Genomic DNA, 120951 nt, shown 5'->3' on the forward strand with positions numbered 1-120951 from the left:
ACAGGAATGCAATACTTCTTGGGGGACAAGAATCTAAAACTGAAACAGTTCACGTATGTTAGGTCCCCGACAATATACATCGTTCATATCGAAAACTGAGTGTTGGAAGGTGAATACTTGGAGAGAGAGAGCATAAGAAGGAGACGAACAGATTTGAATAACATAGATGAATGCAGGTATATATTCTACATGAGAAAAAAAGGTCGTTCCATACCTATATCTCCACTTTAATAACAGTTATGTATGTATGTATGTATGTATGTATGTATGTATGTATGTATGTATGTATGTATGTACATAAGATAAATTTTTTAAAACAAGCTTCTATTTTAGGGGTTTCAGCAATATATTTGTCTCGTTGGCTTCACTGTGTTACAATAAAATACAACTTTGGATCGTGGATCAAAATTCCTCCATGGCCAAGGTTTAGAATCGACGAATTCGAGCCGCATTCTTGCACCGCCATCTGTAGAGAAACGAAAAAATAATGCAAATTACGCACTCAAAATCTATAATAGACGCATTGTTGGATAACGTTTTGTAACGTAAATCAGATACAACATCTTTCTCGCTTTAGATAAAGCCAAACCTTTAACAAAATTGTTAAGTTGGTATTGTTATTACTGTGTATCGTACGTTGAGTTCGTTTCCGTTGTTGACCATTTTCTTGATTATATTGCATCACACTGTATTGTATTGCATCTTTCTTGATTGTTTTGCATCATACTTGATTATATTGCATCATAATTGATTGTATTGCATCATAATTGATTTTATTGCATCATAATTGATTGTATTGCATCATAATTGATTGTACTGTATCATAATTGATTTTATTGCATCATAATTGTTTATATTGCTTTATTCTTGATTGTATTGGATCAAACATGATTGTATTACATCGTTCTTGACTGCATTGCATCATTCTTGATTTATTGCATCATACTTGATTGTATTCCTTGAGTGATTGATTGTATTTTAATGGCACACCAGCACTGTTAGTCTATTTCGCGTCATACAAAATGTTATATGTATACTCATTTAAAAATTATAAAAGTATCATATCGACCAGCGATAGATATGAAAACCAAATAGTCGAAATTAAAACGATACGATGGTAACGGTGAACATTAAAGCTTCCCGATCAACCGAGGATGTAAATGGTGTATGTTAATGAAGACAGATGCAAAGGAATTAAACAAAAGGGACGGTATATATATTACAAAAAAAAAAACTGCTCTATGTGATGGCATAAAATATAGAGTTTAGAGTAAATGTTCACTGCTTTCAAGAATTCTATAATACAAGTGATGTGTATTGTATCAAAAGGTTCCTTCATGTCATGCACATTGTAATACTGATCGCGCGTAGGTTGCAGGACGAAACACTATCATAAAGAGCTTGACAGTGAATGGTTCATTGCAAGAAACGCACTCTGGTGGGTCTTCACCTTTTAGTATGTGGGAGTGGGTTATATAATTATGACCAATTCGAATTCTTGCAATGACTACTTCCTCTCAACGCATGGTTCTGTAGGATGGACTATATTCTCCTAGGGTTGGCTTGATGGCGTGAAGTATATTATTCACTGGATCATTCCATGATGCCTGCCACTTCTTACGCAAAGATTCTTTAATACTGTGTTTAAAATCATGATATGATATCTTAAAATAATTGGTTCTTGAGATAGGGCCAGCCTAGCAGCGCAATCTGCTTTTTCATTACCTTTAATACCAACATGGCTAGGTAACCAGCAGCGTACGATATTGTGGGAGGTACTCGTATTTTTGACGAGAACATTGGTCAACAATGGGTTCTCCAGTTTTCTATCGTGTGGTGACTAAAGTACTGATAGGAAACCGGAGAAGATGATGCCGTTTAAAATATGTTTGTTTTCGATATATTGTGGAAGATGGAAGGGTTTGTCTCGGATTTGTTTTTCCATCGTGTAGCATGAAAAGTACTTTTGGTTGTTTAAGTAGCCATGGTAGTGTTTCGGGTATGGACGTTTTCTGAATTTTAGAAAGATCAATTTTTGTACTGTCAAGGCTGGATGATAATCCGAAGCCACAGGAAAGTATGGCGGTTTTTTTTTTTCGTATAAGGTTTTGTATTTGGGTTGAAAAACAGCCGAAAAAGCAGGTTTAAGATTGATTAATTGATTGATTAATTATATTTTTACGGCGCATCGGCACGATAAGGCTATTTATCGCCAAACAAAAGGTCATTTGTAGGGTTATTTAAAAGTAACAAAAGGTTTCGTATCGACCAGCGATATAAAACCAAGGAGTTGAATGTAACACGACAAGATGGAAAAGGTAATAAATAAAGCTTCCCGATCAACGGGGATTTTAAACGGTGTACCTTAATGATGAGAGATGAAAAGGTGTTGAATATAAAGGACCATTTATACATTACTTAAAACGTCTCAACGTGATGGCATAAAAGTTATAGCTTAGAATAAATATTTGCTTCTTTTAAGAATTCTAGAATACAACTTACGTTTATTGTATAAAAAAAGTTCCTTTATGTCATACATATTGTAGTACTGATCGCGCGTAGGTTGCAGGTCGAAACACTCTGTCATTATGTGCTTGACAGGGAATGGTTCATTGCAAGTAACGCACTCTGGTAGGACTTCACCTTTTGGTATGTGGGGGTGGGTGATATAAGTATGACCAATTCGGATTCTTGCAATGACTACCTCCTCTCTACGGATGATTCTGTAGGAAGGAGTCTAGTCTCCTAGAGTTGGCTTGATTGCATGAACTTTATTATTCACTGCATCATTCCATGATGCCTGCCACTTCTGACGTAAGGACTTTCTGATACAAGGTTTAAAATCAGTATACGGTATTTTAAAATCAGATGGTTCTTGAGTAAGGGCCATTTTAGCAGCGCGATCCGCTTTTTCTTTACCCTTAATACCAATATGGCTGGGTAATCAACATTATGTTATATTGTGGAAGACACTCAGCTCGGTATTTTTGACGAGTGTGTTTGTCAATAATGGATTCTCCAGTTTTCTATTGTGAAATGACTGAAGTACTGATAGTGAGTCGGAGAAGATGATGCGGTTTAAAATACTTTTGTTTTCTATATATTGCAGAGCAAGGTCTATTGCTCTGATTTCGGCTGAAAAAATAGATGTGCTATTTGGTAAGCGAACTTGCGTTGTGTGATTTCCACTAACGAAGGCTGCAGCAGCCTTTTCCTCATCCTTTGATCCGTCAGTATAAATTCTTGTGCAGTTTTTAAATTCGGTGAGGAGTTCATGATAAGAGTTGTGGAAGACGGAATGGTTTGTCTCAGATTTATTTCCTTCGTGTAGCGGAAAAAGTACTTTTGGTTGTTTAAGTAGCCAGGGTGCTGTGTCGGAGATGGACGTTTTCTGAATTTTAGAAAGATCAATTTTTGTACTGTCAAGGATGGATGATATTCTAATGCCAATGGAAGGTATGGCGTTTGTTTTATTTTCGTACAAGGTTTTGTATTTGGGTTGAAAAACAGCCCAAAAAGCAGGGTTCAGAGGGTTTGATTTTAATTTGAGAGCATACTGTGCGGAAAGCATTTCTATACGATGTGATAAAGGTGGTTCGTTCGCTTCAGCTAGACGGCTTTCACATGAGAATGTCTTAAATGAACCCAGTGACAGTCTTATTCCCTGATGATGAGCTGGATCAAGCATTTTCAAATATGACTTTCTGGCTGAATCATACACAACGCAGCCATAGTCCAGTTTGGAGAGAATAAGCGTTCTATATAAACTGAGTATGATTTTTCTATCAGCACCCCAGTCAGTGTGCTCTACTACTTTAAGTAGGTTAAGTGCTTTTAAGCATTTAGCTTTCAGGTTGTTTCGGTGTGGAATAAAAGTCAGTTTTGTGTCGAAGATAATACCTAAAATCTTTGTTTCCTCAAGAATTGGAATATGCGTTTCGTCCAGCGTGAGTTTAGGTTCATCGTGGTGTCTTCGTAACTGACAGAAATGGATACATACCGTTTTTGATTTCGATAATTTGAAACCGTTAGCACTGGCCCAATTTTGAATCATGTTTATATTTTGCTATAGTTGTCTTTCAATTGTATGCATGTGCTTTGATCGATAACATGTTACAAAATCATCAACGTATAGCGAGCAATCCACACCTGGAGACAAACAATTGGTTATGATATTAACTATGATGTTGAAAAGAGCCACTGATAAAATACTCCCCTGTTCCACACCCCTCTCTTGCTCGTGCCGATCCGGGATGGTAGAGTCCACTCGTACCTTGAACTCTCCGTCAGAGAGAAAGTTTGATATGAAAGAGGGCAGACGGCCTTTCAGACCTAGATCGTACAGGTCATTTAATATCCCGCACCTCCATGGCCTGTCATAGGTCTGTTCTAAATCAAAGAAAACTGCTACTAAATGTTCCTTCTTGATAAATGCATCGCGAATAAATGTTTCCAGTCTAACCAGATGATCATTGGTGCTCCGGCCATATCGAAAGCCACTTTGGAAAGGAGATATTAAATTGTTAGTTTCCATGTACCATACAAGCCGAGAATTGATCATTCGTTCCATTGTTTTGCACACACAGCTTGTGAGTGCAATAAGTCGATAGCTGTTAGGATCTGTGCTATCTTTACCTCGTTTGGGAACTGGTATTACTGTTGATTCGTTCCAAACTTTTGTACATTACCAATAATCGATAAATCACTGATTATCTCCACAAGAACTGTTAATGATGGTTCTGGAAGGTGTTTCAAAAACTGGTAATGTATTTTCTCAGGCCAAGTCGATGTGTCGTGGGTCTTATTAAGAGATTCCATCAGCTGAAACAGTGTAAACAGTTGATTATATCTATTCAATGTGAATTTCAACTGTGTCTTTTCTTTTTGAGTTTTCAATCTTCTGAAGGCTTCTGAATAATTAGACGATGACCAAGTTTTAGAGAAGCTATCAGCAAGTATATCAGCTATGTCAAGTTTGGAATTGAGATTCGTGTTGTTTAGCTTGTGATGTCGAAAGGAATTGTGTTTTCTCTTTCCATTTATTTTGCAGATCGTGTTCCAAGCTATCTTTATAGAATAACGAGAATTTAAAGTTGAAACATATTTTTTCAAGATGCTCTTTTACTTTCTTTAATCGTGCGGCGGGCTGTGGCCCGAACATTACTGTATTTAGTTACATTTTTGGGTGTTGGACGATTATTACATTTTTCCAGTGCTTCTCGGCTTTGTCTCATGTCCTCTTTATATTCCTTTGTGAACCACGGTTTTTGGGTTCTTTTACAGTTTGGTGAGGACATGGTGATGGATTCTTCTGCAATTTCAGTTAAAACAGTAATAAAATGTTGAAAAGGGTTATTGTCGTTTAAAACGGTATCCCTGTTAAGCATAGCTGTGCAAAGTGTTTCAAATTTGGCCAAGTAGGCCTTCTTTAAATTCCATTATGGAATCGCTTCGTGAAATGTAGCGTCGGTGTTCTTAATTGAATTTGGAAAGTGATCACTGCTGTGAAGGTCATCAGTGACCTTCCATTCATTGTCCAAAAGCAAGGATGGAGAACAAATTGTCAAATCGATACATGTGTATGTACCCATTCTTGAGTGTACATATGTCGGTGATATGGTGTTATATAGACATAAATCGTGTCTTGAAATGAAGTCTTCTATTGTTTAGCCTCGGTCACTTATGTTGTATGATCCCCATAAACTGTTATGGGCATTGAAATCCCCGAGCAAAACAAACAGTGCTGGAAGTTGTTGAACAAGTTTTTCATAATTATTTGGTACTACATTGGTGTTTGGTGGTAAGTAAACAGAACAAAAGCTAATCACTTGCTGTAGAGTGACGCTTACAGCAATGTCTTGCAGATTTGTGTTTATAGGGATGACGCTATCAGGGGGTCTATTGTACACAACAACAGAAACTCCCCCTGAGGCCCTGTGATCATTTTAGGAATAGGTGTTAAACAGGGAATAGTTTTTATGTGTAATGGTATCCGTATCTTTCAAGAATATTTCCTGAAGGCAAAGTACTGCAGGATAAGGCTCGTTTAAAAAGAGAAAAATATCATTGTAATTTGCTTTATGTCCTCGACAGTTCCATTGTATGTTGGTTTTCTTCATTGTAAATTTCAATTAAAGATTGTGTAGCTAGGTTAGAACTTTCCCAGAGGCAATTTGTTTGGTTATTTCTCTGGAGGATGTACGGGGATGAATTTGTTTTTGTAGGTCTGGATCTACCTTGGGCGCATGGAACAGTTTCTGCTGCATCCATGCTCTCAATGTCTCCAGACATGTTATAGAGTTTGATTGGGTCATCTGACCCCTTTTGTTGTCTGTTTACATGAGATTTGATTTTATTCTTTGGTGATATCGGTGGTGGTGGTGTATTATTAAAGGTTGTCTGAGTAGATGCCGTGTTTTTCTGTGCTTGGTAATGTTTGGTATTAGAGTTTGGTGTTGGATCAGGTAAATCTGCGTTTGAGCGTCCTTCGTTGTTTTGGGGTTGTTCTTCACTGCAGTGGAGAAGGATCGGCTACGATGGGCTGTTTAGGCCTGTACAAGTTTTCTGGCTTCTGGATAGGGAATGTTCACTGTGTATTTTACTCTCTGTATTTCCTTCTCCTGTTTCCAAGTATCACAATCCTTGGATTGATTTGGCGTGGTGCTCCTTTCCACAGTTGACACAATGCGGAGTTGCTCTACAATCAGATTCCTGATGAAAATGGTCTCCGCATCGGGCACATATTTGGCTTTGTGAGCAGCGGTCTTCGTGATGGCCATATTTTTGACACTTACAGCATCGAATGGGGTTGGGAATGTATATCTCAACCTTCACTTGCAAGAAGCCATCTCTGGGTACTGGTGGTTTGTTGGACTGTATTGCATCATACTTGAGTCTATTGCATCATAATTGATTGTATTGCATCATATGTGATTGTATTTGATCATACTTGATTGCATTGCATCATAGGTGATTGTATTTGATCATACTTGATCGTATTGCACCATGCTTGATTGTAATGCATCATATTTGATTGTATTGCATCATACTTGATTGTATTGATTCACTTGATTGTATAGCATCACACTTGATTCTATTGCATAACGATTGATTGTATTGCATCATGATTATTGTATTGGATCATAATTATTTCTATTGCAAGATACTTGATTATATTGCATGATGATTGATTATATTAGATCATACTTGTATTACATCCTACTCGATTCTATTACATCATGATTAAGTGTATTGCGTCATATTTTATTATATTTCAACATACTTGATTGTATTGCATCATGATTGATTGTACTGCATCATGCTTGATTCTACTGTATCAGACTTGATCCTATAACATGATTGATTGTATTGCATCATACTTGATTCTATTGCATGATACGTTCCCGTTTCCCGAGGTATGTGATCAGGAGCTGCTATTTATAAATTATTTAAGTTGTCCAAATCACCAGAGATTCAAACGGGATAGGATCGTGATTAAATATATGATAATTTAAAACCACAAAGGCGCGTTTCCAAATTAAAAGAACTGGGGATTTACCTTGAAGCCATCAGGTAGACAGCCAAGAAATATACCAGAAAGACCTCCATTGCTGCCATATGCCCCGTTGATAAAGGTTGCAATGGGTGTATAGAGCGGAATATTTTGACAGTTGCTCATAACCTGTGGGGAAAAAAGATTATAAAAGTGTTTTTTATCATAGGAGGCAAATGGAAATATTTAAGGCGGATCTTTTGTCACTAAGCATTTCCAAAATTGAGCGTCTCGGCTTGAATTGATTGATAAACATACTGTGTACTTAGTTAAAAGCAGTGATATAAATGCACAAATATTGGACATCTAATACTATTTTGCAAATCATATGGACTGCTTAAAGAATCAACGTGAGAGTCTTTTAAGTTTCTTCCTCAGATAAATTTATAGAAAGCATTTTGTTAAAGGAGACACATGCAAATCTTAAAAGCGGATCCTTTATTACTATGCCTTTGAATTTTCATTTGAATGTGTCTGCATGGGCTCATTGATGTAAATAATTTGTTTGTACACTAAATTATTATATATACTTTGGTACTTTGCTGCCCAATTAAAACATTAATATATTTCATGCATATATATATATATATATATATATATATATATATATATATATATATATATATATATATATAAATATATATATATATATATATATATATATATATATATATATATATATATATATATATATATATATATATATGGGCTGATTAATGTAAATAATTTGTTTGTACACTAAATTATTATATATACTTTGGTTGATTGATTGATTGATTGTTTGTTTTTAACGGCGCATCAGCACTTTTAGGCTATTTAGCGCCAAACAAAGTGTTATTTGTATAATCTTTTAAAACTTATAAAAGGTCCTATATCGACCAGCGATATAAAAGATGAAATGGTTGAAATTAAAAACGGTAAGATGGTAACGGTGCAAAATAAAGCTTCCCGATCAACGGGAGATGTAAAAAAGATGAATAGTTATTAAAATGGGACGGTATATATATTGCATAAAACTGCACAAGGTGATAGCATAAAAGTCAGAGTCTAGAGTAAATATTTACAGCTTTCATGAACTCTATAATACGAGTGATGTTTATATCATCAAAAAGTTCTTTCATGTCATGCACAATGTAATAACGATCGCGTCTAGGTTGTAGGTCAAAGCACTCTATCATAAAGTGCTTGACAGTGAATGGTTCATTGCAAGAAACGCACTCTGGTGGGTCTTCACCTTTTAGTATGTGGGTGTGGGTGATATAAGTATGACAAATTCGGATTCTTGCAATGACTACCTCCTCCCTACGAATGGTTCTGTAGGAAGGAGTCCATTCTCCTAGAGTTGGTTTGATTGCATGAAGTTTGTTATTTACAGCATCATTCCATGATGCCTGCCACTTCTGACGTAAGAACTTTCTGATACAAGTTTTCAAATCAGTATATGGTATTTTAAAATCAGTTGGTTTTTGAGAAAGGGCCATTTTAGCAGCGCGATCTGCTTTTTCGTTACCTATAATACCAATGTGGCTAGGTAACCAACAGTATATTATATTGTGGGAGACACTCAGCTCGGTATTTTTGAAGAGTATGTTTTTCAATAATGGGTTCCCCAGTTTTCTATTGTGTAGTGACTGGAGTACTGATAGCGAGTCGGAGAAGATGATACAGTTTAAAATACGGTTCTTTTCTATATGTTGCAGAGCAAGGTCTATTGCTCTGATTTCGGCTGTAAAAATTGATGCTCCATTTGGTAAGCGAACTTGCGTTGTGTGATTTCTACAAACAAAGGCTGCAGCAGCCTTTTCCTCATCCTTTGATCCATCAGTGTAAATTCTGGTGTAGTTTTTAAATTCGGTGAGGAGTTCATGGTAAGAGTTGTGGAAGATAGAAGGGTTTGTTTCGGATTTTTTTCCATCGTGTAGCGTAAAACGTACTTTTGGTTGTTTAATTAGCCAGGGTGGTGTTTCAGAGATCGATGTTTTCTGAATTTTAGAAAGATCTATATTTGTAGTGTCAAGGCTGGATGATATTCTAATGCCAAAGGAAGGTATGGCGTTTGGTTTATTTTCGTATAAAGTTTTGTATTTGGGTTGAAAAACAGCCGAAAAAGCAGGATTCAGAGGGTTTGATTTTAATTTCAGAGCATACTGTGCGGAAAGCATTTCTCTACGATGCGATAACGGTGGTTCATTCGCCTCAGCTAGAAGGCTTTCACACGGTGATGTTTTAAATGCTCCCAGAGCCAGTCTTATTCCCTGATGATGAATTGGATCAAGCATTTTAAGATACGATTTTCTGGCTGAACCATACACAACGCAACCATAGTCTAGTTTGGAGCGAATAAACGTTCTGTATAAATTTGGGATGACTTTTCTATCAGCACCCCAGTCAGTGTGCGCTACTACTTTAAGTAGGTTAAGTGCTTTTAAGCATTTAGCTTTTAAGTTCTTTAGCTGTGGAATAAAGGTCAGTTTTCTGTCAAAGATTATACCAAAAAATTTGGTGTCCTCAACAACTGGAATAGGTGTTCCATCCAGCTTGAGGTTCGGTTCATCGTGATGTTTTCGTAGTTGACAGAAATGCATGCATACCGTTTTTGATTTCGAGAATTTGAAACCGTTTGCACTGGCCCAATTTTGAATTTTGTTTATATTTTGCTGCAGTTGTCTTTCAATTGTATGCATGTGCTTTGACCGATAACATATTAGAAAATCATCAACGTATAACGAGCAATCCACACCAGGAGTCAAACACTTGGTGATGCTATTAATTTTGATGTTAAAGAGCGTCACAGATAAAATACTGCACTGGGGCACACCCATCTCTTGTTCGTGCAGATCTGAGAGGGTAGAGCCCACTCGTACTTTGAATTCTCTGTCGGAGAGAAAGCTGGATATGAAAGAGGGCAGACGGCCTTTTAGACCTAGATCGTTCAGGTCATTTAGTATCCCGTACTTCCATGTCGTGTCATAGGCCTTTTCTAAATCAAAGAAAACCGCTACTAAATGTTCTTTCTTAATAAATGCATCGCGAATGAATGTTTCTAGTCTAACCAGATGATCATTGGTGCTCCGGCCATATCGAAAGCCACTTTGGAAAGGAGATATTAAATTGTTAGTTTCCAAATACCAGACAAGCCGAGAATTGATCATTCGTTCCATTGTTTTGCACACACAGCTTGTGAGTGCAATTGGTCGATAGCTGTTGGGGTCTTCGCTATCTTTACCGGGTTTGGGGACTGGTATTACAGTTGCTTCTTTCCAGATCTTTGGTACATTACCAGTAATCCATAAATCATTGAAGAGTTTCAAAAGAGATGTTAATGATGATTCTGGAAGGTGTTTCAGAAACTGGTAATGTATCTCGTCAGGCCCAGCGGATGTATCATGGGCCTTATCTAAAGCCTCCCTAAGCTCCGATAGTGAGAACAATTGATTATAACTTTCCGAGTTGTTGGATGTGAATTTTAAACGTGACTTTTCTTTTTGAGTTTTAAGTTTTCGGAAGGCTTCTGAATAATTAGATGATGAGGAATGTTTCGAGAAACTGTCAGCAAGAATATTTGCAATGTCACGTTTTGAACTAAAGTTGTTATTGTTCAGTGTCAGATGTCGGAGAGGGTTTTGCTTTCTCTTTCCGTTTATTTTGCGTATAGTGTCCCAAACTTTTTTAACAGAGGAACGAGAGTTTAAAGAAGAAACATACTTCTTCCATGATGCTCTTTTACTTTCTTTGATTATGCGGCGAGCTTTGGCCCGGGCAATGCGATATATATTTAAGTTTTCGGGCGTCGGTTGATTATTAAATTTCCTTAATGCTTCTCGGCGTAGTTTAATGGCTTCCTTACATTCCTTAGTGACCCAAGGTTTTTGGGTTCTTTTACAATATGGCGAGGACTTGGGAATGGATTCTTCTGCAATCTCTATTAAAATAGATGTAAAATGCTGAATGGTGTCGTCAACATTGAAAACTGTATCCTCATTCAGCCTAGTTTTACAGAGTGTTTCAAACTTGGCCCAGTCGGCCTTCTTTAAATTCCATTGTGGAATTACTTCATCGACTGTAGAGTTAAGATGTACAAGAAAGATTATAGAAGTGATCGCTGCTATGAAGGTCATCAGCGACCTTCCATTCATAGTCCAAAAGCAGAGAAGGAGAACAAATTGTCAAATCGATGCTTGTGTATGTACCCGTGCCTGGGTGTAAATATGTAGGTGTTTTGGTATTATATAGACACAGATCGTGTCTAGAAATAAAGTCTTCAACTTTGTGACCTCTGTCACTTATATGATTTGATCCCCATAAAATGTTATGGGCATTAAAATCCCCGAGTAAAACAAAGGGTGCGGGAAGCTGTTGAACAAGATTGTCGAGTTCGTTTGGTACTAGGTTAGTGTTTGGTGGTAAATAAATAGAGCAAAATGTAATCACTCTATGTAGAGTGACGCTTACAGCAATGGCTTGTAAATTGGTGTTTAAATGAATGAAGCTCTGAGGAGCTCTGTTGTTCACAATAACAGAAACTCCTCCTGATGCCCTATCAACATTATGAGAGTAGTTGTTAAACAGGGAGTAGTTTTTAAGTGTGATGTTATCTGTATCTTTCAAAAATGTTTCCTGAAGACATAGTACTGCAGGATCACGTTCGTTTAAGAGCAAAAGAATATCATTGTAGTTGGTTTTAAGTCCTCTACAGTTCCATTGTATGATGGTGTTCTTCATTACAAGTTAATATTGAAGATTCTGGAGCTAGATTAGTCCTTTCGCGGAGGCAATGTCTTTGGTTATTTATCTGGAGGAAGTACGGGGGTGAATTTTTTGTTGTTAGGTCTGGAGCAACCTTGAGGACATGGAGCATATTCTTCTGCATCCATATCCTCAAAGTCTCCAAACCTATTGTGCAGTTTTATTGGGTCATCAGACCCTTTTTGCTGCCTATTTGCTGTCGAATTTTTCTTACTGTTTGGTGATTTTGATGGTGGAGGATTGTTGAACGTTGTTTGCGTCGATGTTGAGTTTTTGGGTGGTTTGTAATGCGATATGTTTGAGACGGAAGGGGATTCAGGTTGGTATGTTTGGGTTTGGGCGTCTTTCGTTGCTTTTTGATTGCTCTTTACTATGGTTGAGAAGGATGGGCCGGGGAGTGATGTTCTAGTTTGTACAAGCTTCCTGGCCTCTGGATACGGGATGTTGGATGTGTATTTGATCCTTTGGATTTCCTTCTCCTGTTTCCATATATCGCAATCTTTTGAATTTGCATGGTGTTCCTTGCCGCAGTTGACGCAATGCGGAGTGGCTTTGCACTCGGATTCCCGATGAGAAGGGTCTCCACATCGTCCACATACTTGGTTTCTGGAACAGCGGTCTTCATGATGACCGTATTTTTGACATTTGTAGCATCGGAGGGGATTTGGTATGTATACCTCAACCCTAACTTGTAAGAACCCAACTTTGACAACTTTAGGTACCGTTGGTCTGTTGAAGGTGAGTATAATGGTGTTGGTGTCTTGCAGATCGCTGTTTCGTTTGATACGAAACCTACGAACCGCAGTGACACCTTCACTTTTCATCCCCTCTACGATGTCTTTGTCGCTGACTCCAGCCAAGTCACGGCAACGAATGACGCCTTTTGATGAATTTAGAGATGTGTGTGCGAAACAAGTCACTGGGATGTCATGAAATACCTTAATTTTTTGAATGTTCTCAGTGTGTGCTTTACGTTCGCACTCCACAAGCAGACCACCTGATTTAATCTTTTAAACGCTTTTTGGGTTGCCGACTAATCCAAGTATATAAATGGCGATAGTGCGGCTAGGGGTTTGGTTTCATCTTTTGATTTGATGACCATGAAGCGAGGAAACGATTCCACACTACATGGTTCATCATCTGAGTCAGTTCCCGTTTTGGTACGCTTATTTTGATTTTTTTGATTTTCCATTTTGGCTTGAATAAAAATTCAGCACCCGTGCTCCCCACCCACCAAGGAGCCCAACAAGGGGACACTTTTCAAGTGTCAGGGATACACAGATGCCATACTCAGTTGATAAAATTACCTTTGATTGACCCTGAAGTCGCCAATTTCTAAGGTCGGTAAAATTACCCCCCGATTGACCCGTTAAGCCACCGCCTTCTAGGAAGTCTTCTAAGACTTGGAAAAGGGAAAGATAAAGTAAGAGAGTTTAGGGGCAACGGTGGTATCAAGAGAGATACAAGGAGACAGATAAAGAAGGTGAGAGAGTAAATAAAGACCTCCTAGGGCTCGGCGTGACCAGCCGATTTGTCGGAACCGGGCCCATCCCGACCACCCGTCTAAGAGAATATACTTTGGTACTTTGCTGCCCAATTAAAACATTAATATATTGCATATATATATATATATATATATATATATATATATATATATATATATATATATATATATATATATATATATATATATATATATGAGCTGATTAATGTAAATAATTTGTTTGTACACTAAATTATTATATTTACTTTGGTACTTTGCTGCCCTATTAAAACATTAATATATTACATGCATATACATATATATATATATATATATATATATATATATATATATATATATATATATATATATATATATATATATATATATATATATATATATATATATATATATATATATATATTTGAAGTGTTTCAATATTTAATTTGAGAAACCTTTCTTACGAGTGTAACAAAAGCCAAGGTTGCATTTCTTGATCATGTTTATTGTGTAGAGATTTTGATTATTACTAAATTTAAGTATTTTTGATAGATCCTTCATACTTTTGATATCCTTGACGTTTTACATAACACAGTTTTGATATTTTGTAGATCTGAAAAATTCTTATCTTTTATATATAGATTATATTTAATGAAAGTGAATGATTGGTGTTTAAAGAATCGTCATGGCTATGATACGAAGGAGTTGTGTAGACAGAGTTGTCTGCCCCGTCCACTCTTGATATGATTCGAACCTGCAACCCACTGATTCTGAGCCCGGTGTGCTAGTCAATGTACCAATGTCGCTTAGCATATATAAACATAAAATATGAAAGTTTTTTGTGATATAAATAAGATAGGGTGAACACGTACTTGTTTATTTATAACCCATCCTAGAACGGGCAGATCTAGATATGCGTGAACATTGATAGCACTCCATAATTATAACATGAACTTCGTTGTGGACTGCTCTTGATCAGTGTGGTTGTGTATAACGTGCAATCCATTGCGAGGAGATCGAAATGGTACAGATCAATATCAACGTTGTATAAAGTTCCGGTAGAACAGGATCTACAATGTTTTTTCTACTAGTGATTTTAAACAAGCAGCTCATAAGTTCATGATACATATTAATCGCATTATATTTTGTTGTATGTTTCATAAGAATATAATAAAATGTGTCAGTGCAAAAAATGTTTCATCATCACTGTAGCTGTATCGCCTTTTAAACTATTTTATTTTCCTATTTAGGATATATGTCTTTTATTTTTGGCACACTTTTCGTTTGTTTCCTGACCCGGTTGTAATATATTTCTTCATGAAGAGGAAGCGATCTTAAATAGAATATGCCAACACTGTACAATTATGTAACCAGTTTGTATGTGCGATCCAACGAAAATAACAACATACACCAAAGTTAAACAACTAGGTGTTTCACATGAAACGTCCAAACTAACAATGACAGAACGTAGATATGTTTCTATTCATAAACTTGACATAATCCGTTCCTCATAAAATCGGCGTTAAACAGATGCTGAAATCCGTTGGCGAAATTCTCGGTTAAATGAAAACTGGTTATGTGGCAACTTTATATCTTATAAGACACATAAAAATGCTTCAAAACAATGGACGAATCTGAAATGAGTGAATGTGGATTGTAGACTAAACTTAAGTGATTTCGAAAACAGGCTGAAGCGTATGCTGGATTTAAATTTATATTTAACTATCAAACAAAACTGGACGACATAAAATTACAATTAAATGCCAAACTTGCAATATAGGTAAGCAAGATCCAACTTTGGAACTCATAATAATGACAAATGATCACTCCAAAGGCTGTCGGGTCCATCCAATGCGTGGTGAAGATATGACCACCCAGCTATATTCACATTGTCAGTCTGCGCAATAAGTGTTGAAACGAAAAACGAAAATCGTTTCATGCTTTCCTAGATACTGAAATTAAATAGCCAATGACGCAAAATAAAACATTAGATATAGGAAAGATATTTGCGAACAGTTGCTCTCACATAATATTTCAGAAGACTTTTCTTACGGATGTTGAAATAACATTCCTTCATCTATGCTAATAGCTAATGTGGCATAAAAATGAAAACATAACTCATGCAAGACTGGTGTCTTATAAAACACACGATGAAAATAAAATTTTCGTTATCTAAGAGACACAAGGAAATATTTCACTCGTAAGGCGAAATATTTTCTTATTTTCACAGGTGAGGAAGACAATTTGAACATTGCTAACTTCGCTCGTAATATTTCATACAATCTACCCCACAAAACTCAAACACCTTCTCTTTATCACTTGATTAGGGTTTTGTCAAAGATAAAACGCCCTTATCATATACAAAACGTCAATCGAAAATCTTCACTCATCAAATGACTACGTGCGAAATGAAGGAGAATTAGAAAGTATTTCAAAATTCATTACATTTTCGATAATACACATTCGTAAAAGCAAAATTATTTTTATTGGTCAATTGATTAATAAAATGTATTCGAGTTCATTTCAAAACATTCTAGGAAAGTCGCAGAATAATTTTAATCTTTGCTCAACAAGAATAGCAAAAACATACAAACATATTTTCGACTCATATCATCAAGTTTATTTGAATTGACACACTTATAAAACTTTCTATGTACATTTCGTCCATAAAATCGCTTTTCGGAGGTGATTAGTATTCTTCACAAGTAGATGAAGTAATTATATTTACATTTGGTCCCTCCCTCCACTGTGATGTGTCATTGGTGGTCTGGCACAAAGTAAAGACAAGAGCCTCTGATCCGCGGTGGTCGTTTGTTGTGCCGCAGCTGGAGGCAGTGGGATGCTGAAATTGTGTCCCATGCGCCAGTGAAGATATAGTTGCATACTTGTTGCAAGAAGGTATTGCTGTGTGGAAATAATATATATATATATATATATATATATATATATATATATATATATATATATATATATATATATATATATATATATATATATATATATATATATATACGTTCATTCATAATCGTAGTACTATGGTTGTAATACAATCTGTATTGTTTACACAAGAGGTGTTTGAGAGAGGGAAAATTGTGGCCACTGTAGTGGTTATTTGCTTCAAAGGCTTAAATCGTTTAGAAAAATGAGAACTCTAGAATGTTTGTATTCTGCAGAGGCTAGAGTCTTGTTGAGAGTCAGTCCCTGCAGAGTGCAAAGTTTAGAATCTCATCTCGTTAGAAGATAGTTGAACATTAGTAACATGTGCATCGATATTTAGCATACAGTTTCCATCAGAAATAATATCGATTGTTATTACCAAGACCTGATGAGAGAAGTGTCGTTGTAGTCAAGGCTGGGGCAGCAGTAACTGCACTTGGAACTGAAATGTTAAAACATTTTGAAGTAAAAAATATAAAGTTTCGGATCGAAAAATATACATTTTATATTATTCATGAACAAATTGTTAGCGTAATCTTAAGAGTTCTTGATATTATTTAACACCTTTTAAATCAATTACTTTTTATTGCAGTCTCTACTATTATATTATCGCCAATATGCTAATACTATTAAATAATACCTGTTTCCTAATTTATTACTGTTGTTATTTGATTACGTATTCATACATATATGAAATTTCAGTTTTCATAATTTACTATTGTAATTGTCATATTGATTGCCCAACTCGGTACCATTTTGGTATGCTGAAGCCATTAGTAAATTCTATGGATCGTGTTTTCTTATTATGTGCAATGATTAACGTGTATAATCACGACCGTACACGGAACCGTTTATCATACGATATTTCAAGAAAATATATTGATTTATTATATTCGATTGCATTCCAGAATGTATGAAGTTTTGTCTATTTCCTGAAAATAAAGTTTAAAAACAATTATAAAAGAAGTAAACGGTGTTCATCGTTTTGGAAATATATATCTTCGGGTAATACATTATTACCTTTCTTGTCTGCTCTGACATCACACGCCATTGTTAAAAAAAACAATTCTACTTTGCACACAGAAATTACTTCAAACTAAATTAGCGAAATTCAATGGGTTTAAAAGAAAGAAGGAAATAATGTTAATAACTGAGTGGACAATGCGCTTAAAGAGATTATATATATATGTATGAACTATTGAATTATGGTTAAACCCTGTTTACACTGACATTTTATGAAAATTGATGTCAGTACACATTTCTAGTAAGAGTCTAAATCGAGGACTACATCAAGCTTGATGCATGGATACTCATGATATACGTGTGGAACTTTGACGTACGCTTTTCTACAAATATCCGTTGGTTCTCAATACTATAGGCAATTTCTTTGATATTTTGTAATACATCTTTGTTAGGCCTATGACAGTCGTAAAATAGTTTTTAATTTTTTTCTTCTTTCAATCTTTTTTTCTTTCTTCTCATATTTGCAGATTTTCCCTTGTAATTAAACTACGTAAGAAACAAATACTTCTTTTAGTTTTTGTGTTAATATTTATTTGTTGATTCTTCCATAAAAGAATATATTGTTTAGCTCCAAACATGGAAACATGCGTGTGTGTCCGTGTAAAAAACAATATCAGTTATGATCATTATTTGTCTCTTCAAGCACTTTCGCGTCATAATAATATATTATCTTTGGGACATGTTCACGTCAATGTTATGTCAGTTACGTCATCTTTTATGTGGCAAAATATAGACAACTTCTTAACATCGATATTCAACACTTAAAACAACATTTGGAATACTGACGAAGTCTTCAAATATCCTTCGCTGTCCTTGAATGACTATTAAAAATAATTTTTAAAAGTGGAAATTTTAAAGTTTGTTTAAATAACAGATGCTATTTAACAAAATACCTAAATGTGTCAAACGAAAGAGCATCCACGGTGTGGTTTGTGTGGGTGTGATTTGGATTTGGATTTTTAACGTAGCTTTTAACAATTTTTCAGTCATATCGCTACGATGTCTACAGTGTGGCAGTTTATAGTGATGTCTAGAACTGGGGCATCACGCTGCAGACACGTAGCATAATGTCCCACCCAGTCATATTATCCTGACACCAAGCCAACCAGTCCTAACACTGACCTCTTAATGCTGAGCGCCAAGCGAGGCAGCTGTTAGTACGATTTTGTAAGTCTTTGGTATGACTCGGCCGGGGATCGAACTCACGACCTCCCGCTTCCGAGGCGGACGCTCTAACCACTAGGCCACCGGAGCGGTAGCAGCATCCATATATATATACACACACACATACATACATACATATATATATATATATATATATATATATATATATATATATATATATATATATATATATATATATATATATATATATATATATATATATATATATATATATATATATATATATATATATATATTCAGACACCCTACATGTCCCCTTCCACCATTTGCATTCACAACCACAATGACAGGCATCCAAAAATAAGGAACTGACTCCCTCTTAATCATTCCATGGTAAAAATTCGGTCACAATCATCAATACCTCATACTGAATGGTACAACTGAAGACTATATCTAAATTATGATAAGAACTAACTGACCCTCACCAACGGAAGCATTTGGTCCTGTTCTAACCCCACCTCAAGCTGTAAATCACATACCTTTTCTACGAATCTAAATCATGTGATCATGAGTTCTCATGAATTGTGTACATTATCAAGTCTGTTACTAGAGATTGGCTAATGGATCGGGTCAAGAAATATGCCCACACCGTCGAAGTTCCATAATCAAACAGCTAATCAATAAAACCAAAAAAACTATAAACGGAATAGTAAATCTAATGGCACAGACTCGAGATTTAATACAATAAATAAATGAGTGTACGTCTGTGTAGAGACCGCCAGACGGACAGACAGAAAGAGAGATATGTTTTTGTGTTTGAAAAGATAGAGTATGGAGGCAGAGAAATAGAGCTGATTTTGAGTTTAGTTAAATGGCAATAGAAAGGATTGTTATGCTCGTCAGAAAAGAAACAATGTTTAGGATTCCATTATTTATAGTGATCTGCCAATTCACGTAACATTGGTGGAAGGAAGTACGTAGCACGTACCAAAGGGTTTTCTTTGGAGCTAAATATGTATATACTAATAATAATGAATATTACATCATCTTTATGCGTACCCAAGGTGCAGTTGTATCCACTGTTATGTTCATATGCGTCTACAATTAAAAAAAATGGAATGTAGAGATTCTGTGATATAATCAGGAAATTAATAATATTTGTATTATAAGAACAAAAGCATTACATATGCAATTTATACACATTACTGACGTTTTGTTTCATTCCATAAGATTCTATTCATTTGCGGTATCTCGGTGTCTTCCTTACAGTCAGGTCAAATCTGATTTATATTGGGATCTCGAGCAAAACTGCGTTTCTGATAGGTACTGAAAACGATTCATGGAATTATATGCCTATTAAATAAAACATTGCAGTTCGTGTTATAGAGAGCCAGTTTAATCTCGATTTCAAGAGCAGGAGATTACGGCTCAGTTTATGAAGCATCCATTTGATTGGCACATTTTGAACTTGTTGTATCAGCGTCAGTTGATTGAAATTAGAGTGTGTGTGCGATTTGGAAGTTTAACGTAGTTTTAACAATTGTATTGTCATATTGCTATGATGTCAGCATTGTGGCAGGTTACAGAGATGTCTAGCACTTCGGCATCATGCCTAGGATATGTACCATCTTGTCCAACCCAGTCACAGAGAAAGTATAGTTTTCAAAAGATAATCGAACCTTTCCAGAAATGACCGTCATTAAAAAAGTCGTTCGCAATGTTAATACCTTTAACAAACCGTGTTTTGTAATACACTTTTCATCTATCTAACAAATACGGATTAAACCATATTTACTATTTATATCACATGTTCAGCTTTGAAAGTTGGATTTATATACCTAGTTCTAACTTTATTTTATTTACCAGTGATGCATCAAGTGCATACAGGATACACGTATACGAGGAAAGTACATCCCCATGCGTGCATCCTTTTTCTATATCAAACCAATCAGAGACTTGACCGTTAATAATTTCATAAATGTTGAATTTGCGATAGAAAGGTTTTAACAATGTACTATTAACTCTGTCAAATCAAAGAAAAGAGGGAAAAATGGTAGATGTATCATTTAGTGTCCATACAAATGATATACAGGAGGTAGTCAGGGATGCTTATATTTTTTCATTCACGTTGATTTTCTCTACCAAAATTGTTTATATCTGGAATTTGTAGATTTTTAAATTAAAATATGCAGACCGAAATGTTGTTATCCAAAATTGAACATAGAAGTATTTATAAAACATTTGCCCATTTATTACAGCTTTTAAATAAGATATGGCATACGTTTAAAGCTATCTAGTGGTTCGGAATATATATTTCTAACATTTTGGAAAAAATACCATTACTTTGCAAGAAAAGGATCAGTTCTATAGCCTGATTTTAAAGTAAATGAATAAATGTTCTGAACCAAGAGTAAAGAACAGTCAGCACTGTAACGAACTGCAATGGAGTTTTACTGGCTTAAATGTTTTCTCATAGTAAGCCAGAATTTTACAGTTCTGTGCTCTCCCAGTTTTGTACATGCGCAAGAAGTAAGAACGGTCTCTTTCGATCGAAAGCAATGTCAAATATATATATATATATATATATATATATATATATATATATATATATATATATATATATATATATATAACAGAGCTTTAAGAAAGAAATCATTTTTGTAAATGGTACAGATGTGGATATTAATCATATTACATGGAAGAAATGGCTTCTTTAAAGACATCACAACAAGACCTCCTTTTAACAAGAGCTCTGATGGATCTAATGTACAGTATTGGCATTATTCCTGACACTGATCTAGGTCTGAAAAATTTCATATCCAGCAGAAAGAGAAAATATCACAATTTAGGTATGTATACACATTGAGAAGAATAACAAGCATTACGTTAATTTTAATTTTGATACGTATCCAGCATTGCCACATTATCGCTAGTTGATCCAGAACGCGAATCGTTTATGTCACCAAGTTTGAAATATGTATCTTTACATATTTGCTCAACATGAATATTTTCAGACCAGGTATTTGTAGAATGGTTCGTTAGAAAAAGAATGAAACTGCTTAAAAATGTGTGTAATACTCACGGAAGAGTTGAAGTACTAAATGGTCCTGGCAGAGGTGAAGATCCCCTGCATGTTGAACGTTGTGTAGATGGTGCCAAACTGCATTAAAAATAATACCAGTTACCTATAAGATTTGCTTTTATCGCTTTATAGCATCATAGTTTTAAAATGATAGGTCCTGCAGTCTTTGCTTACCGGACTTTCATAACTTGACGTTAGCTGCTTCTTATACAACCATAAACCGAAATGTCTAATCGAAGATTTCCATGTACATATTCAAAGAAAGCTAAAAGCAAATACAACTTTATTGACATTATATTGTAATAATGCGAATTACTTCATGCTTTGCGAAATGAAAAAATAACAACATTTTGACCATTTTGAGTCTTTACTATTCAGAAAGGAAACGAAAAAGAGAAATGGTTATCCCAGGTGTCATCTTAAACGAATGTTGTATACGAAAAATGTTGGAAACACTACAGCATTAAACTATACTTGCTCTAAAATGTTATAGGTTACGCTTTTAGCAGCCATAATTGCAGGGACTCCGTGTAGATTCAGAACAATAAAATGTGTCGAAGTTTAAATTAATAATATTATTAAGTGTAATATAAATGTAGTCATGATGGCAAAATTTCAAATATATACTATTTTCTCAATTACTGTCTTCGCCCCAGTGGATTGATTTTATCTTTGTCATCCGGTGCGATAGGCGAAGATACTATACTCCAAAGGACAACAATATTGTAAGACATTCCTCAGGGGAACGGGCACAAATAGACTTAGATTAGCACATAATGTCATGTGATGTGTGGCAGTAGTGTCGTCTGGAACATATACAGTGGCCTTTGCCAATTATAGCATACCTGAGGTAGAATAAATGCATACTGTCCGGAAATATTTCTGCGTTGCTACTGAAGATGAATTCCAAAAAATAGTGGTAATAAATCGGGCTAACACTGAATATTGTCTGTTGTGTTTTTGTCAATTTGTGCCATCTAATATAATAACTGTTCTTACCTAGGTGGTGCGTTGTGGACACTCCGTGTCCATGATTTTCACCATTCGCTATGTATGTGTTGTAAAGGTCTGGAAAGTAATATGTGCATAAGTTTTTGGAAGGTCCAAGTTACATGTACTATTCACTTTAAAGCCTTCAACCAGTTTTCATCCACTTTATATTTGTTTTGCACAAGTATGTGACCCTCCTCAATATTAATATATTCGCTTTAAAGAAATTTAAGTTGATATTTAACACTCTTATTATTCGAGATGAAAAATATTGATGATATATTGGGCGAACACAATACATGTCTAATTGATAATGGACCTAAACAATGGTCAACTGTACTTTAAGGCTTTGGTAAATATATGGCAGATGCCCTGTTAGATGTTTGCAAACACCAAAGGGATGACATAGCACATATAGTTGAATAGTGCTGACAAATGTCATCTGACGAAATTCATGAAATAGAGACACACTGAAAATATATAACACAATAATTTTCTTCTTTAAGATAGTCCTTGACTATTAGCCGAAAGTATGCCATAGTTAAGTTAGGGTATTATGTCATATATAATATATAACTGAGGTGCATTAGTATAGCATAATACAGGTATTAAAGTGACTCTTTCTACCGTTCAAGAAAGAACGCAAACTGTCAGCTGACAAAGATTACGACTCAGATGACAAATGTGATTACAACATCTCAATATTATAATTCATTTTCAAAATTAGAACAAGCGCCGCAGTTGTTATAGTCGTTAATTAACTAGTTATTTGGTGATGAATGTTAGAGTATCATTCCTTCAACATCATCCGATTTAATCATGCTACAAATAAGGACTATGATCAATACCAACGTGGTAATGGGCATAAGAACAGCAGCTGATAAAGAGATTACAACAATTACTCAAATAGTTTATATACTAGGCAGTATCTGGAATAAAAGAAAATGAATGACGATTTTATGTTACATACAGTCATATCTGCAGCTAATGTCAGCTATTATTTAAAAATGTAAATTTGCAAGCAATAGCAATCGTTATACTTTGTTCTGTGAACATGCATTTCGATTTTTTGTCAAACGGTAAATTTTACTCGGCGTTCTCTTGTGATGGCATCATTTAGAAAAAGGTTTTGTAATTTAATATCTGATCTAGATTTTTTCCTGATGATGTCATTTTTACATCTGCTGTCTCTTTCAAGCAATCAAATTTCTAATTGCATTGATTACAGTTTCGATACATCTGTTTCTGCAGCAGTGTGACATTCTGATTGTCTTTCTTCGTGCAAATGAAATGATTCAGAAGGTTATCATCATCAACTATTTAGTAAAATTTATTAAAGTTTCTGTTTATTTAACATTATCATTTGTGTTAATTAGTTGCATTTCGGGACTTCTTATACGTTGTGTGCTTGTAACATTTGGATTTAGAAGTTTTTCAGTAGTTAGTGGCAAAAGTTGATGGAGCTGCCCATATTTTGGCAGAATTCGATTTATTTTCTTCTGTTCTCAAACTTAATAATTCACTTACATCATTAAATTAATTAATGTTAACTATTCATTTGTAAAACTAATTTATAACAATTTATCCCGTTTATTCTTGAAAGAGTGTTTGCGTATAGCCTGTATGGAATACCAATAGCTACTAACCTCTGGATCGTTCAAAGAATGTATTTACTTTTTGTCTGCATTGAAAAGCACACAAAGTATTATGCAACATCATATCCATAACGCCAGAATTGATTCTTGCCGTTAAATTTAAAAACCACCAATTCAACGTAATTGCGAGTTCCTATTTAAACTCATATGGATATATATGATGCATACCGTATACCAAAATATGGTACGAACTTTTATGGTGTAAACGTTAATTCTTTAGGTCAGCCGCATTCACAGTTTGAACTTATGAATAATCACCACATGAAGAGAGCGAGTTAGTGTGCATGTCCAGTATACAAGGTCTGCCTTTACATACTATATTATATAGGTACCAGTAGGGACCAGCGGACAATATATTATTATTATTATTATTATTACGTTTATGAGTTATCCTCATTTATAAATGATCCAGAAATAAAAGGCCCTTTTCAGGTGCTACTCCGCCTGGCAGGTTGAGATGGTTTTTGTATAATATTATATATTCTGTTTTATTCATTTAATTCTGAATGATGTTTATCCATATTATTATTTTTTTATGAACATGTGTTTTCCAGTCAATATGAATTGTTAATCTGTTTAATATAGTTCTTTACCAAATGAAGTCTCACTTATCTTGTAGTCTGACAAGTGTTGTGAGGTTATATCTACGTGCGAATGAGGTAATCGAGTGACATAATCATCTATATGAAGCAAATAAATGGGTCCAGTGTGGTCAAGTGGTTTAAGGAACTCACCATTAGAGATAAATGAGATCTAACCTATGCGGCATATGTGAAAAATTGCCAGAAACTACTCGTGGGTCTGTGCTTCTCTGGGTTGCACTGATTCTTCAAGTGCCAGTTGTATGGACGCCACTAATAGTGTATCCGTGCTGACAATTTGCTTCAAACGCACATAACAAAGCATATGATGCAAACACATAGATTGTTGATACAATGGGGATCTCAAATGGGTACCGATTTAATATTGAATGTATGAAGCGAATTGAATGACTTCCAGTTTTGGTGAACCATCACGTGAAAAAAATGCTAATTATTCCGTGAGGTTCATACATTTCAGATTAAATCATTCCCAATTAAAGATTCAGTATAAAAGACAGTTTTGAGTTTGGTGGAAAGAGTTTGGATAGAAAGAAGGACATGATTTTGAGCATTTCAATAAATTCTGACACAAATGCTACATCATTCAATCCTAGCGTGTGAAATGAATTATTACATACGTAAGCTTAATCAACGATATACAATTTGATAATCAGTAACATTTAAAAATCGATCTCATTTGCAATTATAAAACAAAGAGCATCTGTCCTTCGAAACAGTTGAACATTTGAAACCATCAGTATAATGTTTGAACTTGGATATCCGGTGGAAATTCCTGTGTGATGAGACATAGTTCATTATTGTTCCGTAAGATTTAATGATGATTTTTATATGATATCTGCCATATATAATTTGTAAGAATACTATGTTTCGATCACACTCTGCATGTGGGAGACTATGAGCTGAATTTTGCTAGAGATGTGAAAATGATATGTGAACATGCTGACATATCCGAAATAATAAACTGCAAAGACAGCATGCATGTACCAACAGTATGATAAATATTAACAAGTAATCATATCCATTAGTTCAAGATCTGTTAAAGTGTCACTTTCTGTTATATTTATTAATACGCGTTAGGCAGATCATTACGAAGCATTCACAAGTATTTTAGTGTCGTTCATTTGAATATATTGCAAACCTTGTCCGCAATTTGCAGTAACATATACAAATATATTTTAAGTTGCTTTTTGGTAGATCATATGAATTAGTACATCAGAAGCAAAATTTAAAATTCCGTCCTGAAGATTTGCTAATATATGTCATCTTCCATGCATTGCGATGTCACGTGTGATTCCTAAATTCAACTATAAACAATCCCGGTAAACAAACAATTATTTATATTAATATTACTAATTGATGTACGTTAGTTTAATTCATCGAAATATGTCTTTGTTTCTTAAATTGTTGATCTTTTTCTATATTCATTGAATGAAACATTTCACATGTTTCTTCCACACTGATCAAGATTTTTCATTATTTCTATTGCGGAATTTCAGCATCAATATCATTGACCTTTTATGCCTTATTATTATCTCTTTTAAAAAATGATTTATATTTGAATCTCTGCCTATGATATCAATGCATTACATATGTTTGTTAGTGATAAGCCAAATATTTAATTCTCTTAATTTCCTACTAAAGACACCTGGACACACCAAATGTCATTTTCTCGTCCATTTGACTGGAATATGTTGTGTTCAATTTCGTAGTATAATATTGAAAATTCCTTGACCATTTGTAAATATGTTTTAAAATTGATTATTTATTAACATCTGCGCATAAAAGAGCAACAAACTGCTTCATGAAAGCAGTAATTCAGCGAACAGTGACGAAACATAATTGTGGTACAATTGAAATATAAACCAATACTTCAGCAAGTGTCTCAGAGACCTTACTGACCATACCACTGTAATTGCTACCCCAGTTCAGGCACTACTCGTTACCAAAAAGATGCGAATATGAAAATTTATGAACGTCTTACCAGTAAAGTAATCACTTAAACAGAGAGTGAAGGAAACTATCGAAGTTAGAGTAAGAAACCGCCACTACAAACAACCTGAAGTCATATAATATTAGAAACAAGGGATTGAGGGTAAACTCGTTTAGGATTGTCACAAGAAACAGACGGTAGCTCAATATATCAAGACGAAATTCCTGCGGGCTTAGACAACTAGGCCTACCACAGGAGGTGAGATATACAACTGGTAGAGAAGAGGAGGAACCATACACATTTTGTAGGATCACCTCGACAAAGGAAGGAAACCAAAACAAACACTTTTTTTCTTTTTTAAACTGTGCACATTATTAGGTCTGTTGACTCATGTCAACCAATGTGAGCTGAATGCTAATATGTTTCATGATAGGACGCAAAATTGTGTCTTTGGAACAGGTAATAAGCCGACACATACCTTTTAAAATCCGCAACAAGTTTTCAAACAATTGATTTTCCTGGTTTTCTTCTAAAAGTCATGTCTTGCGTTTCCAAACATATTTATAGTTCACAACATTTAACCAATATTCAATAATATAATATAATTTCTTTTACGTGGTCTAAACATTTACTGCTAACACCACACCGAAATGACCACGTCATATTTAGCATTTTCCGTTTGTTTCTTATTGCTAGATGTGTCCTTGTGTGACTGAATATTAAGCAGCCATAATATTACGAATTTTCTAAACCATTGTCAGGAATTACAAAAACTAAATTAACTCAGGCCTGTACTAGGTCAAAGGTAGACTCCTTTTTATAACCTTTGTAACTTATATACCCTTTACATAAAGCCCAGCTCTCTTTGATGTGTCATCTCCAAGACAATGTAAAATCTCAATTTAAGAGAACGTTGTAACCTTTTAAACAAAACGATTTGTATTGCTGTTGGTGTTATTTATGGATTTGTCTTTGCTCTGTCTAAAACCTATGAATGCTTATACTTACGTCTGTACTCATTATCATTGTTCATGCATTTATCATGTTCATGTTGTTCATGATCTGTAAAATAAAACAAGACAATACTGAAGTTACTAAAACTCAATTTACTCAAACTGCTTTAACACCACCACTATTACTACTTGGTCGAATGGACCTCTCCACCTTATATTCGTCTTTACATAAATCCGCTACTGGTATTACTAGTACCACTGCTGCTACAACCATTACTGCTGATGTTACTACAAACATTACTACAATTAAAACTAAAACAATTGTTGAATTAAAATGTGTTACATCCACAATGCCTACTATTGCTCTTTTCCAACGACAACTTCTTATAGTATGTTTACCTTTTACTGCTGCTGTTATCCTCATACTTAAGAAAGAGAGCATAGAAAAACAAGAGTGCAAATACTACTGCTACAACTGGTAAAATTACTCAATACAATATGTCTACTACTATTCCGAATGCACTTACAACATCGTCTGATACAACAGTTAATTTCTATTTAGAGAGCCATTATAAATAGATCCACAGATTCAGAAACAATTAAATCATACTATTAATGTTGATACAATTTCTGCAACAACTACAATCATTTATATCATTGATAATAATTACAAAATTAATAAGTCCTATATTGGTTAAATAAATGAAGCTTCTCGAGTGACACCTTTTAAAAAATTGCAACATTAGGGGTGCAGATTTATATCTCATACAGTTACATGTATTCAAAATATAAATCCTGAAATAGTTATTGTATGTATGGCATTCGATTTGCAACAGAAAACATAATCTTAAATGTATTAAATCAAAATCTATTCAGGATGACTATCGACAGGAAATGAAAAGGAAAAGAAAGGATAAAAGGAACTTTCTCACATGCATAAATAGGCACATATAAAGTAAAGAAATAATATAACCGAACCAAAGTCTTTGAAGAATATATATATATATATATATATATATATATATATATATATATATATATATATATATATATATATATACATATACTTACCTTCCTTTATTTATATATTCTTTACTTATATGAATTAATACATATACTGTCCATATTATATTCGTTCTAGTGAAGAACCTACCACCATGCGTGGGGAAATGTGGAAGGCTGATTCCCTGGTCGCAATGGCAATAACTGGGGTTGCTTAAAACTTGTCCGAAATGATCTGTTGATAAAATGTTACATGCATATAGATAATTACGTAAATTCGTTTCTTTTCCAAAACTTGTAAGTATTAAAACAGCTCTGTGGTATTTTTAATTATGTAGTAATGTTTACTGAATACTACATTATTGTAACATGTGGTTGGAGGCTCGAACACGAGACAATACAATCTTGGCATGTACAGTAAGAAATAATACTAATGACGGTTAAACAATCAGAAGAAATATTGGAAAGAAAATGGACCGCCGCTTTTGGTGTTCTAGTGGTAAGAGCGTCCGCCTCGGATGCGGGAGGTCGCGCGGTTGAACATCAGTCGAGTCATAATAAACACTTATAAAATTGGTACTAGTATCTGCCTCGTTTGGCGCTCAGCATTTACAGCGTTTTCAGAGCCTGAATCCTACTGGAATACCAGCACATGAATTATAGTAGGAAGAAATCAAACCGTTCCTCCTTGTCATTTTAATACATTTTTGTTTTATTTGCCTTTTTTTAAAGTCTGCGTCACATATATGTTTATCTTTAACTTTGGTGTGAATTTCATCAGGTTTCATCGATACACTGCTGTAGTTCTATTGTCTGTTTCACGTCTACTATGCTTGATTCAAAAGAAGCTGGTCATTCACGTTGTCATAATATGCATTGATATTATTTTCACCCTCTTCATCATCATCCAGTTCTGAAACAGTTTATCATTTTTCGTGACTGTGACCAACGTAGTACGGGATGGAGTTGACCTTTCTCTTTTTGACGTAGATGTTTCATAGATCATGCCTCTATTGTCGAGCTTTCAAACGCAGTACCGAATTGTTTATGAGGCTGCTATAATCAATGCGCTATGTTTTTAGGAATGTTTGTAATGATTGTGTAAATGAATACACATGTTGGCACATAACATGTCTATGTATATAATTTTGTAGGGTAGCATAATTCATCGAAAGGTAGATTGCTGATGAGGGATATATGTTTGCCTCTTATTTCCATGTCAACTTTCATTGGTTCTGTTTCTATGTTAACAGGTACCAAATGTAGATCACATACTCTATATTGTTGGTTTGCAGTTAAATTACACAACAAGAATGTGCTTCAAGGACAGTAATATATAATAAAATGGAGTGGTCTAGTACTGTCCTAAAAGAGTACTCATAAGTCGTCTTTTACTGACCGCTCCGGTTTCCTAAATGTCTAGAGCATCCGCCTCTGATGCGGGAGTTCGTTGGTTCGATCCACAGTCGAGTCATACTAAAGACTTATACAAATGGTACTAGTAGCTGCCTCGTCTTTTACTGAGGAACATGTGGTACAATAGGCTAGATAAGTTGACTTATATCCATTGTTAAACAATGTTCACCACACTACAAATATCCTAGCATATTAAGGCGGAAAATAACTCATTACATCATTAAATATTGATAAAACAAGCAATATACAAGTTAAAGAAGCACGACAACAGAGTTTGAACTATTCCGACTCGACTTTACCGGAATAAGCAAAACTAGGCAGATCTGTTGCGTTGAGCTGTCGTAAAGTTGAAATATTTGACAATCGACTTGCTCACATGTCATATTGCCACATTTATACTGAGTTGTTCAGTTCTAGCGTGGGTATCTCGTATTAAAGCACAAATTAAATTATTTATATTAATTATTGATTGATTGATTGTCTTACTATGGATCTTAGTCAATAGAAAGAAATGTCATGACCGCAAAAATTGCATTAGAAATATAAATTAGCGAAACCTTTATCAAAACTTGTCCACATTTACTTTGTTTAAATCGAAACTTCCTGTCCTAATTCAAGCACAATTTATGACAGTACATCCAGCGTCATTCTAATTAAAAGAATGATTATTTTAAATAGAAACATAATTAAAGTGATTTTATTAAAGAAGGACATATTTTCTTTGTATTAAAAATATATATTAGTAGTTGCCTTTACATTCTTTAAATTAACGATATAAAGTTATATATATATATATATATATATATATATATATATATATATATATATATATATATATATATATATATATATATATATATATATATATATATATATATAGTACCTGAGAGTATTCTGACGATGTGAAATCTGCATTCTGGACTTAGATGAAATAGCTTTTCCCATGCTGAAATAAAACCAAGCAATGTGTGTGTTATGGCTTTGATATACAAATAGACCATTGCTATGCTAATACTATTGGTATATAATATTATGATATGCCCAGACGTGGAAATATGCATATAATTGTGGTTCTTGCAGTAGACTTGATACATCTATATTCTTTTGATTAGATATGACTTTCTATGTAGTATTAAACAATGAAATAAGAAAATAGCGCGACAAAGTAATCATAATCGTTTTTATCGAAATGAAAGAAACATATTACTCCCGTTAGCCTCTCTCTCTCTCTCTGTTTCTGTCTCTTTCTCTCTCTCTCTCTCTCTCTCTCTCTCTTTCTCTCTCTCTCTCTCTCTCTCTCTCTCTCTCTCTCTCTCTCTCTCTCTCTCTCTCTCTCTGTTTCTCTCTCCATGCCAGTAGCCACACCTACACGGAAATCTTTTGGAGTTAGAGTGAAAATACTTTGACCTGGATTAAAACTTTGAAGTTGAAATTGCACCAAGTTGACTGCAAGAACCTGATTCGTTATAGAGATAATTGCAATTTTTCTACAGCATACTAAATATATCAATAACATACGGAGAGCAGATATACATAATCTAATCATTTTAATTAATAAGCATGTTACACAATTGTATTAAAATTCGTTCAGTATGCGCTAATTTGCTTATACGGCATAGGCTTTTTGAAATGACAGGGAATATTTTAACGCCCATTTGGGAATAATGAAGTCTATTTTCGGTTAGAACGAATTCGTTTGTTTAAAGGTGGAATGGAATTAGGTTTCTAAGTGTGGTCGGTTGTATAATTGGGTCTAAATATGAATACGATAAAAATGGCAATGTTCAGTCTTATTTCTATAGTATCAGATAACTCAAACTTACACTGCATATTCACCAGTCACACACATACATTTCGAAAGCTTTTTACTCTGTATAAACGCTTGTAGTAAGTACACTGATTATCACTCACATTAATTCATTTTAATCTTAGAAACGTATTCAAATTGATATGCTTTTAAATTTGGCACTGTTTTCCACATTGCATGCGTACATTCATATAAAGCACAAGTGTACATAAAGACCAAAACTAGCTAATTCAATATTCCTACTGACCGCAGTGATAATATTTCGCAAAATTAATCTCCTTTGGTCATTTGACAGGCCGAATATAATATGCATGATCTATACATTAGTACACGTTTAAAAAGATAACAATGGTTGGCTGCTTGGTTCATTTTTGAGACAAATTACCACTTACTTTTCCACATTTAAAATCGGTCCAAGAAACGTCTCGTTTAGCACATGGATGCATCCGTCCATTAACAGCGATAAAGAGAGAATGGCTTCAGTTCAAGCTTACTATTTTTCTATTTTACTGTAACTACGTTCAGCATATCAACGGTCATCGTTCTCTAAAAGACGATATTTAATAATCCAAACATTTGAAGGTTGGTTAGGTGCCTTGTAAATTAATGAGTTGTATGTAAAGTCAAGGGATAATATTTTTCAATCTCATTTCATATAGTCATTGATATTTTCTACACAAAAATGCAACGCGTTTAGGTCCTCATATGTCTTGCACACATATTTGAAAATTATATTTCGATCAAATTGAATATCTTCAAAAATAATATTTCAATTTACAAGAGGTGCGCCTTTGCGTATGCTAAAGACCATTGATTGTTCCTAAAGGTCGGTCGCTTATATGATGTCTATTTGCTCCAGATATTTGTGGCAACTAGCTTAAGAAAACTATAAAACCGAAATCGCATAGATTACTTCACGACCAGTAATTGTATATTACTCTCCAAACAATGACGGAGACGAAACTACGACTGATGACATTCGTAGTAAGCTTTATCTATTTTTTTGTTGCATGTCCTATAGGTGAGAATTATCTAAAATGTTTTTGTATAACTCTGGCCAAATGCAAAAATTAAACTAACAAAATCTCCGAATTATATCATGCCTGCCGCTAAAAATTGTTAAAGCCAATAAGAAATATAAATATTCTCAATTGACGTGAGCATGTTCGAATTTATCATGAAAGCAATATTAAACCAGACAACACACACGTCACTATTTATTGATTGCACAATTTGAGATCTGTATGCTTAACAACACAAATAGTGATTACATTGAACTGGTTCCTGAGTAATATTTGTTTTAAAATTCTTTGCTCACAAACTAAACACTGTACGTTAAATTCGCCTACTGCCATGGTTATATGGCTTCTCGGGTGTTTTGTGGTGACTGATAATATCAGTTCTAAGCTATACGTACCTGTTACTGCCGGTAGGCATGATCGCATTTGAGTCAGTTGTAATAGGTCTGAAAAAAGAAATGTTGCAAGGATGAAAACACATAGGTACATTTATTTGGTTTGTTTAGGATCCATGTCTTTCAAAATCTCATTCGTTCAATTGCTATCTGAAATATGTAGCTTTATCAAAAGGTTTAAACAATTTGACCAGACCCAACGAATAAAGGAATGTTTTCCATTTGTTCAATTTTCAAGCATTTGCGATTTAAAAAATTCAACATGTCAAATTTTGTAAAATTATTTACCTCGGTAGTTTGAATTATTTTATTTCCTAAATCGCCGAGATACGAATCTTTCGCAGTTCTTCAATGAGCATCAAATCCAGTGAAAACAAAACCGCGCAGACATTTAAAATGATGCAGTGCGTCATAACATGAAACCTTGTGTTTTAAAAAGGACCTTAAATGTTTTACTTGGCTGGCTGCATTAGTAAGTTATGTTGAATCAAACGCATAATTTGTTACATATTGGATTTTGTCTATTTGTTTTTCCTTATAACTCACGTGCATTTTTCAGTTGGAAATCATTGTCTTCATTTCTGAGAGATTTTTTTCAACAACAATGGTTGATTGATTGATTCAATTTTAACGGCTCATCAGCACTGCTAGGCTATTTAGCGCCAAACAAAATGTTATATGTATAATCTTTTGAAAATTATAAAACGTCTCATATCGACCAGTGAGATCAAAACCAAATAGTTGAAATTAAAACGATAACATGGTAACGGTGAAAAAAGCTTCCCGATCAACGGGGGATGTAAATGGTGTATGTTAATGAAGAGTGATGAAAAGGTATTAAAATGGAAGGGTATATATATGGCGTAAAACTGCACTAGGGGATAGCATAAAAGTTAGAGATTAGAATAAATGTTCACTTTCAGGAACGCTATAATACAAGTGATGTTTATTGTATGAAAAAGTTCCTTCATGTCATGCATATTATAATACTGATAGCGCGTAGGTTGCAAGTCAAAACACTATATCATTAAGCGCTTAACAGTAAATGGTTCATTGCAAGAAACGCACTCTGGTGGGTTATATAAGTATGTCCAATTCGAATTTTGCAATTACTACCTCCTCTCTAAGGATGATTCTGTAGAAATGAGTCCATTCTTCTAGAGTTGGCTTGATTGCATTAAGTTTGTTATTCACTGCATTATTCCATGATGTCTGCCATTTCTGACGCAAGGACTTTCTGATACTAGATTTAAAACCAGTATACGTTATTTTAAAATCAGATGATTCTTGAGTAAGGGCCATTTTAGCAGCGCGATCCGCATTGTCGTTACCTTCGATACCGATATGGCTGGGTAACCAACAGTATATTATATTGTGGGAGACACTCAGCTCGGTATTTTTGATGATTAAGTTTTTTAATAATGGATTCTCCAATTTTCTGTTGTGTAAGGACTAAAGTACTGATAAAGCACTTACCATTTGGTAAGCGAACTTGCATTGTGTGATGTCCACAAACGAAGGCTGCAGCAACCTTTTCCTCATCCTTTGATCCATCTGTGTAAATTTTTATGTAGTTTTAAAATTCGGTGAATAGGTCATGGTAAGAACCGTGGAATATGGAAGAGTTTGTCTCGAATTTTTTTCCATCGTGTAGCGTAAACAGCATCCCCGGCCGCCCAAGCAGCCAGGGCGGCGCCTCGGAGACGGACGCCCTCCGAACCATAAAAAGATGTATCCCTGCACCGTCAAGGCTGGACGACACTCTAATGCCAAAGGGGGTGTGGCGTTTTTTTTTTTTCGTACAAGGCTCCTCATTTGGGTTGAAAAACAGGGTTCAGAGGGGTTGATTTTAATTTGAGAGAATACTGTGCAAAAAGCATACCTCTACGATGTGATAATGGTGGTTCGCTCGCTTCAGCTAGAAGGCTTTCACACGGGGATGTCTTAAATGCTCCCAGAGCGAGTCTTATTCCCTGATGATGAATTGGATCAAGCATTTTCTGATATGACTTTCTAGCTAAACCATACACAACGTAACCATTGTTCAGTTTGGAGCGAATAAACGTTCTATATAAATTGAGCATGACTTTTCTGTCAGCACCCCAGTCAGTTTGCGCTACTACTTTAAGTAGATGTAGAGATTTTAAGCATTTATCTTTCTCGTTGTTTAGGTGTTGAATAAAATACAGTTTTCTGTCGAAGATAATACCTAAAATATTTGTTTCCTCAAGAACTGGAATAGGTGTTCCGTCCAGCGTGAGTTTAGGTTCATCGTGATGTCTTCGTAACTGACAGAAATGCGTACATACCGTTTTTGATTTCGAAAATTTGAATCCATTAGTATTGGCCCAATCTTTAATCTTGTTTATATTTTGCTGTAGTTGTCGTTCAATTGTATGAATGTGCTTTGATCGATAACATATTAGAAAATCATCGACATATAACGAGCAGTCCCTACCAGGAGCTAAACATTTGGTAATGCTATTAATTTTGATATTCAAAGGTGTCACAGATACAATACTGCCCTGGGGCACACCCAACTCTTGCTCGTGGAGATCTGAAAGGGTAGAACCCTTTCGTATCTTGAATTCTCAGTCTGATAGAAATTTTGATATGAAAGAGGGCAGACGGCCTTTTAGACCCAGACCGTGCAGGTCATTTGGTATCCCGTACTTCCATGTCGTGTCATAGGCCTTTTCTAAATCAAAGAAAACCGAAAATAAGCGTTCCTTCTTGATAAGTGCATATCGAATAAATGATTCTAGACTAACAAATTGTCATTGGTGCTCCGGCCATATCGAAAGCCACTGTGGAAAGGAGATAATAAATTGTTGGTTTCCAGGTACCATACAAGCCGATAATTGATAATTCGTACCATCGTTTTGCACACACAATTTGTGAGTGCAATAGGTCGGTAGTTAGCATGATCTGCGCTATCTTTACCTGGTTTGGGAAGTAGTATAACTGTTGCTTCTTTCCAAATCTTAGGTACATTACCAGTAATCCATAAATCATTGAATAGTTTCAAAAGAGATGTTAATGATATTTCTGGAAGGTGTTTCAAAAACTGGTATTGTATTTCGTCAGGCCCAGCGGATGTATCATGGGCCTTGTTTAAAGCCTTCATAAGCTTCAATAGGTGGTTAAAGGTGTCTGAGGTGTTGGATGTGAATTTTAAACGCGACGTTTGTTTTTGAGTTTTGAATCTTGGGAAGGCTTCTGACTAATTAGATGATGATGAATAGTTAGAGAATATTTGCTATACCTCGGTTTGAACTAAAAACGTGTTATTGTTAAGCTGCAGATGTCGGAGAGAACTGTGTTTTTCTTTTCCGTTTATTTTACGAATAGTGTCCAAAACCTTCTTAATAGAGGAACGAGAGTTTAAAAAAGAAATATATTTCTTCCATGATGCTCTATTACTTTCTTTTATTGTGCGGCGAGCTTTGGCCCCGCTACTACTATATGAACTTAAGTTTTCGGGCGTCGGGCGATTGTTAAATGTTTTCAAAGCTTCTCGCCGTTGTCTAATGGCTTCCTTACATTCCTTAGTGACGCCAGGTTTTAGGGTGTTTTTACAGTTCGGGGAGGACTGAAAAATGGATTTCTCTGGAATCTTGGTTAAAAGTAAAATGCTGAATAGGATTATTAGCATTGAAAACTGTATTCAGCCTAGTTTTACAGAGTGTTTCAAACTTAGCCCAGTAGGCCTTCTTTAAACTCCATTGTGGAATTGCGTCATCAGTTGTAGAGTTAATTTTTACAAGGGAGATTGGGAAGTGATCACTGTTGTGAAGGTGATCAGCGACCTTGCGTTCATAGTCCAAACACAGCGAAGGAGAACAAACTCTCAGATCAACGCACCAGTATGTACTCGTTCCTGGGTGTAAATATGTTGGTGATTTGGTGTTACATAGACACAGATCGTGTCTAGAAATAAAGTCTTCAACTTTGTGACCTCTGTTACTTATATGATTTGATCCCTATAAAATGTTATGGGCATTCAAATCCCCGAGTAAAACAAATGGCACGGGACGCTGGTGAACAAGATTGTCTAATGCATTTGGTACTAGGTTAATGTTTGGTGGTAAGTAACTATAGCAAAATGTAATCACTGATGTAGAGTGATGCTTACAGCAATGGCTTTTTACATTTCATTTGTGGTTGAAGGATGACGCTATGAGGGGCTCTGTTGTTTACAATAACAGAAACTCCTCCTGAGTCCGTGTCAACATTTTGGGAGTAGGTGTTAAATAGGGAGTAGTTTTTAACTGTGATGTGATCTGTATCTTTGAAGAAAGTTTCCTGAAGGCATAGTACAGCAGGATTATGTTCTTTTGAAAGCAGAAGAATATCATGGCACTTGGCTTTAGATCCTCTACAGTTCCATTGTATGATGGTATTCTTCATTATATGTTTAGTTTGAAGATTGTGGAGCTAGGTTAGACCTTTCGCGGAGGCAATTTGTGTGGTTATTTTTCTGATGGAAGTACGGAGTGAATCATTTGTTTGTAGGTCTGGACCTAAATTGAGCGCATGGAGCAATGTCTTCTGCATCCATGTTCTCAATGTCTTCAAACCTGTGATAGAGTTTGATGGGGTCTTCTTACTCCTGTTGTTGCCTGTTTCCATGAGATTTGTTTTTATTCTTTGGTGATTTCGGTGGTTGGTTATCATTGAAACTAGTTTGAGTAGATGCCGTGTTTTTCTGTGCTTGACGATGGGGGTGTTAGAACTTTATATTGAGTCGGGTAGATCTGTCTTTGTTTGAGTGTCCTTCGTTGTTTTAGGATTGTTCTTCACTATATTGGAGAAGGATGGACCAGGATGGGCTCTTTTGGACTGTAGAAGGTTTCGGGCCTCTGGATAGGATATGTTAGATGTATATTTTACCCTATGTATTTCCTTCTTCTGTTTCCAAGTATCACAATCCGTGGAACTGGCGAGATGCTCCTTTCCAAAGTTGACACAATGCGGAGTTGCTCTTCAATCAGATTCCTGATGAGAATGGTTTTCGCAGCGGCCACATATTTGGCTTTTTGAGTAGCGGTCTTCGTGATGGTCATATGTGTGACACTTATAGCAGCGAAGGAGGTTTGGAATGTATATCTCAACATTCACTTGCAAGAAGCCAACTTTGACTACTATGGATACTGTTAGATTGTTGAATGTGAGTACAGTGGTGTTGGTGTCCTGCAGGTTGTTATTAATTTTAATACGTATTCTACGTACTGCAGTGACACCTGCGTTTTTCATCCCTTCAATGATATCTGTGTCGCTGAATCCAGCCAAGTCGCGACAACGAATCACGCCTTATGATGCATTGAGTGTGGTGTGCGAGAATAAGGTCACCCGAATATCGAATAACGTTTTCATTTTCTTGATATTTTCCGTCCGACCTCGTCGCTCACACTCAACAAGAAAGCAACCAGATTTCATTTTAGTGACGCTTTTTGGTGTGCCAATCGATCCTGTGATTGTTTTCTTGATCAAAATCGGAGAATGTGAGGCAAACGGTTTTGTGGCATCTTTAGACTGTCTGACCATGAAGCGTGGAAATGACTCCACAATACATGGTTCATCATCCGATTCAGATCCAGTTTTGGTACGCTTATTTTTGTTTTTATTTTTGAATTTCCACGTTGGTGCATTGACAATTCAGCACGCGTGCTCCCGCCCACCATGGAAACCAACAAGGGGACACTTTTCAAGTGCCATGGATACACAGATGCCATTACTCAGTTGATACAATTACCTATGTTTGACGCGTGAAATCACCACCTTCTAGGGTCGGTAAAATTACCTCCTCTTTGACCCGTTACGCCACCGCCTTCTAAGACTTGGGAAATGGAAAGCTAAAGGAATAGACTATAGGGGCAACGGCTGAATCAAGAGAGATACAAGGAGAAAGACAAAGAAGTTGAGGGAGTAAATAAAGACTTCCTGGAGCTCGGCTTGACCAGCCGATTTGTCGAGACCGGGCCCATCACGACCACCCGTCTAGAAGAAGTAGAGGCCAAAGTAGTGTATTGCATCGGAAAGCCTCTGCTAAACTACCAGGATCATTTCCTTCCCCGACACGGGACGCACGCTACGTCAAGCAGGTTGCCTCTACTTAATCACCTCTTACGACACGTAGTGAGGCACGTAGGACCAATTCTACAATCCCGGACCTTCATGGGGGTCAACAACCATCAAATGTGCGAAATAGTTGAATTACTGCGTGATATGATTATACAAATATGAACAAGAAAGATTGAGCGTCTTCAGCGAAATTCGTGAGCATCGCTGTTTGAATGTGAAATTAGGAGGGTTTTATTTGAACTAATGTCTTACGTTTCCAAATTTGAAAATCAATTGTCCCTGTAAATGTGTATTGTACCCATTAACAAATAATATTGTTTAATGTATGACCCTCACAAGACCTACCGCATGTATTACTGGTTCCTGATTTGCATACCCATAGTGACGATTCTCTAGAACAAAAATCAAGAACAAAACGAGGTAATAACAGTAGGAAATGCTCTTCATACTAGTTTAAATTTTTACACAGTTTTATTGGTAGATCCTCGGTTTCTCCGTCTCTTTTCCTTTGGAAACTGAGAGAAAGAAAACGATGGTTCCAATTCTGACTTTCTGGTAGAATGTGTGAAGCAGCGGGGGGGGGGGGGGGGGCGAATCGGACATTTTGTCCAAACGTCATTTGGCTTAATTAATACCTTCTGCACTCAGCGGATCCAGTGTCGTCAGCGCCTGGTAAAAAAAAAACGACGTCGTCGTCGTTGTCATCGTCGAGGGGCCAAATCGACAATTGTCCGGACGTCATTTGGTTTAATTAATACCTTCTGCGCGCCGATCCCCAGCGTCGTCAGCGTCCGGTAAGCACAGCGACGACCGCGTCGATGTCATCGCCCCCCCTGCTGCTATGATTTAACCGAATATTTGGTCAAGTCCGATACGATATCGTGTCCGAGGATCATGTAAATTTATCGTTACAAATCCATGTGGGGTCGACTGAGCATGACTAAAAAAGTTTCGAAAAACATTAAAGTCCATGTCACCGCCGCACCATGTCTGCCAAGTATTTCGTAGCGTGTGTGTATCAACGCCGTTGAATACAGCAAGAATATTACAGTTGTCTCTGATTACTTTTGGAATCTGAGTATACCGTTGAGTGACATATATCACGTCAGTGTTTTTATGCCTGCCTCTGGAAAATATCCTAGCTGGGTTTTTTTGATTGTCTAACATAACATCATCGTACACGACTAGATTGTTAACGTCGCCATCAATATCATCGATACCTGTTGCATCATTGATATCTGTAATAAACTCGATGACATTTTTTTTAGCGATCGCTGATGCATTCTCGTTGAAATCTTTCAACACCTCGTAGCATCGTTGATCATCTACGCTAGGAGCAACCAAATACAACTTATCCCACTTCATCCATCTCATTATTAAATTAAGTAACAATTGCGTCTTGCCGGATCCAGATGGTCCGATGATAATCATCCGGATCGAGTTTGGTAGCGCTGCAACATGCTTAACTGGTTCTCTTGTTTTAGTCGCTGAAAAGTCAATTATATTCATGTCTCTATACATAAATTATGGATCTATATTGTGTAAAGTGTAGAGTGCGTACTGGCACAAATGATATGACAACCGTTACAACAAGAAATAACAGATCGGCGCTTACTGGCAAGTGTGCACAATGCGGTACAAAGAAATTTAGATTTATTTCTATTAAACCCGGGGATGTTTTAAAAAAAAGCGAGGAGGTGACATCGCAGCCGGGTTATCAAAACTCCCCGGAACCCCGTGGGCAAAGTATCCAGGAGAAAAGCACCTCCCAGGATATAGCTACTGTGGCCCCGGAACACGATTAGATATCAGACTCGATGATCAAAATCAGCCCAAACCCGGTGAGTACCCAATAAACGCTATCGATAAGGCGTGTCATGCTCATGATGTTGCTTACAAAAGTAGCGATCTGCAACAGCGTCATATCGCGGACGTAAAATTAATTCACGCGCTAAATGCTATTCCTGATAAATCCTTCAAGGAAAAATTGGCCTCATGGTTGGTAAAATCGGCTATGAAAGGTAAATTAATGATTGGAAGCGGAGCTTCTCGCGCTGGTAATTGAAAACGCTAGCGTTTATAATAACAACATGGAATCCATCTATTATTCTCCGAGGGGATACTGGAAAGGGAAGGCCGCAATTGGTAAGCTTGCAAGCGCTGCAAAAGTAACGAGGGCCACTGCGGCTAATTGGTTATCCAAACAGGCTATATGGCAAATCTATCTACCACCGCCTAAACAAATCAACTTCTCGCGCTTTGATGTCAGCGTACCTAATGAAGTTCATCAGGCTGATATACTATTTCTGCCGCATGACAACGGTTACAAATACGCGCTAACCGTAGTTGATGTTGCGAGTCGATACAAACAAGCGGAGCCGTTGAAAACAAAGTCAGCAACTGAAGTAGCCGCTGCGTTTGAAAGAATTTATCGAAGAGGTCCTCTGCGCTGGCCAAATCTATTACAAGTTGATCCTGGTAGTGAATTTCGCGGCGCTGTTTTATCAACGCTGAAACATCATAGCGTCGCGGTACGACGAGGTCATACTGCGCTACATCGTGATCAGACAATTGTTGAACGATTCAATCGGACTCTTGCTGAACGGTTATTTGGATATCAATACGCGAAGGAATTCATCCAAGAAAAACGATCTCGTGAATGGGTGAAAAGGTTGCCAGGCGTAATTGCAGCGTTAAATAACGAGATTACCCGAGCAATCAACATGAAGCCCAGCGACGCGATTAAATACGAGTATATACCCGGAAGATCAAAAATAGATAGCGTTTCCAAGCCGATTCTCGGCGATGTCACCGTGAGATATCTGTATGAACCAGGAGAGCTTGAAGGCGGTAAAAAAAGAGCTACTGATCCTATCTGGAGTGTTACCACGCATAACATATCAACGACAACACGATCAACTAATAGACCACCGATCTATGGACTGGATTCAACTGCTCCTCAGCGCGGATTTACACGCGAGCAACTACAAGTGATACCTGACGATACTCAATTACCCCCGCGTGGTCTTAACTAGCGCCGTTGCGTCTATTGCACTCAAGACAGGTCAACCTCACATTGTTTTTGACATGACCGAGACTGTTATCGATTCTGTCCACGGTAAATTGGCGAGCGTCTTTATCCGAATAACGCCAGCGCATTACACAATTACAACTCGCGCAGTGATTATTCTGTTGTTGTCGTAACTCAATTATTAATTCGGCATCAATATCAAAACGCCGCTGTTTTTTTATCCTGTTGATGGTAACCCGAGAGTTTTCTATCAATGATGCTTGCATCGATGATGTCGTTGTCGTTGGTGACTTCGTCAGTGACTCCGTCAATAACAATTCTTCGAAGCTGATTTATCCTCCGTACTCTGGACACTGCAAGATAGACTAGATTTGAGCATTCGATGCGATTATCAACTATCCAAACAATTGTATCCGTGATAGTCAGTCCCTGCGAGGAATGTATTGTCGTTGCGTATCCTAGCGTCCACGGGGATTTATCAGCACGTAGCGCGTCCTCGACGACGCTGATATCAACGAGCACAATATCATTCAGCACGAGAATTTGTTTTTTTGTCCCTGACGCTGTCGGGGCCGGGATTTCAACTTCAATGTTCTGCCGCCGTGTATCCGCGGGTCTATAACATAACGGCACTGGACGCGTTGGAAACTTTTCCTTATGCAACGCAAACAACTTCCGCTGAAGTGTGTCTCTGACTATCTTTCTACTCGCTACAAACAAATCGTTTGGTCTCCATGTTTCCCAGAATTCATTTAACGGCGTTTTCGGAATTACCTCGCGGATTATTTCACACTGAACTCTGTCCGGCTGTAATCTGATTAATTTTTTAACCTCGCGCAGTTGTTCATCAAGTGCCCGGTAATCAGTATCGGTTTCTTCATAATAGTCCACAAAACCCTTTAACCAATCATGTGGGCCCTCGCCGACAAATGGTGGTGGTTGACCATGGTCGCCACACATGATCACCGCTGTATTCGCGAGCAGCAACCAATCAAGAAACATTTGTAAAACATCTAACGAAACAGTACATATCTCATCCCAGATGATAACCTCAGGAATAAATTTTTCCCCCATTCGATCAGGAGTCCACTCACCGCCGCTGTATCGAAAAAAGCTGTGATAAGTAACGGCGTCAACATTTCGTTGTTTTATTTCTCGCGCTAGTCTATGGGTCGGTGTAAGCACGATTATACTTGCCCGCGTTCGAAATAATTCAATTGCCCGAGTCGTCTTTCCTGACCCGCCACAGCCGCCTAAATAAACTGTTTTATGTCTACAAATTGGATCAGAACACGGTGGTGCAATAGACCATTCTGATAAATTATCACCGCGTAGGTAATTGTTTTCAACGGTGACATCTGCTGACGGGGAATAATCGCGTCGTATTTCATTTTTAATTCTCCATGTACCCCAACTCTCGTCCGGACTAGTAAACCCGGCTACGTTTTCCTTGTACTTTACGTCAACATAAAACGAATCAACGGCTACTCTAACCGCGGTGTCGGGAAATTTATTTATCATCGAGAATAAATTTATGCAAGCATAACCCAGCATAGACGCCCTCAAATGCGGGTATGCCGGGCTGTCTCCATCGCTGTAGGTAACAACTGTATCCAACCTTGTTCCATTGGACAAGAAAGCTGTTTCGCAGTTCACGTATCTATTTTTCGCCACTGCGTCCTTGATTACGAAATCATATTCTGCGTCATCTATAATTAGCCGTGAGCAATATCGTTTGTAGTCGCAGTTTTTTCCACCTTGTGTAAACTTACCGATTATTCTTCTACCGAGATCTTTTGCCTCGCGGTTTCGTTGGTTGAATATCCTCCTGGACCATTCGATGATATATTCCTCGTCGGCATCGATGTGTTTTCTGGACTCGTCAATTATGCTATCTAGACGCTCCGGTTCTGGTAACCAGACTTCAGTCTGCGCTCGGTATGATATAATCGCGTCACTGACAATCAACGATACAAGCATGCTATAATCAATCATATACCGTAGCAGCGCTATTGGCAACCACTTTTTTTCAGCCATGTGCCTACCGATCCAAATATAGCAACAGCGATGAAGTCCTGCCGCAAACTCAAATGATACTACGCGAGCGAATCCGGTTAAATCAAAATCATGCAGTGGTCCATTAATAGCAACACGAGTCATTTCATGTCTGGGGTGTCCAAATCGTTTGAAATACTCAGCGGCGGATCCATACCCGAGAAAACTCGCTGGATAACAGGCAACCATATCAACGGAAATCATAGCGTCGCGGCTGTATTCAGTGTTCCATAGTCCACCGTGATAATATTCCAAACAACTGGATTGTACATCCGGTAGAAATTCCTTGCGCGTTGGGCTCCACGCATTTTTCCTTGCTGCGACATGAGCCGCAACCGATGGAATCGTAAAACAATTTGTTAGCAGTTGTTCATCATGCTCTTCAAATTCCATGGCGGTTTTTTTCATCTTATTGTGAAACGCTTCAGTGCGATATAATTCACCGTTTGGTCTTACAAACTGATCAAAGGTATACGCATCGTTTTCAGCGCTGCGAAGTAACCACACTGATACAGGGTCGTTTTTACACAAACAAGCAATAGCATCAAATAGTTTCCTCTCCGCGAGAAAACCATCTTGTATAAATTCCCCCGGGATATACTTTACTGTTCTATCCCGTGGAAACACTGTGATCGCGGGCGTCCACGCGTGTTCGTTATGATTAATAATTTTGATTGGGGCTCCCTTTGATTTATACTTTGATTCGTGTAATACTTCACCGGTTATCGTTGTAACGGTTATTGGAAATCTCAGCGATGTTTCTAATCTCGCTATGTCGCTGATGGTTGCTCCTCGCTCGCGCACTGTCTCCTCCCACCGGTTGATTTTGCTACGTCGTAAATCAGTCAATTTGTTTCCTCGACATGCATTTGTAAAATGCTCTATTATTCGTTCTGCTACACAATTTATCCCCGTTGACTGTTTCATCGGCGCTAGTTTTCCGATATCAGGTTTCTTATTTAACGGGTATATTCCATAAACAACTGCTGTTTCAGGATACGCTCGTTCATAGTATGGTTTGTCAATTCCGGTTAACAGCCCCGGCTTGGAGTCGCGGCTAACAATGACTGTTTTCTTGTCGCAGAGAACCGGTTCAAATTTATCACGTATGATCCAATTACCTGATTCCACCCGGACAATAAATTTTACTCTGAAGAAATACTTTTTACCGTCAAGTTGTGATATTATCGTTGCTGCGCGTTTGTCGTTCATGGTAGCATCAACAACGCCATCAATTCGAAATGTTGACCAACTATGAGATGCACCATCACGCTTGAATTCATTAATACAATCACGTATTTTATTTAACAGGGTTCTATCGTTTATTAACGCTTTTGGTGCGCCCTTGAGGGCTCTATCGAGATTAAACTTAATATTTTTCCAGGGCTTAATTGCTGATAATCTCTCGAACTCCTCCTCCATATAATTAAAACAAGTATTTAAATGAAAGAATTATCATATAATGAATCACTGCAAATGGTTGATGATTGGGTCGGTAACCCCGTGCAATAAATCATGTAGAGGTGAATTCTGTGGGTATCATTTACAAAGCGTTCGCAACGGGTCCCTTGGCCCTCTTCCGTGCTTGGTTTGCCGCGTTGGTGTAAGAGGAAAATCGCAGTTGTGTATCAGCTGCGGTGGAAAACGATACAGAGAGTTAAAACGTTATTACGATAAACGAATTATAAACGCCATCATTGACCCCAACAACGACAGGATTATAAAAAACCCTCAAGACTATATTGAAAGGTTTATAATTAAAGCAAATAATGAATTAGACAAATAGTATTATTATACAAATGAATCAGGACTTTAGACCTCACCCCGTGCTTGTTAATTACGAGGCATCTCGCGACGGTGTTGTTAGAAATTGTAGACTGAAGAAGCCGGTTGGATGGAAAAACAATCACGGGTATTTAATGTTTACTGCTGGAGGGAAAAAATATCTCTGTCACAGAATCATCTATGAATGTTTCCACGGATTGATCAAAGATAGTCTCGTTATTGATCACATTGATTCTAATTATCAAAATAACAGACTGTGTAATCTGCAAGCTATCTCTCAGAGTGAAAATATTAAAAAAGGCCAGACTGGTAAGTACTTAAAAGCAGCAAGGGGCGTCAAATCATTTGATACATCAACGCACGAGGAAAAAATATTTCAGTCAATGAATGAGGCAGGAAAATATTTTGACATTTGTAGCGCCTCAGTACGATTTGTTGCAGAACGAGTATATCAAACAGCTTTCTCAAGTAAAAACGGACATAGAATTCGATTTTCATATCTGAAGGGGGATAACTCGTGAGGGTATGACGAAGTCGCCATGATAGAGTTATGCTGTCACGTGATTGCAAATAGTCGTCTGTTTCAATGTAAATGAGTTACCTATGCGCGTTCACCTGGAACGCACTACGTGCTTATATTTTTTAAAAACTCGTTATTTGTTAGGTGCGTCCGTAGTCCGATGCAAACATGTTTGACCATGAAACTCGAGTCAACAATTTACGGGTTCGCGCCTCGCAGCGGGCAATTGCCTGGCGGGAAACGGTTAGATGTTTTTTTTCTATATAATTGGGGGGGGGGATAAAGCCCCCTTCGTTGAAGTTCAAAACGAACCAAAACGCAACCCATAAAAATCAATCATAGTGTGCGCGGTTGGTTTTTTCCAACTACGCAACCATGATTGATTTTTATGGGTTGCGTTTTGGTTCGGTTGAGTGCAAACCACGCCCCCGTCATTGTTTGTACTGTCCATAATTAAGTATATGTATGCCTGTAATCTGCCACAACACTCGAGTGGAGATTTACGGCATTGTACTGTCCATAATTAAGTATATGTATACCTGTAATCTGCCACAACACTCGAGTGGAGATTTACGGCATTGTACTGTCCATACAAAAAACGGGGTCAAAAATGACCCCCAATAATTTTATTAAAATTTTTGATATTAGAAATAAGATGTTTATAAGAATATGGATCCCCAAGACGTCAATAATATATTAACTGAGATTTCAAAATTAAAAAATCAAGGAATTGTATTATCTGATAGGCTCAACAGCGAGGAAATATTATCCGATTGTGAGGTTATAAACGAGCAATCGAAGCGGGGGCGTTTTACGCTATCCCGCGAGTATTCTTTTATAAAACGATTACAACATACAATTAATGAGAACCTGTATGGCAATGACGTAAGCGTATTCATTGGGTTATTCACTGCCGTTGAAACAATACGAAAAAAACTCGGGCAGCTTTATGAAAAACGCCGCGAGATCTCTAGTAAGATTAAAAACATTAGGAGGATTATAGACGAAACCCCTGTGGGGAGCCTCAGCTTGAAGTTACCTGTGCCCACGTCGCGTGACGAAGTCGGCAATACCAATGTAACATTATATACATGTGATGTGAAAAAGTAATGGTTTATTTTTTTTTCGATAAAGTCGTACTATAACGTTTTTAATTACCTATCCATATACACACAATGACACAACTTTTGCTTTGATATATTTCTGCCACCATGGAAAGACTCGGCGGAAAATTAGAAAATTTTATTTGAAATTGCGGATCAATTTACAATAATGGTAGGTGAATCACTTACTACTCGGCTAGCCAGAGAGCGGCTAGCAGCGCTTAGAAAGTTTATACCGTTACGAGACAGAGTGAGAGAGAAACTTCAAACGCGACAACAAATGCAAACTGATTTTGCTGTTGGAAGTGAACAGTTATTTGCCCCGGTAACTAAAGCGACTAAGGATGTTACAGCGGCAACAGAACGAGCAATATATGGAGATATTCCTAAGGAGGGCGAACGGAAAGAGGCGCCTCTTCTTCCTGTACTTGAAAAGATAGCAGCAGAGACAGAACAAACACAGCAACAGATAAAACAACTTTCCAGTGATATAAAAACCCAACGAGAGTATGAACGATTAGCTGATATTGATGATTCTGAACAGGGTGATGTTGGTGAACTTCAAAAAATTTCCACTCAAAGAGGGGTTCCCTTTATAGATAAACTCACTGAAGAGGCTATAACACAAATAAAACGACCTCAATTACTGAAATCCGACGATTATAGGATTTTTGGTAATTTTGCCGCTCAAAGCTATTATTCAAGAAATGACTTTTTAAAAGACGAGTATAAAAACAGTAATATAAAACGAGATGACTGGGTTAATTGGTTGTATAAAACGAATAAAGGGGTTGATCGCTTGCATACAAAAGACTTGGGATATAAAGAATTTAGAAAAGGAATTGATGATTATGATATACAACAACAACAACAAGAAATACTACAACAGCAAAAAGGAAAAGTCCGAGAAAAACGTCAAAAAAAAGCTGGTTCTAAAAAAACAAGCGGAGAGGGGTATCCAAGTGGTAGTGGTCTAGTTGAAAACGCTAGTGTTACCTGTCCTGGTAGTGTTCTCAGTGATATATCACGGCTGGAAGTACTAATCGGAGGAAAACGAGCCGGAAATAACTCTCCGGAAATAATCAATGAGGCCGCTGATATTTGCAAGCGTTTATTTGCGGGCGGTATTATGGACATTAATGCATATCGAACGCTCATAGACGAGTTAGTGGATGATTAATTGGAAAACTGGTGTTTTTAATAAGGATGATCATACACTACAACCATGATAAACCAGTACTCGTCTACGTGGTAAACTCGCGATTGCCTGTTTACCGCGCGTACTATGGAGATGGTCTCGGTAGCACCATTGCGGGGTTATTTACAAGAATGGCTCCAAAAGTAGCGCCGTTAGCCAAACAATTAGGAATGAAGGCTATTGATGTTATTCGTGATAAGGGTATTAGTGCCATTGGAGATGTTGCCGGAAAGGCGCTTTCAGCCGCGAGGGATAAACTAATGTCATTGGTGAGAAAAAGAAAACAGAAACCACCGGTGATGCCATCAACGACAGTGATGCCTGCAAATGTCAGTAAAGTAATAAATAACGCCGTGGAAGAAAAACTAGAGTCGTTGGCGGCTCAGTCATCCACCAACGCGCCCATGAACGCAATAGCGGGGGAGTGGTCTTAAACAGAATTCAAAGAATTTACGACGAAAAAATCGCAATTGAAAACATCAACATGATAAATAATAAAATGTTTGCGCGAACCGCTGATCCCGCGTTTGATATAGATGCCCCAGTGCGCAGGGATGATTCTGTCCGCGATTATCAATATTATTCTTATTATGCAGCGCAACCTGGAAAGAGATACCGCAGTTGCTAATCAAGCTGAAGCAGCCAATCCAGACCGCAGGGCAAGACCGGGCGCTGAGTTCAATATTATGAAAAGTATTAACGATAATTACAATATGGGATTCGCAGCACGAATATTGATGCTAAAAAGACCACGCCGACAGTTTTCATGCGCGATTCCACTCCATCACATATTTGGATTCTGCAGAAATGTTAGAAAAGTTATCTATGGGGCTAAGCATACAATCGCGCTGACGCGAAGGGGCGATGATAACAATGCAATATGGCGTGCTGCTGGCGTCGCTGCCGGTAAAGTCATTTTAACTAAAATGGCATTGTGGATGCCGGTGCTGACTCCATCAGTTACCACGGAAGCACGATTGTTATCATTTATGGAACAGGGAGGGAAATCGTTGTTGAGTTGGCTAGCGGTAACAACTGATGCTAAAGAGGATAACGTCGCCGATACGTTTACATGGCACTTGGCGTCAAAACAGGGTGTTTCGGCCCCGCGTCATATTTTTATAGCGCTACAGAATAGGGAACGATTGGGCAGTCAAGAACGCAGCCATATGATATTTGATCAATTAGGAGTCAGGGATGTTTCGCTGAGAATAAACGGACAACAGGAACCATCCGAGGATATACAGCTTAATTACGGCGACAACCATATCGCACGTGTGTATCATCGATTGCTGTCATATATGGGCCGTGATCAAAACGTCGACACTGGTTTGCAAATATCACAATTTGATTTTAAAAACCTGTATCCAATTTATTATTTTTCATTGGAACATCTTGATTTAACGAGACAATCCGTCGTTGATATACACTTTAGAGCTCGTATAGCCCCGGGTGGTGTTAATTATAGAGCGGTTGCTGTCATTCTCAGCGATAAATCAATGCTGCTAGAAGGCGTTGGTGGACGAATGAGAATCGTTGATGCGCCAGTGGAAAACATGTAATTGAAAGCACAAACACGTTTACAATAAAATGTCGTATAGTGTCGTCAGTGTAGAGTTGACTGATGGTCAAGTCAAGAAATTACGATCAAAGTCGGCTAAGCAATGCGGGACCACAATAACGCTGTAACCGTCGCAGATGGCGGGTGGTAATCATAAGATATCGTTGACGGCGCGTCAAATAAAACATTTCAATGATGCGATGAAGAATAAAAAGGGTGTTCAAATAGATTTTTCAGCCGCAGCGATCAAAGACATGGAAAAGACCGGTGGGATATTTCCGTTGTTAGCCGCGATTCCGGCATTGATTGCCGCGGCCGCACCAGCAGTGGCTAAGGCGGCGGCGTTAGGAGCCGTTGGTACCGCGGCGGGAATGGCACTGAAAAAGGCAACCGGGAAAGGCTACAAAAAAAACGACCCGTGGCCGGAAAGGGTCTAAGACTACCGGGAACTCCGTATTCATGGTACTCGGGAAAGGGTCTAAGACTACCGGGAACCGTTTATTAACGCAAGAGTCTATGACCCCCATGTCTAATTTTGATTTAATAGACGCCGCAAACGCGCTAGCGATAAAAAACTTCAGAGGTGTTTTTATGAGGGATCAATTACCGGCGGCACCAAGGAATATTGAAACCGGCATAATTAACCTCGATGGGTCCTCCGGAGCGGGAACTCATTGGGTTGCGTACGCGATTGATCCGCGTGCGATCGTCTATTTTGATTCATACGGGTTAGCCCCGCCGAACGAGTTCATGCGGTATATCCGGGCGTGTTCGGCCCGGGTTTTTTATTCCACGCTGCCAACACAGCGATTAAGTGACCCACCGATATGTGGCCGTGAGGTATTGAACGTACTCGCGGCGATTTCATCATCGCGAAAACCACCTCATGTGGTTGTAAACGAATACACTAGTGGGGTCGTAGAGGCCCGGCGGGTTAATTAGAAACGCCGTTTTTTTTTACAATAACGACGATTGATCTCTGGGGACGACCGGTTTCGGCGCCGAAAGAGTCCACAAAAACGCTCGCCACCGATGACATAAAAAAACTAATCGAGGATGAAATCGCTGATACGTTGAATCTAACAAGTGTTGACCCAGGTGAAATAGTCGTATTTCAAGACCGCCAGGGTAAATTGAAATCCAGTAATGTGTCGCTGGGTGACGTTTTAATACGACAGCGTGACGCCGCCGAGGACACTATCGCGTTGTATACCGGCGACGGACGACTCAAACCGGGTGAACATCGGCGGTAAGATTAGCCCAGAACGGTTTTATAAGGTTGGATGAATCAGTGACCGAACTTGACGCGCGGGTGAAAAAATCTGCCACCGAGGTGAAAAAATCTATCACCGATATACAACTCACTACCGCTAGTTTTTTCGGGACCCCGACGGTAACCGAACCGAATCTTGCAACAATAAAAAATACTATTTTGGAGTTTACAACGCTGTCGGGCCAATTTTACACGTTACGAAAAAATTTTAACAGGGTTGATAGCGCCGTTGATAAATTCCTTGGTAAAAAAAATGTCAAACCGGATGAGATTACAATAACTATAAATGATATCACTGCGTATGGACAGGAAATAAAAACAATCAAACTTGATGTTGAAACGAACAGAAATGGTGTAGACGTGCATGAACGGGAAATAGAAATAATCGGCGCTAATGTTGCAACGATCATAAATAATGTAGACTCGCATGGACGGAAAATAGAAACAATTAAAACTGATGTTACAACGATCATAAATAATGTAGACGCGCATACACAGGACATAATGACAATCAGAGCTGATATTGAAGCGAACAAAAGGGGTGTAGACGCGCATACACAGGAAATAGGAACAATCAAAACTGATGTTGAAGCGAACAAAGGGAATATAGACGCGTATTGGCGGGGAATAGGAATAATCAAAACTGATGTTGCAGCGAACAAAAAAGGTATAGACGTGCATACATATGAAATAGGAACAATCAAACTTGATGTTGCAGCGAACAAAAAAAGTATAACCGAGAATACACGGGAAATAGAAACAATCAAAACTAATGTTGCAGCGAACAAGAATAATATAGACGCGAATTGGCGGAGAATAGAAATAATCGGAACTGATGTTGAAGCGATTAAAGACGGACTACCGAGAGTAGCAGAGCAATTCGAAAAAATAAAAATCCCTCTTGAGAACACCATCAACACAGTATACACAATTCGGCATGGATCATTCGATTGGACTCCTACACAGAATACAGTAAATATCACCGCAACTGTTAAGGGCATTTATCGATTGACACTGGTTTCAATGATGCAGTTTAATATATTATCGTCGAGTTCATCCGGGTTTAACAATACAATATCAACAATTATAGACAGGAACGCAACTGAACAGTTTACAATTTATGCCGTTGATGGAAATCTAGCCGGGGCAAACATCACATGGTATGTGGAATTTGTAGCGAATCTAAGTAATTAAAAACACTAGCTCTTTTAAAATAAAAATGACCACCAGGGTAATTGAATCAGAGGTATCACCGACGTCACATCAATATCGATTCGATACCGCAAAAGAGTTCTCCGCGAACTTGAAAACGCTTTCCGAACAATACCGTGCAAAAATAAAAAAATACCGCCGAAAAATAACCGCCATCGACGCGGTCGTGTACTCGGTGTCGGGTATAGTAGCCGGTACCGGTGTTATTTTATCCACGGTGACCACGATAGCCCCGATCGCTGTTCCAATCGCTATCTCCGCGATGACAACAATTGCTGAAGTCGCCAACGCAATCACTAAAAAGATATCATCGTGTTTTCAGAAAAAACTCGACGAGTATACAGTAAAACATCAAATAGTATCCGACGTGTACTCGAAATTATCCGGGTTGATCTCGTTATCGATTGATAATTTGTTCATATCCGATGTTGAATTCTCCACGATGGTCTAGTTGTATAGCTCCGCGATGTCAAAAATCGAGGATTTTTAACTGGAAGCCGGAACCACCTGGTTGTTGAAATTAGACACTAAAAACAACGAATAATAATAATGTCGCTGAACCCCGAAGGGTTTCAGTTGCTTCAACGGATCGCGGAGAACACCACTCCGGTACAAACAAGTATGATATCGATAACGTCAACGAAACCCGAATTCAGTGTGAACTTCCCATCGCCGGTTCCAGTGAAGGAAATAGCGCTGGCAAAATTGCGAATATATCGCAGTTGGCCTAATATTCGAGCGGACGCATTTAACGGACAACAACCTAATAACTCGCTGGTTTTTGCATGGACAAATAAACCCGATGGGACCCCAGACTGGGAGGAGGTTACAATACCAACTGGGTCATACCAAATAGAACAAATCAATAAAGAATTTCAACGCAGGATAAAATCGATCACAGGAAAAGAATCAAAAATCGCTATTACGGTTCATGAACCGACGTTATCGTCGACGATTGAAATAAGCACACCGGGGTATATGGTTGATATTTACAACAGTTCAATAAGAACCATACTAGGATGGCCTGAGAATCCACCTCATGAAATCCCGGCGGACACGCAGTCGTATCATGAGATTAATCCCAGTTATCGAGATAAATTATCTGTTATGAAAAACGCGGTATTACCCAGTATATTTGCATTTCAAGACAGGAATAACATGCAATGGTATTTTCAGTATGGGGAAACTCCTGAATTGCGCACCACATTCGCAATTAGTTTAAGGAATATCACTGATATGTTTGCCGAGATTAATCATTATTACCAATTACAACTAGAACAGCTACGGGAGACAAAAGCACAAAAACACGTTGAGGTGTTAAATCAACTTATATCAGACATGGAATATATCAATGAACGAATCGTTAAAGTAATATCCGATAGCAGAACTAATAATAAACAACGATTCCTAACCGAGTATAATATCGCAGAAGCCGATTTACCCGATTTCAAGTTTTCAGGATACAACGCGCCAGAACTAAGAAAGTCTCTTAATGATTTTCCCAGTTCATCAACTCATATCCTCAGATACGATAACGGAGATGATGGTAGGCATATTGCCCCGTACAACGTAAATATCGCATCGGTGATAGCAATTAATCTAGTGTGTGATGCTATCGAAGGGATTTACCAGGTAGATACCAAGCAATCAAATCAGGCTCAACAGGGGTATATCCTTTATTCATTTTCACCAACAGCCCCTCCGGGATTTTTAATCGTTGAGAGTCCAATTAATCCGGTCTATATGCGATGCCATGATCGGTTTTTAACGAGAATTAATTTTAGAATTACCGATCAGTCAAATAACCTAATTGACCTACAAGAGGAGGAGTTGGTGATCACTCTGTTTGTAAGATCATAGCAGCAGGGGGGGCGATGACATCGACGCGGTCGTCGCTGTGCTTACCGGACGCTGACGACGCTGGGGATCGGCGCGCAGAAGGTATTAATTAAACCAAATGACTTCCGGACAATTGTCGATTTGGCCCCTCGACGATGACAACGACGACGACGTCGTTTTTTTTTTACCAGGCGCTGACGACACCGGATCCGCTGAGTGCAGAAGGTATTAATTAAACCAAATGACGTTTGGACAAAATGTCCGATTCGCCCCCCCTGCTGCTTGTGAACGTAAACAATCCTTCATCTGTACTTGCAATAGCAATGTAACTTGTTCCTTAATTGCAAGTAGGCTGGTGCAAATGTGATGGCAAATATGAATCTCGTCTGAGTCAACGGATGAAATGCTTTCGGGAACTTTGTACAGTCTAACGCTTTTTTATGCAAATTGTATGTTTATGTAATATGGATGGAATAATGCTGCAGAAGAAATGAAAATCTACTCTGTATGTTAGTGTTCTGCAAAAAGCACGTATTTTTTAATTTGAAAATGTTGTCAATATTCAAACTTTAGATATAAAATATTTACCTTGGAAATTGTGATCCCTGATGCATGCGTCTAAGTGAAGGTTAGGAATGTGATCATGCTCATGTGCCCCTCGTCTGTTGTATCTTCCTATATATATATATATATATATATATATATATATATATATATATATATATATATATATATATATATGTATATTCATTCAACGTTTGACACATTTGTATCGTGAGGCAGATACAAAGATACAATTTCCGGATGCAGACTAGTAAATCTATATTAAAAAGGACATACCTTATGAGTATCAACCAATATTTTGTACATGCTAATTCTTTCGTTATATTTCAATATATGTGTTTTTTAGGAGTTTTTTATGACTTAGCATTGAATTTGCATAAATAGAAAATATATTGTGATTCTGAAATGCTGTTTAAATTACAAAATCAATTAAATCTGTGCGGCTGTGGTTATACGTCGCGCAATAGCTGGTTATGTCATTGTGTATCATAAATAATAATTCTTTAAAGAGTGCACACGATACGTACCTTGCGCTAACACTCCATCTGGACCCATCCATAGCCCTAAAGTTTAAAAGAGATTAAAATATAGCAATACATCAAGTTCTCTGTGTGACTTCTACACATTTGTTTGCCAGATGTAACAACTGACCCGTTAAAATATGGATATAACACATATTTTTTTATTCTTCTAAATAATTGAATTCTGTAAAATGAACAAGCATTCGTTGAACAGAAGGATGATTTCATGTCCATCACTTAAACGTTGTATCTCAATGATGCTATAACCGGGATAGATTTGTCGTGTATAATGCGAAATAATGATCATTGGCAGCTGTTATGTTTATTATCTGGGATTTGGTTTTGATCCTTCAATGTGTCCTAAAAATGTTATCTGACGCGGCATCTCAGAAACGTTTCTGAGGCCAATTAATTTTTCTTCTCCATCGTGTTTTTTTTTATTAGGATTTTACATTCGAATGCATTATTGCTGAAAGATTTGCTACTCGTTGAAAGTCTTTATTTCTATAGCATCTAATTTCTGGCAGGAAATGGCTCATCCACCTCACCCCCACACCATTCGATACCTAAAACACTAAACAATTTCTTTTGCAAATGTTCTTCAGTTTACTTTGAGTTGTAAGAAAGCGTGACTTAAAGATCTTTCACTGACCATAATCCACAAGCTACTCTTTTCTCCCCTCTCCCGTTTTATGGAATTATGTAGACTCTGTTCGATCTTGAAAGCTTCTCGTTTCTCCCCTCTCCCGTTTTATGGAATTATGTAGACTCTCCCTTTATATGGAATCATGTAGACTCTCCCATTTTATGGAATTATGTAGACTCTCCCGTTTTATGGAATTATGTAGACTCTTTTCGATCTTGAAAGCTTCTCGTTTCTCCCCTCTCCCGTTTTATGGAATTATGTAGACTCTGTTCGATCTTGAAAGCTTCTCGTTTCTCCCCTCTCCCGTTTTATGGAATTATGTAGACTCTCCCGTTTTACGGAATTATGTAGACTCTCCCGTTTTATGGAATTATGTAGACTCTTCCTTTTTATAGAATTATGTAGACTCTCCCATTTTATGGAATTATGTAGACTCTCCAGTTTTATGGAATTATGTAGACTCTTTTCGATCTTGAAAGCTTCTCGTTTCTCCCCTCTCCCGTTTTATGGAATTGCGTAGACTCTCCCGTTTTATGGAATTATGTAGACTCTCCCTTTTTATGGAATTATGTAGACTCTCTCGTTTTATGGAATTATGTAGACTCTTTTCGATCTTGAAAGCTTCTCGTTTCTCCCCTCTCCAGTTTTATGGAATTATGTAGACTCTCCCGTTTTATGGAATTATGTAGACTCTCTCATTTTAATGAATTATGTAGACTCTTTTCGATCTTGAAAGCTTCTCGTTTCTCCCCTCTCCCGTTTTATGGAATTATGCAGACTCTCCCTTTTTATGGAATTATGTAGACTCTCCCACTTTATGGAATTATGTAGACTCTCCCGTTTTATGGCATTATTTAGACTCTTTTCGATCTTGAAAGCTTCTCGTTTCTCCCCTCTCCAGTTTTATGGAATTATGTAGACTCTCCCGTTTTATGGAATTATGTAGACTCTCCCTTTTCATGGAATTATGTAGACTCTCCCATTTTATGGAATTATGTAGACTCTCCCGTTTTATGGAATTATGAATACTCTTTTCGATCTTGAAAGCTTCTCGTTTCTCCCCTCTCTCGTTTTATGGAATTACGTAGACTCTACCATTTCATGGAATTATGTAGACTCTCCCATTTTATGGAATTATGTAGAGTCTTCAATTTTATGGAATTATGTAGACTCTTTTCGATCTTGAAAGCTTCTCGTTTCTCCCCTCTCCCGTTTTACGGAATTATGTAGACTCTCCCTTTTATGGAATTATGTAGACTCTCCCATTTTATGGAATTATGTAGACTCTCCCTTTATATGGAAGTATGTAGACTCTTCCATTTTATGGAATTATGTAGACTCTTTCTTTTTATGGAATTATGTAGATTCTCCCATTTTATGGAATTATGTAGACTCTCCCGTTTTATGGAATTATGTAGACTCTCCCTTTTTATGGAATTATGTAGACTCTCCCATTTTATGGGATTATGTAGACTCTTTTTGATCTTGAAAGCTTCTCGTTTCTCCCCTCTCCCGTTTTATGGAATTATGTAGATTCTGTTCGATCTTGAAAGCTTCTCGTTTCTCCCCTCTCCCATTTATGGAATTATGTAGACTCTCCCGTTTTATGGAATTATGTAGACCCTCCCGTTTTATGGAATTATGTAGACTCTCCCGTTTTATGGAATTATGGAGACTCTCCCGTTTTATCGAATTATGTAGACTATGTTCGATCTTGAAAGCTTCATTTATACTAGTTAAATGAAAGTTATGTGTATGATGATAATTCTGGTCTGCAACGAAAATGACCCCTAAAAATATGGAGTCAAACTTTATTAATTATGGGTCACTGAGACAGAAAATGATGCTTATAAATGTTGATAATTTTAAAGATATGATACTGGGTCAATATATGTTACCCTTGACTTGGGAATGGCGGAAGATCACGAGTTATAAAGGAGAGAACTGTCAATTTAAACAGGAAGTGATTAAAGTACATCTTTGATTGGATCTGTGAATACCACAGTACTTGGTTGTAATGTAAAACAATGAATCATGCAATATGATAATGGCATAGCGCCATAGATGATATAATTTGCATTATGTTATTCCTCGAAGTCACGGATGATGCACTCATAACTAAGCTTATGTCACTCTGCTGAATAAATTACCCTATATCAGCTCTAGAAACCATAAAGTGTAATGGTCTCTAATTTGTTAGTGTTTGAATTTGGATATTGGCACATTTATGTTCAGCTACAGTGAGCAGAGATGCAGCGTACCTGTGTGGACAATGCAGATAACTTGTGCTATATTTTTGATGAAGTGATATTTTGCCTGTCACCTTTATTTTGGCTGCATAATCTGTAATCAGGACAAGAGGTGGGCCCGACACATATGCTGCAACATTTGTGCAAAAAATCTTTGCCAGAGCTTGAACATTAAAAGAAAACATTTCCCTCATGCTGAGCCAAAGATTTGGAGAGAGCAAACATATCAGCGATTGTTAGTTATGCATGGTGCCTCCAATTCGGAAAGGTGTGTCAAAGAAACAAGAGTGGACTGCGCTTTATGCAAATATTCCATCAGCTATGCGCCAATTATCCCACGGAGAAGGACTGCCAGTTCCTGATTACGTGAAACATTCTCACTTGAGTCAGACGCGGAAGAGGAAGAGGATGAAACTTCTAGTCCTGAACTATCAATGTCACATAATCAATATTTTCTCCCATCCTCCTCCTCTGAGCCGCACCTCATAACACAAGGTGAACTGAATAACCTTGCCAGGGATTTGGAACTATCTAAGACTGAAACAGAGCTGATGGGACCAAGACTACATCAGTGGAATTTTGTGGCAGATGATGTTAGGATTTCCATGTTCCGTGACCATCAACAGGGTCTTGCCCAATTCTTATTCATGGACGGTGCACGATATAGGTACCTATCACACAGTTATGAAGTATGAACCAATGGACAGTGTAAAGCAAATGATATGTTGTTTACATATGTTGTATCCAATCATTTTATACTGGGTCACAGGCTGCAATCAGCACAGCTAAATGAATGTTGAAAGATATATATATATATATATATATATATATATATATATATATATATATATATATATATATATATATATATATATATATATATATTTCACACACATGCACACAAACACACACACACACACACACACACATATATATATATATTTCACCTACAGAAAAACACATCTAACAAAACAGTAACGGACCATAGTTGTTCTAAAGATTCAAGCAGCATCCAACAGTCTAGAGCAAATTATTCCAGCTGAAGATTAACACATAATCTCCAGATGATTTTTATTCTGCAGACAACTGTAACCATATATATGTTGCTATCAGACCACCGGAACATCTTTGTATGTATGTATGTATGTATGTGTGTGTGTGTGTGTGTGTGTGTGTGTGTGTGTGTGTGTGTGTGTCTTGTGGAACAAATATATTCAAGGTTTGGTCTGCTAAAGAGAATATATATTTAAAAAAGGTGTAAAGCACAGTTAAGTTATTATTCATAAATCTAGATAGGAAAAATATGATGGTATAATCGCGGGTCTTCTTCATGACGTTTATTCTGTTTCTAGGGAGGATCAATAACAGCTGCACTAACGGTTGAAATTTAGTTAGTGCTTGGCCGGAAAATGCTGATATTGTGGAGGCTTTCATTTGAGTATGACTATCCTATTAGCTGAAATTGAAGACGGTTGAACGACTGACTATATTACGTGATACATATGTAAATGTCTTATTGTAATGCAGTCCATAACGTTATAAAAAGAAATTCAGAACAGGGAAACTAAAAGAAAAAATAATAAAACATACTAGGAGTAATATTAACTATCTGCAACCATCATAGTCACAGTGTATTTGTCTACTTACATGATGCAACCACTGATCAAATGTTGGAAATAGGGAAAAAGCTTGATATTGCTGCTTTGTATGAACCAAGACTTAAAGTGACAGCAATAATCGATAGATGCTTTATCAAGGGTTATCAAAATATATCTGAAGATATGACATGGCCACCAGCCAATTTTTGTTTTATTTGAGAAAGGACAAATATCATCTATTATACAGTATGTTTTGTCATTTATGGCAGCTGAAAAGCCACAAGCAATGATAGCTACCTAAGCTTATTGATGTGTGCGATCCTCCTCCGTAGATATAAGTGATGATGGAGCAAGAGGACGATGGTTAGTGCCACAAAATGTTACCAAGTCGAGTTCGCTAACTCACTGGAAATGCAGATGATATCACTACAATTCTGAATCACCTTGGGTACTCTCAGTCACATTCAGAAACACTCTCTCTGGAGAACGCTATGTGCAACAGCATCAGTTCTAATGATTCACTCTTGCTAGTAATTATTTGCACCGACAACAATTCAGACGTACATTATGGATTGGACAACTTTGACTTAAACAAAGAAATTTCATCTGGCAGTGTCATAAATCATGCAGCACACGTGCAGGAGAAAGCATAAGCAATAGCCACTATTTTTCTGCAAGTACCAGAGTGTCACGAAATAACTATAAATCCCGAAGTATCAGTGCTGAACTGTTTTGCAAAGCAGACGCTGAACTTGTGTTAGAGGTAGGTACAACTTTATCACTAAACTTAGATTTGAATGATGCCGTTTAACTAATCTCTTACGGATGTGCAGCATAAAAACAAGTTTCCAAGATATGCACACTGTCTAGACACGCGTTAGGTTGCTTTGAATAACCCGAGGATATATCGTATCAATTAATTTTTCAATGAATATCAATCACACGATGGAGCAGTTTCTCTAACTGTCCCATATTCCAAGATCGGGTTTCAGAAATGATTATAACATAGTCTAATATTATCTGTCTGTGGTTAGTAATGGTACTGTCTTTTGTGGTATAATGAAATTAAATTCAGTCTTTATTTAGTCTTTGGCATGGCTTGGCTGGGGTTTGAACCTACAACCTCTCGCATCCGAGGCGGACACTTTATATACTAGGCCAACGGAACGGTCGGTATACAGAAGAAGGGTAATGATGATGTTCTGCTTGAGGCAAGGAATTAGTGCGAGTGAGAAGTGGACGAAGAATTGTCTGGTAAACACCACAACCATGCGTTACACACTCACAAACTTGCATCAGACTACGTATGACAGTCTTATCATAATCGAGCAATTAAGTAACCACCAGGCCAAATTCCAAGGTGGTGATATTATTGAAATCACCAGGAACGTTCCTGCATATCATCGGTGGTATGTCACGCCATTACAGAGCAAAACATGATGCGTAAACATTACATTTGACGGATATCACATCAAATGAAGACTTCACAACATAAGGAGATAAGACCATCACATAACAAGACCTGTGAAGCAGAGAAGAGGTTAACTGATAATTTGAAATTTTGACCATCCTTTGTGAAGCTAAAAGGACACATAAGCTGCTTTATTTGTATATTTCTTTGCATCTCGTCCAGGTTGCCGCGTGACTTTATAAAAACATATAACCTTGCAATAGAGGTAATGAATATATTTGTCAAGGACGGGTTGATGCAAAAGAGCTAGCTTTTATAAAGCTGTCAAATAATGAAATTTAAAACATTTGTCTATTTTAGTGTCATTAGAAAATGGAAACCTAAAAAGACCATCTTGTATAGACTAGAGCAGAAAGAAATATATTTAGTCAGCTAACGTTGCCCAGTACCATAAAGTGTGGTAGAGTCAAATCCATGGCCACTTAAATCTTTAAAAGCGTAGCTGTTCCAAAACATGGAACCAAATAATGTTCCGTTAGAAGAAACAAATGAGGAAACAAGCTATTATGGAAAGGAAATGCATTGTTGCGAGCAATAACATATATTCGTGACACATTAAAAAAATATATCGTGTCAAGAGTCAAGAACATGTAGTATTGAATTCGTAACCAGTTCAATCCATTCGTCCTCTATCAAGGTAGTTAAAAGTATATTTTTGTACTGCCTTCACTTATTATCTTTATGCCAATAACAATGTTCGTGAGTGATATATCCAAATACTGACGTACTGGTATTGTTTACCACGAACGCACTATATTTCAAGCACGTAGTGCTCTTCGACACAGGCACAGTTAAAAATATATGTTTCTATGTCAAAGAATTCATCTCTGCCAAAGTTCTTTAAGTGGGTTGAGAGCTTCCAGAGCATCGTCCTTTCGCAAGGTATATAGGTGCTTTTGTTCTATTAAACATTTTTCAAGACGTACCCAACATTTACTGCAGCATTGAATTATTTCATGTGCCAGAAAGTATTGTTAAAGAGATTGAAAGCTATATTTTACAGCATTTACACTAAAGATTGATACACGTGACATTACCAATCGATAAATGGATTAGCGGGCAATACTCATGAAGCTATAATAAATATTGGTGGGATAAAGGTCACATCCTTATTAATGGTGGCACTTTGTTAAATACTGTTTCTCAGGAATTTTACAATCGCTTACAGAGCTTTCTGATTTAAATATGTCAGTATTGTGCTAATATGAATGAGTTTCTATATCTAGACTATACTGAGGCAAACACTTAGGTTTCCTCCGTCAGTCAAGGCGCCATCTGTGTGCCATTGTTGTAAGCATCCCATACAATATATAATTAGTATGTTTCTGTAGTTGTGGGTACAAATGTTATTCTGTTTTAGAGCGCAGTTGTGTTTCGGAACATTGGCAATGATGTGCTATTGGATTTTAACAGTTGCCAATGAAGTGATATTGCATTTTAACAGTTGGATGGCCACGGTGTGCAAAGACAGTCTCATAACCATTAGGAACTGAAACCTCCACAATTATTCACGGTAATGCAAGAAAAGTAAAATACCCAGCAAAGCAACGAGTCTGCTGTGACAAAATGTTCTGAAACTGCACTATCAGAGTCTACCCCTGAGTGGCATGCGTGAAATAACCACATGGCACAAAGTCCGCATTGCAACTTATCCACACCTGTTATTAAGATCCCTCAGAAGTTATTTATAGGTTCATTAGCAATTGTTAAGAAGCTGGATTCGTTAAATCTGTAGTACCTCCTGGTACATATGAGCAAAAGAAATCGGAATGCGTTATCAAACACCTTGGAAGAAGATAAAAGTCTGATGGGTGACCAATATGTGTCCGAGTATGGTCATGAAACTGATGCTTCTAGTGGGATATATTTCATTAAACAGCGTAGAAAACGTACTCAGATCAAACGCATGTTGAAGAGATCCATTCATTTTAGCACGCACTATAACAATAATGATGTGAAGTTAATGTGCGCTTCAAATTCCAATTCATGTTCTTCATCAAATTTAAGTTCTCAAAATAGTTCATCCAAATAGCTATGTTGCTGACTATAATCAGAACAGACAATGAGCGAAATTGCAATTTGTTTACTTTCGAATCAGCTAAGTACTCGTTGGTGACTCACTTACCACAAAATCAGTCAACAAGGAAAATCATGTTACCCAAACAGAGGATGTGACTCCTGAAAATGGTCTGTGACTCTCAAACCAGCAATGGAAATCAAATGCACGTATGGGATCTGGTTGATTTCATATTCTGTATCAAACATATTTTACCTCAAGAAGAAGGAAGATTGTCAAAGAATTGTACACATTTATTGTCCCGAAATCGATTCTGCATTATGTTTACTTTAATAGAAACACCCCAAAAATCCCGATGGCGTGTTGTTTTATATTAGTTTGAATTCAATAAAAATTTCTGATTTATTTGTCTCCGTTTTAGGGGAAAATATTTTAACATTGCACGTGAGTAACACTTCTTAGCATGATTGGAATATGTCTAGAATGGTCCAGTGAAAAGAAATGCGAAATATTGATTTGGTAGTGTTTTAGTTTTCTGGCTGAATTTAATATTCTGATATGTTTATAGACTACGCGCAGGCTTATTGTATTGATTGTTCTACTTCAAGCGACTACCGCTAGCCATTTGTGTAAAAGATGTAAAAATCGCTACTTATATCAATGGTTCTAAATCAATGTAATTAGCTTGTAACCAGCATGGGTATGTATACCACATATACTATGCCAAAATATGGCGTGGTGCTTTTGTGTTACATAATGTAATTCAGTAGGTGCACCAGCTTGATAATGTTTCGTACTGATAGACAGAATATGCACCTGACATAAGAGCCTGAGTTTTAATTAATGTACAGATTCTTTCAACTCAATACATATTAATATTGTGTAAACTCACCAAGGATTAGTATGATCTCCACGACTGCCATCTGCGTATTTGTCACAAGGGTTGTTCTTCTTCATATCTATGAAATTCAAATCCGTACCTGCCTTATCTCAAAATGAACACAGTCACGACTTTGAAAGACAACACACTTTGATTGATAAAATAATGATGGGATTCAATATCGTCGGCATAAATTTGTATTTTGTGGGGTAAAAATGTAGTGGTCAGCTATTACGTTTTACGAATTGTAGACCAAAACATGTTTAGAAGTGATATCCTTGCGTGGGGCAAGTGCCATTCCCCATTTCCCTATAAGACGGAGCTCATTATAAGATTAAATACTGTAAATAACTCACGTCTAAAAATCATTTTAATCATTCGTTTTCTTTAAAATCTAGCTCTAAGCAAAATACGAAACTGTAGGCTGTAAACTATTTTACTTAATTTATCAAAACCTAACCTATATAAATTTCATTCTTATAGACTAAGATGAATATTTAAAGACCATACGCCATATATTCTTGACTTTATTAGGACCTTGTAGTCTGGTATTGTGCCACAGCCACTATGTTCCTAACGTGGTGAAGAAGGCAATGGATCAAACAAATGAAACATGGGTACACAATTAATGTGTTAAGTCTGTGCAGTTGTCCGTACATCACCGTATCAAAACATGGCTATAAAAGCAGTCAAAGGTTTGATCAACCCCATAGACAGGTAGAAAACGGCATAGTTTAGTTACTTCTTCTTTTATGCGTCAGGCCACTAAAATTTGCAAATAATTCCATAAAGGTATTGTAATAATTTTGTTATGGCAACAATTTACAAGGCATACTTCCGAATTTGATTTGACAGTCATGTTTCTTATTTTTCTCATTTATATGCTGTTATCCTCTAATTTGCGGGGGCACCGAGTGGCGGAGTGGTCTAAAGCGCTCTCCGTTACGGATCACTGCCATCTCACCTCTGTCTGCGTGGGTTCGAGTCTCGGATTCAGCCAATGTGGATATGTTAGAAAGCTTGCCAGTAGCTTCTCGTGCGTCGGTGGTTCTTTCGGGGGTTTCCCGGGTTCTTCCTCCACCATTAATACTGGCAGCTAGGTATAGCCTATCGTGTGCTGAAAAATGGTGTTAAACCCTACAACAACAACACAAAACCTAATTTGCGACATGCTTTTCCCGGTGGAAAAAACTCGATGTTTTCAGATTGTCCATATTGTTAAAATACTACTTTTAAAAAAATCGTGTGTTGTAAATCAGATTATGCAGTATGCAGAGAACGATTCTCTTATGATTTAACTTGAGTTACATTTTGTTGTCCTACGCAGAAATAACAAAATTGTTTGAAGAACTACTTCTCCTACCCATTTTTACAATACTAGAGGACTACACTCCACGATATTCAGTGCATCAAATTGCATTAATAAATAGGTCAAAGTCCAAACAAATTTTTTAAATAATACTTGAAGATTATTAGTGTATCTTTACAATTAGGAATATATATTCCTTTTAATGGAGAAACATGTATTATAATAAATACGCGTACAGACAGGCAATGTTCCGGCTACCACAATGAAGATAATATACAAGTGGTATAGGATGATATTTGAAACCTAAACAGGGTCCCTGATAAATAGGATGAAAAGATTGTAGACCTGGAAATTAACATGAGGCCGCCATATTGAAATGTATGTGTAGCAGTAGGTGACGATCTGTAATCGGACGGAAATACCATATTACAGCAAACGTTTCTCATATATGGTGAGTTTGTCTTCTCTTAATAGTGTAGCATGCACTGTGTGCTTGGAGGGAAAGGTGAGTTTGAAGTCCTTCTAAGCCAAATGCCGTAGGAGAGTCCTGTGTTAAACAGGGTAAAACTTATACGGAAAAAAATTAACATTTACTTTAGGCCTCTATCTTGAAAGTGTGTTTTTAACAGTGATTACTGAAGCAACGTTCTGCTGTCGACCTGAAATGCTGTATTACGACATACCTTTCACTTGAAGTGTCTATTTGCAGCATTGGAGGGAAATATTATTATGAGCGCCCTCTAGCAGTCGTATGTATACAGTAGTCAAAATGGCAACCGATTTCAAACGGCAGGAATAGAGCATAGTCTACAGTGAATGACAATCTGGATAAAATTGCACAAAAATAATGTCATCACAGGGATGCAGAAACAAACTAAAAATTCATGAGTACTGCCTTAAGCCTGGAGATATATGATAACATTGCTTATTTTCAAACTCTGAGTACAAGAAGATTATGTATGCAAATAATCTTCTTACAAAAATTAATTTGATAGAGTATGGTTACGTTTACAGGTACTTATGAGTTAAAAAATGTGTCAGTGTATGTTTCAAACTGAGGATTTTCCCACGTTTACATAAACTTCTAAAATGGGTAACATTAACCTCATTTCTCTTTGTCTTATAATATGTATAAAAAACGTCACATAACACTCCATAACATAATAAATCATAATGAGAATAATAATAATTTTATGGTCTGTAGCTTCTTGAGTACGTTTTGTTCCACAGGATTGCACAGGATATACTGAAGCTTGTTTTGGCGTAGAAAATAGGATCGTCGTCTAGTAAATATTATAAAGGGAAGTAACTATTGGCATTATAGAAATACCAAATGTATTTTACTTAATTCGTAAAAGTTATCACATAGTGACGTTCGCGATATCAGCGCTAGGTTTATTTATGAGCTACGTCAATTACATTATATACCGGTTCTTTTACAATGTAATCTGTTTGAATAGCATGATAGGTTCGTTTAAAATAGAAGGTTAGGGACACTGCATAAGGAGATATATATTCTTGTTTTCTTCGCTTATAAGACGGATTATAAAGTTGTAGTGGCACTAAAAAGGATTAGAGAAGATATTTGTATTATTAAGGATTCTTAATTATATTTTATACCTCTCTCGGATCTTACACTGAGTGCATATGATATTTTTTTTATAAAAAACTAAGTGAGATGGGGAAGGTTGGGACATTATAGATGGAGGTATACATTTTTACTCTATAATAGGCATTATTTTTACTCTATAATAGGCATTATTTTTACTCTGTAATAGGCATTATAGGGCTGTAAAGGAGTTAAAGAAGTTATTGATGTGGGATTTTAACTGTATTTTTTACTGAGTCTTTGATTCCAAAATTGTGTGAATGGGATGGTAGTTTTGAAAATGATAGGCGAGATGGTGAGGGTAGAAGTATATAAATGAAGGTGAAGATTTAAACATATTTATGAGGGGGATTATAATCTGCCTGAATATTAGATGACTGAGCATTGGTGGTAGATAATTGGTGCCGGCAGTAGATAACTGGCTGATGGAGAGTTGATATCACTGTGGTAGTAGATAACTGGCTGATGGAGAGTTGATATCAGTGTGGTAGTAGATAACTGGCTGATGGAGAGTTGATATCAGTGTGGTAGTAGATAACTGAGTGTTAGTAGTTAACTGGTTTAGGAATAATTCTGATATTAATCCATAAAATCATGTGAAAGTTTGTAAACTTAACTTTTTCCTTAGTGTGTATTGCTCATCTTGTCTGTTTGGCTTATAAAGTTGCCTTTGACCAAGACTAAGGGTCGACAAGGTTTGTTCTAGTTAAAAACAAGTATAGTAATGTTTGTTATCAGTTTGTAACATTTATCTTAATCAATCCCTCACGTACGCGATCCAAGCTGCATCCAGTGGACTTGAAGTTACTGTCATTTTCCATTTATGTCATATGCCATACATGCACTTATTAGAATATGCAAAATAGATTGCATAAAATTTGCTAGTAGTAAAATTATTCGTCCCCGCACATACTTGGTAAAAACACTATCAGTCAAAGTCATGTGAATGTCGGCAACAGATTTAAAGAAAATATAATTGAAAAATTCCCTTGCTCTAGAATTGATAAAAATAAATAAACATTATTTAATGTTTGTCTGTATGCGTACTATTTTGTTTAATATGTTTATTAGCGTGGCAAGGACTATAAACTGAGATTCCTAAGGGTATGTCACAAATACATTCTATGATTGATCAAAATACAAAAGTGTCATATTTCTCCTTTTGTTCTATGTTAATGGGGGCAAGGAACTGTCTTTACTAAAAAATTAATTGTTTACTCTTAAATGAATAGCTGACCTGCACAGAATGCTACATCATATACATAGTTCTTTCAACATCTTGCATTCGGATACAAAAAGCCCATTAAAATAATAATGAAAAAGTCACTGGACTACTTATGACATTTGTGTAGCCCCATCAGGTATAAGAAAATATTTCTGGATCACATGTAGATTTGTATCTCACTATCTCGTCAAGGGATACTGCAAACTTTCTGGCCGACTGATTCATTTTAATATCACTTAAATGCGTGTATCGGCCTCATTAAAATATAATAATTGCCTATTGATTAATGCTTGGTGACTCACATAATCGCACATCCATTGCGTATTTCAGAAACATAATTCAATTCAATATATTTTGTTATGGTGTTATATAGGACATGAACACGTGAAGATTTTGTCTTGTGAAGACAATTTAAGTTCAAACTAAGGCAGCCGATTTGGGCTGATCCAGTTTTAGTATGCCAACCCACCCACCCCACGTCCGGTCACGATGTCAGTTCTGTAGTCACTGAGCTAACCTAGTTCTTAAATTCAATAGACGATACAGGTTGGGAGTGGAAAGGGGTGGGAGTTATATTTCGTAAATAATCGTGTCTGGCTTGATCACCTTTACCTTTACCTTATCGCATCACCATTATGCGTTCAATCACATCATTGAAAATTCTTCTCAAAATAATAATTATATGTGTTATATAGCTGGAGGTTTGAATATAAAGATGATATGGCCAGTTTCTATAAACTAATTATAAGAGTTATCAAATACAGAAAATTTAAATTTAGCAATGAAACAATCCTGAAGCTGATACTTATTTTAACAATGTGTGATACAGATCTTTATTTCTACAACAACAGCGATAATCAAAATAAGAGACAGAAAGGATGGTCTAAATCATAGATGCCATATTTATGTTTGGAAATTGCACCTCCATTCCATAGAATCTTACTGAAGTCTTTGTGAATGTTATCGCATTTTGAATTTTGAACATTCACTTGTAATGACTTAAAATAGCGTCTGGTAACTATTCATTGGGCAGGTATACAGTGTAAACTATTGGTTGCACCAGATAAACTAGGTCTACCAGAATATATATCTTTTGAATACACAAATAATTAAAATTGTCGAAACCTTAAAGAGATTGAACCAGACACCACAATAAAGTATAAAATTTGATGATATACGGTGTAAATGACGCGTCTTAATGAAAACGAAATACTGATTAAATTAAACAGGATTATAATTCACAAATTGAATAGCATAAAGAGCGTAATAACCTATTAAAGACAACAAACGCCGCTCCCCAGTTACAAAACGCTTTCTAAACAGAAGATATGAATGGATAATATTTGTATCTAATCAAAGCAACCGATACACAGTGCCAGCTACTCATTTATCACACGTGAATGAACGAGAAGTGATTAAGTGGCTCTTCAGTGCACTTTTTGCTTGATCCAGATATTGTGATTATTGATCTTCATGACGCTGTAGCCTTAACCGTTATTTACAGATTTATTTTATATTCCGTCCTACTATCTTCAACTGTAATATGGCACATGTATTAAAGGAAATGCTGAGACAAACATGACAGATGTACATGTATGTATCATTAACTGATTCAAAGCACGTGGATTTATCTAGCGTAATATATTAATGTATATACTTATTAAATGTTTCCAGTGTGAATACTACATATCAGAATAGAGAAAATTTGAAAGAAAGATGTGTGCCAGAACGTGAAAGATTTCCTCGTGGCCCACTGATAACCTCTTAAGACATTTTAGAGCTTGCTGATAAGGCATCTGCTGACTTCATTCTCTGGCACAGTGGTGTATAGAATCGTGGTAGTGTTTCAAACAAGACATTCAATTACTAACTGAAACATTATATATTATATTTCAAATAAACAAAATCTTTAGAGTAAAATGTTGGTTAGGATATTATATTCATTACCATTTAAGTAGACAAGTAGCAAATGCTCGCAAAAGGATCCATTATATCCATTTAATTGCGTAATTGTCACTCATGTATAAGCATACTACAAGATAATTAACCTGTCTAAATACATGTTGACAATGTCGACCTTTTTGCGCCTTCAGTAAGCTGATTTCGCAATAATTCTCTGACCCTTGTCTGCATATTCAGTAATAAATGTTACACCTTCATGTGCGAATTAAGTTTTAAATGTCTTATTGCATACGTAGATCACACAATTCTCTCTCACATATACATGCTGATTAGACATTAACTGTTACACCCGCAAAGAGAGATCTGGTGATCATTCTCTCTCCTTCATAATATTATAACGTGATAATTGTCTCACTTGTGTTGCAAAAGTATATACATTTATACTGACCCCGAATGCATAAGGATACGGCGAGATAATTATCTCGCCTGCATACACATACTACTTTCCTTGATAACCGGTTAACCGGCATCAACAGAAAACGTGATAGTTATCATACCCGTGAAAGAATGATAATTAAAAAGAATTGTTTCACCAGCATAAGCGGTTTAAGGGATAATTGTGGGTCAATAATAAGCAAGATCTGCTATAAATGACTAACATGAACAAGCAGACAGTGATAATATTACTATTCAGGTGTATTACATGATAATTAACTCAGCTGTTTAAAGAGTTTGTTATGATGGACCAGAGGTGTGGGCCCCGAGTGGCCCAGAGGTCTAAAGCGCTCATCGTTACGGATGACTGCCATCTCACCTTTGCGTGGGTTCGAGTCTCGGATTCGGCCAGATTGGGTATGTGAGATGCTTGCCAGTAGCTTCTATTGGGTCGTTGGTTCTATCCGGGGTTTTCCAGGGTTCTTCTTCCACGTTTTATACTGGCCACCATGTATAGCCTATTTTGTGCTGAAAATGGCGTTAAACCCTACAACAACAACAACTGACCAGCTGCATCAACAGATTTATTGATATCTCGTTTCACATTCAAGATTAGGTTACGCATTAAATACATTACGTGATAAATATCTTAGTAGTGATGGGGGCACTATAGGACAGTATCGTTTATATAAAGAAACAAATGGCTCGGCACTATAGTCCAAACAAAATCGGCCAAGTTTTATATAATGAAAAATGTGTCCAGGCAGTCAAGGGCAATATGGGGATTTTGAACAGTGTGGGTCACTTGGCGCAATATGGAAATCGAACATAAGGAATGTAAAGTGACAATGAATTGGGCCTGTCTAAGGACAAGAGAAACTGAAAAGGGGTGACGTCACGGTACCGGACACTGGCAACAATGTTGCAAGTGGCTGATCTCAATTGGGCGGAGCAGAGTGGCAAGGGGTTGCTATGAATACGCAATTCTGTCGGGACAAATAGAAACAGAGACATAGAGACGTGATCATAGACAGGGTTAGTGACATATACAGAGACATGGACATGTTACACAAACATAGATTTATGAACATAAATCTATCACACAAAAAATCGACTAAAATATTTTTTAAGCAAAGGAGAATAGGTATATTTTTCCAGTGATATGAGTGACTATGAAATGGGCCTTTGTTCCTTTGTTAATACCATCCACTTAACATAAGAAACATCTCACGGGTCTTCTTCTCTTCCTCAAACTTCATCTTACCTCAGGACTGTAGATTAAGACTCTCATCAGACAGCCTTGCATCTCCACATAGATCCTTCGTTTCCAAAGATATGGGCAATCATCAATGATGATCTGACATACATGGGATAGGCCGGGTTGAACAGCATGGACGATATGAGCGTAGATGTTTCTACGTTAGTCCACACCTTGTGTTGTGAACAGGTGGAATGATATAAGGTGATATAATAGAAGAGCGGATAGAAACGTATTGAAATCTTTCAACAATCTCAATATGCATTACAAAATTCACTCACATTGCGGAGTCTCTCTTCTAATCCGAAGAGAGCTGTCTGTGATTTCACATTCCCTATATAGGTGCGCTTGCGTCTGTGCGCAGTAAATCAATGCGACGAGTTAAAACATGACGGAAACCATGAAGACGATGAATTGATGTGCACCGACCATGTAGACGAGGAGCGATTGCAGGGTAGTGGCTACTAAAACATCCACATTCCTACTTCCAGAAGAGAACGATTTTAATTTGGATTTAGCGGATTTTGTCTCTTCACAAGAAATTGTTCCGGTACCAGTACTTTTTCTTTCCTTACCGTACGTCGAGTATTTTAAACAGACACAAAGAAGAATTAGAGAAATACTTGCAAAAGCAGAAAGAAGGAGAACAAGCAAGTACAGGTTACAACATATGTCATCGCCTTCCATCTTGGATTCTTTGTCGGGACTCGAACATGGAGTCAGTAGCACATTTCAATATTAGGACTTCAAAAATGTTATTCGTAGATTATTCTTGGGTTATTTTTGGATTTGATTCTTAAAACTGTATGTTCATATATTTTCATTTTTACAGACTGTTTTCAGGGAAATAAAGTATTTGTTATATTTTTCAATTCTTATTGCTTTCACTCTTTCTTGTGTCACTGTTTATTCATATAACATAAGACATGGTGTCAGGTCAAGTTGTAGGCCGTGGCAAAGGAATAAGTTAGTTAAAGCTCGTTACTTCCCGTTCATGAGCATGTTTTTAAAAACAATGAATACACCTAACCGTCCTTTTCAGGGAAATCCACCTCTATCGAAAAGAGACTACTCCATGTTTGACTAAATCAAGTAAAACTAAACTCCCTTTTTCCCATGATGATCGTGTGTGAGTGCATACGTGTATGCTCTTATAATAAAAATCAAAACCAAGAGACAAACACGTTTCTTTCTGGTATATTCTCTGTAAAAATGTACAATCCAATTTCACAATACATCACTTTAAAAGGTTCAGAGACATTTTCTTTGTCTTTTCTCTCTCTACACAAACTACTTTCAGCAATACCCAACCACCGAAATCACCAAAAAAACAAAAACAAATCTCATGAAAACAAGCAACAAAAGGGGTCAGATGACCCCATCAAACTCTATAACAGATATTGATAGCATGGATGCAGAAGGAACTGCTCCATGCGCCCAAAGGAGCTGCAGACCTACAAAAAACAAATTCACCCCCGTACTTCCTCCAGAGAAATAACCAAACAAATTCCCTCCGCGAAAGGTCTAACCTAGCTCCACAATCTTCAATTTAAATTTATAATGAAAAACACTATCATACAATGGAACTGCCGAGACAAATTACAATGATATTCTCCTCCTTTTAAACGAATATGATCCTGCACTACTATGCCTTCAAGAAACATTCTTGAAAGAAACGGATAACATTACACTTAAAAACTACAACCTGTTTAACACCTACTCGCAAAATATTGATTGCGCACTCAGGAGGAGTTTCTGTTGTTGTGAACAATAAAGCCCCTCACAGCGTCATCCCTATCAATACAAATCTACAAGCCATTGCTGTAAGCGTCACTCTACATGGAGTGATTACCTTTTGTTATATTTACTTACCACCAAACACCAAAGTAGTACCAACCGATTTAGACATACTTGTTCAACAACTTCCCGCACCATTTGTTTTACTCGGAGATTTTAATGCCCATAACATTTTATGGGTATCTAACCATATAAGTGACAGAGGTCATAAAGTAGACGACTTCATTTCTAGCCACGTTTTGTGTCTATGTAACACGAAATCACCGACATATTTACACCCAAGAACGGGTACATATACGTGTATCGATTTGACAATTTGTTCCCCATCGCTGCTTTTGGACTATGAATGGAAGGTCGCTGCTGACCTTCACAGCACTGATCACTTTCCAATCTCCCTTAACAACACCGACGTTACAATTGACGAAGCAATTCCACACTGGAATTTAAAGAAGGCCGACTGGGCCACATTTGAAACACTTTGTACAACTAGACTCAAAAGGGATACTGTTTTAAACGACAATAACCTTTCTCAATATTTTACTTCTGTTTTAATCGACATTGCAGAAGAATCCATTCCCAAGTCCTCACCAAACAGTAAAAGGAGCTCAAAACCGTGGTTCACAAAAGAATGTAAAGAAGCTATTAGACCACACCGAGAAGCACTGAAAAATTTTAATAATCGTCCAGCGCCCGAAAATTTAACTAAGTACCGTATTGTTCGGGCCAAAGTCCGCCGCACGATTAAAGAAAGTAAAAGATCATCATGGAAAAAATATGTTTCAACTCTAAATTCTCTTTCCTCTATAAAGAAAGTTTGGGACACGATCCGCAAAATAAATGGAAAGGGAAAATACAATTCCTTTCGACATCTCAAACTAAACAACAATAATATAAATTCCAAACATGACATAGTTAATGTACTTGCTGATATGTTCGTAAAAAATTCCTCATCCTCTAATTATTCAGATTGAGTGATCGATTCTATTTTTAACGGCGTATCAGCACTATTAGGCTATTTAGCGCCAAACAAAATGTTATTTGTATAATCTTTTAAAAAATTATAAAAGGTCCTATATCGACCAGCGATTCAAAAGAACAAATGGTTGAAATTAAAAAAGGTAAGATGGTAACGGTGCAAAATAAAGCTTCCCAATCAACGGGGGGTGTAAATGTTCTATGTTAATGAAAAAAGATGAAAAGGTATTAAAATGGGACAGTATATATATTGCATAAAACTGCACAAGGTGATAGCATAAAAGTTAGAGTTTAGAGTAAATATTTACGGCTTTCAGGAACTCTATAATACGAGTGATGTTTATAGTATCAAAAAGTTCTTTCATGTCATGCACAATGTAATAACGATCGCGCGTAGGTTGGAGGTCAAAGCACTCTATCATAAAGTGCTTGACAGTGAATGGTTCATTGCAAGAAACACACACTGGTGGGTCTTCACATTTTAGTATATGGGTGTTGGTGATATAAGTATGACCAATTCGGATTCTTGCAATGACTATCTCCTCCCTACGAATGGTTCTGTAGGAAGGAGTCCATTCTCCTAGAGTTGGCTTGATTGCATGAAGTTTGTTATTTACAGCATCATTCCATGATGCCTGCCACTTCTGACGTAAGGACTTTCTGACACTAGGTTTAAAATCAGTATACGGTATTTTAAAATCAGATGGTTCAAAGTAAGGGCCATTTTAGCAGCGCGATCAGCTTTTTCGTTACCTTTAATACCAATATGGCTAGGTAACCAACAGTATATTATATCGTGGGAGACACTCATCTCGGTATTTTTGACGAGTATGTTTTCAATAATGGATTCTCCAGTTTTCTATTGTGTAGTGACTGAAGTACTGATAGTGAGTCGGAAAAGATGATGCTGTTTAAAATACGTTTGCTTGCTATATGTTGCACAGCAAGGCCTATTGCTCTGATTTCGGCTGAAAAAATTGATGTTCCATTTTGTAAGCGAACATGCGTTGTGTGATTTCCACAAACGACGGATGCAGCAGCCTTTTCCTCATCCTTTGATCCGTCGGTAAAAATTCTTGTGTAGTTTTTAAATTCGATGAGGAGTTCTTGATAACAGTTGTGTAAGACGGAAGGGTTTGTCTCAGATTTTTTTCCATCGTGTAGCGTAAAAAGTACTTTTGGTTGTTTAAGTAGCCAGGGTGGTGTTTCGGAGATGGCCGTTTTCTGAATTTTAAAAAGATCAATTTTTGTACTGTCAAGGCTGGATGATATTCTAATGCGAAAAGAAGGTATGGCGTTTGGTTTATTTTCGTATAAGGTTTTGTATTTGGGTTGAAAAACAGCCGAAAAAGCAGGATTCAGAGTGTTTGATTTTAATTTGAGAGCATGCTGTGCGGAAAGCATTTCTCTACGGTGCGATAATGGTGGTTCGTTCGCTTCAGCTAGTAGGCTTTCACAAGGGGATGTTTCAAATGCTCCCAGAGCAGATCTTTGACAGAAAACGGACTTTTATTCCACACCTAAAGAACTTGAAAGCTAAATGCTTAAAAGCACTTAACCTACTTAAGGTAGTAGCGCACACTGACTTAGGTGCTGATAGAAAAGTCATCCTGAATTTATATAGATCGTTTATTCGCTCCAATCAGGACTATGTTTGCGTCGTATATGGTTCATCCTGAACATCATATCTTAAAATCCTTGATCCAATTCATCATGAGGGAATAAGACTGGCTCTGGGAACATCTAAAACATACCCTTGTGAAAGCCTAATAGCTGAAGCGAAAGAACCACCGTTATCGCATCGTAGAGAAATGCTTTCCGCACAGCATGCTCTCAAATTAAAATCAAACCCTCTGAATCCTGCTTTTTGGCTGTTTTTCAACCCAAATACAAAAGCTTATACGAAAATAAACCAAACGCCATATCATCCTCTGGCATTAGAATATCATCCAGCCTTGACAGTACAAAAATTGATCTTTCTAAAATTCAGAAAACGTCCATCTCCGAAACACCACCCTGGCTACTTAAACAACCAAAAGTACTTTTTACGCTACACGATGGAAAAAATCTGAGACAAACCCTTCCGTCTTCCACAACTGTTATCAAGAACTCCTCACCGAATTTAAAATCTACACAAGAATTTATACTGACGGATCAAAGGATGAGGAAAAGGCTGTTGCATCCTTCGTTTGTGGAAATCACACAACACAAGTTCGCTTACCAAATGGAACATCAATTATTTCAGCCGAAATCAGAGCAATAGACCTTCTGTGCAACATATAGAAAACAAGCGTATTTTAAACAGCATCATCTTTTCCGACTCACTATCAGTACTTCAGTCACTACACAATAGAAAACTGGAGGATCCGTTATTGAATAGCATACTCGTTAAAAATACCAAGGTGAGTGTCTCCCACAATATAATATACTGTTGTTTACCTAGCCATATTGTTATTAAAGGTGACGAAAAAGCAGATCGCGCTGCTAAAATGGCCCTTACTCAAGAACCATCTGAATTTAAAATAACGTATACTGATTTTAAACCTAGTGTCAGAAAGTCCTAATGTCAGAAGTGGCAGGCATCATGGAATGATGCAGTGAATAACAATTTTAATGCAATTAAGCCACCTCTAGGAGAATGGACTCCTTCCTATAGAACCATGCGTTGGGAGGAGATAGTCATTGCAAGAATCCGAATTGGTCATACTTATATCACCCACTCCCACACACTAAAAGGTGAAGACCCACCAGAGTGCGTTTCTTGCAATGAACCATTCACTGTTAAGCACTTTATGATAGAGTGTTTTGACCTGCAACCTACGCGCATCACTATTACAATGTGCATGACGTGAAGGAACTTTTTGATACTATAAACATCACTCGTATTATAGAGTTCCTGAAAGCCGTAAATATTTACTCTAATCTCTAACTTTTATACTGTCACCTTGTGCAGTTTTATGCAATATATATACCGTCCCGTTTTTATACCTTTTCATCATTTTTCATTAACATAGAACATTTATATCCCCCGTTGATCGGGAAGCTTCATTTTGGACCGTTACCATCTTACCATTTTAATTTCAACTATTTGTTTTTTATATCGCTGGTCGATATCAGAGTTTTTATAACTTTTAAACGATTACACATATAACCTTTTGTTTGGCGCTAAATCGCCTAACAGTGCTGATGCGCCGTTAAAACTCAATCAATGAATCAATCAATCAATCATTTCTCTCTCTCTCGCCTTTGTTTTGAATTTATTCACTGTCAGGTTTTCCTCGTCTTCTTCAGTTTCGTCTCGTCCTCTTTTCTTCTCTTTCCATAAGTGTCTAGGTTCTTCATCATCTTCCTGTTCGGAACCCTTCTCTTCCTCCTGCTCCTGTTGTTTCTTAGGGCAGTCTGAAGACCAATGTCCTTTCTCTTGACAATGCTATCAGGTATCATGACCTTTGTCTCTTCTGACGCTTGTTTGATTTTGACGTTGTGTACATTCTGTGTCCCAGTGCCCTTTTTTGTCAAATGCAGCGTGTGTATTGACTTTTATCTTGAAATTAGGGGTATTAGTCCGTCGGCCACTCTTACGAAAACCTTCGTATGACGCCTCGCAAAGCATTGATCAGACGTTCAATCTGTGCTGACTCTTCCATCTTTTTGGTGGGATTGAGAGTGAAATGAATACTTTTAGGGACCATGGCGTTCAAAATGTAGTCATTTGACCTTTTGCAATCAAATGAAACAATCGCACCATTTCGTGAGGAAAGCAGGTTTGTGGGATTCGTTGTTAGCCACACTCAAAAGTCAATGTTGAACCACTAAGACAATCGCTGGACATTTTCCATTTATCACGACAGTCTGAAGTCACCCGTTTGGGTCGAATTTAGCAGACCGTCAGAATTTACCTCTTCTAAAGTCATCGACAAGATTTAACACGTAGAGCAGTCCAACGACAAGTTTCACATCAGAGACGAAAATGGGACGCTGTACATGGTCACGTTTCTCTTCCAAAAGGGACTGGAGTCCTCACTGCAACAATATTCCTAGAGGACGTGAAAAAATATTTCGGAGACATAATACGCTGGGGAATTTTTTCGAACGGATCTTAGACCCTATCGTCGAGACGTGAAGTCAAGAGGACGTCGAATGTTCCAGAGATTGCTATTGTTATGCCACGGTGATTGCTCACAGTTTCTCAGGACACGACGGACAATTTAATCTGTAATAGTATACGAAACAAAGGACCGAATGTCCTAAAGTCTCTTTGAATGGAGCCAAGCTAATTTCCATTCAAGTGGGACAAGTGCAGTTTAAAGATTCGATGAATTAGTTGGCCAGGCCATTGAGCCGAATGCCTAAAACATTTGGAATGACAGAAACTACCAAAGGTTATTTGACGCACTTTTTCAATACCAAAGCCAGTCTACCCTATTTGTCTGAGGATCATTCCTACGAGACCGACAACATGCGTACCGAACAACGAGAAGCTTGCTATGCTTCTTACCACACTCACACCATGGACGACTTCGACTTTCAGTATGAAATGTTAACGTATTGTCGTTCCGACGTGGACATTTTAAGGCGAAGCTGTGGAAACTTTCGAGCATTGTTCATGGAGCACGGAGAGATCGATCCTTTGAAAAACACCTGCATCATTGCCAAAGCGTGTTCCTTCGTGTACAGGTACCGATTCATACCCTAGAAGACCCTGGTTGTCATCCGCCATAAAACGACCGATTTTGCCAAGCATCAATACTATATCAAAGCTATACGGTGGTTGCATGACTTGTGTGACAAGACAAAAGGATCCAATACGCCAGAAACGGAGGAGGTGTAAAGACCATCGAAACGTAATCGGTGGATGGCTGGGACTTAGGAAACCTAAGATCGTGTACGAGTGTAACGGTTGCTTATTTCACTAATGTCCGATCTGCTACCCTCAACGGTACACACAAAATCAGTTTTTACAACGTACCATGGAAGACTTGTAGGATGCCACTTTTCAGTGATACTTAGTGTTAAAACAGTAAGGATACCAAGTGGTGGAAATGTGGGAACACCAGTGCGATGATCGTCTGAAAGCCGATCCCGAGTTTCAATGCATCGTGAAAGGTTACAAGCTGGTGGACCTTCTAAATGTCCTGGACGGGAAGTATGGAGTAAGGACGAATGCCACTTGTTTACGATACCACGCCGACGAGGACAAAGGAGAATACATCAAATACCTGGAAGTGTGTTTGTTGTATCCTTATGTGTAAATATTGTCACTTTCTCGCAGGGCACCCACAATTACTGACGGATCACATTGCCCTGGACAACATTCAGTAATACGAAGGATTGATTAAATGTAAAGTCTTGCCTCACATGGACTTGTACCATCCCATTTTACTTCACCGTTGTCAAGTAAAACAGATGTTTCTCATATGGTGTCCTTTTGACGAGAAGTGTAACCATGACTAACCTTGCCAGCACACGCGCCGTAACAGGAACGTGATTTAGCGCGCAATTTTTCAAAGCTCTGGACCTGGGATACCGATTGCTAGAAGTGTACGAAATTTACCACATTCCCAAGAGAGAAGAAACCACAAGGGTGACGAGACTCAGAAAGGCATTTTCACAAACTACGTGTATGCGTTTTTTGAAACTGAAACAAGACGCCAGAGTCTATCGTTCCTGGTGCCACACTCCCGAAGTCCAAAACAAATTCAAAGAGAAATACTTGGAGCAGGAAGGTATCACTTTAAATCACATCGAGTAAAACGAAGTGATGTTGAATTGTTTGTGGGGGTGAATGGCACAACGACCGTGTTTATCGAAGACTGAGTGTTTGACAGAACCTTACCGCTACTTTCGGATGACTCACGACAAAACCAAATACATGAAACACATGCACAACCTTCGTGAAGGTTCATCTTAGTTAATTGTGAAGATGAACCGGGCTTTGGACAAGCCGATAGATTTGGAAATGTCATCGTTGCGCCTAACTTTACAGCTCATGCTCGCCTAAAATTTTTCGAAGCTTTAGAACTTATAAGAGATCGTGTGCTGTATTTTGGCATGGACAGTTGCATCTATATCAACCGCCTGGGTCACCGGCACCCTGACATCGTACGAGAACATTTAGGAGCCTGGACGTTCGAGCACCCCGACTACAAGATTCTAAATATTGCTAGTGGCGGTCCTAATAAATACGGCTACGAATACCGGGAACCACAAAGAGAAATGCACACCGACTGTAAAGTGAAAGGATTGACTCTCAATTATCGCACTAGTCAAATGGTGAAAATTGAAAGAAGCATTGAAGTCTGGAGAGGATCTACATTTAAAAATGACCGCCTAATTTACAATACATCAATCGGCAGTCAACCTTTGGCAGACCTGTATCAAACTGTGTACCAGAAGCGACTGGGGCTTCCCAACTACTTCAAAATACCCTACAGACTCACTGGTATAAAAATGGTTCCATGACGATAGCCATCAACAAGAAGGATGACTTCGAAACAGCAAGAATCGACATGCCCACTGCGATCTCCAAGTTCAAGCAATACAATTTTCCTCTCCTCTTGCCTGACTATTGTGATTGTGCCAGTCGAATGGAAACGTTTAAATAATGACCCACGGGTAGGGAATAATTATCTATTTCTAACCTTTTAGCTAGAACAAGATTTGTCTACTTGGAACCTGAGACTGGATTGGGATACGAAGTACAGTGGTTCAGCTGTGGTCTGACGTTGCGTATGGATCTATGTATCTATAACGAAACAGCTAATCTGGAACATACTCAATGGTCTCTGCACTGTCCTTACTTTTCTATGGCCTTTCCACCCATCACAATGTGGTACATTTGTGACGATTCCTTAGAGAATGTAGTACAACTGGGATAGAAAGAACATGGAAGACTTCCAAAACTAAGCGTAAGAAAGGAACGTTTTACAATCTCGAGACTTCATTACGACTAGTATACAAAGGGAAAACGTCCAAGTCAGATAATTCATTGAGACTACAATTGCCATGCGAGAAAGATGAATTATTTTAAATAGACACAATTCAAGTTCGGTGATTCTCCAGTGGAGTGCGAAACTTTACGCTGTGACTTCAAAGATTCAGCACAACATCATGGGAACGTTGCTTTGACTACTACTACTACTATAACTACCATGTAAAGTGATGCTTTGCGTGTCAAACCTGACGGATACGAAAGCGATGCCACTCTTTCTCGTGGACTCTTTTCTGGTATTCATTGTCAATGTCATCTTCTAAGTGAAACTATGCTGCTACCACTCTACAGATGTCATACATGCCTATGCAAACTACTGCAGGATTCACCCTACCCTCATCGAAATTAACCCGTGAAAAAAGAATTTTCGTTCCCTGTGCGCTTGTCTGAATACTGCGACTCTGAAAGTCGATTCCAACCCTTCCAAGGAAAGTGGCCTAAATATCTCAGAGGGCCTACCCCCAAATAACTAGCTTAAGCCGTATTTAAACTACTTGGGGGAAGGTGACAAAGTCAAGTGTTTCAGTTGTGGAGTGTCACTTCACCAGTGGGAGCAGAATGACTCAGCTTACCTGGAACATGCTTGATGGTCGCCGCACTAAAACTATCTATCTTTCGTAGGACGACCTCAGTAATCTCTTCAAGAGAACATTCACGGTTTGCTTGTAGAGTTGAGAGAACGCATAAACCAAGAGTCAAACGCAACGAACAATTGTAACCGTTACGTCAACAATGGTTTAGACACTGGTACCTGAATGATATAAGAGGACTGATTCATTTGAAAGTGTTCCAATGATCATACATTGATCAACGTCCCAAAGACCAGAAAACTTTATTTTCTTCTGATTCTACTTATATAGTGTATATACTAAAATGAATTCCAGGGGAAGACCTATAGGATTATCAAACTATTTGACGCTATCAAATTTTTTCTTTAGAGGAATATTATGAGGTGTGTGGTATGTGAGCTAGTGATTCAACTATTTGGATATGCCGACGGAGTACGATCAGTTCTGTGCAAAATGTTTACTTATTACCTCCAACAAAATAGGGTATAAACCTGGCTTCCATGCCGCGACCTTTATCATTAGTGTTACAACTTATTCCGTGGAAGGAAGTGAATGACACTATTCAGAAAGTGGATGATTTTTTTTACGAGAACTGTGTCCATTGAATACGGGACGTCGTGTGGTGTGTGTCCTACTGACATCCTCTCTGGGATTTCGCTTACCAGTCAATTCTTTGTGGACTCTTTACAAACGGTGTATACCACCAATAACATGATTTGTTACCTTTAAATGTACACGAGGGACTCATTCTACTAAAAGCCATGTGCTTTCATCTCGATACTACTCCACCTCTATTGAATAAAGGATTCGTCGCCTTTAAGTCACTTGAGATGTTTACGAAAATGTGTGTGTAGCTTGTGACTTACAGCCTCATTGGCAAGATGTACGTGACTGGAAAAGTCTTGGTTTCAAGGCTTGGACAACAGAAGTGAGAAACTATGCCAAAGATTTGTGATCATGAAGTCAAGCCTCCAATGAAAAAAGTAACGTTTAAACCTGTGTTGGCAACAGTGTGAGAAGAATCCGACACCGAGTAAAGCTATTCCATTCAGGACAGTTCTGTCATCAACATTGCCATTGCAGAAAAGCCATTCCGGAAGGATACCCGTGAGACTGCCGTGGGATGTAGAGACTTTAAAAACATTACAAACCGTCCGCTGGAACCCATACCTTCATCACAAAACTGTTTTACATTGACTTGTTTATATTCCACTTGGATCCTTTTAATGTGTATTTTATCTATGTACCTAACCGTTTGGCTTTTACTTATTTATGTCTTTAGTGTTCCGTTTTACAAATTTTGATATAAACTTGTCCTGAAAAGTATAAAAACTCTTGTGCTGTCTAGTGACCCAACTACAATTTCTATTTCCACCCGAAGAATGTGGTTGACATCAATTTATTCTGCCTGAGGGCAATTACGTACTGCTGGATCTCACTGGGTCTTATGAGGGCTATGAGAAAGTTGCGAGAGGTACAACTTGAACATTATTAGTCTCTGCAAAGTGCGCTGGAAAAACGTTAGCGAAATAACAACAGGTGAAGGGCATAAGCTCTAGTTCAGTGGGAGAGGGGACAAATTCAATCACGACGTTCAATTCCACGTTCACAAGGGTTTTCCGAACAGTAGTATCGGTTTCTACCTAGTATAAAGACGGCTTATATACCATCCGCCTGAGGGAGACTCCCTTCAACATCACACTCATACAGGTCTATGCAACCACATCTAATTTTGATGACAACGAACTGGATAATTTTTATAACCATCTGCAAGATGTCATTGACAACTCACACAAGACGGAGATTCTGCAAAGCACATGTGGACCCTTCTGCAATGCATAAAGACATGAAATAGGAATCATGCTCTTAGAGTTCGCCGCATACAACATTCTTGTGCTAGACAACACGTTCGGCCCTCACAAAGCATCTAGAAAATGGACCTGACACTGGTTTATTAACGTTTGTTAAAAATATCGGTTAAAGTAGAAGGTCAGATGAATACACATCAAGCTTTTAAGAAAAATATAAACTTTTCTCTATTGCCTCTTAAGTTTTTGTTTGTTCACAAACTAATTTCCTCATCTATACTGAAATATACAATGCCGAATACAATCCCAAAAGTTCAGCAATTGTTCTAAATTTCTTTTTGACTGTAACTTTCATTGTACTCGCTGCAATAAATATTCGTTTCAACTTCTTCTAGAATGTTTGTTTTTCATGAAACTCATTCATTCTTTTCAAAAAGCAATCATTCATTCTATTTACATTTTCATATATAACCAAGCATATTGCTCTTCGGCCTGTCCCTTAGTCAGACTATCGATACAGCTTTTAATTACCTGTTGCAAGGAAATAATTAATCCATCTAATCAGTTTGCAGTAGGGTTTAAACTAACATTTGCTATTATAATGTCGTAGAGGTAAACACTCATTCACATTTTTTGAGAACTTTAAAGGTCATATTTTCATAACTGAGTAATTTCAGTGCGGGAGTAGTTGCAAGGAAGGTAAAAATATATTTCAAGACAAAATCAACCTGAATGAGAAGCGTTATTCCTAATTATAACGTTCTGGTTCTTGATGTAGACTTTCGTATCAACGTAGAAATTGGTTATGATCTTAATAGTCATTTTCTAAACAAAATGTTATGGAGCTAACTATGTTTGCTTATAGATAAATCGTAGGATACTATTTGTAAATATATTTACTAGGATCTGAGATCAGACACTGGATTAGCAGCAGAGGGGGCGAATCGGACATTTTGTCCAATCGTTATTTTGCTTAATTATTACTTTCTGCACTCAACGATCTAGTGTCGTCAGCGCCTGGTAAAAAAAAAACGACGTCGTCGTTGGGGGATCGTCCAAACGTCATTTGGTTTAATTAACACCTTCTGCGCGTTGATCCCCAGCGTCGTCAGCGTCCGGTAAGCACATCGACGACCGCGTCGATGTCATCGCCCCCTCTGCTGCTAAGTGGTTATTTACAATGAAAATTATTTACAACTAACCGAATATTTGGTCAAGTCCGATACGATATCGTGTCCGAGGATCATGTAAATTTATCGTTACGAATCCATGTGGGGTCGACTGAGCATGACTAAAAAAGTTTCGAAAAACATTGAAGTCCATGTCACCGCCGCACCATGTCTGCCAAATATTTCGTAGCGTGTGTGTATCAACGCCGTTGAATACAGCAAGAATATTACAGTTATCTCTGATTACTTTTGGAATCTGAGTATACCGTTGAGTGACATATATCACGTCAGTGTTTTTATGCCTGCCTCTGGAAAATATCCTAGCTGGGTTTTTTTGATTGTCTAACATAACATCATCGTACACGACTAGATTGTTAACGTCGCCATCAATATCATCAATACCTGGTGCATCATTGATATCTGTAATAAACTCAATAACATTTTTTTTAGCGATCGCTGATGCATTCTCGTTGAAATCTTTCAACACCTCGTAGCATCGTTGATCATCTACGCTAGGAGCAACCAAATACAACTTATCCCACTTCATCCATCTCATTATTACATTGAGTAACAATTGCGTCTTGCCGGATCCAGATGGTCCGATGATAATCATCCGGATCGAGTTTGGTAACGCTGCAACATGCTTAACTGGTTCTCTTGTTTTAGTCGCCGAAAAATCAATTATATTCATATCTCTATACATAAATTATGGATCTATATTGTGTGAAGTGTAGAGTACGTACTGGCACAAATGATATGACAACCGCTACAACAAGAAATAACAGATCGGCCCTTACTGGCAAGTGTGTACAATGCGGTACAAAGAAATTTAGATTTATTTCTATTAGACCCGGAGATGTTTTAAAAAAAAGCGAGGAGGTGACATCGCAGCCAAATTGGCAAAACTCCCCGGAACACCGTGGGCAAAGTATCCAGGAGAAAAACACCTCCCAGGATATAACTACTGTGGCCCCGGAACACGATTAGATATTAGACTCGATGATCAAAATCAGCCCAAACCCGGTGAGTATCCAATAAACGCTATCGATAAGGCTTGTCATGCTCATGATGTTGCTTACAAAAGTAGCGATCTGCAACAGCGTCATATCGCGGATGTAAAATTAATTCACGCATTAAATGCTATTCCTGATAAATCCGTCAAAGAAAAATTGGCCTCATGGTTGGTAAAATCGGCTATGAAAGGTAAATTAATGATTGGAAGCGGAGCTTCTGGCGCTGGTAATTGAAAACGATAGCGTTTATAATAACAACATGGAATCCATCTATTATTCTCCGAGAGGATACTGGAAGGGGAAGGCCGCAATTGGTAAGCTTGCAAGCGCTGCAAAGGTAACAAAGACCACTGCGGCTAATTGGTTATCCAAACAGGCTATATGGCAAATCTATCTACCACCGCCTAAACAAATCAACTTCTCGCGCTTTGATGTCAGCGTACCTAATGAAGTTCATCAGGCTGATATACTATTTTTGCCGCATGACAACGGTTACAAATACGCGCTAACCGTAGTTGATGTTGCGAGTCGATACAAACAAGCGGAACCATTGAAAACAAAGTCAGCAACTGAAGTAGCCGATGCGTTTGAGCGGATTTATCGAAGAGGTCCTCTGCGCTGGCCAAATCTATTACAAGTTGATCCTGGTAGTGAATTTCGCGGCGCTGTTTTATCAACGCTGAAACATCATAGCGTCGCGATACGACGAGGTCATACTGCGCTACATCGTGATCAGGCAATTGTTGAACGATTCAATCGGACTCTCGCTGAACGGTTATTTGGATATCAATACGCGAAGGAATTCATTCAAGAAAAACGATCTCGTGAATGGGTTAAAAGGTTGCCAGGTGTAATTGCAGCGTTAAATAACGAGATTACCCGAGTAATCAACATGAAGCCCAGCGACGCGATTAAATACGAGTATATACCCGGAAAATTAAAAATAAATAGCGTTTCTAAGCCGATTCTTGGCGATGTCACTGTTAGATATCTATATGAACCAGGAGAGCTTGAAGGCGGTAAAAAAAGGGCTACCGATCCTATTTGGAGTGTTACCACACATAACATATCAACGATAACACGATCAACTGGTAGACCACCGATCTATAGACTGGATTCAACTGCTCCTCAGCGCGGATTTACACGCGAGCAACTACAAGTGATACCTAACGATACCCAATTACCCCCGCGTGGTCTTAACTAGCGCCGTTGCGTCTATTACACTCAAGACAGGTCAACCTCACATTGTTTTTGACATGACCGAGACTGTTATCGATCCTATCCACGGTAAATTGGCGAGTGTCTTTATCCGAATAACGCCAACTCATTATACAATTGCAACTCGCGCAGTGATTATTCTGTTGTTGTCGTAGCGAGATTATTAATTCGGCATCAATATCAAAACGCCGCTGTTTTTTTTTATCCTGTTGGCGGTAACCCGAGAGTTTTCTATCAATGACGCTTGCATCGATGGTGACTTTGTCGCCGGCTTCGTCGGTGGCTTCGTCAATAACAATTCTTCGAAGCTGATTTATCCTTCGTACTCTGGACACTGCAAGATAGACTAGATTCGACCATTCGATGCGATTATCAACTATCCAAACAATTGTGTCCGTGATGGTTAGTCCCTGCGAGGAATGTATTGTTGTTGCGTATCCTAGCGTCCACGGGGATTTATCAGCACGTAGCGCGTCCTCGACGACGCTGATATCAACGAGCACGATATCATTCAGCACGAGAATTTGTTTTTTTGTCCCCGACGCTGTCGGGGCTGGAATTTCAACTTCAATGTTCTGCCGCCGTGTGTCCGCGGGTCTATAACATAACGGCACTGGACGCGTTGGAAACTTTTCCTTATGCAACGTAAACAACTTCCGCTGAAGTGTGTCTCTGACTATCTTTCTACTCGCTACAATCAAATCGTTTGGTCTCCATGTTTCCCAGAATTCATTTAACGGCGTTTCCGGAATCACCTCGCGAATTATTTCACATTGAATTCTATCCGGCTGTAATCTGATTAATTTCTTAACCTCGCGCAGTTGTTCATCAAGTGCTCGGTAATCAGTATCGGTTTCTTCATAATAGTCCACAAAACCCCTTAACCAATCATGTGGACCCTCGCCGACAAATGGTGGTGGTTGGCCATGGTCCCCACACATGATTACCGCTGTATTCGCGCGCAGCAACCACTCAAGAAACATTTGTAAAGTATCTAACGAAACAGTACATATCTCATCCCAGATGATAATGTCGGGAATAAATTTTTCACCCATTCGATCAGGAGTCCACTCACCGCCGCTGTATCGAAAGAAGCTGTGATAAGTAACGGCGTCAACATTTCGTTGTTTTATCTCTCGCGCTAGTCTATGAGTCGGTGTAAGCACGATTATACTTGCCCGCGTTCGAAATAATTCAATTGCCCGAGTCGTCTTTCCTGACCCGCCACAGCCGCTTAAATAAACCGTCTTGTGTCTACAAATTGGATCAGAACACGATGGTGCATTAGACCATTCTGACAATTTATCACCGCGTAAGTAGTTGTTCTCAACGGTGACATCTGCTGACGGGGAATAATCGCGTCGTATTTCATTTTTAATTCTCCATGTACCCCAACTCTCGTCCGGACTAGTAAACTCGGCTACGTTTCCCTTATACGCTACGTCAACATAAAACGAATCAACGGCTACTCTAACCGCGGTATCGGGGAATCTATTTATCATCGAGAATAAATTGATAGCGGCATATCCCAGCATAGACGCCCTCAAATGTGGATACGCCGGGCTGTCTCCATCGCTGTAGGTAACAACTGTACCCAACCTCGTTCCATTGGACAAGAAAGCTGTTTTGCAGTTCACGTATCTATTTTTTGCCACTGTGTCCTTGATTACGAAATCATATTCTGCGTCATCTATAATCAGCCGTGAGCAATATCGTTTGTAGTCGTGGTTTTTTCCACCTTGTGTGAACTTACCAATTATTCTTCTACCGAGATCTTTTGCCTCGCGGTTTCGTTGGTTAAATATCCTCCTGGACCATTCGATGATATATTCCTCGTCGGCATCAATGTTTTTTCTGGACTCGTCAATTATGCTATCTAGACGCTCCGGTTCTGGTAACCAGACTTCAGTCTGTGCCCGGTATGATATAATCGCGTCACTGACAATCAACGAAACTAGCATGCTACAATCAATCATATACCGTAGCAGCGCTATTGGCAGCCATCTCTTTTCAGCCATGTGTCTACCGATCCAAATATAGCAACAGCGATGGAGTCCTGCCGCGAATTCAAATGATACTATGCGAGCGAATCCGGTTAAATCAAAATCAGGCAGTGGTCCATTAATAGCAACACGAGTCATTTCATGACTGGGGTGTCCAAATCGTCTAAAGTACTCAGCGGCGGATCCATACCCGAGAAAACTCGCTGGATAACAGGCAACCATATCAACCGAGATCATAGCGTCGCGGTTGTATTCAGTGTTCCATAGTCCACCGTGATAGTATTCCAAACAACTGGATTGTACATCCGGTAGAAATTCCCTGCGCGTTGGTCTCCACGCATTTTTCCTTGCTGCAACATGAGCTACAACCGATGGAATCGTAAAACAATTTGTTAGCAGTTGTTCATCATGCTCCTCAAATTCTATGGCGGTTTTTTTCATCCTGTTGTGAAATGCTTCAGTGCGATATAATTCACCGTTTGGTCTTACAAACTGATCAAAGGTATCCGCATCGTTTTCAGCGCTGCGAAGTAACCACATTGATACAGGGTCGTTTTTACACAAGTAGGCAATAGCATCAAATAGTTTCCTCTCCGCGAGAAAACCGTCCTTGGAGAATTGTTCTCCCAGGAATTCTTCGGGTATATACTTTACTGTTCTATCCCGTGGAAATATTGTGATCACGGGCGTCCATGCGTGTTCGTTATGATCAATAATTTTGATTGGGGCTCCCTTCGATTTATACTTCGATTCGTATAATACTTCACCGGTTATCGTTGTAACGGTTATTGGAAATCTCAGCGATGTTTCTAATCTCGCTATGTCGCTGATGGTTGCTCCACGCTCTTTTACGGTTAGTTCCCACTGGTTGATTTTGCTACGTCGTAAATCAGTCAATTTGTTTCCTCGACATGCATTTGTAAAATGCTCTATTATTCGTTCTGCTACACAATTTATCCCAGTTGACTGTTTCATCGGTTTCAGTTTTCCGATATCAGGTTTCTTATTTAACGGGTATATTCCATAAACAACTGCTGTTTCAGGATACGCTCGTTCATAGTATGGTTTGTCAATTCCGGTTAACAACCCCGGCTTGGAGTCGCGGCTGACAGTGACTGTTTTCTTGTCGCTGAGAACTGGTTCAAATTTATCACGCATGATCCAATCGCCTGATTCCACCCGGACAATGAATTTTACTCTGAAGAAATACCTTTTACCGTCAAGTTGTGATATTATCATTGCTGCGCGGTTGTCGTTCATGGTAGCATCAACAATGCCATCAATTCGAAATGTTGACCAACTGTGAGATGCGCCATCACGCTTGAATTCATTGATACAATCGCGTATTTTACTCAACAGGGTTTTATCGTTTATTAACGCTTTTGGTGTGTCCTTGAGGACTCTATCGAGATTAAACCTAATATTTTTCCGGGGTTTAATTGCTGCCAATCTCTCGAACTCATCCATATAATTAAAACAAGTATTTAAATGAAAGAATATAGTATAATGAATCACTGCAAATGGTTGATGATTGGGTCGACAACCCCGTGCAATAAATCATGTAGAGGTGAATTCTGCGGGTATCATTTACAAAGCGTTCGTAATGGTTCTCTTGGCCCCCTCCCGTGCTTGGTTTGCCACGTCGGTGTAAGAGGAAAATCACAGTTGTGTATCAATTGTGGCGGAAAGCGATACAGGGAACTAAAACGCTATTATGACAAGCGAATTAAAAACGCCGTCATCAACCCCACCGCCGACTTCGTCATCAAAACCCCCCAAGACTACGTTGAAAGATTCATAATTAAACCAAATAATAAATTAGACAAGTAGTATTATTATACAAATGGACCAAGAATTTCAGCCGCATCCCCTGCTCGTCAATTACGAGGCATCTCGCGACGGTATTGTTAGAAATCGTAGACTGAAGAAGCCGGTTGGATGGAAAAACAATCACGGGTATTTAATGTTTACTGCTGGAGGGAAAAAATATCTCTGTCACAGAATCATCTATGAATGTTTCCACGGATTGATCAAAGATAGTCTCGTTATTGATCACATTAATTCTAATTATCAAAATAATAGACTGTGTAATCTGCAAGCCATCTCTCAGAGTGAAAATAGTAAAAAAGGCCAAACTGGTAAATACTCAAAGAAAGCAAAACCCGTAAAGTCATTTGATACAACAACTCACGAGGAAAAAATATTTCAGTCGATGAATGAGGCAGGAAAATATTTTGACATTTGTATCGCCTCAATACAATTTGTTGCAGAACGAATATATCAAACAGCGATCTCAAAAAAGACGGGTCATAGAATTCGATTTTCATATATAACATCAAAGGGAGATAACTCGTTTTGTGATAGCGTCGCATGACAAGAGTTACGTCCCTTGAAGTCTAATTAATGTTGCGTCCCTTGAAGTCCAATTAATGTTGCGATTAATTAATCATTTTACGATGAAAACTAATGAAATACACGCTATTATCTAACAGCTGTATTCTTTTTTTTAATGTTTTATTTGAGTATTTGGTTTCATTTAAATGCCGTGAAACACCATTAATAAGTATTTAAGGATTCAAACGATTCAAGGGAATTCAAATTAACACACACCTTGTGACTGACGCCGCTGTATTAGTCACTTTATATATAAGATGACTCGTTATAAGCCTGGGGCTTTCGAAAGCCAATTCAACTAATCAAAACTAACCCACGCTCTTGACCCGGGCGTGTGGTTGTCTTTTGTTCACAATCATGCAACCGGGTTAATTTAATTGGGTTGCTTTTGATTGGTTGAATTGGCCGTAGAGTTCCGCCCCGCCGTTTTATGTTTGTGCTGTCTTGTGCCGTCCCATCATCCATCAATCATTTCATTGTAAATATATTCATCCTTAATTAAGTACATGTAGTGATGTCCCCCAAGCATATCTTCTGGGCGGTCTACGATGACGTTTGTCACCCTAGGCCTCCCTCCCGGAGATGTATGCTTTGGGGTTCCAAGATGTGAATGTCCTTAATTAAGTATATGTATATGCCTGTAATCTGCCACAACACTCGAGTGGAGATCTACGGCATTGTACTGTCCATGTATGCCTGTAATCTGCCACAACACTCGAGTGGAGATCTACGGCATTGTACTGTCCATACAAAAAACGGGGTCAAAAATGGCCCCAATAATTTTATTAAAATTTTTGATATTAGAAATAAGATGTTTTATAAGAATAATGAATATCGAAGACATCAATAATATATTAACTGAGATTTCAAAATTAAAAAATCAAGGAATTGAATTATCTGATGGTCTCGACAGTGAAAAAATATTATCCGATTATGAGATTATTAACGAACAGTCGAAACGGGGGCGTTTTACCCTGGCCCGCGAGTATTTTTTTATAAAACGATTACAACATACGATCAATGAAAACTTGTACCACAATGACGCAAATGCATTCATTGGACTATTCACTGCCGTTGAAATAATACGAAAAAAACTCGGACGTGTTTATGAACGACGCCGGGAGATTTCTAGTAAGATCAAAAACATTAGAAGGATTATAGACGAAAACTCCGTGGAGCCCCCGATGGTACACTCGGCGGAAAATTAGAAAATTGCGGATCAATTTACAATAATGGTAGGTGAATCACTTACTACTCGGCTAGCCAGAGAGCGGCTAGCAGCGCTTAAAAAGTTTATACCGTTACGAGACAGGGTGAGAGAGAAACTTCAAACGCGACAACAAATGCAAACCGATTTTACTGTTGGAAGCGAACAACTCTTTGCCCCGGTAACTAAAGCGACTAAGGATGTTACAGCGGCAACTGTACCCGTTCTTGGTGCGCTTGAAAAGATAGCGGCAGAGACAAAACAAACAAAAAGGTCTTTAGAAACACTCCCTGCAAAAATAGCGGCTGCTACAACACGGAGGCCACCACCACTCGCTATAACCGAACCACAAGAACCTTATGTTACAATGGCCGACGAGGAAGAATTAGGTGCTACTGCGAAAGAACCAGAAGAAGAAATACCCGAAGAAACACCCGAAGAAACATCGAAAGAAAAAAAGAAAGAGGGAAATATACCCCGTAATGTTCTTAAAAAGTCCGCAATAGATCAAATTAGAGACATCGACGACGATGAAGAATTAGTTAATTTTGTTGCTACAACATCAACTAAGAGCATTCGAGATGAGTATATCAATGAAGGTTACAAGAAAAAAATAACCTCGACGGAGAACTGGGCAAGAATAGTGTATTTAGCGAGTAAACATAGAGAAGCATTACCACATCGTGGTGATCCCGATTACGATAAATTCCTCGAGAAAGTTAAGAGTAGAACACCAAAAAAAGGAAAAGGATACCCTGTTGGTAAAGAATCCTACGGCGTTACCTGCCCTAATAGTGTTCTCAGTGATATATCACGGCTAGAGGTATTAATTGGAGGAAAACGAGCCGGAAATAACTCTACGGAAATAATCAATGAGGCCGCTGATATTTGCAAGCGGTTATTTGCAGGCGGTATTATGGACATTAATGCATATCGAACGCTCATAGACGAGCTCGTGGATGATTAATTGGAAAACTGGTGTTTTTAATAAGGATGATCATACACTACAACCATGATAAACCAGTACTCGTCTACGTGGTAAACTCGCGATTGCCTATTTACCGCGCGTACTATGGAGATGGTCTCGGTAGCACCATTGCGGGGTTATTTACAAGAATGGCTCCAAAAGTAGCGCCGTTAGCCAAACAATTAGGAATGAAGGCTATTGATGTTATTCGTGATAAGGGTATTAGTGCCATTGGAGATGTTGCCGGAAAGGCGCTTTCAGCCGCGCGGGACAAACTAATGTCGTTGGTAAAATCCAGGAGAAAAAAACAGAAACCACCGGTAATGCCATCAACGACAGTGATGCCTGCAAATGTCAGTAAAGTAATAAATAACGCCGTGGAAGAAAAATTAGAGTCGTTGGCGACGACTTCGCCATCCGCCGATGCGGCAACCAACGCGCTCATGAACGCGATAGCGGGGAGTGGTTTAAATTCAAAGAATTTACGACGAAAAAATCGCAATTGAAAACATCAACATGATAAATAATAGAATGTTTGCGCGTACCGCTGATCCCGCGTTTGATATGGACGCCCCAGTACGCAGGGATGATTCTGTCCGTGATTATCAATATTATTCTTATTATGCAGCGCAACCTGACCTACGATCGCGAATTGAACTTCAAGTCCAAGATACCAGTAAATATTTTTTGCCGTGTGAAGCGTTTATCGAAATCGAGGGAGAACTCGTGACAAATGCCGCCGATAATGCACCATACGCAGATGACCATCGTGTTCGAGTTGGCTTCGTCAACAACGGTATCATGGCGTTATTTGAGAGCGCCAGATATCTTATTGACGGGCGAGAAATTGAATCAATAGAACGCGAGGTTGATGTTGCAACGACGATAATTGGGTTGGCGAGATACTCGGATGATTATACAAGATCGGCGGGCCCATCTATGATGTTCGCAAAGGACTCCACCGATAACGCTGATCATATTCAGTACATCAACGTGCTGACACCACGAAATACCGCAACTGACCAGGATGAAGCAGCTAACCCAGACCGCAGAGCAAAACCAGGTGACAATTTCACTGTTATAAAAAGCACCAACAATGATTTCAATCTAGGATTCGCAACACGAGTAGGAATGTTGCAAGGACCACGCCGAAAGTTTTCATGCGCGATTCCACTCCATCACATATTCGGATTCTGCAGAAATGTCAGAAAAGTTGTCTATGGGGCTAAGCATACAATCGCGCTGACGCGAAGGGGCGATGATAACAATGCAATATGGCATGCTGCTGGCGTCACTGCCGGTAAAGTCATTTTAACTAAAATGGCATTGTGGATGCCGGTGCTGACTCCATCAGTTACCACGGAAGCACGACTGTTAGCATTTATGGAACAGGGAGGGAAATCGTTGTTGAGTTGGCTAGCGGTAACAACTGATGCTAAAGAGGATAACGTCGCCGATACGTTTACATGGCACCTAGCATCAAAACAGGGTGTTTCAGCCCCGCGTCATATATTCATAGCGCTACAGAATAGGGAACGATTGGGTAATCAAGAACGCAGCCATATGATATTTGATCGATTAGGAGTCATGGAAGTTTCGCTGAGAATAAACGGACAACAGGAACCATCCGAGGATATACAGCTTAATTACGGTGACAACCATGTCGCACGTGTGTATCATCGATTGCTGTCATATATGGGTCGTGATCAAAACGTCGACACTGGTTTGCAAATATCACAACTTGATTTTAAAAACCTGTATCCGATTTATTATTTTTCGCTGGAACATCTTGATTTAACGAGACAATCCGTCGTTGATATACACTTCCGAGCTCGTATAGCCCCGGCTGGTGTTAATTATAGAGCGGATGCTGTCATTCTCAGCGATAAATCAATGCTGTTGGAAGGCGTTGGTGGACGAATGAGAATCGTTGATGCGCCAGTGGAAAACATGTAATTGAAAGCACAAACGCGTTTACAATAAATGTCGTATAGTGTCGTCAGTGTAGAGTTGACTGATGGTCAAGTCAAGAAATTACGATCAAAGTCGGCTAAACAATGCGGGACCACAATAACGCTGAAGCCGTCGCAGATGGCGGGTGGTAATCATAAGATATCGTTGACGGCGCGTCAAATAAAACATTTCAATGATGCGATGAAGAATAAAAAGGGTGTTCAAATAGATTTTTCAGCCGCAGCAATTAAAAACATGGAAAAGACCGGTGGAATATTTCCGCTGTTAGCTGCGATTCCGGCATTGATTGCCGCGGCCGCACCAGCAGTGGCTAAGGCGGCTGCGTTGGGGGCCGTTGGTACCGCGGCGGGGATGGCATTGAAGAAGGCAACCGGGAAAGGCTACAAAAAAAAACGACCCGTAGCCGGAAAGGGTCTAAGACTACCGGGAACCCCGTATTCATGGTACTCGGGAAAGGGTCTAAGACTACCGGGAACCGTTTATTAACTCGGGAGTCAATGACTCCTGAGTCTATGACTCCAATGTCTAATTTTGATTTAATAGATGCCGCAAACGCGCTAGCGATAAAAAACTTCAGAGGTGTTTTTATGAGGGATCAATTACCGGCGGCACCAAGAAATATTGAAACCGGCATAATTAACCTCGATGGGTCCTCCGGAGCGGGAACTCATTGGGTTGCATACGCAATTGATCCGCGTGCGATCGTCTATTTTGATTCATACGGGTTAGCCCCGCCGAAAGAGTTCATGCGGTATGTCCGGGCGTGTTCAGCCCGGGCGTGTTCAGCCCGGGTTTTTTATTCCACGCTGCCAACACAGCGATTAAGCGACCCACCGATATGTGGCCGCGAGGTATTGAACGTACTTGCGGCGATTTCATCATCGCGAAAACCACCTCATGTGGTTGTAAACGAATACACTAGTGGGGTCGTAGAAGCTCAACGGATTTTAGAGAATAACATTTACAATAATAATGATTGATATCTGGGGACGACCGGTTTCGGCGCTGAAAAAGCCCACGGAAACGCCCGCCACCGATGACATAAAAAAACTAATTGAGGATGAAATCGCTGATACGTTGAATTTAACAAGTGTTGACCCGGGCGAAATAGTTGTGTTTCAAGACCGCCAGGGTAAATTGAAATCCAGTAATGTGTCGCTGAATGACGTTTTAATACGACAGCGTGATGCCGCCGAGAACGCTATCGCGCTGTATACCAGCGACGGACGACTCAAACCGGGTGAAGATATATCGATGATAGATGGAAGAATAAGTATACTTGGCAACAGTTATATAACCATGTCGAATTCGTTAAAGGGTTTACGTGGTGAATTTAACTTTCATGGAGAACAGTTCAGGTCGATGCTAACGCGTTTCACCAATGTGCAACACATTGTCGATAGTTTTTTTCGGGGACCCCCGACGGCAACCGAACCAAATCTTGCAACAATAACAAATGCTATTTCGGAACTTATGGCGCTGTCGGCCAATTTACCACCGTTACGAAAAAATGTTAACAGGATCGATGACAACTTTGATAAATTCTTTGGTAAAAAAAATACCAAGCCGGATGAGATTACAATAACTATAAATGATATCACTGCGTATGGACAGGAAATAAAAACAATCAAAACTGATATTGAAGCGAACAAAAAAAGTGTAGACGTGCATGAACGGGAAATAGAAATAATCGGCGCTAATGTTGCAACGATCATAAATAATGTAGACTCGCATGGACGGAAAATAGAAACAATCAAAACTGATGTTGCAACGATCATAAATAATATAAACGCGCATACACAGGAAATAGGAATAATCAAAACTGATATTGAAGCGAACAAAAAAAATGTAGACGCGCATACACAGGAAATAGGAACAATCAAAACTGATGTCGAAGCGAACAAAAAAAATGTAGACGCGTATTGGCGGGAAATAGGATTAATTAAAACTGATGTTGCAGCGAATAAAAAAGGTATAGACGTGCATACATATGAAATAGAAACAATCAAACTTGATGTTGCAGCGAACAAAAAAGCATGACCGAGAATACACGGGAAATAGAAACAATCAAAACTAATGTTGTAACGATCATAAATAATGTAGACGCGCATAGACAGAGAATAGAAACAATTAACACTAATGCTATAGCGAGCAAAAAAAGTATAGACGTGCATGAAGGGGAAATAGAAGTACTCAAAATTAATGTTATAGCGAACAAAAAAAGTATAGACACGCATATACAGGAAATAAATACACTCATTACTAGGGTTGCAGCGAACAAAAAAGATGTGGACACGCATATACAGGAAATAGGAACGATTAAAACTGATGTTGAAGCGATTAAAGACGGACTACCGAGAGTAGCAGAGCAATTCGAAAAAATAAAAATCCCTCATGAGAACATCATCAACACAGTATACACAATTCGGCATGGATCATTCGATTGGACTCCTACACAGAATACAGTAAATATCACCGCAACTGTTAAGGGCATTTATCGATTGACACTGATTTCAATGATGCAGTTTAATATATTATCGTCGAGTTCATCCGGGTTTAACAATACAATATCAACAATTATAGACAAGAACGCAACTGAACAGTTTACAATTTATGCCGTTGATAGAAATCTAGCCCGGGCAAACATTACATGGTATGTGGAATTTGCAGCGAATCTAAGTAATTAAAAACACTAGCTCTTTTAAAATAAAAATGACCACCAAGGAAGTTGAATCAGAGGTATCACCGACGTCACATCAATATCGATTCGATACCGCAAAAGAATTTTCCGCGAACTTGAAAACGCTTTCCGAACAATACCGTGTAAAAATAAAAAAATACCGTCGTAAAATAACCGCCATCGACGCGGTCGTGTACTCGGTGTCGGGTATAGTAGCTGGCGCCGGTGTTATTTTATCCACGGTGACCACGATAACCCCGATCGCTGTTCCAATCGCTGTCTCCGCAATGACAACAGTTGCTGGAGTTGCCAACGCAATCACCAGGAAGATATCATCGTGTTTTCAGAAAAAACTCAACGAGTATACAGTAAAACATCAAATAGTATCCGACGCATACTCGAAATTATCCGGGTTGATCTCGTTATCGATTGATAATTTGTTCGTATCCGATGTTGAATTCTCCACGATGGTCCAGTTATATAGCTCCGCGATGTCAAAAATCGAGGATTTTCAACTGGAAGCCGAAACCACCTGGTTGTTAAAATTAGACACTAAAAACAACGAATAATAATAATGTCGCTGAACCCCGAAGGGTTTCAATTACTTCAGCGGATCGCGGAGAACACCACTCCGGTACAAACAAATATGATATCAATAACGTCAACGAAACCCGAATTCAGTGTGAACTTCCCGTCGCCGGTTCCAGTGAAGGAAATAGCGCTGGCAAAATTGCGAGTATATCACAGTTGGCCTAATATTCGAGCGGACGCATTTAACGGACAACAACCTAATAACTCGCTGGTTTTTGCACGGAAAAATAAACCCGATGGGACCCCAGACTGGGAGGAGGTTACAATACCAACTGGGTCATACCAAATAGAGCAAATCAATAAGGAATTTCAACGCAGAATAAAATCGATCACAGGAAAGGAATCAAAAATCGCTATTACGGTTCATGAACCGACGTTATCATCGACGATTGAAATAAGCACACCGGGGTATATGGTTGATATTTATAACAGTTCAATAAGAATCATACTAGGATGGCCTAAGAATCCACCCGCGGATTTGCACACAAATATGCAATCGTATCATGAGATTAATCCCAGTTATCTGAATGATTTGTCTATTATAAGAAACACGTTATTACCCAGCGAGTTTATATTTCAAGACAGGAATACCATGCAATGGTTTTTTCCGTATAAGAAAACTCCTGAATTGTCAGCCAAGGTCACAGTTCGTTTAGATGATATCACTGGTGCGTTTGCCGAGATTAATCATTATTACCAATTACAACTAGAACAACTACGAGAGACAAAAGCACAAAAACACGTTGAGGTGTTAAATCAACTTATATCAGACATGGAATATATCAATGAACGAATCGTTAAAGTAATATCCGATAGCAGCGATGATAATAAACAAAAATTCCTAACCGGGTATAATATCACAGAAGCCGATTTACCCGATTTCAAGTTTCCAGGATACAACGCGCCAGAACTAAGAAAGTCTCTTAATGATTTTCTCGATCCATCAACTTATATCCTCAGACACGATAACGGAGATGGTGGTAGGCATATTGCTCCATACAACGTAAATATCGCATCGGTGATAGCAATCAATCTAGTGTGTGATGTTATCGAAGGGAGTTACCAGGTAGATACCAATCAATCAAATCAAGCTCAACAGGGGTATATCCTTTATTCATTTTCACCAACAGCCCCTCCGGGATTTTTAATCGTTGAGAATCCGATTAATCCGGTCTATATGCGATGCCATGATCGGTTTTTAACGAGAATTAATTTTAAACTCACCGATCAGTCAAATAACCTAATTGATCTACAGGAGGAGGAGTTAGTGATCACTCTGTTTGTAAGATCATTGTAAATAACCACTTAGCAGCAGAGGGGGCGATGACATCGACGCGGTCGTCGATGTGCTTACCGGACGCTGACGACGCTGGGGATCGGCGCGCAGAAGATGTTAATTAAACCAAATGACGTTTGGACGATCCCCCAACGACGACGTCGTTTTTTTTTTACCAGGCGCTGACGACACTAGATCGTTGAGTGCAGAAAGTAATAATTAAGCAAAATAACGATTGGACAAAATGTCCGATTCGCCCCCTCTGCTGCTGGATTTCACCTTGGAAATTCCTGGTCTACCAGATTATTTGCCATGTTTTTTCTAACTAATCCAACAGACCTCACCTTTTCTACAACTAAGAATCTTCTGAAAATGAATTTTGGACCCTCATCGTGGCCCTCTTATCGTCTTTTGTATAAAGGTTGTTTACATAAGAATTATTAATTCATGTTTTAACATCTGTGTAGCGTAATTAGTCTTGTATTGTTATTCATTTATAGTTTGAGAGGATTTGTATGTGTGTGATTTGGATTTTTAACGTAGCTTTAACAATTTTTCAGTCATATTGCTATGATGTCTGCAGTGTGGCAGTTTATAGTGATGTCCAGCACTGGGGCATTATGCCGCAGACATGTAGCACGATGTCCCACCTAGTCACATTATCCTGACACCACCCCGACCAGTACTAACACTAACCTCTTAATGCTTGGCGCCAAGCGAGGTAGCTGTTAGTACCATTTTTGTAAGTCTTTGGTATGACTCGGCAGGGGATCTAACCCACGATCTTCCGCATCCAAGGCGGACGCTCTAATCACTAGGCCACCGGAGCTGTTTGAGAGGTTTATGTATTTAAATAATTCATTGGAATTACGAGGTCATTAGTGACGTTTGGAATAAATAAATATTTTGAGATTTTTGTGAGCTCATTCAAAGAAATTATGGGTTATATTTTTATGTGCTATCAATATTTTTAGGAAATAAACACATTTAAGGTTAATAACATCAGTACGTTAAAAACTGGAATTCATTCGGAACACTTTGGACTTGCCATGAACGTTTAGGTTTATTTAGGATTTAATACACAACACTCTAACTTCCTTTGAAACCGTCTCCTTGTATTCATGAGAAATTATTAGCGATATTAATATTAATTATTTGTTAATGACCCCAAATTTGTTGTTTTTACTTAATTCAGTTATATAGTTTCAGACCATAGAAAGGTAACCACATACATACAGACTGTACAATCAGTGTGCACAACATACGCATTCGATTGAATCTGAATCTCTGAGAAAACGTTTTCTATGAAACTCGTGCTCGTGTTTGCCCTCACAAGAAACGTATAACTAATTAACAGGGAAATTTTATATGCACAAATATGTAGCAAAATTCTTCGCGCACAAGGTACTTGTGGCGAATTAGTGCCAATATTAACTGTAAGAACTATTAGTTGCGGTATTTTTGAAATTATAGATACTTAGAAAGCTGATGTGAATGAAATAATTAGAATATTGTAACAAGATAACCGGGTGGGATTTCGGATTTACAATAGAAAACTTTTGATGGTGATACAAACACAATGTGTAATAACGAACGACTTAAATGAGCAATTCATTATGATTTATATGTGCGTGTATATGATCCGATAATTGGATCAATTAACATAAAACGCAAGGTCTTAATAATGAAAATACAAATAAATGACCTTACACAATACAAGCACAAGGGGTGAATGATTCACAGTGATTTCACAACGAATATTTATGTGTTTTACTCAAATAGTGAAAAATGTAGTATTATACTCATAGTAGAATGTATGCACTCAAATAGTGAAATTATGTAAACAAAAGGGACAGATATACAAATTATCTTTACAGTCCCAAAAACTCTCTGGGTTGTACAAACCTCAAATATTAGCCCACGGCTAAAAGATTACATGTATGGAGTTACACACTCCGTCACCAGCACACTCAGCTACCAGTCACACTGGCTAATCAAGACGTCAGTATTCCTTGTTGGTCAATCAAGAAATCAGCGCCCACCAATCTCGGTCAGCAACGCCCGATCACATGTTACTCAACCACAACACCGTTTATTCAGCTCTACGGCTGCTATGGTTCAGCTTCCCTGCTGCTATGGTTAACGTCTATGGTTAGCTCTGCTGTTGGCACCACATCCACTCCGATCACGCCGATAATTCGGATCGCTCCGGTCACTTGGGTCAGCTGACAATACATCCAACACCGTGTACTATGCAGGACATGGACATATACGAGAAAACGTAATGACGTTATATACGGTAAATTAAACAGATTACATTATCGGCACAATAATTACAAAACAACAAACAGGTTCAAAAGTAAACCTAACCGTGCCCATCAAGATTCGCACGGTACTAAACGTTTCTTAAAAATGCAGCTTTGTATTGCTAATATAAATCCCTTGCTAAGTCACAAACAGAATAGAAAATATTTGCATTATACTATGTAAGCCGAAGCTACATAACAAAACATGCACAAATAAACGTGGTAGTACAATACTTATAGCTTATACAGAAAAAATTAATAATTCAATTACCTCTACAGCTGAAGATGTGCAAGTCCTTAAAGTAGACCGCTCACTGACACGACGTTCCGTAATGTGAATATGTAATCTTACGATGAGGCATTTATACAAAGACGAAGTCGTCATACATCGTCTGTGCACTGGAACCATTTAGTTTTTCCCATTGAAAGCACTTCGCACGTGCGGCATATGATGAACCGAATTCGTTATTTCAAAATATTGTATAATTTACATAAATCACCCTCGGGTATTGTTATACACAAAAAAACGAAACCTGAGTATGTGTATTTAATTAATAAAAGGATTATACAATTGCGTGTCAAATATCACTTTGCATGTACATTTTAAATAATGCTCTTCACTAGTGATGTAAGTTTCATATTGTGTAACATTGTAAATAAAAAAAGTCTGGAATTTAACTTTGGAGTCACATTCACTCAGTGGATAGCGTTTAGGACTCCCGACCAAACGTCTGCAGGATCGAATCGTGTTGTTGAATGATCACGAGTGGGTACACTGGTTTGTCACAATGTCCCATAACTGGCTCTCGTCTAAATATCTGTCGGGGTTGTTTTGTTTTCGTAGAGCACCAAACTGCCAATATGGGGCTGAGTTTTGCTCTGAGTGATGAAATCCTATTGCGTGGAATTGATGTTACAAAAAAAGGCGTTCATAATACCAGTTACCAACGAAGAAAGTAAACAGCTCATCAGCTCTTAAGTTAGGAATGTGATAGAAATGCATGTTCTGAATGAACTCGACTCAATTTTTTATTTATTTATACAAATAGTTGATTTGCATTTTTAAGCGCAGATTGAAGCTTTTATTTATCTGTCATGCTGTTATTGATATTATCTGAAACAGAAATTGTGCATAAAATATCTGGAACATACCATACATATTTATTGATAAATTTGGAATTTAAAAAAGTTTTAAAATACATATAAAACCATAAAAAAAGTTAAATTTGGCCAGTGTTATCTACAGCATTATTAGAAATATAGAGAATATTGTAGTATAGCTCGACCTGTATCATTGGGAGAGGAACATTGTGTATGCTAACTATACGACTTAAAAACGTCAAAGAAAACGAAGGAATATAAATTCCGTACTAGATCAGGTTTAACGCTTACTAAATTACAAAAGCATTTAAAGGAAATATATGCTCTGACTAGGTTTCTTGACGATGTATGATATAGTTCTTCAATAGGCTTAACATTTTTTGATCGTACCAAACGTCAGAACCACACGATGGTCCTAAAAAGTTAAAGACACAAATCGCATGTTCAAGTGTTCGGAAAATAGTAGAAAACCCCTTGGATAAGGTATGATTGTCAGTGCCACCCAATTGTATCATGCATCTTTACTCACCGATGTCAAACCTACCTATGGTGGTCTAGATATTTGCACATCACCTTCCTCACTTTTGTCTGTCAAAGAAACTAAACAAAAATGTCACCTCATTTTATGACAGATTTCAGCATAACATCCTTTAAACTTCATACTCCTGAGAAATAGATTCGTGCACAGTATGCCATCAATCGTGAAATAATGGGCAATGACGTTCAAATTTGTGTTGTGGTTACACAAAACACTCTTCTACAAGAAATTGAGGTAATGCCGCTAGAATGCGCAGATATAAAAATTCGCTTCATTTCTTTCCCGCCTGCAACCCCCTTTTAACTGTAATGAATGGATAATTTTCTTTCAGATGAGTAATTCTATATATGGAAGTTTAGTGTTACATTGCAAACTAAAGGACATTTCAAAGAAATGACTTGACTGCACGTGCAGGAACTTTAGAGATGCGGTCATGACCTACAATAATCTGCAAGAAAATCAAGATCAGTTTCTGGTAATGCATCAAAAGACTTCAATATGTGCCTTAAATTGTTTGAAAAACCGCGTTAGGTTATTAAGCTGGTTATATATCTTTTTTATTAATGAACGAAATATGATATTTAGACTAAACAAAAGTTAGAAAGTTAACTACGCAGTAAACATTGAAAAGGATGTAATCTGTGTTTACTTAGCCGTGTAATGACATGACAGTTGTCTCGTGTTCTTAAGCATCGTGTGATATTGCCCCAACTGAATACGTAGACAATGTAGGCTCATCCCGCCCGCATAATTAGACAAATAGGAAACATTACAAATGGCTGTCATATTTATTGATTTTCGTAACAGTGTAATAATGAAAGAGCTGTCTGACTTGCACTAAGCATATCACTTGATAAGCATATAACTACTGATAATTTAGTACTTCTCCTGCGTGCAAATCAAATCATTTGTTAACTATATCGCTTTCATAATCAGAGATTGTGGAATTCATTAAAACGTTTTAGTCTGGCATTCTGCAATTGTTAACCATTTTTGCAACATGGAGAAGAGAGTGTGATACCAGGCTAACTGACTACTAATACATAGATACATACTGGGCCTTCTAGATCTGCATAGTTGTCCGTAAAGTTTAGGCCAACCATGGTCATCATCAAAACAGTCAACCATATAAGAAACAAATTATCTAGCTATTCTAAGATCTGACTAACTCCAGAGATAAATGACAGAATAGTTAATCCTCGTTTAATAATCCAGACAAGTATGTTTCTTGCGCATGTAAGTCCATAAAAGGTATCGTAATGCTTTTGTTATGGCTCTACGTTGAACAGGGTAATTCATCTTACGACTGCATTTTCTTTCCAGTTTTTGTCATCCCTCTTTTTTATGTTGAACCACTCAATATGGCAGCAAATTTAACTTTCTCGAGGCGTAAACTAATCCTGTTGTTTAAGGTCAATATAAAAATTAACTAAAAAGGACGAGTAGACAAAATGTCCTTCCATTGTGAAAGTTAATAAAAAAATATTATGTAAGAGTTTGAAGAGGCATTTTCATATTTCAATCAAGCTTTGATTTGCCGATTGATTCCTTTTCTTGTTCTCAGAAAATACTGAAAGAATGAAAAGAAATTAAAGGGAAACGTGTCGATTTAACTTGGTTACATCTGCTTAGGAAGATGAACCGTTATGTTGTAATCGTCTTACTACCACATAATGGAAACAAGCGGCGTCCTTCAACAAGGGAAAAGATTCAATAAACAGAAACAGAATTCCATTATTATAATGGTAGTATTAGTCAGGACAGGTATGGGTGAAATAACTATTTTATTTATATAGAACACCTTAGGCCTATCATTGTATTTAACGTTTGAGAGATGAATTAATTTTGAAATAATTCATGCTTAAAATGTATAACTTTTTGGTGCTTATAACAAAAATAAGGACGGGTGTACACACAGGAGGACACAAAAAGAAAACTTAAATGCCGAACGGTTGTTTCTACTCCCTTCAGTGATTTTGACTCAGGGTTATTGTTTTTGTACTTTTGTACTTTTAGTGCTCACTTTCATCAAAGTCTTTTTCCTGGACGTAAAGAAACAGTTCGGAAAAAGTATGTGCCTTTGATCTGGTTAATATTTGAAAATACTGTAATGTTGTTACGAAAGTCAGTATCAGAAAACCCGAAAATTAATGTTAGGATGTATAATTTTCTCTTAATTTCGTTCAATCCCAATTTTTTTTTCTTACCGTGTTAGAAGCTAAATCAGAAATTGGGACATACCTGCTGTGAAAATCGTCCCGAATCGTCGATATTTGGATCAAAGGACAGTGATCATGACAAACAAGGTACATTTTGTGGGACGGTTTTATAATTATAACCACCGTTTTACAAGCTGCTTCACACTGACTGATAAGATTACTTTTCCCAGTAAGGGGATTCACAAGTTGCGTTGATGGACTGACGAACTGGCAGGTAAGTGTAATATTAAGAGCATGATAAATGTACCGTTAAAATAAATGGAATCATTGCTGAATTGTAACAAAATCGCTTTTAATGTGGTCAACTTAACACAAGATAAATAATAATATCTGGTTATTGAGAATTTTGTTCAAATATCATCCCTTAGAAAAGTAATTTGTGTATTCTTCTGTCTCTTTCCAATGTCATCTGTTTTTTTCAACATAAGCAATAATTACACCAGTTCAACACTACATAAAGTTTGTTTTTATTTTAATTTAATTTTGAAATTAAACTCAGCAATGCCATCATATTGTTTTATAATTTCGTGGTGCTATTATTTAGAGCTCAAGAAAATGTAAACTCGTGGAGAGTTTACAATTTTAAATGATAGATGATTACAAAAGATCTTTATGAAATTCACACACGCACAATTTAAGAAAATGACCAATCGTGATAATTTGGCAACAATGTTTTCACTATAGCGTATCTTAAATAGGACTCTGTTATACAAAAGATAGAAATACATGGACGATGCATCCTATATTTTAATATAGTACAGAGATTTTAAATTTTAGGCACGTTTAAATAAGAGGTAAAATCGATACAATTCGTGTTAATTTGATGTTGCACACACTATTTGACTGTTTAACTATACCCCATATTCCGTGATGTTCCATTATTTACCGTCTACACGAATGTGGTTTCAATAATTATGTTCGTGCCTAGTTTTAATCGACCTTCAGTCAGTCTATGCAAATAAGCAATGATTGTCCATGATGTACCATTGTCTCCAGTCTCCACCGTCCACAGGTCTTACTGGTTGCTGAGAATATTTGTGTTAATATGACCTGATTGTTTTTAATAAACTACTGCTTACGAACGCCATGTCAATTAATATGTGCGCCTTACTTAAAGCATAATGATACAGACGATCAGTGTTAAATGCAAAACTATGGACAGGCAGAGGAAAGATTTTTTATTTTCAAAAGAAGCAAGAAATATTTATCCATTCACGAAATAATGCTGCCATGTTTTGGAAAGGAAAATATATTGACGCAACGAGAAACACTGCATCTCAATGATTCGTAGTTTTTAAAAAATTAACTTGCTGGAGATGTCCAACGTACATGAAGCGTGATGAAGAAAGAAAATTTCAAAATAATGGTAACAGTTTTCAAATTGAGATGCTCGTAAACCGTTGCATGGATGGTGCACCCTTCATAGTGCCTCTGTTCAATAAAACGTCTCCATAGGAATCAGGCATATACATATTTTGCCCATTATATACGAATGACAATCCGTACAATTACATGGGTATTTAATTGATATATGTACTGAGAAAAAGTAATGTAAAAGTATTTATACCACAGTTAGTGTATGGATTAACATATCACACGCGAGTTGCATGCAGGTTTTCGCAAAAGATATTCCACAGTAAAAATTAGATTTATTCCAGAACCAATTGAATATCTCCAAACAGATATAGAGTACGACCAAATATACCTTTATTGCCCAGACTCACACATCTATTGAATAAAGATTTATTTTTCAGCGATATATTGGTTGCTACGAGGCTATATGCAATTATCAATTGATGTATTACCTAGGAAATAAATAACCATGATTCTATCATTTTATGATTTTGGAAAAAGCCAATTATTCGTTCATAAATTAGGGAATGAGACACAAATTACTCATAGCCAGAGAAGACATGAGTACCTCCTATTCATTTGCATAGTCGTACCAAGTATTACTTATTTGTATCATTTTAGTGCCTACTAAAAATTGCATAAAAATGGTTGAACAAAATTAAGTGATGACGATTTTGAGTTCGTATATTATTTATAGTGACATTATGATAGGTGACGGAGGTTAGGCACACATATCCTGATGTGGCTGCTACTGTGTTTATTTTCTGTGAAAGATGTTCGATTTAATATTAATGGCAATGTCATACGGTTAGATCTATAGTTATTTAGCTCAGATCTCGAGAACGACAATGATCAAATGACTTTATGTTTGTTTTCCTGTTTTGGATCAATACCATATTCAACTTTAACATAATATGTTTCCATGGCTAAGTCCTACTCCTCCTGTCAGTTTGGTAGTGGTAGTAACTCTTTCTGCTGCCAGGTCAATGAAGGTGGGTGTAGTGATTGAAGGTTTAGAAATCTTGCCATGTAAAGGTTTCATTTCCTAAAATTGACATCGGATTGAAATCTCTTTGGGGCTTTAACTCCTTCAACCTGTTATGAAACACTCCCTTCATTGTGCCATTTACAAATGTATCTTCTTGTTTGTGAAAAGTACTTCTGTTTATGTCAGACTTTGCATGATATGTTCCAATTCGTCCTTCTATTTCTTTCTAAAATCATCCAACATTTGTAATGATGGAGAATGAGATGAAAGCCGCAGGCAGAATTCTTAGGCTGACGGTAGGAAATCATCCAAAGCTAAACTAAAGTTTTATCTTCTGAAAGAAGAATGCTTGTTACAATCTCTGTAGTAGTGGTAATCATGGTCCAATCGCTCCAAGTATATAATGCGGCGGTAGCAGAAGTACCCCGATTCATTGTCTTTCCTTAACAGCCATATATATAATACACGAACTATGCCGCAATGTTAAACCGTAGGAACGCTTCTGTACCTATATACAAAAAGTGACGTCACAGTTCTGAATTTTGTAACACATGCTTTAATTGGTGGTATATTTTAATCTGATATTAGGCTAAATATAAGAGGGCATGCGTCAATGGAATGACCTATTATCAAGACAACCCGTTAAGATGTGGACAAAATGAAAATCAATTGTTGTTTTCAGTATGATCTTTAACCGGTATTACCTTATGTATGTACATGCGTCGGATGCCTAAACCATAATGACAGACACAGCGATGAAGAAAAGAAAACTTTATATGAAGAGGCAAGGGTGCGTGAATGGGATCTTATTCTACGGAGCCGATGTTAGACGATAGTTGTGAAGAAGACCAGTAAAACAATGTCACTTGTGTTCAACGCCTTTGGTAAGCGAATTCAAACGGCTCTCTTCAAGGATAACCAGGTCTCTAGAATAGAGAGATTCTAACCGATAGCCAGTTAGTTTGAGCTATATGTTTGCGTTTGTTTGTTGATATATGCGTATGTTTTGCCTTTCCCCCAAATATCTCAAACTTCAAACTTCTTACCTCTTCTCTTGTATTTGGATTTCTTTGACAGTATAGCTTTGTGTTAATAAACACTTTCTACCCTTATGTGTGATATTACGTTCACGTGCATATATTGGGTGTGTCTAAATACTACTAATATTCTTGATGGATAGTAGGAATATTTATACTGGATTAAAACAGTTGCTTGATAGTGATGTGTTTGCAGATTGATTAGTAATCAAAAGGTGGCTGCTGGATTGTATGTTTTTATTCTAACCCTAATTTTGTATGCGATTGAGGAGAGTAACAAAGCATTTTAACCATTAAGGTAACGAAAATGTATGGGAAACAATTTGCCATTTGAAAATTTAAATGGCCGCGAAGAATATTTGATGCGTCGAGAATCATTTTATTTTGCTTTTGGATTAAAGAAAATGCTACACATGTAATGCATACCGAAACAGGGTTATCCTGCCATGCAACAGTAACAATAAAAACAGTATGAACAACAACAGTAACAGTAACAATAACAATATCTGTATAAACAGTATGAGTAGTATTGACAACAATATCAGCAACAATATACGATAAAAGAAGGGGCCCTTTTGATTATGAGATAGTTGAGTAAAGTGTCATTTTCTGTGTATAATATCCAAGATATTTTATATCGATTGGGGAAACACTATAATCAGCAAGGCAAATCAAATTCAACACTAAGCTATACACATGACACTGCAAATATATCTTCAGAAACGTGCGCAGCATAGCATGAAAAACGTGAACAAAAGAAACTATGTTCCTTAGGCCCGCATTTAAAATCGTCTCACATCTGCCTTTTCGTTAGGGATTCAAGAGTACACTTATGGAATTTGCAGATGGTTCGTATGCTTTGAAAAGTGTCTTAGATAGGTGTCTCAGTCAAACAATCAAATATGTTCTTGATTGGGCTGTTTGTTCTTGAGGACTTTAAAGATGCTGAAATATGAGAAATGTGAGTATTTGAAATCCCCTTTCGGAACATAATTACTATGTTTTCCCCCCAGTTTTTCATTATATTATATGTTTATATTGCATTGGAATCAGAGTGATTGTGGTATATCCATAACACATGCTCTTAAGGCACTTGAATGCATCACTTATTTGAAGGTAAATAACCGCCCTTATCTAACCTTGTCATTTTATTGTTATTATTATACAGTTACTACAGACAAAGCTTGACCTTAAATAAAGTGAAAGCCAACGCACACCGACAAGCAATCCCCATAATGTACTAATGTGTATTTTTCAGAGCAGTGTGACATGCCATATTACAGCCAGTCACCTGGTAGAAAACAAACGTTAACTTAGTTCGTGACGCTACATAGTAATGCAGTAAAGATACTTACATACTAAAATGTGAGCTGTCTATTATTTCGAGTTGAAATGATAACACTCGCTTGTCGATTTTGGGATTTACTATGGGATGAAATGGTACCAAATGAACCAGACTTGAAGGTTATAATCTTTCCAAATTATATTCAATCAGTTGTCTTTCTCTTGCATGCAAGACACGTGCTTTACCTCTTAACAAGTGGTATTGCTCGATGTGTTGCTCGTCTCTAGAACTAGAGTAGGAATGCCAAAAGCTTTTGGTACTTTGGCGGTGAATTGATTTTAATACTCGTGAAGTACGGGAAACATGCACCACGATCGATCACTCACTCGCTCACTCACTCATGACAATCACGCACATTGGTGCACGAGACAAGTCCTGACATGTATAAGTGATATAACTTTGAGGTTTCACCATGGAGATTCGATTGGCAACAACAGAACTCAAAGGCGATGTTTTGGCGTTGAATGACAATATTTACGATGGACGGGACTATCTTCCAGCCTACTATGATTTTTTCCTACAATGTCCTGTAGCGATTCCATTTGTGATTACCCTCGATGGAGAAGTTGTAAACTCTTTCTCTCTCTCTCTTTCTCTCTCTCTCTCTCTCTCTCTCTCTCTCACACACACACACACACACACCTCTCTCTTGCCGCGATATTAAGTCTACATATATGTAGCAGAATGAAAATGAAGCCAAAAATTTAACTAAAATGAAATAGCAGTTTATTTCTCGACAATATCAAATATTAATTCAAGGGACACTTACATTCAATTAACAGCATTGTGAATTAATTCTCAGATAATCCGAATGTTCCTCACAAAAAACTATTTTTTTTTAATATATAAATGTGGCGACTCTGTTTCATATCCAAAGGTATTTTCTGTATCTATCTTCGAATGGTTTGCCTGTTGCAAACGTTACTCTTTGCATTCCTAAATATGACTATTTTATAAATGTATGCACTATTGCGTTATATATTCAATTTTTCATTCCAGTTAGGATATCTGTGCGGGATTGTGGTCGACTGTGGAGAAACCCTTGTCTATAGGCTGGCAGAATTAGCCCAAAGTTTCAGGGAAAGGGATATTACAAACTTCTTAGCCAGCGCGTTACAGAGGAAGCAATCAAACGATACAATCTACAAAGAAAATCGATCACGGTTTCTAATGCTAATCTAAAAGTGCAAACTGATTCGTTCAGGAAAACAAACACTTTGATTTTGAGAAGGGTAAGCTATAATTCAATATCTGAATTCAAAAGGCTTTAAATTGTGCTGATAATATTTAATAAAGAAATAGAAAGTAAAACGTTGTAAATTCAAATATCAATTATTCAAATAATTGGCATAGCTGGAAAGGACTCAGCGAGTTCTTGAGTTCTACTTACAGGAAAGGAAAAAGGCATTGTGTTGAAGCTGCGGTAAATTAAGCTGACATTCAAACACATTACTGTGATTCTCAAAAGATTTAGAAAGATCGCAAAATCCAAAATATCAAAATTCTCAGATATCGAAATTCAAACCAGCTCACGTTGGATCTTTATAAATTGAAACGTTTATAAATTAAGCTCAGGAAGTAGAAAATTTAGGAATACAGGACAATATTTACCCTCCGATATGTTCTAAGGCGTTTAGTTGTCAATAATGTAAACGTTGCTATGCGTAAACAATGATCACCTTTACATCAGAATTTGAACATGTATGCACTTATTATTCCTTTAAGGTATTGACTACTGGAAAAAATGTAATAATGCTCGAATTAAATAGTACAACGCACAGAGTAAGACGCAACTTCTTTATATCATTTGACAAGTATTATGCACTAATTGCCATCAGCATGTCGAAGTCATTCTTGTCCAAGAATATATTGATTTGTTTGGTTCAGATTACCAGAATTTAATAGATATATTTAGATATGAATTAAAATTGGGTTTGGGGTGATACATGCTGTCATACATTCATTCATTCATCCAATTTTTCAGCCATCTTTCTGTTTTGTATCTATTTTCATCTTTTGCATTTTTGGACAGTTTGATCTCCTCATTCCATATACGCCAGTGTTTACACCGTCTCCATTTTCATCAACATTCTTCAGGCCTCTCATATACTCTGAATGAAGAGTTTCGAATATTGATGTAAAAATATTAATAGTATTGCCTAAAACAGTGTACAAGCAAGCTGTGAAATTTAACCGTTACATCTCCTTTTCGTAATAGAAATAGACGACACCATTTAACGTGGAGAAAGAGTGAGACATTCCGTTAATCACGGGTTCATTTAGTAATAAGTAACTTTGAGAACATGTTCTGTAGAATTCCACTTTTTTGTCAGGACATATTCATGTATACGGTGTTGCCAGCTCAACTCAGCAGATGCTCAGACTTGCTTAACAGCGTCCCCGACAGGAATATATCAATTCATGGAGTGGCAGCATATTTGGATACAGAGGTTATCCGAACATACCTGTTTCCTGAAGACAGAATGATCGTTGACTGGGTCCCGTATCGATTGCTTCCTTCGAATCTTGACCAAATTGATGCAAAGAACCAAGTCTGCGCTTCAGACATCAAAGTGAATAATGGAATTGTTTCTGGCCTCCTATGAATTGGAACGTACTATAAGGTTTGTCGGCCAAGATACACATACAAGTTGGATCTCTATGGAACCGATATCAACAGTGTAGACTATCACTTGCTTTTTCATTTAGGGTCATCGCCAAAACGCTGGATGATTTAGTGTCTGTATTAGTTTTCGCTGACAAACAGTTCGAAGAAGAAAAACTGCTTGATAGTATTGCTGAATATCGAATGGTCAAGCGGATTGATTCAGACACAAATTTCCAGATATTGTTCGAAAGTACGCTATAAAATATGTACATTTAACACAAACATAGGATAAATAGTGCAAACAAGCAATGTACAGAAATAACTACAACAACTAAAGGTTAACAACAAAATAAAACCACAAAAAATCCACATTAAATCTTGACACATACAAGTGTACCCTGATTAGTATATATCGATTATCTTGTCAAAGGACTATATATCACCTTAAGAAAGTAGTATCACCGCTGCAGTGGCCTAGTCGTTGGAGCGTCCGCCTCGGATTCTGGAGGTCGTGTGTTCAAAAACCCAGGCCGAGTCAATAGTACCATTTTTAATAGTCTTTAGTAAGACTTGGCCTGGGTTTGAACACACGCTAGGCGGTTAGCATTAATTAGCAGGTTCGTATTATGACTGGTCGGTCTGGTGCCAGGATAATGGCTGGGTGGGACATCATGCTACATGTTTGTGGCATGATGGCCCAATGCTAGACATAGCTATAAGCTGCCACACAGCCGATGCTGCAGCAATATGATTGAACAATTGTTAAAGCTACGTTAAAAAGACTCGAAATCTCACACACACACACAGACACACACACATACACACACACATTAATATCATCTATATATTCTGAAGTCTTATAGCAGACGATGAGAAAGATTTCATATAAATGAAGTTTATACGGTAAATGTGCATGAATTCATGGGTGTTCATTGTTGGATTCTATACGTAAACTTGTCCATGTTTACTTATGCTCTTTCAATGCATTGTCAACTCAAAAACATACTCCTAAAAGTATATGGTCCATTCATTTGGTGCAAGGTTTTATATTTCGATTTTTTAAATTATGTATTTTGTTTGAATTGATCGCAATATGTTTAAATGTGTTTTCATAAACTTGAGTTACGTTAAAACAGCATATATTAATGGTAAATGTAATAAAGTTTTAATTTGGAGAATCATGTTTGCAGCATCTGTATGTATTTATGTATTCACACGTTGATGTGCATACAAATATAGATGTTGATAATCCCTACATAACAGTATGCTATTACAACTCTGGTTCGTATTCTGTATTGTACGATTTGTACCTGTGAATATATAGAAGCACACCTCTATTAAACTGTAAATGTGTAGACGCTTATGAAACGAATAGAAAAATTAATTTTTATTCTATTAATTTCATTCTGCTTCTGAAAACGGTTCTACGAAAGTAATATCCTGACAATATTTTATTATTAAATGTAATTTTATTTACTGATTACATGACCTATTTGTTACATGATAAATGTAAGGGGATAATGTATAAAATAATTAAAGAGATATTAACGGAAACAAACAACTCTTGATGTAATCATATTAAAACAATTCTGGCAAGCGATTGAGATTCCCTCCTGACAAAAGGTATTGTATGTTTTTACATCTTTCTAAGGCTGATTATTATAAAATAGAAATGAGAATAAGTCTTTTAAAAAGCGACAGCCTCTTATACATATTGTTTCGAAATATCCATATCCGGCAGTCACCCTGCATGCGAATAATAATAATAAGTAATCTAAATCCAAATTAAACTCACTATCACTAATAAGATACATGAACAATAGACTTTAGAACAACACGGTAATAGAATTGTTTCATTAACATATGAGTCGAAAGATGCTAAATTTGTTGTAATTGATGTAATAAATGCTTGTGGTTTGAATGTTGTATTAGAGAAATGATACATTTTGAAGTAGGAAACGGCGAGTGCAAATGTAAAAGTATTTTTTTTATACATACAGTATAAACTTCATATAAATCATGTCAGAAATTCATTTGTACAAAAGTATTATCCTTATGGATGGTGCATGAATACATTTATATATTCAAATATACTTAACTACTTGCCTGGACCTCTCCGGTGGCTTAGTGGTTAGAGCGCCAATTTCGGGTGCAAGAGGTCGTGGGTTCGATCCCCGGCCGAGTCATACCAAAGACTTACAGAAATGGTAATTACAACCGCCTTGCTTGGCGCTCAGCATTACGAGGTTAGTGTTAGTACTGGTCGGCCTGGTGTCAGGATAATGTGGCTGGGTGGGACATATGCTACATGTCTGCGGCACGATGCCCCAGTGGTAGACATAACTATAAAATATCACACTGCAGACATCGTAGCGATATGACTGAAACATTGTTAAAGTTACATTAAAAATCCAAATGACACATACACTTAACTACCTGTCTTTATCTAGCATAATATACATACAATGTCATTTGGATATCATACTGGTAGTGTTTAAAGTGTGTCGCATTGTTTTCTGGCTTTTTTTTTTGTTTTTTGTTTTTGTCAAGATGGGTTATTCAGCTGTGAACTGTTTTCATTCCCAATGTACTTGTTATCAGCTGTATGCAGTATCTTACAATTCATTTTAGTTACATCGCCAGCATCCTTTCAAACATGAAAAGCGTGCAAAAACGTAGAGATTATTAATATTATCGTATTGTAATGAATTATGTTAGTATGATCGGCACTAAACATATGAGTTCTATTATATCTACAAAATTAGTGGAACTGGAGAAACTTTGGGTCTTTCAAAGCCTAATAAAGCAAATAACAGTCACCGGCGTTTTACACGGGTAGTTGTTCAAGTCTGTATTTTATACCATTGATGCGAGAGTATGATAACGCATCCAACTAAACAGAGCTGCTGTAACATAGTTAGGGTATAATTATTTATTTTCTCTAATTTGTATAACGACTGACCGAGCTCATACTTATGTGGAAATTTGATTGATATTTTGAATTCTAATTTAAATGTCGAGATTTGTACAAAATTGTGACCCATGATATATTTTAGAGATAAAGAGAAAAAAGGAGTAAACGAAAAAGAATGTCAGAACTACAGTTTGTGACGCTGCAAGTGCCGGTGCGCTGTAATTTTAAATAGTACTATTATAAGCTCAAATTCGGATACTCGATGAAAGTGGAGAGAAAGAAAGATCAATATATAAGTTAATTATTTTCAAATTAGAGCCCAGATAATCAAGAAAGAACTTTATTTTAAAAAAGTTAGCAATTGATACTTTTGGGAATAATTAACCAGATAAATCGTCAAGTTACCTTAAATAACGCTGCAGTCCGGGAAAAATAGTTATAGAAATGTGTTAGATCAACGTACAGTTGAAAACGAATATAAGGAATATACCCTCAATAATTCTATGCTTACAAACTACAAAAAGAGGGAATTGTGAGGTCATTCACTGTTCAATATAGGTAATTATATTTATATGGTTAATTTCAAATCTTTAATTGAAATGGGAGAAACCGCAAGACCAATTTAACGATATTGGTACCATAGTTTAACTCCCCTGAATAAGAGCCAATTGTAAACCTAAATAGGAATTGATGGTAAGCATCTTCTATATTGGCATAACTGTAGGTTGATTGGTTATCTTATACCGATGAAAGTCCCCTGCTTAGGAGAATAATTGATACAACTGTTTGATGATTATATGGTTTCTCGATTTGTAAGGTGGGACCGCTAAGGATGCAACTGACCGAACGATCACTACGCGTCCTTTCGTTCCCTTGGAAAAAAACAAGCTGAAACCGAGCGTACCTAAAGATTTTTGGGTTTGTCCTTGGTAACATATAGCGTATACGATACCAACGGAATTTATTTGAATCACAACCCCTTTTGGCTACTAACTGAAATTGATGCAAATACAAACAACATTGTTGTACTGATGGTGAACATCGAATAATTCGGCAGCTACGTGTAAGGTACTGAATTGAATTGATCCATAATTTGATAAGAACAGTACCAAATGCATATTTGCAGATTGACAAGACTGATAGTTAAAAGATGATGCAAGTTTCACCTCTATATTTGGTTCTGTAGAAACCACGCTGTAGAACAATATACAGGTACAAAAAATAAACTGTATCTACCTCCATAATGGTTACATGACTTGTATAACCGTAACCTCTTCCATAATGTTTGTATACAGTGGTTGCATGCTTAAATAACTATTAAAATGTCACTGGACGTGAGATGTGTTTTAAAAATATTTGTTCCGCAAGGGATCCATTACGAACGTTAGTACTGAAACTTCCTCTTACCACAACCCGTTCTACAACTTACACAAATACCCCATTTCGAACACCACTGCCTCTGCTGTCCTATCTTTGGTTGATTGAAGCGCTAATAAAGTTTCAACCAACAAGTATAGTTGCAGTTATTCCCGTCATAGGATAATATAATTTTACCCGTATATTCCGTATGTGCCTTAATGTATCACATTTGAGGTTCTAAGTCTATATTGTAACCTCTACTTGAATGTAAAGATCATGTTTTATAAGAGAGAACTCGACTAATGACAATAACCTTATAATTACAATATTACAATTCACACAACGGCAGAAAGCTCAGCATAAATATGATGTCACATGACGTTTCAAAACAGATGAGCTTATACCTGTACAAGAAAAATGAGGACACTAGTGAATTAGTAGATGGAACCAGTCCAAATGAAAGCTTTCTCATCTTTTAGGCTTATACATGCAGACGCTTTACTGAAGCCAGTATAAGGATGCAATATGGGTCATGTTGAGCTAGTAATATGAATGTGATATAAAATCATCTCTCGGTTTTGTATTGAGAAATTATTGCATATAATCATTAAATATGCTGGGAGGATGCATCTGGAAACATATTTTACGCTCAAGTCAAGAGCAGGGCACTATGATCCATTTTTAAATTTCTGTTTGTGATCAAGAACAATTGGGGCTTTCGTTGTCTTGTTTGTCTTTGGCAATACAAAGAGCTTTTATATCGGTAAATGAACCGAGAGAAAGAGGTCGAAACGTTCAAGGGAAGACACTCGTAAAACAGAGGTTGTTTGTTCGAGACCAGGTTCGAGCCTGATATAGTTTTGCATGCATAAGTGTGGCCATGCTCTGATAATGCAAACTGGCAGTCTCAAATGCAAAAACATACCAAGTAGGAAATTTAGAGCTCCAAATATAAACAAAGTAATACGTCTCATGCATCATAAAACATGACACATAATTTCATGTATGCAAAACAAGTAGCACACTATTTCTATATTCGAGAGTAGGAAAAAAGATGTGCAAAATAGATGTGGCACCCCCCTGTATGTGGGAACCTGTTTCCTTTCTATGAAAACTATGCCAGTAGTTTTCCGATATTATAAATCATTATGCATTGCTAATAAAAATACTGATAAGCATTGCCATCTTGCAGAATGAGGGATGCTTTCTAATTAAATACCTTAGAAGACAAGAGTTTGTTTGTGTTCTTAATCTATCCAACATTTCATTAAATGTGTAGGTATCGAGTTAAATAACTCTTCATGTGTCTGTCCGTGCGCCGATACATACTTATTCCTGATAGGTAAATACGTCTTACTATTCATATACAACCACAGATTTGCACAAATTTACTATTAATTTATCTGTTTCTCGGCACACTAAATCGATCTATGCCATTATGTTTGTATGAAAACGCAAAATAAAAGCTGGTATTCTTTCCTAAATATCG

General features: G+C 37.6%; 1 protein-coding gene and 1 pseudogene across 2 annotated transcripts; one reads left to right on the forward strand and one right to left on the reverse strand.

The window, feature by feature from the left end:
- Positions 1-329: 329 nt before the first annotated feature.
- LOC149791088 (uncharacterized) lies at positions 330-65426 on the reverse strand. Its single transcript, XM_089971466.1, has 14 exons — positions 65337-65426; positions 56470-56505; positions 55967-56053; positions 33721-33768; positions 31380-31442; positions 29232-29315; positions 28134-28187; positions 22948-23016; positions 21949-22026; positions 19926-19964; positions 17098-17160; positions 16510-16685; positions 7559-7681; positions 330-466 (listed from the first exon to the last, which is right to left on the reverse strand). Exons 1-14 carry the CDS (start codon positions 65365-65367, stop codon positions 365-367), a joined length of 1053 nt encoding a protein of 350 aa, XP_089827592.1. The 5' UTR covers positions 65368-65426; the 3' UTR covers positions 330-364.
- Positions 65427-112623: 47197 nt separating this feature from the next.
- On the forward strand, positions 112624-115776 carry LOC149791089 (putative N-acetyltransferase 16; annotated as a pseudogene). Its single transcript, XR_016423946.1, has 3 exons — positions 112624-113149; positions 113581-113813; positions 114915-115776. The product of XR_016423946.1 is annotated as a putative N-acetyltransferase 16 (transcript).
- Positions 115777-120951: the final 5175 nt, after the last annotated feature.

The sequence above is a fragment of the Sinohyriopsis cumingii genome, chromosome 10, assembly GCF_028554795.1.
Source record: "Sinohyriopsis cumingii isolate HCF-2022 chromosome 10, ASM2855479v2, whole genome shotgun sequence".
Taxonomy (NCBI): domain Eukaryota; kingdom Metazoa; phylum Mollusca; class Bivalvia; order Unionida; family Unionidae; genus Sinohyriopsis; species Sinohyriopsis cumingii.

What these genes read in the sequence shown, in the direction of transcription:
- LOC149791088 (XM_089971466.1), bottom strand. Translation starts at nt 65,367, where the DNA reads ATGGCAGTCGTGGAGATCATACTAATCCTTG. An exon ending in ATGCCTACCGGCAGTAACAG is followed by an intron (nt 31,443 to 33,720) that starts GTACGTATAGCT and finishes GTTTTATTTCAG; the next exon opens with CATGGGAAAAGCTATTTCAT. An exon ending in ACATTTCCCCACGCATGGTG is followed by an intron (nt 28,188 to 29,231) that starts GTAGGTTCTTCA and finishes TTTATTTTACAG; the next exon opens with ATCATGAACAACATGAACAT.